General features: G+C 41.3%; 1 protein-coding gene, 1 long non-coding RNA gene and 2 pseudogenes across 4 annotated transcripts; 1 reads left to right on the forward strand and 3 right to left on the reverse strand.

Moving 5' to 3' along the window:
* Positions 1–1000: 1000 nt before the first annotated feature.
* Positions 1001–38440, reverse strand: Akr1d1 (aldo-keto reductase family 1 member D1). 2 transcript variants are annotated; one of them, XM_021165556.3, is made up of 9 exons: positions 38262–38439; positions 35689–35853; positions 32282–32398; positions 19886–19963; positions 15032–15154; positions 12276–12385; positions 11324–11489; positions 5263–5345; positions 1001–2688 (listed from the first exon to the last, which is right to left on the reverse strand). In XM_021165556.3, exons 1-9 carry the CDS (start codon positions 38352–38354, stop codon positions 2646–2648), a joined length of 978 nt encoding a protein of 325 aa, XP_021021215.1. In that variant the 5' UTR covers positions 38355–38439; the 3' UTR covers positions 1001–2645. The 2 variants fall into 2 exon arrangements, with proteins under 2 accessions (XP_021021215.1, XP_021021216.1); XM_021165557.3 differs by lacking the exon at positions 35689–35853 and having other exon boundaries at positions 38262–38440.
* LOC147004013 (PRELI domain containing protein 3B pseudogene) lies at positions 21321–28003 on the reverse strand (annotated as a pseudogene).
* A 12613-nt stretch (positions 38441–51053) lies between the features above and the next one.
* On the reverse strand, positions 51054–55430 carry LOC147004014 (uncharacterized). 2 transcript variants are annotated; one of them, XR_015047527.1, is made up of 4 exons: positions 55318–55430; positions 54669–54862; positions 52062–52244; positions 51054–51383 (listed from the first exon to the last, which is right to left on the reverse strand). It is a non-coding gene; the product is annotated as an uncharacterized LOC147004014 (long non-coding RNA). The 2 variants fall into 2 exon arrangements; XR_015047526.1 differs by lacking the exon at positions 51054–51383 and having other exon boundaries at positions 51803–52244.
* A 6984-nt stretch (positions 55431–62414) lies between these two features.
* Positions 62415–118320, forward strand: LOC147004015 (large ribosomal subunit protein eL29 pseudogene; annotated as a pseudogene).
* Positions 118321–130115: the final 11795 nt, after the last annotated feature.

The following is a 130115-nucleotide window of genomic DNA, read 5'->3' on the forward strand; positions in this document are numbered from 1 at the left end:
CTGACTGACCAGTTATGCAATGCCTCTGACAGCCCAGATATGACATCATTCTTCTCGAGAATAGTATTCCAGGGTCATCTTCCTTGAGTGGTTAAATGGATGTCTCTCTGAATAGCCAGTGTGGGCAGGTCAAAAAAGACTCTGGGGTGCTAGTTTGTAGGGAAGCCACAACAAACTATCACCGTCAGTATGGCTTGAGCAACAGAAATTGAATACTTCAGAATTCCCAAGGCGAGTTGTCTGGGAGCAAGGTATTTGTAGGGCTGAAAGTAAATCCTTCTGAAGGAAAATATCTTACCTCGTTTCAGATAGGTGGTAGCAATATTTGGTGTCTCCTAGCTCACAGAAGCATCAGCCTGACCTCTACATTCATCCTTATCTGGCTTTCTCCTTCTGTGTTGTCTGAATGCCCTTTTTGTTACTTACTTATTTATTTATTATTTATTATTTATTTATTTTAATGAGGATATCAATCATTTAAGATTAAGGGTCATCTTCCTCCAGTCTGACCCCATGTTAATTAATCATAGATATCATGACCTTTTCAAGTAATGCCATGTTTTGAGGCACTGGAGGTTACATTTTCAACATAAACTCTGGGCAGTGGAGAGGGAGAAGTACTTGATACCATAATAGATGAAATGTCAGACTATATTCTCTCCTGACTTCTCTATTTTCTGTCTCCAACTCTTTTCTTTCCATCTCTTCTACAGTTAAGATGAAACTTACCCTTCTTTGATTTAGGAATATATCCTCTGACAAATGGCAGGACTTTAAAAAAATATATCCACCTCCAGGAATGGTTTGTTAAAAATGTTAAGCCTAGGCCTGCTTCCACACGACCCCCCACAAAGAACCCTAAAGAGCAATGGAGGTGGACTCCGATTTCTCATTCTGTAGCCTTTTCTTTCTTTTCTTCCCAAAGCTCAACCTCGGGCCCTTTCAACTTACTTTGATGTAGATGCTCCTCCCCTATCTTAGAAACAGAACAGAGACCATGTGCTGGAACAAATCATCATATTTTATTAATTCTTGTGAATAAAATATTTCCCAGAGAAAAGCATTTCTAACAATATTGAAACAAAAACGATTCGTGTTGATCACATTTTTAAGTGATAATTTCTCAAAAATGGTTCTCTTTGGGCCATTTGATTTTGACTATTGATATTAAAAATATATTATTTTTGAAGAATCTTCTCACCCTTTGAAAATGATCTAATATAAGCAAATGTATTGTATTTTAGATGAACTAAAAATAGATACAGTTGTAATCATTTAATTCATGTTTTAAAAATTTATATATATAGTAAAATGACTCGTGCTCTTTTAGAACTTTCAGCTTTGTCAAAATTCAGATAGCTACCCCACTATATTCTTAAGATCTTAAAAAACTAGTTTTACAAAGCCTTTTCTTCCAGCATTTCTCAAATCCTTCTTTAGAAAAGAAAAAAAAAAAAACATTCATTTGGGGGCTGGAGAGATGCTCAGCAGTTAAGAGCACTGGCTGCTCTTCCAGAGGTCCTGAGTTCAATTCCCAGCAACCACATGGTGGCTCACAACTATCCATAATGAGATCTGATGCCCTCTTCTGGTGTGTCTGAAGTCAGCTACAGTGTGCTCATATACATAATTTTTTTTTTTTTTAAATCACCATCTTCAGATGATTTTATGGTACAAAGCTTGATTTGTATATCTTGTTTCTTGCCACCTTGCATGGTGGTTTTCTTGATGAGTGCAGGCAAGAATGATTATAACATAGTACAAGTAGGGCTTACCAGTCACATGGAAGCTCAGGGCATTAAAAATGGGAGAAAGACCAGGGATTCAGAATCCAAAACTGGTCTCAACTGCACAGCAGGTTTGTGAGCAGTCTGGACTACACAAGACCCTGTCTCAATTTCCCACCCTCCTAAACAAAAACAATTTAAGAAAGAATCAGTGCTGTCCATCCTTCACGCACATTAAAAGCTGAATGGGCACACTGAATGGAAACAAATGATAAAAACAGAATCAGCATGGCTTTGCCGATTGCCCTCATCCCCACCTCCCTCACCCTGGGCCTCCAGCCTGCCAGGCAAGCACTGCAGCAGGAACCTCTAGCCCTGGAACATCCTACGGTATGTTCTTCTTTAGGACTTTTCAAGCCTTCCAGTTCTGTCTCTACTCAAGGTGCATTAGGAATGGCATGTGGATTACTGCCTTGGCTGTGACCATCTTGCAACTAATGGTCCAAACATTTGGTAGGTCATGGTCATGGTCAGCACCAGGAAGCATGCCAACTGCAAACCTCTTTGTCCTGCTAAAGGTTAAACAAATCAGACTCCCTATATTAGTCTCAGATTCATGGACCTGCTTTTACATGCTACTTTTGAGTAAAGTTTAGTGATTTCCATGAACAGTCTAGAAGACATTGATCTAAAGATATTAGTAAAACATTTGCAAAGAACTATCCAGATAGATTTAAATCTTCTTTTCTCTTCATCAGAGCTAGCTGAGTTAATACTACACAAAAGTTAAGCATGGTGTGCTCTGCTCATCTTAATCTGAAGAGAGCAAGACCCCATTTATCTACATCTGGAGTGGATTAATCAGTTTACAATCTTGAATGAAGAAAAAAAAAAACTCTGTTGAAGAAATCTCCATGTTCAGTATTCGTCATGAAATGGGTATTCAGGATGGTCACTCCACCTGCCAAGACAATGCCGTAAGAGGAAGACACTTTACTGTCCTGGTGGCACAGCTGTGTTACCAGCCTCCTGAAGTTTTGTTTCTAGTCCTTTCCCTTTTGTTACCCCTTGTACTTCATTCTCATTTCTCCTTAAACCGGTACCTTTCCACAATGATGCACATAGTAGGTAGGCATGGAAAAGGTGGTTGTGGCTACATCACTTCACTCAGAACAGAACAAGGTGAGAGATTTCCTGCCTATCCTCGAATTCAAAGTGTTACTGTTTGTAATAATGATGCTGATGATCCTATCTTGTACTGTTACAATAATGACCATGACGATGACAACAACTATGACGACGACAATCCTAATTTTTAAATAACAAATGTGAGAGTGTCTACAACAATCTAGAGTGTGTGTATGTCTATCATGGAACATAGCCAAGATTCAGCTCTCTGAAAGTACTACAAAAATACAAAACAAACATGGCTCTCCAATGCCAGAGGTTGACAAAATAGCATCAGAGAAGAGGGGCAGCTCATTACCCTTCGAAGGCACAGTTTTTCTTTAAATTAATGGAGCTTAATCTTCATATCACTTTGCTGATTTTCAAATTCTTTTCTGAAGAATGAGTCATTTTCCCCTAATATTGTTAAAATTGCTTTTAGTATTTCAAATGTAAATCACATAATTTAGTAAAAGAAAATCAATAGGATGGCGGATTTAGTCCATATTATTTCTTCATTTAATGATACTTTCCAGTAGCAATAACATCTCTTCAAGAGCTATTGATTAACTATGGCTTAGTTTCCAGTAAGATATTACGTGTGCTTGCATTTTCTCATGTGTTCTGAGGCTGGGTGGTGTGTTTTGCCACCAAGCAGTGTTCTCCCTGGAAAACTCACACTCAGGGGCTGCTTTATTACAGTAATCCAGAGAATCAAAATATTAGTGCATTCAAAATACTTTCCTACTCGTGAAAAGTAGTGAGATCAACTGTGTTCCAACTCTGTGCCTTTAGCTTAATGGGGGCTGCCGAACTCACTGCCAAAAGAGAAGACCAAATATAGTTACCACCAACATGATTTGAGAAATCAAACAGGAAGCAATGAAGAGCAAAATATGTGCATGCATATACACATTTGGCTATCTGTGTATAAGCCACATGAATTTTAATTTAAAAGACCTGCAGTGTTTAGGGAACAGTGTTTTGGGTGAGCTTGACAATAATTATACATGGTGTGATGGTTTGTATATGCTTGGCTCAGGGAGTGGTACTATTAGAAGGTGCAGCCCTGTTGGAGTAGGTGTGTCACTGTGGGTGTGGGCTATAAGACCCTCACCCTCACTGCCTGAAAGGCTGTCTTCCAGTTGCAGCTTTTAGATGAAGATGTAGAACTCTCAGCTCTGCCTGCACCATGCCTGCCTGGATTCTGCCATGTTCCCGCATTGATGACAATGGACTGAACCTCTGAACCTGTAAGCCAGCTCCAATGTTGTCCTTATAAGAGTTGCCTTGGTCATGATGTCTATTTACAGCAGTAAAATCCTAACTAAGACATATGGTGTGGTAAAGTCTCATCGAAAAGATAGCTGGTAGGCAGAGCTTGAAGCTCTAAATCATGTTTTTAAAAGATTTATTTCATTATTTCTATGTGTATAGGTGTTTTGGCTTCATGTACCTCTATGTACCATATGCTTGCCTAGTACCTGGTGAAGCCAGAAGAGGGTGTCAGAGTCCTGAGAACTGAAGTCACAGATGATTATTAGCTACCATGTAGATGCTGAGAATTGGAAACCCAGGTCCTTAGACACCGAGCCATCTCTTAGATACTGAGCCATCTCTTCAGCTCTATTCATTTATGTATTTATTTTTGAAAGAAGTGTCTTCAATATTTCTGTCTGGCTTGGAACTCACTGGTTAGAACAAGCTAGCCTTGAATTCACAGAGATCCTCCTGCTTCTGCCTCCTGAAAGGCTGGGACATAGGGTATGTACCACCATGCTTAGTTTATTTATCTACTTTTATTTTTGGGTGTTGTGTGAGGGTGAACTTTGTGTACTACATGCCTTTGCAGACCAGTAACTCCCTTGGAACTGAAGTTATTGGTGATTGTGATCTGCCTGATATGGACGCTGGAAACTGAACTTCTAAAGAGCATTGAGTACTCTTAACCACTGAGCTATCTTCCCAGCCCCAATGTTATGAATCTTACAGACAAGAAAGTATTTGACTTAACCTCTAGGATCTTGGTTCACAACCTGACACTCTTTCTACTACTACACAAGCAGGCTTCAGAGTTTTTTAAAAAGGAATTTGCTCCAACTTGGGTATTGCTTTGATTTTTCGCTAGACGTAAACAGTGTTATTTCAGAATTTGTGTTGTTGCTCTAGCAGATATAGCATGAAGGGTTAATTCTCTTTGTCTCCATGCCACACCTTTACCTAAGTGGCAGACATCCACCTAAGCCTATCTAATATTCAGAGCATCCTGCTCATCCCTCATCCTGGTGGGTACAGGCAAGGGTTCACAGGAGCCTTTATTGTTAACATGTGACAAGCACTGCCGGACTAGTGATCCTCGGACACTTACATGAGCAACTCCACATAGCGGATGTTTTTATTCAAGGCTTCAATGTCCTTCATTTCTTCTTCCGTGAGAGAAAAGTCAAAGATCTAAATAGTGGAAATAGAAGACAGAACATTTGTGAAGATTAATCAGAGAGTGGAGACAGTAGAGGAGAGTCTCAGCTAAGGCTCTTTTTAAAAGAGCCAGCCCAGCTGTCAGTATCTGAAAGAGCTGGGCTCCTGTACGTGTGGGAGTGTGGTGCATCAAAGCGGAGGGTGGGGGACAGCTTGATCTTCTGCTCTGACCTTTGCCTCAAAAGCAGTTTTGCTTGGGATGATTCAGACTTACCAAAGAGTATGCATTTAAAACGTCTACTGTTCCACATGTGAAGAAGTCTTATGTGTGTGTGTGTGTGTGCGCGCGCGCGCACACACACGCACACACACACATGTGATACACACACACACACATGTGATGGTTTATATATGCTTGGCCCTGGGAGTGGCACTGTTAGTGTGGCCTTGGAGTAGGTGTGGCCTTGTGGATGTGGCCTTCAAGACGCTCATCCTAGCTGCACTAGCAGCTTTCAGATGGAGATGTAGAACTCTGTTCCTGTACTGTGCCTGCCTGGATGCTGCCATGCTTCACACCATGATGATACTGGACTGAGCCTCTGAACCTGTAAGCCAGCTCTGATTAAATGTTGTCCTTTATAAGGATGCCTTGGTCCTCGTGTTTCTTCACAGCAATGAAACTTTAAGACAATATAAAACACTAGATTTTAAAAATTCTAGAGTATTGCTTTACACACTGAAAATAATATTTCCTAGCTTTTAAATCTGCTCATTCTTTTCATTTGCATCTCCCCGACAGCCAAGAATGTTTTTTTAAGTGTTTCTTGACAAGAGAGACTTCATCCAGCAACTGATGGGAGCTGATGCAGAGTGCCACGGACAAACAAGGTGGAGCTCTGTGAGTCCCAAAGACAAAGGGGAGGAAGGATCAGAGGAACCAGAGGGATCAGGGATGCACCAGGAGAACACAGCCCCCAGAGCCAACTGACTGGAACTCATGAGAACTTGCAGAGACCAGGGAGCCTGTAGGGGTCTGACCTAGGTCCTCTGCATACATTATGGGTGAGTAGCTTGGTGTTCTTATGGAAACCCTAACAGTGGGAGCAGGGACTATCCTTGACTCTTTCCCCTACTTGTGGGACCCTTTTTCTACTACTGGGCTGCCTTGCCCAGCTTTGATGTCATGGTATGTGCCTGGTCTTGTTGTAGCTTGTTATGGCATGTCCTTGGATGTCCCTGGGAGGCCTGCTATTCTCTGAAGGGAAGAGAAGGGTTTGATCTGAGGGAGATAGGAGGCATGGGAATAGGGTTTGCAGGGGAGGGAAGGCAAACTGTGGTCAGGATTCAATGTATGAGAAGAATTTTTTAAAAGAATAAAATTGCTTATAATAATTAATAATAATAATAATAATAATAATAATAATAATAATGTCTTGCTTTGTAGCTCAAACTGGAACATGCTAGGTATTATCTTGGGCTGGTTTCTACCTCACAATCCTCCTGTGTCAACTTCCTGGGATCACAGGTGTGCACCATTCTTTAAGCTTCTCTCGTCATTTAAAACATCTTTCTAGGGGTTTGTTTCAATTATTTTCTTTCTGTGTTTCTCACATTTATATATTTAGTGTATGTATGTGTATATGTTTGCATTAATTCTCCTTCCACCATGTGGTCTTTCAGGATTGGACATTTGTTTGTTTTGTTTTGTTTTGTTTTGTTTTGTTTTGTTTTGTTTTGTTTTGTTTTGTTTTGAGACATGGTTTCTCAATGTAACCCTGGCTGTCCTAGAAATCACCTGGCTGTCCTGGACCTCACTTTGTAGATCAAGCTGGCTTCAAACACAGAGATCTGTCTGTCTCTGCCTCCCCAGTACAGAGATTAAGTGTGGGCTACTATGTGTACCTCCTTGAGCTCTTTTTTTTAAGTGATGGAAATTTTGGCAACAAGTGCCTTTAGCCACTGAATCGTCTTACTAGCCTGTTTTTATTTTTTTCCTAGCTTTTATACTTTGTTTATATATAGTTATTCTGCATTAGCATTTAATATCTTTATTTTCACTTAAAATCTATATAGTTTACCTGTTTATAATTTGTAATTATGTAAGCAGTCTGTAAATCTATGCTCCTTGTAAATCAGTACTACTGTAAGATAAGAAACACACATGGGAGGAAAAGTGAGCAGTTCCTCTTCACTCACAGCTCTGCTTTTTTCTCTTTCCAGGTACAGTGTATAGATGTAGCATAGCTATCTCCCTTTATTTATGTATTAGTGGTCCTCGTGATCTGTTCTTATTTTTTATTCATTTATCTTTCACAGGATATATTAAATACACGAACTTAATTGCTCCTCTATAGATCATTTCTAACTGTTCTTTTCAGAGGATTCTTTTCTTTGATTATTTATTATCCAGATACTGAAGTTCGATTCCCAACACCCATGTGCTGACTTACAACCACCTATAACTTCTTTTCTAGGGGATCTGACATCCTGTTCTGGCATCAACAGGAGCTGGGCATGCACACAGTGCACATATTAACATGCAGGCAAAACACTGACATATATAAAATAAAATAAAATAAAATAAAAATTAAAAAAATTAATTACATAAATCCAGTGCCAAACAAACTAATAGCTCAAAAGAGGGGTCTTTCCACTTACTTTTCACCAGTCTGTGACTCTATCGTGGATCCTAGTGACAAACTGCAGCAGACCTTGTGAGGTCACAGATTTCATGAAATCAATAATGAGAGATGACTCTAAGATTTATTCTAATTATAGATGCAATATTTCCCAAATAAGAAGAAGACCAAATTTAAAAGTCTACTTTGGCAGGTATATTAATATATCAATATATCTATAGATTTATAAATATCTATCTATCTATCTCTATATCTAATTTGAAGAAAAGAACAGCCAAAATTAAAGCACCTTTTCAGATGAAAATTATTCTTTCTAGGATGATTCTACAAAAGACTCTATGAAATACAGGCTTTTGGAAATGTCTGATCCAGGGACTCAGGTGAGATTGCCATTTTCTCTCCAGTGACTCTCTAAGGTTGACCTACTCAAGAGGTGCACAGGCAGCAGAAGTGGCAGAGCAACAGGGACAGGGTCCTACAGGCCTCCATCTGCACCTAAGAGGTGGGTCTGTTCTGTAGCCCTCTGTGCACTGGTCTTGCCAGGAGAGAGTTGGTCTCCCAGGAGTGCTGACACAGGCTTACAGACTCACAGGAGGAACAAGCTCCATCCAGAGACAGCAAGAACATCTAACACCAGAGATTACCAGATGTCGAAAGGCAAATGCAAGAATCTTACCAACAGAAACCAAGACTACTTGGCATCATCAGAACACAGTATTCCCACCACAATGAGTCCTGGATACCCCAACACGCCAGAAAAGCAAAATTGTGGTTTAAAATAGTATCTCATGATGCTGGTCAAAGAATTTAAGAATGACATAAATATCTCCCTTAAAGAAATACAGGAGAACACAGCTAAACAGGTAAAAGCCCCTAAAGAGGAAACACAAAAATGCCTTAAAGAAGTTCAGGAAAACACAACCAAACAGGTGAAGGAAATGAACAAAACCTTCCAAGATCTAAAAATGGAAGTAGAAACAATAAAGAAATCACAAAGGGAGACAACTCTGGTGATAGAAAACCTAGGAAAGAAATTGGGAGCCATAGATGCAAGCATCACCAACAGAATACAAAAGATAGAAGAGAGAATCTCAGATACAGAAGACTCCATAGAAAACATTGACACAACAATCAAAGAAAATGTGAAATGCAAAAAGATCCTAACCCAAAACATCCAGGAAATCCAGGACACAATGAGAAGACCAAACCTATGGATAATAGGTATAGATGAGAAGGAAGATTCCTAACTTAAAGGGCCAGTAAATATCTTCAACAAAATTATAGAAGAAAACTTCCCTAACCTAAAGAAAGAGATGCCCATGAACATACAAGAAGCCTATAGAACTCCAAATAGTTTGGATCAGAAAAGAAATTCCTCCTGTCACATAATAAAAACATCAAATGCACAAAACAAAGAAAGAATATTAAAAACAGTAAGGGAAATAGGTCAAGTAACATATAAAGGCAGACCTACTAGAATTACACCAGACTTCTCACCAGAGACTATAAAAGCCAAAAAATCCTGGACAGATGTCATGCAGATCCTAAGAGAACACAAATGCCAGCCTAGGCTACTATACCCAACAAAACTCTCAATTACCATAGATGGAGAAAACAAAGTATTCCATGACAAAACCAAATTTACACAATAAATTCCCATGAATCCAGCCCTTCAAAGGATAATAAAGGGAAAACTCCAACACAAGGAAGAAAGCTATGTCCTGGAAAAAGCAAGAAAGTAATCTTTAAACAAACTTAAAAGAAGATAGCCACATGAACAGAATCCTACCTCTAACAACAAAAATAACAGGAAGAAAATAATTACTTTTCTTTAATATCTCTTAATAACAATAGATCCCCAATAAAAAGACATAGACTAACAGACTGGTTATGTAAACAAGACCCAATATTTTGATGCATACAAGAAACCCACCTCAGTGACAAAGACAGACACTACCTCAGAGTAAAAGGCTGGAAAACAATTTTCCAGGCAAATGGTCCCAAGAAACAAGGTGGAGTAGCCATTCTAATATCGAATAAAGTCGACTTTAAACTTAAAGTTATCAAAAAAGACAAGGAGGGACACTTCATACTCATCAAAGGTAAAATTTACCAAGATGAACTCTCAATTCTGAACATCTATGCTCCAAATGCAAGGGCATCCATACTCATAAAAGAAAGTTTACTAAATCTCAAAGCACACATTGCACCACACACAATAATAGTGGGAGACTTCAGCACCCCACTTTCATCAATGGACAGATCATGGAAACAGAAACTAACCAAAGGCACAGTGAAACTAACAGAAGTTATGAAACAAATGGACTTAACAGATATCTACAGAACATTTTATCCTAAAACAAAAGGATATACATTAGCATTGTAAATAAGTAAAGAAAAAGAAACACAGCTTCTGTGTTACACTATCATGTAAATTTGTCAAGTGCCTTTTATAAACGTAGCAGTGCTTCTGTTTCTTCTGGGAGTCCGTATGTATAAGTAACAGGGACCTAAATCAAATAAGTCCACTTTTATAAATTATGGTTTTTAACCTAATGTGAACTTTCACATTCTCTCTTTTTGTGTTGTTTCTAATCACTATTTCTCCTTGTTCAGTGCGAATTGATTTTTCTGTAGTCTTTTTTTACTTCATGGCAAAAATTACCTTACATAAGTGGAGATTTCATACTATAAAATTAAACTAACTGCCAGGTAGTCATGCCTGTAACCTGGGAACTTGGAAGGTAGAGGTAGAAGCTTCAAGAGTTCAAAGCCATCCTTAGCTACACAGAAGGTTTGAGGCCAGTGTGGACTGCATTTGACCCTCTCGGAAACCCACACCAACCACCCAAGCTCTTGCTTTTCTTCTCAAAACTTCCATATCATCTAGTTTTCTGTCAGAGCAAATGTTCCAAGGGGTAGAGCATGTCAACTGGACTAAATGTGGATGAAAGCCATGACCCCACAATGGCTGAGAATGAAGTCCCAGATCTGCTCACTCACAAGTCCCTGGTAGCCCCCAGAAAAGCTGCCCACCAAGACAGCCAGGGTGAGAGTTCGGTTTTAATGGGTCTAAAATAATAGAAGTGAACTGAGAGGAGATCTCCTTTCCAAGAGGCTGCTTTAAACAGGAAGAGAGCAGTGGAAACAGCCACAGAAAGTCTATGTTGGCTTTTAGTCTACAAGTCTGGAGTATGTCTGTTTGGCAGGAGTTACACAGGCAGAGGAGTGTTGGACATGCAGGACACAGAAGGGGTGTACATGAGATTGATGCTGTGCTAGATGAAGGTCATCACAATAGTCAGAACACTGTCCAGGGGGGTCAGAGCAGTCAGCACCGTCTCTCCATAAGTCCAAAGGTATGTCTCTTACCTGAAAGTTTTCTTTGATCCTTTCGGGGGTAAAGCTTTTAGGAATGACAACTATCCCTCGCTGGATGTTGAAACGCAACACAATTTGAGCTTGTGTCTTATTGTACTTTTTCCCCAGTGAGGTTAGGAGTTCATCATTTAACAAGGGTGGAGAAGAAACGTTCACCCTTCAGGGTGGGGCGGTGGGGAAGAAAAGAAAATGCACGTCATCTTTAGATGAAAGGCAAAAAGCCATCAGTCACCTGCTGGTGTGTTCTCGTTCACTGGTCACTGCCAGGACACTCAAGTCACCTCTAGTCAAGTTCTCTGAGTGTAACCAATCATGGAATCAAGAGGTGTTCTAGCATAAGATCAAGAGAGGCAGATGGGTGGGGCTGATTCAGAGGACACATAATAGACATGTCTATAATACACACACACACACACACACACACACACACACACACACACACACACAGCTCTCTCTCTTCATGTGTGTACCTATAGCATGAAGAATCTTACAGAGAGCTTGGTCTGAAGTAGACATATAGGGAAAGGCAAAAAGACCAGAAGAGAAGAAAGTAGCTCAACTCTTGCAATCAAGGTAGACATTTTCCTAAAGCTCCTTGATTCCATCAGAGGTATTGCCACCATGTACCAAATTCAACAGCTTAAAAGCTTTCTGAATGCAACTGCAGAAACTCTGTCCAATCATACCTCAATATCTACTGAATGTTTCTTACATATCGGGCAGCTGTTGGAAATGCCATACGTTGAGTGTACTCAACAAGTCAGCCCCTCAGTAAGGAAGGTATGGTGAGTTTTCATCTGTTTACAGGGAACTTGACATGAACAGGCCATTTCTTGACGATCCCACAGCCAAAGACAGTCTCCTACTCAGCTAATTCACACTGGTTTTCTGCCCTGTCCTCATAGAAAGAGACATTTCTTGATGAGAACACAGCATGACTTACCATGATGGGTTGCGGCAGGTCCCTAAGGGGCTATGTGCGACAATGACGATGTCATGCTGCTGGCAGAATTTCAAGAGTTTTGTCTGGGTGAAATACGGGTGGCACTCCACCTGTGTGGTTACATTAGAGAAGAGAACAAAGCTCAGGCCCTTCATCAAATGAACTTTTACATAGCTTAGAACGCTATTCAGGCGCTGTAGAGAGGACACAGTGGGTAAAGGTGGATGCCAGCCGGCCTTGTGACCTGAGTTCCAATCCCTGGGATACACATGGTAGAAAGATAGGACCAACTTCTGACACATACACACACACAAATAAAAACGCAGTGGAAAAACTAAAAAACCACAAATAGGAATAGCTATCCAGAAAGGCTGAACAGTGGGCACTCATTGATTCATTGACACTATGTCCTTTGCTTAGAAGAGCATTGTTAAAACTCTCAAAAGTTTGGTAGGTTGTTTTTTTGTTTTGCTTTGTTTTAAATAGGATTTGTTTTAGTTTTACTTTATGTATGTGAATGTTTTGCCTGCATACGTGTGTGGGCATCACATGTGTGCAGCAGTGCCTGTGGAGACCAGAAGTCAGTATCAAGCCCCCTAGAACTGGAGTTGCAAATGATTGTGAGTTGCTGGGTGGGTGCTGGGGCCCGAACCTGGGTCCTGTGCAAGCATGATATGAATGTGTTACAGGTAATAGAACATCATATTTCAATCAGGCTTTCTCTTACAGCGAGGCAAGCATTTTTCCTAGCTTTCATACTCCTGGGACTATTTTCCTGTGAATTCCCATCTGTTTATTTTGCCTATCACGGATTTCGATTCACTTGTATTAGACTTTTAGTTCATAACTCTGTGGATTCTATTATATTAAAAACCCCACCACTTTCTATTTTTGCATGCCCTTTGTTCCTACCAGTTTTTTTCTCAGTTCTAGATACCTAACCCTGGACAGTGTGCACGCTACAGGAGCATGCCACCAATTGGCTGCAGCCCAGTCCTCCTTCCAGTACTTCCACATTGCTCCAAGTTTTCTTCATGACTTTTCCATGGCTTCCTTTTGTACACATTGTTCCAGGAAACTTCTTTTTTTTTTTGTTTTAATTTTTTAAAAAGATTTATTTCTTTATTATAAGTACACTGCAGCTGTCTACAGAAACACCAGAAGAGGGCGTCACATCTCACTAGGGATGGTTGTGAGCCACCATGTGGTTGCTGGGATTTAAACTCAGGACCTTTGGAAGAGCAGTCAGTGCTCTTAACCGCTGAGCCATCTCTCCAGCCCTCCAGGAAACTTCTTTCTGGAAGTTTTTCTATTGTATTTACAAATGAGTCCTGCTTTTTAACCTTGGAGGGCGCTGTGCAGTAGACCTCTTCTTGTTTCTAAGAGAGTCAGCCATTTTCCTCATACTACTCAAAGATTCATGTTTTCCCACTAGTTTGTGCGGTTTCGTTTTGGAGAGGTTTTTATTATGCCTTTGTCAGCCTCTAAGTATTTATCCTCTTTTATTAATTTGTATCTTAGGTCACATGCCACCCTTTAGATATTATTTAGTTTTGGGGATAGGGTATTGGTATTGCTGGTCTCAAGCTCCTGTCCTGAACGGACCTTACTTCCTTAATTTTCTGAGCCTTGTATTATTTTAAATCCTCTTTATTATGTCTTGATTTGGCAGCTCTCATTTCCTTCCCATTACTTTTCTTCTTCAAAAACAAGCAAAACAAATATCCTGGGAGCTGGAGAGATGGCTCAGCAGTTAAGAGTACTTTTCCAGAAGTTCTGAGTTCAATTCCCAACAACCACAACAACTATCTGTAATGGGATCCAATGCCCTCTTATGGTGTGTCTGAAGACAGCAACAGTGTAAAATAAATAAATCTTTAAAAAACAAGTCCTGGTTACATTTGCCTGGATTTGAGCTCTCAAAATAGCTTAATGTTTTGTTTTGTTTTGTTTCTTTGAAACACACTTTTTCTTGTTCTGCAGCCCAGGGTGACCTCAAGGCTCATCTTCCTCTGCCTCTCCAGATGTGCCCACTATGCCTGAGTGGGTTTTTTGTTTGTTTGTTTGTTTGGCTTGTTGTGTGTGCGTTGTTGTTGTTGTTTGTTTTGTTTTGTTTTGTTTTGTTTTGTTTTGTTTTGTTTTGTTTTGTTTGAGACAGGGTCTCACTCTGTAGCATAAAGGCAGGCCTTGAACTATGATATAGCTTGGCCTGGGGTCTGACTTGCTCCATGACCCAGGCTGGCCTTGTATTGGCTCTTCTTCTTCTTCTTCTTCTTCTTCTTCTTCTTCTTCTTCTTCTTCTTCTTCTTCTTCTTCTTCTTCTTCTTCTTCTTCTTCTTCTTCTTCTTCTTCTTCTTCTTCTTCTTCTTCTTCCTCTTCTTCTTCTTCCTCCTCCTCCTTCTTCTTCTTCTTCTTCTCTCTTCCTCTCATCCTTATATATTTTTTTTCTAGACAGGATTTTTCTGTGTAGCCCTAGATGTCCTGAAACTCACTCTGTAGACCAGTCTGATCTCGAACTCAGAAATCTGCTTGCCTCTGCCTTCCAAGTGCTGGAATTAAAGGCATGGATCACCACTGCCCAGCTGGGCCCTTTTTCTTAAGGGATGTGAATTAAAAGAAGAGTGGTCTAGAGTCTTAGACTATGATTTCTATGGAGCACCAGGAAGACCTTGTGCTGCAGAGCCCAGGAACCTTGCTATCATTTTAAAGTTCTATTGGATACCTCTCCCCACTTAGCCAAAGCCACTCCGATCTACCTGGTTAGTGACTGGTTTGTACTTGAGTCCTGGCTTGTTCAAGATGAGCTCCAGCTGCCTGTGGTTAAAATTACACACCCCAAGGGATTTCACCAAGCCAGCATCTTTGCAAGCTTCCAATGCCTGTAGGGAAAAATGCCAACAGTCAGGAAAGATGCTCTCAGAAGGCAAGAATGAATATTGTTGTACACACCCACCCCATCCCCAAATAGATGTATATTATAAAAACTAAAACAAAAGAAAATGCATTTTGATAGATTCTAATATATGCACATACAGTAAAATCATTTACACTATCCATTTATAAACACCTGCAGTGGAGTGCGGATAAATATTTAACACCCAGTTATCCAGGGCAGGGAAAGAACAACCCAGTTATAGCGTTTGTCAACCCCTGTGATGTCACCTTATCTCTAGGCTGTATTCAAGCCAGCCAAGTGACATCCCTGACCATGCAGTTGGAAAGATATTTGCAGAGTCATGTTTTGCTAGCTGGTGTGAGCTGGTTTCAACACACCACTGAAGAGGCAATCTCCCCCCCCGCCCCCCTGCTCGCTGGCCCTCCTGCTAGTATCTTGACATCATAGTCTGTGGATCTATTTCAGCATTTCCTACTCTGTTCTACTGATTCCGGATACAATTTCTGTAACTGTGTAGCAACTCTTACATCTATTGTAACTCCTTCAACTCCTGTTTTAATTAATATTTTTAAGTTTATTTTTAATGGGTCTGGAGAGATGGCTCCTAAAGGACCCAAATTCACTGTCCAGCACCCATGTCACACAGCTAACATCTGCTTGTAACTTCAGTCCTCTCGTGGCCTCAATGGGCTTCCATGCATGGCATATGCTCACGCAGAAACAAATAAAAATCGTTAAAAATTATTCTTTGGAAATTTCATACATGCCTACAATGCTTCCTCATTATGCCTCCTTCTTTTCTGTTTTATCTAGGGTCTTTGGGGGCATTGTAGATATTTGTATTTCCATATAAATTTTAGCATTAGTTTTTTTTCTTATTTCAATGAGTGATTTTAGTTTTTTACTAGGATTTACTGAGTCTTTGGACAAGTTTGGTAAGAATTCACATCATAAAAATTGAATATTAAGAAATGGTGTATATTTCTCCATTTATTTAGAGCTTTGATTTCACTTAGTTATAGAGCATAGTTTTTTAATGTTGAAAGCTTATGCATATTTTATCAAATTTCTATCTAAATATTTAATATTGTTTTTTTAAAGACTCAGTTTCTAATTGTGTGAGTCTAGCATGTGGATTGCATATAGTTGGTTTTATTTCCTTTTTGTCTTATGAATTATTTACATGTGTTTCTCTGTTCCTAAATATTTGATGTTTTCTCAGATATCTTTTTGTTCTTGGTTTCAGATTTAATTTTAGCTTAATAAGATGGCACACTTTGAATAACTAGAATACTTACTGAGATATTTTGTGGATGAGAAAACATAATTATGTTACATTTTCCATGGGTACTAAAAACTGGCATTCTGGTTTTTGTTTGCTTGTTTATTTTCTTTTTAGACTTATTCATTTTTATTTATGAGTATGGGTAATTTGCCTTCATGAATGTCTGAGCATCACATGTGTGCAGTGCCATAAGAGTCCAGAAGAGGGCATCAGATCCTCTTGAATTGGAGTTATAGATGGTTGTTAGGTGCCAAACCTGGGTCCATCACAGTAGGAACAAGTGCTGTTAGCCACTGCGCCATGTCTCCAGCCCTCTGCTGAATTTGGGTGGAGAGTTCTATGGGAGTCAATTATGTCAAAAGGTTGACCACACATGAATCTCATAAATCCCACAGATTTTATGTGTAGTTATTTTCTTATTTAGTAAGCGGCTTTGAAATCTCCAATGACAAACACGGACTGCTTACTTTCTCTTTTCTGTTGTTTTAGCCTGGGCTTCATGCCTAAGCTCCTTTCTAGAAGCTGAAATAGCCAACCCAGATTTCTTCAGATTAAGGCTAACCTAATGTATTTTTTCTAACATGGTTCTGCTAACATGCTTCTGTCTTTTTATTTAAAATTATTTCTCTCTCTCTCTCTCTCTCTCTCTCACACACACACACACACACACACACACACGCATGTATGCACACACAATGGGACTTGGTTTCCTACATTCTGGCAAGCTCTACCTTTCCATTGAGGAGCTTACACTGCACATATTCTATGATTATTGGCATCACTACGTCTTCCTGATGGGAATTTATTTTCTGATTTACATCATTCATTTCCCTTCTTTCTGTGCCTTCTTTTTCAGTTGATTACTTTTGATTATTTGACTTTATTTATGTGTTGGGAGCTATTAAGACAACACAATTGTCCTGATCTCTGAATTGGGCCTCTCCCCTCCAGAAGAAAAGGGGGTCAAAAGTGGGCCACCGACGCACGGCTCTGAGAACAACCACAGATTATTCCAGCCCTAAGTCTGCGCTGGATGTCCTGACCACAAGATGTACCCTGATACCACCAAGTTCCTGCTTCCCTGTGTAGTCGCCAAAAGAAAAATTTCCACTGCCCCATCCCTCCTGCTGAGAAGTACTTCCTCCTTTGTTTGTGCATTTAAGCCTTGAGCCTTGCTAAATACAGTAAGACCTTGATGCTACTCAGACTGCTTCCATGTGTCATTCATTGCACAAGGTTCTCGTCTCTCCCTCCCCCCATTTGGTTCTTAGGAGAAGATCCCCTCAAGACCCTTGAATAACTGGACCTGCTGGACGGGTCATTTATGGATTTACTATATTCTGAGAGGCTTAATTTTTTTCACCTACTATTTCTCCTTGATATTCTGAAACCATGTTATAACCATTGTGGGAAATGTGAAAGAAATATGTTGTCTTTTCTGTCAAAGGAGTAAATAAGACAAGGAAAACACCAATTTAAAAGACAACTGTAAAAATACCGCTTAGCAAAATAATAATAATAATAATAATAATAATAATAATAATAAAAATAAAATAAATTCTCTTCTCAGGTTAGCACTTTCCTGAAATCAAAATATATGTTCAAGTTTACATTCTGTGTCAGTCTGGGTCCTGCTTATCAGCTGCTCACTAACTTTTAAGTCAGCCAATCACATGAGAATGTGAGGCCAGGCCTGGCCACACCCATCAGCTGAGGTACAGGACCCTCTGAGCCAGGAATAAAGCTGGTAAGATTCCTTACTTGGTTTAGCGCCTGCCCCTTTCTGCAGAAGTAAAATGCTCTGCGTTGCTGCAATGTCTCAGAGGACGCGGATGTTTTCCTGAGGCCCCAGGCCCATTCCCAGCTCCACGCAGGCATGGGTGGGGTTCTTTCCCCTCCTTTCTGGACTTACGATCTTTCCTTCTTCAAATACTGCCATTTTTGTCCTTCTGTCCTCTTAGCTGGGAATTCTAACTTTATTCTTTCTATTGCTTAGCTTTTCCTTTCATCTTGAACTGGTAGTTGTTGTTATTGTTTGTTTTGTTTTCTGCTGTTCACACGAAGGGTTGGAAAGAGAGGCCCATTGGTCTTGCAAACTTTATATGCCTCAGTACAGGGGAACGCCAGGGCCAAGAAGTGGGAGTGGGTGGGTAGGGGAGTTGGGGGGGGGAGGGTATGGGGGACTTTTGGGATAGCATTGGAAATGTAAATGAAGAAAATACCTAATAAAAAAATAAATAAATAGAAAAAAATCTATATTTTTTCCTAACGAATATGCATTCCCATGTGTTTTTAAATGTTTCCTTGTTACTATTTTTACTTATTTGCTTAAGTTCGTTTTTTGTTTGTTTTTGCTCTTTATTTGTGTAGCTGACTTCTCTTTTTAAGGCCTTTAAGACAAAAGCCTTCTTGGTCCTCTGTTCTGTTTACCTTGGGATATAACTGAGATAAGTTTTCTTCTGAAGCGAATGTGCTGCTACTCTGAGCCCTGGTTTTCCTTCCCAGCCAGCCCCTTAGAAGGGAGGACCAGACTCCCAAGTTCATCACAACAATAAAGTAAGTGGATGGCCTTTTGGATACAGGCCATGGCTATCAGAAAACCCTCCAGACATCTCTGTGGTTTACACCATCAGCTGTACCCCCAGAAAGAAATAGACAGAAATCCTTACTCATCCTCATTTCTTGGCTTTGGCTTGGCAGACAGAGCTGGAGTAAAGGCAGGGAGAGATAACTTGCTGAGTCAGGGTAATCCACCCCCAGGCCAGCGTAGAACATCCCTTCCCTGCATACACTCACAACAGTTTTCTTACATTCTTGAACCTTCCCACTCATACACTCCCAGGGAAAAGAGCCAGTGGATGGTCCACAAATGGAACTAGGATAATTCTTAGCTTTACATGGGCTATTTTTAATTTCTTTTGGACATCACATTAATTTTTAAAACTCAATTTTAAACTAGTGAGTTATCTCATTTATGTTTTAAAGTACTATTTTGGTAGAATACATTCTCTGTTTCTTTTTCCATTCCTGATAATTACTATCTTCAGAAAGAATTAAGAATTCTTCAACACCAAGGCTTGCTGCCAAGCTTGATGACCTGAGTACAATTCTCCAGGACCCACATGGTCCCACAAGATATACCTTGACATGATATATGTGTGCAAGCACACACACACACACACACACACACACACACACACACACACACACACACACACACATTTCAAGATTAAAAGAAAGGCTTACTGAGCACCTACAAAGGGAGGTTTCATAGTCTACACATGTGGCTAGAAATTCTGTTACTTGTTATTGAATGTAACGGCTTCAGCTCTCAGGGCTTGTGTAGGAATAATAGGGGCTGTAGGTAAAAAATGTAGGCCTTTTACAATAGCTACCCACATTTTACAATAGATGCTCACATGAACTCACCTCCCACGTGGCACACAGATTTGTTTTGTCATATATAGTTCGGCCATTTTCATCTCTAGGGTAAATTTCCTTTCCAGGCTGTAAAACACAAAACATTTATTTAGACTTAAGAATTAAAAATAGATAATTCGAGTTGTCAACAGGCCAATGTGCTGTGGCCTTGCAAATCAAGTTTACCAATTTATATACTTTTCTAGTAAATATTATATGTACATATAATATTATGATATATAAAACATTATATTTCATAAAATTATATACCATATTATACATTACTGTCTCTTTTAAATAATGTAATATGTAATTATACAGAATATGATGTTTAATGATTGTGGGGGTCCCTGCAAGTGTCACAGCTGGCAGGAAAACGATCCAGGTGAGGTAAGAATGAAACTTGACTCAGCCCAACTTAGCAGGTGTTGGGATGAACTTCTTCAAGTCTGACATCTGTTGGTTTATTTTAGTCATATTTAAGCACCACAATTTTGGAAAAAAAAGTTTTCTGATGACAACTCAGTTCCAAGTTACAACAAACTTAGGATATATTTACATGGAAACTCTTTACAAGACACACATGGCTTCTTCTATAAAGATGGGTTCTGTTGGCTCCGAAGCAATGATCAAAACATGGGGGGTAGGGGACGGGTCTAGGATTAACAAAACATACATTCTAGGGGGTATGGGTGAAGCCTGGCTCTACAGATAGCAAAAAGTCACCAGGTTATAAACTATACCCTTTCCAAGAGGAAGACAGGTAAAAATCTTCTCCCTTTGAGGAGATAAGCGGTATGCTTAACTTTCCTGGATTCTCCAGTGCTTATCTGTGTGCACAAGGGCCTCTTGCCCCCAGCATCCATGGTAATAGAAAAATCTGACACATTAAAGCAACACATGCCAAGAAATTGTTGACAACCAAGATTAATCTTGAGCAACAAATCATCTGTAGTGGCTCTGTTTTATAAAACTGTGGTCTTCACTTCGCCCATCTCTTGATTAATTTCTGCTAATATTTTTGCCACAGTATTAATAGTTTTACTAATCATATAAGTCACCTTTGAGACTTCTCTTTGTGTATCAGTAACTAGTCCTGTGATTAGCAATCAAAGAACATAAAAACAATCTCTAGCATGGCAAACACAATCAAACTGTCTGCTCTTACAGGTGTGTCTTTTAAGAACCTGACAAAAACTATTGAGATTTTTGCATTGACAAGCTGAGAGTTAATGAACAAATAGAGTCAGTAAACATAGGAACAACATTTTTGGGTCTGTGCCCAAGGACACACAAGGATAGTGTCCTTGCTGTTTCCCCAAAGTCTCAGTTTATGAGTTAAAGTCTTGATGTTTCTCCCCACAAGTTAGCAATAGACTTACTATTCCATCTTGTCTTGATTAGGGTTTCTATTGCTGTGAAGAGACACCATGACCAAAGCAACTCTGATAAAGAAAACCATTTAATTGGGGCTGTCTTACAGTTCAGGAAGAGATATCAATGCTAGGCCTGGTTTGAGCATCTGAAACCTCAAAGCCCACTCCCAGTAACAGACTGTTCAACAAGGCCACATATAACAAAGCCACCCCCTATGGACTTATGGGGGTCATTTTCGTACAACCACACATCTCCTTTTGATTAGTTTGTCATCTACTTTCAGATATTTCATTTGTCTGATGACCTTAGGGGATTTTGTGCCAGATGCATCAAGGTGGGAAGTGTGGGGTTTTATTTATTTTCTGGAAAGACATAAGCATAGTCTCTCCTTGATGTTAGAACATCAGGTCCTTTTCATTGATTAGATTTTAGCTCTTATTATTTAAAAGATGCTTTAGACAGGATCATTATCAGTTTTTAGTTGTAATGGAACTCTTTGAAAGGACATGTATAAGGTCCTATTTGACAAAGTAAAAATTTAAATGTAACACAATGCTATTTTTCTGGGTCTCAGCCCACTCCTGGGGCATGAGTCAGGGAAAGACAGTATACCTATCTACAGTGAATTTTGAGCATAGATGTCTATGTACTTGACAATAGTGAATATCCCAGACATAGATAACAGTAGTTCCAGTTGTCAATTTGATGTTCATTCACCACTAATTATACACTAGAAGCTTGGGATACTGTCAAATTATTCCTTTAATGGGACCTGACATGATGGTGCAAGGCTTTAATCCTAACACTTGAGAGACAGAGGTAGCTGAGTCTCTGTGAGTTCAAGGCCAGCTTGGTCTACATAGTGAGTTCCAGGCTAGCCAGGGCTGCTTAGTAAAACTCTGTCTCAAAGTAAATAAATAAAAAGTTTAAAAAAGATTTAAGAATTCTTTAGATTGTAGGAAACAGTGTCTTTAATAGAGGATAGCTCATACGAGCCTACTTTAACTTCTTTTCTTGCTGGAGTCTAGATCATTTATCAAGACCAAAGGCATAAAACTAAAAAATGAACAAAATCTATTTAATAAACAATGGCCAATAACTTTTTTTGTTTCGTTTTGTTTTGTTTTTGAGACAGGATTTTACTAAGAGAACTATGTAGCCCTAGCTGTCCTGGAACTCACTCTGTAATCCAGGCTGGCCTCGAACTCAGAAATCTGCCTGCCTCTGCCTTCCAAGTGCTGGGTTAAAGGCATGTGCCACCATGCCTAGTGGCAAATAACTTTTAAAGACTTAAAGTTCATGCTATGAAATTTGAGATTTTTTTAAGGTTCAGGGCAATTTTAATTTTGAGCTCAAGCCTCTCCCGTTAGGGAACAGGGTGTTCAGAAGTACCTGAGAAACAAATGCAGAGCGTCCTGAAAGAGAAGATAACAGCGTTCTCCCAAGTCATCATGAATGCTGATAGCCAGCTGATATTGTAAACGAAACAAAAACTGGGAGCAACATCAAAGCTTAACAGCTTCATAGAAAGATAAGCTGCTGTATGGCTTCAGTTGTACCACATTTTGTAGACAGTCTGCTGTAACAGATTTTTAGGCTGTTTCAAAATATAATAGGTGAAAACTTCCAGATAACTTAATTTCTACTGATGTTTTCATTTAACTCCTTTTGACCTCCAAGGGGGATTTGAGAAACATGAAGTTACTTTTGGCAATTAGCAGTTACCATATTATCCAAATGAAATATTTTTTCAAAACATTTTTAAAAATTAGTTCCTGTTTTCAAAGTCCATCCCAAGTCAGTTTACACAGTTGTTTTTAATTTTTTTCTTATGTTGTACAAAAATATAAATTTTAAAATTTAAGTTTTGGTAATCATAAATAAAAAAGGAATCTGCGCCGCAGCGTCCCGGCTCTCATTGCCTGAAAGGCGTGAAATGAAAAAGTCTTCTTCCTTTATGTAAAAGGCAAGGTAAATTTTCTTATTTTGCTGCTACTCCAAGTGCACCATGGATGGATGCGGCATTGATGAGGCACCTGCAGGGAACGCATCCGTAGTCTCAGGAACAGACAACTCACTGAACAAAGCCTTTGGAGCAGCTGCCCGCCAGCTCCTGAGTCAGGCTGTTTCTGGCTTTCCCATCCACGGGCCTTTTCTGCTAGTGTTCTCTAGAGACAGAGGGGCCAGTAGTTCACGATTACTATCATGTTCCGATAGTAGTTTTTAAAATTTACCTATTGCAAAGAAAATCCCTTTAAATAAAGAAATAGTAAAAACTTATATTGGAACCTGTTTTGTGAGTTATCTCTTTTAGGGTGAAGCCTGTCAGCAAGATAAACTGTCTGTATAAACAAACTTCATTATTATTATTATTACTATTATTATTTTAATTATTGCTTTAGGCTTAACCTTGAAAACATATTCAGGATGCTAAATGAAGCTTGCCCCTGTATAATGAATTGCATTTGTACTTAGTATGACTACAAGTACAGTTTTGAGCACATTGCAAAATTTGATATTTTTTTTTTTTTTTGATTTTTCGAGACAGGGTTTCTCTGTATAGCCCTGGCTGTCCTGGAACTCACTTTATAGACCAGGGAAAATCTGATAATTTTTAAGTGCCAGAAAATTAACTTTCATTTCTTAATTATCTTTAGTAGTTTATAAGTCTGTAGCTTTTATAATTTTATCCCTGTTGAGTTTGAGCCTTAATAATTCGTATTTAAGATTTAATTGAAAATCTTTTAGCATCAAAAAAATAAAATCAAAATTTAAACCATAAATACAGTCTTTAGAGAGCTGGGAACTTTAGCTTTTGACTTGTTCATAATGCACCGTTACCGAATATCAGGGTTTTTTTTAAATGACTCTGTTTATCCAAACAGCTAAAGCTTAAATTAACTAAGTTAGCAGAGACAAAGAGGCTAGACATTGATCTTTAAGTCAGTTTCTGTTACCCTAACTAGATCTTAGGAATTTATAAACCTTATTTATCAGATATAACTTATTTATCAAATACCTGACATTTCTTATTTAAAATTTCCTTGAAGTCTAATGTTGAACAGTTAGCAAAGACCTAAGTGGTTAAATATACATCTCTAAGTCAGGTTTTGTTAACCTGAGACGACCTTTATAACCTTAGGAATTTATCATTATATAAAAATTCATCCTAATCCAAAGTATTTTGCAGGCCTGTGTGGTCGCCTTAGTCTAAACAGGACATAAGGGGACAGGCAGGAGGCTCAGTAGGAATGACACCTTTTATAGGTGCTGCCTGTGAACACATTTTTAAAGCTATTAACCATTTGTTATGGGTTTTCTTAAAAACTTTTTAAAGAAAATATTTTATTTATTCATTTTATATATATGATGATTTATATACATGATGAGTACACTGTAGCTGTCTTCAGACACATCAGAAGATGACATCAGATCCCATTACAGATGGTTGTGAGCCACTATCTCTGGTTGCTGCGATTTGAACTCAGGACCTCTGGAAGAGCAGTCAGTGCTCTTAACCACTGAGCCATCTCTTTAGTCCTATTTGTTATAAGTTTCAAGCTAGTTTTTGTTACAAATTTTACAGATATTTTTTCATGTCCAATGAACAAGAGATTTTTAAGAATGGAAAGTAGAAAAGCCTTAGAGATTTTTTAACCATTCATTTCCTTTCACGTTAGGCCAGATTACACTGATAGTGTATCTGCATCTTTTATGTACAAATTTATACAAGAGGTGAGTTAAAGTATTTAAGGCTGAGAAATGTCTCATAATAAAACTGAATACACTGAGTTTAGAGTATGTACAGTCTTTTCTGTGGTGCATGTGGAATTGTATATAAAAGATAAATAAATGCTTCTTGTCTTTTTGAAGAGCCGCCTGGAGAAGCCCTAGGAGAAATCTCCATAGGATTTTTAGATGTCATTTTAGGTAATACCCATAGGGTATCTTCAAAAAAAAATTTTTTTAAGGGGATTGCCACACCACCTCCAGTAGGATCTGTGTGACAGTTCCACAGACTGAGGCGATCGACCTCAGAACAGGGAGGCCTCCTGGAACTGGTTGTGGAACTCTTCGCTGGAGAAAAAAAAAATATTGATCCGTAGTTCTCATGGCAATCTATTTGTTTTGTTTTCTCTTACTCCTTTTCTTACTTACATGTTCCTGGTAGCTTAGGCCAAGATCTTCAGTGAGAATAATGGGTAAGAAACCATCCCTAGAGATGGAGCCACTAACATGACCTTATCCCCAGGGAAACCAATGCTTGACTTTCTAAATCATTTACAAAACTATTATAATAGATTAAAAACTTTCCCAACAATAAAATTTCATATGACTACACATGGGTCATCGGAGGTGGATTTTGGTAAATGGTAAAGAAAGCCTTAATTAGAAAGAATTAAAATAGTTTAAATTTATACACTGAAGATTTATAAAAAAAAATCAGGCACTCGATGTTGAATAATAATTGACCATGGGGCTGGAGAGTTAGTTCAGCAATTAAGAGTATTGACCGTTAAAGGTTTTTTTTTCAAGGAAGGGAATGCCTTTACTAGTCACAAAATTTGGCAAATCATTATAGTGCCCATTAATATAATAAAATACTATTTTTGCTGGAGTCATATATTACCTTAGTGCTAATTTTCACTCCAAAAATATCATTTAAGTACCAAATCCCAACACTGGTTCCCAGCAGGGCAGACTGTTTTATACAAATTAACGTCATTTAAATTTTACAATTTCTCTATGTAGAGTGAGTTACTCTATGTGGGCAGTTCTGGTTCATAGCAGCGGGCAACTGAGTGGCCAGGAGGACGGCTGAGTTCTGCTCTGGTTGGTCCGCTGCCAGGTAGTGTTCCAGTATCTGGAGCTTTAAGAGACTCCAGATCAACACCAATTTCTTCTAAGTACTTAAACAACAACAACAAACAAACCTAATTAATTGTTCACACGAACATAGCCTCTCCCAGTCTTACATCCTAACTCAGATGATCCCTTTGACTTACAAGTCCTGGATCTTTTCTTTTGATCAAAAGTCACAGCCTTACTCCAGCTCATTAAAAAAAAAATCTACCTAAAAATAATTGTATCTTTTAAATAACAAATAATATGATGCCAGCTTGAGAGTCCTGGGGCCCTGATGCTGCACACCAATTTCCATTGTCATTTGTCCACCAGCGCTGCCAGCGCCGCCGCCGCCACCCGCCGCCATTGGTGCCCTTATGCTTTCTCGTGCTGATGTGCCAATTCCTCAGTCTCAGCATTCAGTTTATGTATCACCCACTCCATTGCTTCTTGGCCTTTGTTAGCATTGGAAGATATGGTGCTTGCCATGAGTCCTTCAAGGTAGCTGCTGAGATTGACCCTTTTCCCAGTGATGAGGGTTTCCTGGGTCAGGGCAGTTTTCTCTGGGTCCTGTGGGTGTGGCTTGTATGTGAGCCTCTCATCTCCGGAGACCATATTTGTAAATGAGATGTTGGTGGACTTGAGCTCCGTTGTCCTCTTTACCGGGTCAACTACAGAATGCTCTTGCACGTACGTTTTCGTTCTTGCTGCACCAATAAAAGACTTCACAATGGAAGGCAGGTCCCACTCTGTGCTGAGCAGTCTGTGGCTGTGCAACTTTGCAGAGGGATCCATATGTCTGTCCAGCACATCAATGTCAACCGTACTCGGGTTCTTGGGGTTTGGGTATTTCTCCATTGCTGTTGTAGTAACTGTTTCTCATGGATGGTCAAAGACATGCTCTGAAGACCAGATCTTCATGGTGCCAGCTACCTGCCCGGTGCTCCTCAGTGTCTGGGCTGTTAAAGATTTATTAACCTGTTCCAAGAAATATGCCACTAGCCTTGGACGACAGCCCCCCATTGAATACATCCTTTTAGAATTGTTATATTTTGATGATTTATAATGATGTCACCTGTTCTGTTTGTGATTCATTGAATACATAGTTTCAGAGTTGTAATGCTTGGATGATTTTTGTGCTTTATTGTGCCAAATGATTTTTGTTGGTAGCTGTGATTGTTTCACTGGATATAGTTTCTAAGAGATGTAATGTTTGGTGTTCTAATGTATAAAATCCCCTGTTTAATGGCTGCAGAATACACTCAGATCAAACTGCTTCTGTGTTTGTTTCTGTTTGTCACCACTGGATCCTTACCCACCTAGGTTCGAGGACCCTCATTCCAGGGACCGCCATACCCGACTGGGATGGTCCGTGGCAGGGGATGATTTGGAACCAAATTCTTAGTAGTGACAGGCAGGTAAGGATACACCCAATTTGATAGGGCCCCACATACTTTGTAAGTAACTTAGAGTACATTGTTGGGAAGTTTTACACTGAGAGGCTGATGGCAAATTTGTCGTAGAGTAATAATGCATCCTAAATAATTATAAGGTGGTTGCTTTTGTATTTTATCTGGAGCTGCGTTTACATTTTCTTCTCTTGGTTTATTTACCATGCAAGTTAAGCACTCATTTAAGTGTTGATTAGACCAGCAGTGAACAACCATTAGCCTGTAGGAACCTTAGTCAGCACAGGCTTGGGTACTTAGACTTTGGTTGCAATTGTTGCTGCACTAAAAGCTGGGCCTGTTTTAATTTTTCTCCATGAAGGGACTATTGATCAGTCTGTACTGAGTTATTTTCACTGTGAGGGAAAACAAACAAAACACACACAAAGAGACAAGCAAAGTAAAACTAAGCCCTGGGGCAGCAGAGTCTCTGCTCATAGTGGGAGTAATAGAGTCCCCCCACCCCCCACCAACCCCCCCACCCCCACCCCCCACCCCCGCTCTTTGGAATTTCACACTTTGGAATTTGCTCTGCACTACCAGGATCTGGCTGTGGAAAGGGCTATGTGGAAAGCAGTGCAGGCAGAGAACTTTGAACTCTAGCCAGGTCATCATCACTCAGGAGGGTGAGCCCTGAGGTGACTCTGTGACTTTGCCTGCTCTGCCAATAACTGCCAATAACTGTTTCTAGTAGAAAATTCTCTCTCTCTCTCTCTTCTCTCTCTCTCTCTCTTTTCTCTCTCTCTCTTCCTCCCCCCTCTCTCTCTCTTCCTCTCTCTCTCTCTCTCTCTCTCTCTCCTCTCTCTCTCTCTCTTCCTCCCCCCCTCTCTCTCCCCCCCACCTCTCTCTCTCTCTCTCCTGAGAGGGTTTAAGCAAGACCTTACTCCAGCTTGTAAGAGTTAGCCAGGGATTTTAATCTCTCTTTACGTAGATTCTCTTTGTATTCTTCCCATGTGTATAAAGGTGCAGAGCTGTTGTTCTGAGTAATTTATTCCTCTGGATCTTGACAAGTATCTCAATAATTGTACCAAATGCTGTGTTTCAATAGACAGAGGAAACTTGTGTTAATATCCATTCTCTCACTTCCATGGGCACAATGCTTGGGTGAAAGGCCCAAGTTTCCTAGACCTTGGAACTCTATTTAAAGAAAAAATGTTCTTACCTTCTCAAAGGGTTGTGTGCCCCACATTTGGTGCCAGCTGGGAGGGTCCCTGCAAGCATCGTTGACAGCAGAGAAACGATCCAGGCAAGAGGTAAGAATGAAACTCTCTTTAGCCTGACTCCGCCGGTGCTGAGCCAAGCTTCTTGGCTTCTGACATCAAATTGGTTTGTTTTAGCCGTATTTAAGCTCCAGACTTAGGGCCTTGGGAGAATGTCTGGCTAAGGTAAGCATACGATCAGTGTCAGAGCTGGCCTGGCCTAAGATATCATAGACATCGCTTAGGCTGCTGTAAAGTAGGAGTGACGTGACGTCTCTCATAAGGGGCTTAATAAATAGACTTAGAAACAACATTCAAGCTTTGGGGGAAAGGGTCTGGGATAAACAAAGCATAAATTCTGGAGGTTACATCTGAAGCCTGGCTCTACAGACAGCGAAGGGTCACCAGGATGTGAACCACAGTCTTGCCCAGCATTCTGGGAGGAAGACAGGTAGACATATTTTTCCCTTGATGAGATGAGCCTGCATGTTTCGTTTTTTCTGGCTTCTCCAGTGCTAATCTGTGTGCACAAGGGCTTCTTGCCCTCTAGATATAGTTAGTATCTTTAGTTAATACAACCTTCCCTTTGCGGGAGTCTCCAGGTAGCTCCATTTGTCCAATGCATTTGGCACATTACTTCATTACCTTGCCTGAATTCCTCAGGCTTTACCGGTAGCCATGTGTACCTTTTAAAGAATAGCATGGTAGCTGAGAATGAGGACTTTCTGGGTCGGTGCTCTAGCAATCTATCCTATCTGAAGTTCAAGACAACAAAGTTTTTGCTCCCTTGACAAGGTCAAATCATGGAGGAGAGAGAAGAAATCTTTTGGCGAAAAAAAGTATAGTCCTCCGGACAAGATCTGTCAAGACCACATTATTCAACAGGCTGACATGGATGAAGGAAAATTTCATCAGGCCTAACAAGTAGATGAAGAGCTATAGACAGTCAGTGGCAGCTGAGGGAGGGAGAACCAGATGTTTGTTTGTTTTTTAAGTGATGAAAACCCAATCCTAAGTGGTTATCCCAAAACTCATGCAAATAAAGGCAAAAATAACTGGAGTCAGTAGGTTTCATACACACATGCGCGCACACACATACACATACACACACACACACACAAAAGAGAGAGACAGACAGACAGACAGACAGACACATACACAGAGAGACAGACTCAGAGAGAGACACAGACAGACACACACAGACACAGACAGACACACACACAAAAGAGAGAGACAAACAGAAAGACAGATAGACAGATACATACACAGAGAGATAAAGAGAGACAGACAGACAGACAGAGAGAGAGACACAGACATACACACGGACAGACACATAGAAAGACACAGACAGACACACAGAGAGACAGACACACACACATACATGAATGTATATACATATGAATGATGAGGTAGTAAATTTGAGAATAGGTAGACTGAGGACATGGGAGAAGTTGAGGGGAAGAAACAAATCTATATTGTCCTGCCTGTTAAATCCTCATCCGACTAAAAGCGTACAGTTATCAGTGCTGTTGCAAAGACACCAAGCCCATACCTCCACACAAAAGGGAAAATATCTTCAGAGTCCCTTCCAGCCTTGGCCTCAGAGGACAGTCACAGCAAAGCAGAACCTGGGCAGTGCGATTGATTGATTGCTTAAACTATGTTAGTCACTGAGACACAAAGTTCTCTGGAGCTGTGCCATGCTATTCAATCTGCGGACAGCTAACTAGTTTGGCTCCTTTGTTTTAAAAGGACATGCTTGTGCCTCCTGCATGTCTTTAATTTCAGCACTTCAGAGATAGAGGCAGGTGGATCTCTGAACTTGAGGCCAGCCTGGTCTACAGAGTGAGTTCCAGGACAGCCAGGGCTACATAGAGTAACCCTGTCTCGAAAAAGCAAAAATTATAAGAGAAAGGAAAAAGATTTATTTATTTCCATTTGTATGTATATACACATTCATGAGGCCAAAGAAGGCACCAGGTCCCCTGGAGACGGAGTCACGGATGCCTGTAAGCTGCTGGGAATGGCACTGGGAATCAAATTCAGGTCCTTTGCAAAAGCAGCAAGCAGGCTTAACCACTGGCCTGTCACTTTAGCATTTTAGTACTCAGTTCTGAGTTGCTGGTTTTTTGTTTGTTTTTGTTCTTTTTTTTAAAAAAAAATACCTGTTATTGATTCTTTGTGAATTTCCCATCATTCATCCAATCTCACTCATCTCCCCATCACCTTTATATCTGCCCTCACTCTTGCAACCTCCCCACAAAAGAAAACACAAACAAAAACCAAGCTAACAAAACCCATCTCGCCAAGGAAGCTGCAGTATATCGCACTCCCGCCAAGGAAGCTGCAGTGTATCCCACAGCACACCCTTTGATCACACAGCCCTACTTGCAAATGTTCAGTGAGTCATGAGTCTGGTTCGAGGTCTCTGGCTTCTGCTATTGATACCGGACACCTCTCGGTTATCTTGTTCTTGCCCTGTGTCATGGAGATTCTGCAGATTTGGATCTGCAGGACTGACCCCTTGACAAGCTGCAGTAGGTCATAGACAAGGTGGATGTTGGGGTGGGCCAACTCTGAGTCTTGAATCTGGGACTGGGTGGTAGCTGAGTGGGCCAGCCCAGCCATTCTCCTGTGCTCTTGCCCGCAGGACCAGCTGTCCCTCACACATACCACCAGGGCCAAATCTACTGTGCTGCCCAGGCAAGGGTCTGGGCTCACTCTCCAGTCCTTTCAAGTGCTACATCTGATGAGGAGCAAGGCCAGCTCACCTGCCTGCCACAGGTGTGTGTGAGTGTGTTTTAGACATCTTTCCCTCCCTCACACTAGTGCACAGCAGATGAGGGGCTGGGCCAGCTCTCTCATGCTCACACTCTCTGGGCTGCCTCACCTACTTCCCCTCTACCAGAACCAGTTTTACTGTGTTGCCCAGGCAAAGTGAAGGATCCACTCTCCCAAGTCCAGTTCTGTTTCGTAATTTCTCTTTCTCTCAATTAAAGTTTAAAGCATTTGCTGCTCAGCAACTGTATATATCAGAGTGTTAAATAAACATTGTATCTATAGATGGGAAAAGTGCCAAAAGGACTGTACTTGTATTCCAGAAATAATTGTCATCCTCATACTCCGCCTTGGTTTTTGTGTCACAAATCTGATCTCTGTGTTTAGTCATCTCCTGTTGATGGGGATGAAAGGTAAGACTTTCTAAAAATTATTATTATATTATGTGCTTTGCTCTGTGATATGTGAAGACATTTTTATGGCTGTGGGGTTCGAAGTTGGATATGTCTAGATACTGTCCAACTAAAATGTGGAGCACAGTGTTATTTTGATGGAAAACTACAGTTGTTAAAACATGTATCACAGAAACCGCATTGAGTTCAGAAACGTGGGCCCAAACCTGTAAGCATTATTTGTTGAGTTTTTGTCAGGCAAGGTCATTATACTCCCATCTATGGTAGCAAACATTATAGCATTCAGTGCTATTAAAGAATGATCAATCTGAAATAGAGCTCTAAAGTTTAGGTATGTAGGCTTACCTTAAAGGCCATGGGCATTTCGATAACATAAAGGTCTATGTAATCTAGCTTGAGAGCCTTTAGCGTCCTTTCCAGGGCTGGGAGGACCATTGATGGGACATGCTCTGTATTCCACAACTGCAAAGAAAGTCATGAAGGATAGTGAAAGACTACCTACTCCTTCCACATTCACATAGCAAAACCCTCACACACATGTCATCTGCTCCTTTTCCATCACAGACGCATGGTTACACTTGAGGGTAGGAAGACTCAATGAGTCTCTTGACACCACCGTGACAATCCACTGTTCCACAGTCTTATTTGGTCTCACACCCCAGGGCAATTTTGCCAACCATTGCTAAGGCTTTACTCTGAGTTCAAAGTGTTGAATGGTGGATGAGTAAGGCCAAGTTTCCATGCCAATGCAGAAAACAGAGTGGTAATCAGATAAACCAGTACATTTTATTGTAGCATAAATTTTATTCCAAAGCTTTTGTGTGTGTGTGTGTTGACCTTATATATTTTTCACAGGATATAAAATTGGAAAATTAGACTCCACCAGTTTTAATCTTGTCTTAAAAGTACAGACATAATGTTGCAGGATATTTGATCACACTGTGAATCCCGAGATTGTATTATTTACTGAAAAACTCTCTTTCTAGTTGTTGTATGGCTCTGCCTTACACACACCTTTAATCCCAAACAATGAAGGCAAAGTTAGTTTGAAATAGAAAGTACATGTGTTTGAAAGTGATGTCTAATTGAGTAGCAGACAAAGTGATGAATCAGAAAGATTTGAGAGAGTCTGACCAAAGAGAGGAAAGGGAGGCTGCTTAAGAGAGCAGTGCAGCTGGGCATGGTGGCACACGCCTTTAATCCCAGCATTTGGGAGGCAGAGGCAGGCAAATTTCTTAGTTCGAGGCCAGCCTGGTCTACAGAGTGAGTTCCAGGACAGCCAGGGCTACACAGAGAAACCCTGTCTCGAAAAAAACAAGAAAGAGAGAGAGAGAGAGAGAGAGAGAGAGAGAGAGAGAGAGAGAGAGAGAGAGAGAGAGAGAGAGAGAGAGAGAGAACAGTGCATACAGGACAAGATATTTTTACCAGGACAGTTTTACAGAGACAGGCTGCAGAGAGAGAACAAGTTAGACCAGGTGAAACAGGTAGACCCAGAGAATGAGAAGGAGCCAGATTAGAACAAATTGCCAAAGTTAGTATGAGGCCAAGCAGAGCAATTCTGAAACTGAGAGAAGCCGTATTAAATCAGCCAGCTTGGAGAAAAATTTGAGCCTAAGCAGCTGAGTTGAATCAGCCAGCAGAGCCCAGAAAGAACTAGCAAGGGTGAGCTTCTTCAGCAGTAAGTCTCCGAGGCTGAAAACATTCTAGGTCTAGATAAGGTTGTACAGAGACTAGACATTTTCAGGACCAGGCCTAGGTTAGCAGACTGAGACAAGAAGCCTTGGAGACTTGACATTTAAACAAAAGAATAAAAGACACCTTTACAACACAGTAATTAATATTAACTGCTTGGTAGACCGTGGCAGAAGGGTGGAAAGTTCAAGGTCTACCTGGACTTCAGAATCCCAGGCCAGATTAGGTAACATGTCAAGAATCTGTCTCAAACTATAGTTTAAGGAAGGATTAATTGATGGAGGGAGCTTTGGAGGAAGAGGCTGGCAGTAAAGGGATTGACATACAAGTATGAGGACCTGAGTTTAATCTCCTGGCCCCATGGAAAAGAGCCAGGCTTGGTAGCATATACACAGTTACAGTGCTAGAGGGGAAGAGACAGGTAATCCCTGGTCTTGCTGGCTAGCCTAAGCTGATCAGTGACCCCCAAATCTCAGTGAGAGACCCTGCTTCAAAAACACAAGGTGGATTGCTGCTACAAAGGAATGACAGCAGAGGTTGACCCATGCAGTCACACACCACGCAGTCTCTCTCTCTCTCTCTCTCTCTCTCTCTCTCTCTCTCTCTCTCTCACACACACACACACACACACCTACCTGCATATACATATCATTTCAAAGATTGGAATGTAGCTTAGTGCATCAGTGCTTACCTTACACGCACAAGGCCCTGGGTTCAAACCCTAGTAATGGGGATAGGATAGAAAAAATGTAAAGGAGAGAGGAGAAAAACATGCTTCCATTATCACCACGGGCTTCCATTATCATTGCCATTCCATCCAAGTGAAAGTATGTTTTCCATCCTAGTTTCCTTTTTCTTTTCTTTCTGAGGTGCTGGGGATTGAACCCAGGGCCTAATCATGCCAGGTAAACTCTCTACCATTGAGCTACAGCCTAATTCCTTTCTAAAATTAAAGATAAAGTCTTGTTAAGTTACTTAGGCTGTCTTAACTCTCCCAAACAGGCATTGATCTGTGATTCCTCTGCCTCAGCCTCCTGAGTAGCTTGGATTACAGGCCCTCTTTAATGTTCCTTTGTTCAACAAGGACATACAATATTAGTTTTGTGCTAGGTACAGTTCAAGTGCTTTGTAAATACTAACCCATAAGTTTAGGAAATGCTTGGCTTTATCATTTACAACTTATATAGGGAAAAGAAGGTTCATAAATGCTAAGTATCTCACAGCTGGACCATATAGCTACTTTTGTAAGTATTCTCTTTTATTATTCTGTGGGATTAATGTTCTCACACAGGTAATTGTCTTAGTCACTATTCCATTGTTGTGTAGAGACACCAAGACTAAAGCAACTCTTATTTTAAAAAAGCATTTAATTGGGGTCTTGCTTACAGTTTCAGAGGCTTAGCCCATTATCATCATGGTGGCAAGCACACCGACATGGACCTGAAGTAGTAGCTGAGAGCTTTACTTACTGATCCACAGAGAGTACTGAAACCTTAAAGTTTACCCCTAGTGACACACCTCTTTCAACAAGAACACCCCTCCTCAAACAAGCCCCCCCCCCCCACAATCCTTATAAACAGTGTGTAAACTGGGTACTAAGCATACAAGGATATGAGCCAATGGAGTCATTCTTATCTAAACCACCATGAAAACCTACCACAAAGTCTGTGCACTCATCCTCCACCTCATACTGCCCTTGGGTGTTGGTAAAACTGCAGTGAAGGCAGAGCTTCATAGGCCATAGCCACCAGCCCTTCCATGAATTCAGTTACACATGGCCTTCTGTTTACTTGTTATATTTCGATGTGTGTGCTGTATTATGTTTAAGTGACATGCATGTATACACAGGTATATTGTTTTTAGCAAATTAAGGGATTACAAATGATAATTTGCCCACCACCTCCTCCCTTTCTTCCCCCTCTTCCTCCCTTTATTGTTTGCTAGTGTTTGATTAAGATCATTTCTAGGGCCTTGGGCATGCCTGGTGAGGACTATCTTACTAAGCTCTGCTCTCACACTACGCCCCATTCACTGTATCTACATAGTAAGACATGACTCACCTTTCCGCAGTAGAAGATCTCTTCCCTCTTTACCTTCCCTTCTGCTATCTTTTCTCTGATGGCCTCACCGACTTCATGCTCATTGTGGTAAACATAGGCACCATCAATGTGCTGGTACCCCTCATCAATAGCTGTCTTCACTGCCACATAGGTCTTCCCAGGGACCTTATGAGATAAGGGGGATAAATATGGGGAGGAGGGAAATGGGTTTTAAAAGGATATCTCATGATACATTGATTTATAGCTCACAGAACAGTTTCCAATGTCATGCTTTGATGATTGGAAGATCGTAGAGGTAAGAGACTCTGGTGAACTGCCTCATTCAATGCTCCATCTGTGCACTCCAGGTTGTCCTTGACACTGGAGCTTCAGAAATGTGATTTAACCAGTATTGCCAAAGCAATGTGCAGAGACCAAGGTCTGGACATGAATGATATTGGTTCACATTTCAGCCCTGGGCCTTGGCAGTCTAACCTGGAGTGATGGGTTCAGTCTCTCTATGCTCATCTCTCTTTCCCCATCTGTCAGTGGGCTTAACTGGTATTGGCTTTGCAATGTGAGGATTATGTTAGAAAATGCATGTGCTACAAAACATGTACAGAGCTCCAGGCACATAGTTAGGTGTTTAGAACACTTTTAGCTATTATTTTTTTAAATTTATTTATATCTCCATATTGTCTAATGTACACATCCCTCTCACAAACTTTTCCATTAGATTAATAAGCACTATTTGAACATGCATTGCATACAAGGCATTGTCATGAGACTCTAGAGTTGAACGAGCAACGGTCTTTTCTAACAAACTTCTCGGGCTAGTGAGAAAGATTACAGAGTGTCAGTAGGACAGGAGACAATGTGTGAACATGTGGGAGTTAGGATGTCATGAGTGGAAAGAGGTATCCTTTGATTTGATCCTTCAAAGTTTACTATAAGGGGCTTCGAGATGGCTCAGTTGGTAAACTGCATGCCCTAGTAACTCAAGGGCCTGAACTTGGATCCCCAGCACTCACATAAAAGCTACACATGAAGGGGTGAGTCTGTATCTGCAGTGCTGGCTTGAGGAGCAGAGACAAGCAGATTGATCCTTGGAGCTCATTGGTCTGCCACTGTAGCAGCTAGTGAGCTCTAGGATCAGTGCAAGATCCTATCTTTAAAAAATAACCAGCCCAACTTGAGACCCATCTCATGGGCAAGCACCAATCCCTGCCACTATTAATGTTGCTCTATTATGCTTGCAGACAGGAATCTAGCACGGCTGTCTTCTGAGAGGCTCCACCTAGCAGCTAGCTCAGACAGATGCAGACAGCCACAGTCAAACAGTAGATGAAGCTTGGGGACTCTATGGAAGAACAGGAGAATCTGGAGTTCTAGGTCTTGACTAGACTGGCTGACCAATGAGGAAATGGAATCTGCCTGCCATTCCCTACATAGAGCTAGAGTCAGAGGCACATGCCACCATGCCTGGCTTTTTATGTGAGTGCCCGGGGGAGCAGGAGTAGGGTGTGGGGTGTGGGGTGTGGGGAAGCGGTATGTGAATTCAGATCCTCACCTATGTAAAGCAAACACTTCACCCACTGTGCCTCTCCCCAGCCTTAGGTCATGATCTGCATGTACGGAGAGTGGCTAATGGGCTGGATAGACAAGTCAGCTAACCTATAAAAGCTTAGAGCATAAGGTAAGGAATGAGGGATTTGTAGTTGATGAGGAGTGGAAGTATGCATGATCACACATGGGCAGCATAAAGACCCCAGTGCCACTCCTCTGACACCCTCAATTGGAGTTTGCATCCCAGTCAACACAAAGACACCAATGTTGCTTCACGATGTTCACCACCTTGAGAGTCAGCATTACCACAGGATCAAAGCAACACAGGGAAACAACCATGCAGAAACTCTTCTGTGTGGTGATGTTGGTTCCTCTCCTTTCACTGTTTTCAGATATTAGGCACAGTTCTAGAACCAAACTCCACCTTCTCTGCTTCCACAGGTAAGGAGTCTGTTTTCTCCTAGAATGTAAATGCCTACATAGCAAGACACTCTCTTCATACTGGAAGCTTCTACAGACTCATGCTTACAGATGAGTCTAGCCTGTAGCCAACAGACCACATCTGGACAAAGGTGACTATGAATGCATCTCTCCACAAACTCACAGATTTAAAATGTTGTGACTTTGTTTGTACTCTTTTGAAGCCTGTACTCTGTGGATGGTGACATCATGTCACAATGGAAAAAGCTTGAATTAAGATATGCCTGTGTGGCAGGTATTCATTAAACACTTATTAGACTGAACTAAAAGTTCTTAAATAAAAACTTTAAAAAAGTTATTTATAAATCATTAACTCCCAAGTCCCTTGTTTCACTCTGGCTGTTAGCCTTCAGTTGACTTTCATGGAGAAGGAAAAAAAAAATCAAACAAACTGCATTCTGCAACTATATAACCTTAAAAATGTGACCGGATAGAATTTGACTTCTGATTTAAAATCGGTTTAGGCAACATACACCACCACCAACAACAAACACACACATACACACACACACACACACACACACATACACACACACGAATATACATACCGGTCTAGGATCTGAGTAGGTTCCAAGCCCAATGAGTGGAATGTTGTTCCCATCACTTAGGGATATTTGGTGGTGTGCAGCGCTGAGGTTCATGGTAGAGAAGAATCTGAAGCTTCTGGGGTGATTCTGAACAGGGCAGAGGCACACTATTTGAAAAGGTGCCTATTGCATAAAAGAACTGAGCACTAGGAGGAGGAGCAGGGTGGGGAAAGATGATAGACAAACAGATTTCTCAATCTCTCTGAAAACTCTAGGCAGTTGTCGTAGTCAGGGTTTCTATTACTGCACAAACATCATGACCAAGAGGCAAGTTAGGGAAAAAAAGAGTTTATTCAGCTTACACTTCCATGGTGCTATTCATCACCAAAGGAAGTCAAGGCTGGAACTCAAGCAGGTCAGGAAGCAGGAGCTGATGCAGAGGTCATGGAGTGATGTTACTTACTGCCTTGCTTCCCCTGGCTTGCTCAGCCTGCTCTCTTATAGAACCCAAGACTACCAGCCCAGAGATGGTCTCACCCACAAGGGGCCTTTCCCCCTTGATCACTAATTGAGAAAATGCCCCACAGCTGGATCTCATGGAAGCATTTCCTCAACTGAAGCTCCTTTCTCTGTGATAACTCCAGCCTGTGTCAAGTTGACACACAAACCAGCCAGTATGGCAGTGTTTTTTGTTGTTGTTATTTGTTTATTTGTTTTTTGTTTGGAACATCCTCAGAGGTCTGAAACTAGTAAACCTGTTGAAGGGTTATGCTTAGTGTCCTGCAAAGGAAAACAGTTTGTTCAAGGAAAGCAATCTACCTGGTTTCTGTCCCCGGGGATTTGTTGGCAAATAAGAGATTTACCCTAAATTTCCTTAAACGATAAAGAAATTAGCCCATATTGGAGTGAGGTGACGGGGCTGGATCTCTAATGGTAAGAATCATGAGGCCATAGCTCTCATGCCTTCATTGAGCCTAAATAACTCCCCAAACACCATTTTCAAATATAGTAGTCTATTTATCTATGAGAGATATGTTTCCAAGGTCCACAACAGATGTCTGAAACTGCACATAGAGGTTACAGTTTCCTACATATCCGTACATCACACTTTTGTCTTTTCACTTAAAGCAATCATTGTACAGTTTCCCTTTGGCAGTTGAATGGCCATAACCACTGATCTCTTACTTTGAAGCCATGATAAATAAGATTTACTTGAGTTTGAACATTCTGGCATTACAAGTGGCCCACTGGTGGTGGTAGACACATTGGCAAGCAGAGGCAGGGGGATCTCTTAAGGCCAGTCTGGTTTATAGAGCAAGTTCCAGGACAGACAGGTCTACACAGAGAAACCAGAAACAAAAAAGAAAAAGAAATGAAAGTTAACATTGCATCAATTAATCAGATGCCTAGGGTGGCTATGAAGTAACTAAGGGACCTATGGAGTCAGCCCTTTCCTTTCTGTAACCAAATTTCAGAGATAAATCAACTGTTAAAGAATGTGTTCACTATTTGTCTCACTGGTGTAGAGGTCTTGAGCCCAGGTCGCTGACTCATTACTCTGGGCCTGTACTTTGGGCAGCATAGTTTATCACAGTGGGAGCATGAAACATACTCCTGCAAGATGGTCAAACTACAAATACCATACCTAATTGGCTAGACTCTACCTCCGAAAAGTTCCAGGACAGAATCAACAGTCCCATCCCGAGAGAGAAACAGGCAAATCATAAAGAGGCCAAGGCAACAGCCACCTGCAGCAAGACACACACTCAGTATTGTAGCTTCCTTCGTGCCTGTTGTGCAGTGTGATATGGGCACCACGATGGCCTTGCTGGTTTCAGAGAACTGACTGCCTACAGCTTTCCTAGTAATTCCATGTCCTTGCTGTTCTGTTCCCAGGGTCCCCCTGGAAGGCTCAGCTTTACCCTGGCAGATTCATTTACAATCTCAGGGACTTCTTGAAATGACTTCAACCCTGACCCCTGCTGCTTCTCAGACCATTTAACAAACAAACAAAAAAAAGCTAAGTGGAAGTGTCGGTGACTCCATATCTCTTGTATTTTACATGTTTGTTATTCCCACAAGTTATCCCTCATGCAGGGAGACCCTGGCTTCTCTTTTCACATCTAAGTCATTGAAACCGACTTCTATGTCTTCTAAGCCTGCTGTGATTGTGGTCCTGTGTAATCCCGGGGTGCCCTCAAAGTATCTTTCCTCTTCTAGTGCCAGGCTCTTTAGGGACCACACTCTGCTTGGCAGCAAGATTACTTGCATTCCTTTTCCAGCCAAAAGTCACACGTTTTCTAGTTCTACAGGTTCTCAGTCTAAACCTGGCTGGAAGCATCCTGCGATGGCCAGGCTGCAGCCAAAGTTTTCCTGTGCTGGACAAACCAGGCATAGACACTCTCTGAATGAAGCACAGGTGACCTCCTGTCTGATCCCAGTGGAAACAATGACTTCATGGAAACTAGAGGAAAGTCCACCTTTGCTGGAGAAAAACAGACATGCTTTTATAGACTATCTCCTGTTGTCACCCCCCTCTCTGGGTTTTGACAATCTCTTTGTGCTGATCCTTCCTGGAATTTAGGGGGGGGGGGGCTTCTTGATATGTGAAGTCTTGGACAGTTATCTTTTTCACCTTTCTGTCTTCTCTCCAGGAGCTTCTATAGCATATGCACTGGTATGCTGGGCTCTGTCTATGTTTGTTGGGTGTAGGCCTTTTTCTATAGTGAGTTCTTGTTTTAATTTATACATATATATATATATATATATATATCCATGGATATATATATATATGATTTGACTGCATGTATGTGTTGTAACCCCTGAATTACTGATACTAGAGACACTTCAGTGTTGTATACAGGATGGCAAATGCAGTGAGACAATCTAAAATGACTTCCAGAAACATGCAGCGTACTATCGAAGATGTAGTATCAAGTTGCAAAGCTTGCCAATTGATCAATACCCACAACACTGCGGAACAGCCTAGCTCATGTCTGTGAGATAAGAGACCAGAGGCCTACTGGGAAGTTGATTTTACAGAAATCAAACCAGGAAAGTATGGCTAGAGGTACTTATTAGTGTTCATGGATACCTTCTCCGGGTGGACAGAAGCCTTTCCAACGAAGACTGAGACTTTAAAGGTAGTGGCTAAGAAGTTGCTGGAAGACATCCTACCCAGGTATGGATTTCCACATATGATAGATCAGACAATGGACCAGTGTTTGTGTCCAAAGTAAGCCAGAATGTAGCAAGATATATTGGGGCAGATTGGAAGTTACATTGTGCGCACAGATCCCTAAGTTCAGGACAGGTAGAAAGAATGAATCGGACACTTCAGGAGGCCTTGACTAAATTATCCCTAGAGACTGCCATAGACTGGGTGACACTCCTTCCCTTTGCCCTGTATAGAGTAAGGAACTCTCCTTACAGGTTAGGACTAACTCCTTTTGAAATCATGTATGGTGTCCAGTCCCCTATTGTCCCAAACCTTCAGTCAGCAGCCATTGCAGAATTAGAAGGTGATGAATTCATAACTAAGGTCAGAGCAACACAATGGATTCACGAGCAGGTTTGTCTGTGAGACCCCGACTTAGAGCATTTCTCCCTGGAAGGTAAAGCCCCTGGATGTTCCCGAAGCTTGTTTTCCCTGATCTTTAAAAATACAGCTAGAAAGAAGCTCTTTGTTCTCTATAGCCAGGAAAAGACCTTTTTGTTTCTATACTGTACAACCGGAGATGCCTGCCTTCCTGTGCCAAGGACATGGAGATAGACGCCTGAGAGGAGGTTGCAGCTCACTCCCCCGCTCACCAGAAAGGAGCTGTAGCCAACTCTCCTCCCAACTCCTCCCAACTCTCCTCCCAACTCCTCCCAATTCCTCAGCTAGCTGTTAAAAGCCCCCTACTGTCACTGCTCGAGGTCGAACTCCCCTGCCCTGCACAGTGGCAGAGGGACTTTGTCCTCAGCTAGCTGATAATAAAACCTCTTGCAGTTTGCATCAGGTGTGGTTTTCTTCCCGAGACTTGAGCGGAGGCCCAAATTTGGAGGTCTTACATGTGGGGGCTCGTCCGGGATTTGTGGCCTACCCCAGTTCTCAGAGACCCCGCTTGGAGGTAGGATCCTATCTTTGTCTATATCTTTGTCTATATCTTTGTCTATCTTTGTCTATATCTTTGTCTATCTCTTTGTCTGCCGGCTGTATTTAAATTAGGTATTCTCAGTTTGCAGTCGTCCGCACTCATGAGAGCAACAAACTCCCTGTACGGGATGGAGGGGAGGGTTACTGACAGACGTGTCAGGAGTAACCGGCTGCCACCCTGGGAGACGTCCCAGGAGGTCTGAGGGAGTTCCAGGGATGCCTAGAGATCTCCCATCAGGGTGCCAAGTGGGAGTGTGCTCACTCGGCCATCTGTTTGGGTTCTGGTCTCGGTTAGCATAGTCTTTTTGTGTGTATATATTGTTTGTTTCCCTGTATGTGACTCTGACGATGGGACAGACTAGTAGCACTCCCCTTGGACTGACTCTCGAGGATTAGACTAAAATTAAGACTAAGACTCACAATCTGTCTGTGGATGTCAGAAAGATTTTGGAGAACTTTCTGCTCTACGGAATGGCCAGCTCTTAATGTTAGTTGGCCACCAGAGGGCACTCTTGATTTGATTGTGATTTCTGCCTTTAAACATGTTATGCAGAGGGGGCCGGGGTCTCAACCAGATCAAGTGCCCTACATTCTCATCTGGGAAAATTTAGCGCAAGACCCCCCCATCCTTCAGAAGAACAAGCCGGGATCCCAAATCCTGGCTTTCCGCCACTCAGAAAAAAAAAACAAACTAAAATAAAAACTGCGGGGGCTAAACCACAGCCCTCGCTCCTCCCAGGATCTATCCAGAGAGAGAAGAACCTCCAGAATGGTGTAACACCCCACCCCCATATCCCCAACCAGTCCCCTCCCAGATTTCTCAACAGGGTGCTCCTAAAGATGCGGGGGAGGGACCAGCTGCTGGAACCTGAGGCCGGCAAGCTCGGAGCCCAGAGGGACCAGACTCAACCACCGTGCTGCCTTTATGTACTTATGGCCCTCCTCCAGCAGACCCTGGACAACTGCAGCCCCTTCAGTACTGGCCTTTTTCCTCCTCTGATCTCTATAATTAAAAGGCAAATCATGCCCCCTTCTCTGAAAACCCCTCTAGCCTTACTAATCTAATGGAATCTCTTATGCTCTCTCATCAGTCCACTTGAGATGATTGTCAGCAGCTTTTACAGGTTCTTTTCACCACAGAAGAGAAGGAAAGGATTCTGCTGGAGGCAAGAAAGAACGTACTGGGGGCCAATAAACGGCTAACACAACTTCCGGATGAAATAGATGCAGGCTTCCCTCTGACACATCCTGACTGGGACCTAACAGGCCTGAAGGTAGGGAGCAGTTGACAGTTTTCTGTCGGGCTCTGGTAGCAGGACTGAGGGGAGCTGGCAGGCGCCCCACCAATTTGGCCAAGGTAAGAGAGATCCTACAAGAGGAAAAGGAGCCCCCAACAGTGTTTTTAGAGCTCCTCTTAGAAACATACAGGTGTTACACTCCCTTTGACCCTACGTCAGAGGGCCAGCAGGCAGCAGTGGCCATGGCTTTCATCGGGCAGTCTGCTTCTGACATTAGGAGAAGGTCACAGCGTCTAGAAAGTCTGCAAACATTATCTTTGCAAGATCTGCTTAAGGAGGCAGAGAAAGGGTACTATAAGAGAGAGACTAAAAAAGAAAAAAGAGAAAGAGAAAAGAGAGAGGATGAGGAAAGAAAAAGTAGACGAGATAAAAGGCTGAAAAGAAATTTAACTAGGGTTGTGGCTACATTCGCAGGTGATAAAGAAGTTTATAGAAAAGGTAGAGGAAGTAGGTAGAGGGGAAGTAGGCAGACAGGGTACCTGGGCAACACAGGGCTGAAAAGACCTCAGAACTCCAGAAGACCTTCACAACCACCTATAGATGAGGACCAATGTGCATACTGTTAAAAAAAAAAAAAAAAAAAAAAAAAGGACACTGGGCAAGAGACTGCCCCCAAAAAGAGCCACTGGGAAAATTGAAGAACAAGAAAACCATAGTAATCGGGGCTACTACTCAAAAACTATACTCTTGGACCACTGTTAAAAAAGTTGATTTGGGAAAAAGCCAAGTAACTCATTCCTTCCTCGTCATTCCTGAATGCCCCACCCCATTGTTGGGGAAAAACTTATCAAAATTAAAAGCCTAAATAAGCTTCTCTTCGGAAGGAACTTCAGTCTCTTGGCAAGCCCCTATCTCTATAACTTTAGCTTTAAAATTAAAAAAAAATATAGATTACATGAGCCTCAAGCCCCATTGAGAAAAGTACTAGAAGGGACCTGGTTAGAGAGATATCCTCAAGCCTGGGCAGAGACTGGAGGTATGGGAGAGACAAAGAGGGTGCCCCCCATCGTTGTGATGCTGAAAACTGGTGTGACTCCTATCAGGGTACGGCAATACCCCATGAGCAAAGAGGCCCAAGAGGACATCAGACCTCACATTCAAAGGCTCTTAGAACTAGGTGTTTTGGTCCCTTGTCAATCTCCCTAAAATACTCCGTTGCTACCAGTTAAAAAGCCAGGCACTAATGATTATCGGCTAGTACAAGACTTAAAAAAAGTAAACAAAAGAGTACAAGATATTCATCCTACTGTCCCTAACCCCTACAATCTACTCAGTTCTCTCCACCCTGACAGACAATGGTATACGGTACTGGACCTAAAGGACGCATTCTTCTGCCTAAAACTACATCCCATGAGTCAGGTAATCTTTGCTTTCGAGTGGAGAGACCCAGATTCGGGACAGGCTGGACAACTAACTTAGATACGTTTGCCTCAAGGATTCAAAAACTCTCCTACTCTCTTTGATAAGGCCCCCCCACCAGGACTTGGCACTGTTCAGGTCAGAAAACTCCCAAATTTTTCTCCTTCAGTATGTTGATGACCTGCTTCTTGCTGCCACCACAGAGCAAGAGTGCAGACTGAAAACTAAAAAAATTACTGGTGGAATTGAGTGAGTTGGGATACAAGGCATTCGCTTAAAAAGCCCAGATTTGCCAGACAGAAGTAACGTATTTGGGTTATACTCTCAGGGGAGGGAAACAGTGGCTGACAGAAGCTCAGAAAAAGACTGTGACTCAAATCCCCATCCCAACAACCTCGAAGCAGGTGAGGAAATTTCTGGGCATGGCTTGGTTTTGTAGGCTCTGGATCCCAAGCTTTGCCACTCTGGCAGCCCCACTCTACCCCTTACTAAAGAGACTAGGACTTTCTCATGGACCCCCATACACCAGGAGGCTTTTAAAGAGATTAAAAAGACCTTGCTTAGTGCACCAGCCCTAGCCCTGCCAGACCTGACTAAGTCTTTCACTCTCTACGTAGACTAAAGAACAGGAATAGCGGGAGGGGTCCTGACCCAAGCTCTGGGGCCATAAAAACGACCTGTGGCCTAATTGTCAAAAAAATTAGACCCAGTGACCAGTGGATGGCCATCTTGCTTAAAAGCTGTCACTGCTGTGGCACTACTTCTCAAAGATGCTGACAAACTGACTCTAGGTCAACGAACTATAGTAGTAGCCCCCCCCCCATGCCTTAGAAAGCATCGTTAGACAACTGCCTGATGGCTGGATGACTAATGCTCGCATGACCCATTATCAGAACCTCTTACTGACTGAAAGAGTGCAGTTTGCACCCCCTGCTATCCTAAATCCTGACACCTTGCTGCCAGAAGCTGATGACTCCCTACCAGTGCACCAGTGTATGGACATCCTGGCAAAAAAACCGGAACTAAGAAAGACCTCACTGACCAGCCATGGCCAGACTGCCCCAACTGGTGCACGGATGATAGCAGTTTTTTGGTTAAAGGTAAGCAAAAAGCGGAGGCAGCAGTGGTCAACAGAAAACAAGACATCTGGGCCAGCAGCTTGCCTGAAGGGACAACAACCCAGAGAGCAGAGCTAATCACACTCACCCAAGCCTTGAGGCTGGCAGAAGGAAAAAACATCAATATCTACACAGACAGCAGGTATGCTTTCACCACTGCTCACATACATGGGACAATCTATAGACAAAGGGGACTACTCACATCTGCTGGGAAAGATATTAAAAATAAAGAAGAAATCTTGAGCCTATTAGAAGCTATACACTTGCCAAAAAAACTGGCCATCATACATTGCCTTGGTCACCAGAAAGGCCATAGCAAAGGAAAATCAGATGGCTGACCTGGTTGCCAAAGAGGTAGCCCAAAGAGCTATGATCTTCATAGCTAGAGAGAAAAATAAAGAACTTAAGGACCATTATGAACTCAAAGACACAGGCTTTGACTATACTCCAGAAGATCAGAAACTAACAGGCAAAATACCTGAGATATATAGGTATACTCCCCAGGGAGTGGCTAAGACCCAAGATGGTCACTCGGTCCTGCCCACCAGAGAAAGGCAACAATATATAGCCAATCTACACTGGCTCACACACTTGGGAATTAAAAAGCTCAAAGAAATTGTTAAGAGCTCAAACTACTATGTTATAAAACTGTCCGACGTTGCCCAAGAGATTGTTGATAAGTGTCAAGCCCGTGCCCTCACCAATGCCAGGCACCACAAGAATGCTCTTGGAAGGCAGCTAAAAGGTGACTGACCAGGGGCATACTAAGAAGTAGATTTTACTAAAGTTAAACTAGCCAAGTACGGTAATAAATATCTATTAGTTTTTATAGACACTTTTTCAGGGTGGGTCGAAGCCTTCCCCATTAAGAAGGAGACTGCCAATGTCGTGGCAAAGAAGATATTAGAGAAAATTTTCCCAAGATTTGGCATCCCTAAGGTACTTTCATCAGACAATGGCCCCTCCTTCGTTGCCCAGGTAAGCCAAGGATTAGCCAGACAATGGAGATAAATTAAAAGTTACATTGTGTTTATAGACCCCAGAGTTCAGGACAGGTAATGCGGGTAAATAGAACATTAAAAAAAAAAATCTTAACTAAATTGGCTTTAGAGATCAGCGGAAAAGATTGGACAGCTCTCCTTCCCTTCGCCTTGTTCTGAGTACAGAACACCCCAGGAAAATTTAAACTTACACCCTTTAAACTCCTCCGTGGGGGACCGCCCCCCCTTAACAGAAGCAGGAAAATGTTTGACCTTGATGTTCCTTTTTTCCCAACCCCTGCTAGCTCACCTAAAGGTCCTAGAACTGGTCAGAAAAAATGCCTGGGAATTGGTAAAAAAAGCATACGAACCAGGAACGACCGTGGTGCCACATAAATTTCAAATAAGAGATCCTGTCCTAGTCCGGCACCACCATTCCAGCAACCTTAAACCCAGATAAAAAGGACCCTACCTGGTGCTTCTGATAAGCCCCGCTGTCCTCCAGCCTGAGCCCGGCTCCCCCTCCCAGCCCTGCTGCGGGCCCACTGGCCTGGCCTTGCTCACACTCACCAGGCACAGCACAGGAACCTCCTCCCTCCCTCCTACTACTGAGGAGAGACTCTCTAGTCTTATTCGAGGGGCTTCTGAGGCTCTCAATGCTACAAATCCTAAAGTTGCGACCTCATGTTGGCTTTGTTTGACAGCTGGGCCAGAGGTTTAATTTTCCTAGTTCTAAGATTAGAACTATGTACTAGAAGGAGTGGGGAATGTGAGACCCTGACTTAGAGCATTTCTCCCTGGAAGGTAAAGCCCCTGGATGTTCCCGAAGCTTGTTTTCCCTGATCTTTAAAAATATAGCTAGAAAGAAGCTCTTTGTTCTCTATAGCCAGGAAAAGACCTTTTTGTTTCTATACTGTACAACCAGTGATGCCTGCCTTCCTGTGCCAAGGACATGGAGATAGACGCCTGAGAGGAGGCTGCAGCTCACTCCCCCCTCACCAGAAAGGAGCTGTAGCCAACTCTCCTCCCAACTCCTCCCAACTCTCCTCCCAACTCCTTCCAATTCTTCAGCTAGCTGTTAAAAGCCCCCTACTGTCACTGCTTGGGGTCGAACTCCCCTGCCCTGCACAGTAGCGGAGGGACTTCATCCTCAGCTAGCTGATAATAAAACCTCTTGCAGTTTGCATCAGGTGTGGTTTTCTCTCGGGACACTGGGATGCTGGCTAGCTCATCCTGAGACTTGAGCGGAGGCCCAAATTTGGAGGTCTTACATGGCCTAAACTGCCTGCCCCTATGAAGCAGGCCTGGTTCCAGAGCTGTACAAGTTTCACCCTGGAGACTGGGTCTAAGAGAGGAGGTTTTGCCAGAAAGCGCTAGAGCCTTATGACTTGGACAACTGAGAATTCTGAAACAGGTTACTGGGCCCAACTGGCTAATACAAAAAAGCCACTTGGGACCCCGTGGTTTCCAGATTTAACCTTTGACCTGTGCTGGCTGATAACTAGTGGCCTGACACCCAAGCATCCATGCCCTAAGTGTAGATGGGAGACTTTTTATATATGTCCGGGGGTGGGGGTGGGATTGTGGCATGTGGGGGACTAGAACAATTCTATTGCGCCTCTTGAGGTTGTGGAGCCTCAGTTGCAGTTAGGGAATGGAAGGCATCAAAGGAAGATCTTATCACAGTTGCGGGACAGGGGAGCGACTCTGAAGTTCGATTTAGGCTCACCAACCTAGGAAAGCAGGAAAAGGGCTGGGAAGCTGAGAAGTCGCTAGGCCTCTGGCTTTATATTATTGGCAGAAACAACCTTGGACTCATTTTCACAATTAGGCTCCTGATAAAACCAAGAGGAAACCCCCTGCCGGTGGCTGTAGGACCAAACTGGATTCTGACAAACCCTAAACCTTTACCAAGATGCCCTGAAAAAACCTGCAGCAAAGCTGGTCCTCAGACTGGTGACTGCTGCCCCCCGCCCCCCACCCCCACCCCCGCCCGTCCACCCAAGTCCTTCCCCCCCCCCCCCAGAGGTCCCCAGCCCCGGGATCTTTTTGTTAAATCGCACAGAGCCGATAGATTCGCTCTGGTCAACGATGCTAAAAACCTTTCAGATTTTTAAAGACTCCCACCCAGAGCTAACCACCTCCTGCTGGCTGTGCTATAATGCCAGATGCCCTTTTTATGAAGGTGTTGGATTTATATCTAAATATAATGAGTCCAAGAGAGACACTGCATGCAGATGGTCCCAAGAAGGCCCAGCCTGAACCCTGCAGATCACCATATCAGGACAGGGGACCTGCCTGGAAAAAGTTCCCTTGTCACATCAGCACCTTTGTATCAAAACAACACCCCCCAACCCCCGGTTCATTCAAAATGGGTTATTCCCCCCAAACAGGCTTGGTGGGACTGTTCAACAGGGTTGACTCCATGTGTGCATGGAGAGGTCCTTAATTCCCCTACTGCAAAGGAGCTCTGTATTCTAGTCCAGTTGGTGCCACACATAACCTATTATTCAGAAGAAATAGTGCTGAAGAACCTAATAAATAGGGCATGTTGGGGGAGACCTCATGAGACAGAAGAGAGAACTTATTTTCCTAACTTTGGCTGTAATTCTGGGAGCAGGACTAGCTGGGGCAGGCACCGGGATAGCATCCCTAACGTTGTACGAGAAGAACTATAACAGCCTTAAATTAGATATAGATGAAGATATCCAACTCTTAGAAAAGTCCATCGTATTCCTAGAGTGAAAAGTAGATTCCCTGGCTGAGGCAGTTCTGCAGAGCAGACGAGGATTAGACTTAGTGTTCCTGCAGCAGGGATGCTTGTGTGCTGCTCTGCAAGAAGAATGTCGCTTTTATGAAAAACATTCTGGAATCATCAGAGAATCATTTGCTAAGGTTAGAGAAAGCATAGAGAGGCACCAAAGAGAACAAGAAAGCTCCAAAAGCTGGTATCATTCACTATTCCATACTTCCCCATGGTTAACTACCCTCATTCCCACAATTACAGGGCCCCTGATAAGTCTGTCACTGCTCATTTTCGGGCCATGCATAATCAATAAACTTTTACGGTATATAAAGCAGAGATTAGGGACTGTTCAACTGATGGTGATGAGATCCCAGTACCAACCAGTTAGCACAGATGATTTAGGCCTATAAAGAGTCCAAGATTGGCCTCTAGAATCACCAAAAGAAGGGGGAATGTTGTAACCCCCTAACTACTGATACTAGAGACACATCAGTGTTGTGCACAGACAGTTTGCCTCCGTGCCTCGCCCCCGAAGCTCCCATCCTCCCTCCAGCCCACTGCAAACACAACATGCAGAGAGCGGGTTTCTGTGCTGCATCCTCCTGTATCAGCTACTGGCAGTAGCCTCTTTGATGACTGTTGGACTAGGTACCAATCTATGAGTATGTAAGAATATCATTAGGAATCATTGTGTTGATTTTGTTGTTGTTGTCTGGGTTTTGCTTTTAGTTTTTGGTTTTAGTTGTTTCCTACCATGGGTCTCTGGGCTATGCAACTTCCAATTCCTGGTCATCCAGGAAGTGTCAGGAATGGACTCCCTCTGGTGGCGTGGGCCTTAGAATTGGTCCATCATTGCTTCGCTACTCTCACATGTTCTTTGTCTCCATTGCCCGAGTATGTATTGCAGGTGGAATAAATTATAGGACTAAAGTTTTGTGGCTGGATTGGTGTCCCAATGCCACCTTCAAAAACCTTGCCTGATTACAAAGGATGGCTGGTTCAGGCTCCGAATTCTCCCTTACTAGGAGTCCTAAGTGGGTTACCCTCGTAGAATCCCAAGAATTTCTACTGGACTAGGTTTCCACATCCCCTCAACCCTCCATCCCTCACCCTCAAGCCAAATACCCTTCAATTCCAATCCTCCCTCCTTCCCCACCTGATTGTTGCGGCCTGCCCGCAGTCCACAACATGAACGGTTCAACTGAGAATGGCAGTTCGAGCTGAAAAGAGAGGAATCTAGACGGGGCGGAAGAATGAATGGAGCTAAGACAAGATCCTGATCAAAGCTCAATTTTACTATTTTCAGACACTCAGTTATAAAGGAAGGGGGAGGGAACCCAATATCCCGCCAAGTAACTCAGGGTCCAGTAGCAGGACGAACACGTGTGTGCCTCCAGGCAGCAAAGGCAGGTTCCAGCAGTAGGCGTGGCAGGACGAATGAGCAGGTAGCTCCACCCTTGAGCAAGCAGGTTCCAGGCTGGGGGAAGGGAGGCCACATCTCCTCCTATTAGTTAACAAAAAGAAAGGGCTGGCCTGAGGTAGAAAAATTATCTATGCTAAATAGTTCTGCCTGAGTTCTTAGGGCTAAAGAAAAAACCTGTTTCCGTGGGATTTCCTAACTTTTCTAATGGTAAACTGTATTTGGCTAAGACTGTCTTTATTATCCTAGTAAACCACTAACAGAATAGGCTCTGACTTTATAATGCTAATTAGTGCTGAATAGGTAACTACCTGTTTGCATTTTAAGTAGGGCGTTGGAACCCTGGCTAAGTTTAACTAAAGAAATTTAGAATAACACTGAGTTGATAATCCTCCGCAATTTTGGATGGCAGCCAGGGAAACAGGGAGAAGGGGGTAAGACTGGCTGGCTCCTAGTACAAGGCCAGTTGGCTTTTTTATTTATTTGGGTGGGAGGCAGTGAAGGGCTTGCCCTTTCGACAGTAAGGTCTCCAACCTCTCTCCCCCCTATTAATTAAGTTTAAATAGGCAATGCTTAACAGAGGTGATCAAATGATTTTCTCATCCGTAGATGAGTGGGCCTTTAACCTTGACTTGGGTGGACATTGACCTGATTCCTCCCGTGAGCTTTATAACAACTCACATCTGTGGCTCTTGGTATCTTTTGGGGAGGGGAGGCAGAGCCTTAGGTATTTTTGGTTTTTAGCTGGAGTCAGATACCAACCTCCTTCAAATCAGGTGTGTCGCACAGGGAACTCAGAAACGGTCAAGCTGGACCTTCCCTCCGCAGTAGTCTCCTGCGCCAAGCGGTACCCATACTGTATTCATATGATTATGAATCAGTATCGCAGTTCTGAGCGATGCGCGGTCTCTATATGAGACTTGTCAACCTCAGATTTAGCAAGGCCTAGACAAGAATTATGTCAGTATTAACATCACTAACTGTGGTTAAAATAGGAGCTGGAAGTCTTTTCTCCTCATCCCTGTTATTCCCTAGCCTGAGGAACTAAGGACACCTTGCAGTAACAGCAAGGGTGAAAAGCCAGAGGCCAGCTAAGGGACTAAGCCCATCTCTATCAAAATAAGAACTAATCTCTGTAAATATATGAAATTTCTACTTCCCTAGCTCTCCTGGTAAATCTAAATCCTATCTCAGGCTGAAAGCCACGTGCTGGGATGTCCTTGGAAGGGAGATTAGCAGTACCACCTGTTTGCTCTTAGGGGCGGAGAACAGGAGAATGTGGATTGACCTGCTTGAGAAAAGAAAGAAATCTAAACAATGAGAGGGTAGCAATGTAAATTTTCTGTTTGGAGAAGTCAAGGTACTTTATTTAGATGCAAATTGTAAAGCTAAAGCTAATCTCCGGCCTCCTGTAGGGGAATTGGCTCAGAGGAAAACAGTTTCTGGGAGCTTCCATTCCCAGCTGAATTCTAAGCACAAGAGGAATTTTAGTCTTTAGAATGATACTTACGAGAAGAGACAGAATCTGTGTTTACCTGACAAATTAATCTCTCTGGTAGCCACCGTGCTCCATCTTCATCTCGTGAAAAAACACAAACCGAGCCTCATCCCCAGATTAGAACTGGATCCGGACCCTTCCATTCATTAGTCAGGGCGTCCTTCCATTTTACCAATGCATAAGAATTAGAAGTAACTGGGTGCCAGTGGCGTTCCGCTGCAGACTGACCTTTAATGTCAGTTTGCAAAAAGTTTAGGACAAATAAGGTGAAGGCAAGATGAGCCTTTGGTGACCTTGGGGGATATAGATGCCCCTCTTTTGTTTTAAAAAGCCAATTCTTTAAGGTGCTATGAGCACGTTCAACTATTCCTTGTCCCATGGGGTTGTAAGGAATTCCAGTTTTATGTTTGATACCGAATTCTTTACAGAATGCAATAAAGTTTTTACTAGAATAAGATGGCCCGTTATCTGTCTTAATAAGCTTAGGCAACCCCATGGTATTAAAGGCTTGTAGGCAATGATCAATTACGTTTTTTGAAGCCTCCCCTGTATGCAGAGAAGCAAAGAGAAATCCTGAACAGGTATCAATGCAAACATGTATATATTTTAGTTTTCCAAATTCTGCATAATGGGTTATATCCATTTGCCAAATATGATTAGGCATAAGGCCTCTAGGATTGACTCCTAGATGTGGCACTGGAGATAATGTAATACATTTAGGACATTGTTTTACAATCATTCTTGCTTGCTCCTTAGTGATCTTATGTCGGAGCCTTAGGGTATGGCTAGAGAGGTGAAACCTTTCATGATCACGTTGGGCCAGAGCAACAGGATTCGAAACTAAAGCTTCTCCTATTAGAGCTCTGTCAATGCTGAAGGACCATATTGCAGAATAGCCGCCTTTAACTCTTTTATCAACTTGAAATCCAAGGTCTGGTAATGTCTGGTCCTAGCATCTTGCTGATCAACTACCTCGACCACAGGAAAGGCCAGCGTATTAGACGAATTCTGTCCTTTCCCATGAGCCTGACTCACAACTCTTTCTAGCGGCAGCTGGTGAACTACAGAAGAGTTACTCTTCTCCGCTTCTGAGATCTTTTTTAGTTTCCGAAGCTCATTAGTCAGCCTCTGAAGCTTAATCTCAAACTCTAACTCGCTTAGCCGTGTGTCCCTATGAGTAGCACCTTCCGAAGTGGTGACTATAGGTGAAGCGGGAGATTCGCAAGAGGACCAATTCTCATTAAGGTAATGGGCAATTCCTCTATCTGAATGATTTTTGTTAAAATTCAGTCCATCATCAGAGTTTCCACATTTATCAATTTTTGAGTTAAGAAGATCTTTTTCTGAGGAGGCCTTCTCTGATAGGCACTCCTCCTGAGATACCGCAAGCTCCGCCTGAGGGCAATTTAGCCCTGGAAAAGTTGCATCTTTTATAGCATCATTTACAAGCGCCCAGAGGCCTAGGGTAAAATTATCTGTCTGAGCGATATTCAAGGCCTCACCAACTTTCTCCCAGGTTCCACAATCTATCATTTCTTCTTCCTTGAACCATGGACAACAGCTATCTATCTTATCTAAAAAATTTCTTACTAATTGTACTTCAAGCCTTACTCCTCTGGCCTGAAACAACTCCTGAAAACTAAAAACAACCGCCTGATCCATGACTTTAAACCCTTCCTTCTTCCACCTAAGCAGCTTTCTAAAAAGCTGTGGCACACCACCTGTTTCCGTATCTAGTTCCGATTAACGAGCTGCTGACCCAAGCAGAAACAGTGTTGGGTCAGCACTGATTCAAACTTGATTCGTATCCTACCGCATCCTCAGCAACACTTTACAAAACTGAAATTTTAGGCTAGCGCTAGCATGTGTACCTGTCCGTTGCTCCGATGCTCCGATACGAAGATCCTTTCCTTTCTTGTGGAGCTCCACACAGCAGTCGTTTCTCTTAGCATCCCTCTGCCATTCTTCAGGTCCCAGTTCTGGCGCCAACTGTTGCGGCCTGCCCGCAGTCCACAACACGAACGGTTCAACTGAGAATGGCAGTTCGAGCTGAAAAGAGAGGAATCTAGACGGGGCGGAAGAATGAATGGAGCTAAGACAAGATCCTGATCAAAGCTCAATTTTACTATTTTCAGACACTCAGTTATAAAGGAAGGGGGAGGGAACCCAATATCCCGCCAAGTAACTCAGGGTCCAGTAGCAGGACGAACACGTGTGTGCCTCCAGGCAGCAAAGGCAGGTTCCAGCAGTAGGCGTGGCAGGACGAATGAGCAGGTAGCTCCACCCTTGAGCAAGCAGGTTCCAGGCTGGGGGAAGGGAGGCCACACCTGATCTCTTCTGTTCCCATCCCCCCACTCTGCCCCTAGTCCACCCACAAAATCTATTCTATTTTTTCTTTCCAGGGAGATCTATGTATCCCCCTTAGAGCTCTCCTCTTTACTTAGTTTTTCTGGGTCTGTGGATTATAGCATGAGTACCATTGATTCAACAGTTAACATTCACTTATAAGTGAGTACATACCTTGTTTGCCTTTCTGGGGCTGGGCTACTGCACTCAGGATGGCTTTTTTTCCCCCTAGTTCCATCGATTTGCCTGAAAATATCATGTCATTTTTTAAACAGCTGAGTAATACTCCATTGTGAAAATGTACCACATCTTCTTAATCCTTCCTTCAGCCGAGGGACATGTAGATTGTCTCCACTTTCTGGCTGTTATGAATAAAACCGTTATGAACATAGTTAAGTGTCTATAAAAAGATGGAGCGCCCAAGAGTGGCATGGCTGCATCTTGAGGTACATCGATTCCGTTTTCTGAAGAACCGCCATATTGATATTTATAGTGGTTGTACAAGTTTGCCCCCTCACCACCAATGGAGGAGTGTTTGTTCCTCTTGCTTTACATTCTCACCAGCATCAGTTCTCACTTGTGTTATTGATCTTAGCCATTCTGGCAAGTGTAAGGTGAAATCTCAAAGTAGTTTTGATTTGCATTTCCATGATGGCTAAGGCTATTGAACATGTCTTTCTTTGTTAGGCATTCTAGTTTCCTCTGTAAAAAATTCTGTTTAGATCTGTACCCCATCTTCTTATTAAATTTATTTATTCACTTTATAGCCCCCCCTGTACTCCCAGTACCCTGACACACAGATCCTCCACCCATTCCACCCTCCCCTTCTTTGAGAAGGGGGATCCCCCTCTAGGTATTACCCCTCCACTAGTACAGCTTGAAATCAGTGATGGTGACACTTCAATAAGGTGCTTTAATGTTCAGGATCATTTTAGCTATCTTGGGTTTTTTGAAGTTGAGTGTTGTCCTCTCAAGGTCTGTATAGAATTGTATTGGAATTTTTGTGATGATTGCTTTTAGTAGGATGGCCATTTGTACTATGTTGATCCTACAGATCTGTGAGCATGGGAGATCTTTCCATCCTCTGTTTTCTTCCATTTCTTTCTTCAAAGACTTGAAGTTTTTATTATACAAGTCTTGTACTTGTTTGGTTAGAGTTATCCCAATATATTTTATATTATTTGTGGCTATTGTGAAGGGTATTGTTTCCCTATTTTCTTTTTAAGTCCATTTGTCATTTGCATGTAGAAAGGATACTGATTTTTTTCTTTTAGTTAATTTTTTTTTTATCTAGCCACATAGTTGGAAGAGTGTATCAGCTGTAGGAGTTCCCTGCTTCCCTGCTAGAGAATTTTTGGGGTTGCTTATGTACACTATCATATCATCTGCCAATAGCAATTCCAATTTGTATACTCTTATTCTCCTCTAATTGTCTTGTTGCTCTAGCTAGAAATTTAAGAACTATATTGAATATATATATACATGTATATATATACACACACACAGAGAGAGAGAGAGAGAGAGAGAGAGAGAGAGAGAGAGAGAGAGAGCGAGCAACCTTGTCTTGTTTATTATTTTAGTGGTATTGCTTTGAGTTTCTCTTTATTTACTTTGATGTTGGCTATAGTCTTGCTGTTAATTGCTTTATTATATTGAGGTATGTTTCTTGTATTACTACTCTTTCCAAGATTTTTTCATGAAAGAATATTGGATTTTTTTCAAAGGCTTTTTTGGTATCCAGTGAGATGATAGTGTGTGTGTTTCTTTTAGTTTGTTTCTATGGCAGAAACTGTTGACTGATTTGTATATGCTGAACCATCCCTGCATCCCTGAGATAAAGTCTACTGGGTCATGGTGGATGATCTTTTTGATCTTTTTGGGTCTGTAATTCTTCTTTGTTGAATCTTTGTATGGTTTGTGTATCAAAGTGACTTTGGTCTCATAAAATGAATTTGGGGATGTTCCTTATGTTTCTAATTTACAATTTGAGGAGTATTGGCATTAGTCCTTCTTTGAAAGTCTGGTAGAATTCTGCATTAAAACCATCTGGCCCTGGGCTGTTTTTAGTTGGGAGACTTTTAATAACTACTTCTATTTTCTTAGGTGTTGTAGGTCTATGTGACCATATTTTCTGGCTACTTTATTGGGTTCTTATGTATACTACCTTTCTCTACCCCAATCCCTTCCAACACCCCAACTCTAGGTAGGTGAGAAAGAAGGATAGAGAGGAAAAGTAGCTTAAATCTCTTTGGATTATTTCCTACTGATTAAAGGCATCTAGTTCCTTGGGGCAAGTGCAGTCTTCAGCGTCAGGATATCTCCAACCAGCAACAGCAAAAAACGGCAAATGGCAACCAGCAACCATCAATCCAGCAAACAGCAAAAGCAGCACCAGGAAACAGCAGCAGCAGGGACAGCAGCAGGAGCAGCAGGAGCCACTGCAGCCTCTTGGGGCCCTGGCATTTTTATATAATCTCAAGAGACCACAGAATTACAAATGTAAACTATCTTCAGCTGGCTGAATCACACTCCTGCAGGAGCATGAGGCAAATCATAGTCAGCTGCTGTGGATAATCTGAAGTAGCCCCATATCCCACATCCAAGATTTAAACCAAAACACATTCACATTACATAAAGGGATTTTAAAGAAACCAACATTCTCATTACAAGTCTGTTAAAACTGTTTATCTGATTTTGATTTAACACATTATGTACTCTTAACTGATGAGCCACCTCTCCAGCTGAGCCATCTCTCCAGCCCGACTTCCTACTTTTTAAAATACTCTTGTTTGAAATTTCCATCTACCTTGGTTCCCCTGTTCTGCTATGTACTTCTGTGCAGCATCTGGGGTGGTAGGATGGGAAACTAGAGAGAATAAAGGCTTACAGAGGTTGAGTCCATCCTCATGGGACCACAGTTCCACTGGACAGATGGATGACCTTTCTACAGCTTGGATTCTTTATGGTTCCTATTACCTCTGGCTGCTACAACATCAACCATGGAACTGCTTGAAGATGTAGTACAGGGTAATGTGTGTGAGGGAGATTATGGAGCTCAGACTTTCAATATTTTGAGCCTGACCTTTTTGAGTCAAAATCAGAGGTCTCCTGGGGTGGTCTGTACCCTGGGACTCAATATCTGATTATCTGGGATAAAGCAAGGGACCCCAGGTTGCATTTGGACTTCTGGTCTTCAGTAGCTTCTAGTCCTGAAGTTGCTTTGCCATGCATTTTCAGGGTTTAGAACTACATTTAGCAGAAGAGTGAGGGTACAGTATTCCAACCCTGTTCTACCTTAAATAGAATCTTTACATTATTTACATTTATTTTTAATGTATTACCTGTTAATTTGCTTTTAAATATTGCTTTGCTTTTCTTGTCAGAAATGGGTGAAATTACTTTTTGTATACTGTATTCTGAAATTTTCTGTTTCCTTTCTTGTTCCTTTTTTTTTCTTTCTTTTTTATGTTTTGGTTTTGGGGGGTTGTTTATTGCTGTTGTTGTTCTCAAGACAGACTCTTGTTATATAGCCCTGGCTGTCCTGGAATTCACTATGTAGACCAGGCTGACCTCTAACTCACAGAAATATGCCTGCCTTTGTTTCTCAAGTGCTGAGATTAAAAGCATTTACTGCTATGTCTGACTTGTATACTAATATTTTCAAATTAATCTAAAAGTCAAGTGTTATCAGAGTCAGTTGTTAAATATTCACATGTGTGAACCCAATTTTAAAACACAACCATTATGGTTATTAGTGAAAAACAAATACTAAGTAGTAGGGTATGGTGACACATTCACGTAATTCCAGTATAAAAAAGGCCAGAAACAGGAGAAGGCAGAGTTTAAGGCCAGCTGGGCTATAGGAGACACTGTCTTAAAATGTGATCTTAGCCCAAAGGCCAAGAAACAATAAACTCTGTCTCAGAAAACCAAGAACCAAACCAAACAGCAAAATGTTAATTATGTAAACTTATAATTACGTTATATTAAATACAAAAGAAATAAACGTTATAAGCTTTAGCATTTCCTAACTTACTGAAGTCCATTATAGGCTCTGTTCTGGAGGATGTTGTGAATCTTGCTGGAGGAGGAGGTCCTGGATAACCCTGTGCTAATGCTCAGCTTTTCCACTTTTGTCTGGTAAGGTCTCCCTAGAAGCTGGAAACAGCTATAGTGGGAGCATATGTGAAATATATATATATATATATATATATATATATATATATACACATATATACATATGTGTGTGTGTGTGTGTGTGAGCTGGAAAGATGCAATGGGATCCTCTCTAAAATCATGTGTGTGTGTGTGTGTGTGTGTGTGTGTGTACATGTGAATGCACTCATGCCAGGTTCAGAATGTCTGAGGAAGGGACAGTGTGATACCATGGACCAACCCAATCAGGTATGGGGGGGGGGTTCCCCCTGGGACAAGAGTCCTCAAAGGCTAGGTGGGTAAGGATTTGGCAGTGACAAACAGAAACAAACACAGAGGCAGTTTGAATCTGAAAGTATTTTGCAGCTCTCAAGCAAGGTTTTTAATTCATAAAGAAACAAGTATTACAACTCTTAGAAGATGTGTTCAGTGAAGCAATCACAGATATGATATCATCATTATCATTTGGCACAGAAAAACACAAAAATCATCCAAGTATTACAACCCTGAAAGGATGTTTTCAGTGGCATATTTCCAAGAACACGTTAATAAATTTTTATGGTCAGTTATTGTTTAATATCTAATACCTGATTTTTTGTAAATCTTCAAAGCATAAATTTAAACTATTTTAATTCTTTTTTTTAAGGCTTTCCTTACTATATACCAAAGCCCACTTCTGATGACACACTTGTAGCCATATGAAATTTTATTGTTGGGAAAGTTTTTAATCTATCATAATAGTATTATACAATTTTGTAAATGATTTATGACATAAAATGCTGGTTTTCCTGGCTAGTGACCCCATCTCAAGGGATAGTTTCTTATCCATTTTTCTAGCTTAAAATTTTAGATTAGGCTATCAGGAACATGTCATAAATAAGAAAAAGAATAAAAGAAAATAGAAGAGATAAATTGCCGTGAGATCTATGGCTCAATATTTTGTTCCAGCAGAGAGTTACACAACCAGTTCCAGGAGGCCTCTTTCTTTTGAAGTTTTTAACCTCAGTATATGGAACTTGTCATACAGATTCTACTGTGGTTGGTGTATCAGTGTGACACAGTTCCCACCCCTGGAGCAGAGCAAGTGAGACATGGGTCTCCTCAAGTGCTGATGGTGCTTTAGGTATAAGGCTTGTTTACACAATAATGTATGTATTTTTCTTGTTCCAGAGAATGCTCTCCCTGTCAAAGTCAATGAATTTATGATAATTAGAAACGGCACAAATCCAGGAAGTAAGAATGTGTCTAATGTTTCTTGGCAAAATGGTAATGCTGTGACTTTCAGGACAGCCCTTAAGGCTGTGAGAAAGAACTGAGAAAACATGAGTTTAAGAATATATAAACAAGATTTCTCAACTATGCAAAATATAAGGATGCAATGTGAATTGTATGAGGGAGGGGATTACAGACCTGAAAGAACAGAGGCAGCTGCACCAGTGAGTCAAGAAAGAGAAAGGAATAGTTAAAAAAACAAGGCTCATGGTTCAATTAATAAAGGAGCAACAGGAAGTGAGGGAGTGGTGATCTCAGAGTGGGATCCCACCCAGCTAAGCGTATTATTTGTGTTTACAAAGGCAGATGAATCTTTGAGCTCCAGGTCTGTCTCCACAGAAAGTTTCAGGACAGCCAAGCTTAGTCAGTGAAGGAGTTAGAAAACAGAAAGCTAACTTTCTCATATAAAAATAGCTTCTATGCATAGATTTGGCAGCCACAAATGCTGTGCCTAACAAACTGCATAGGATTTGCTATGTTAAAATAAGTACTTTCTGACTTGCCATGCTGGGTTCCTGACACTTAGGCACACCTGAAAGGATTGGGAAAGAGACTACAAGTGCCAGCTAGCAACCTAAGAACATGAAATCCAAAACAGCTCAGCAGTTGGAGACAGGATCTTTTCAGGCTCCATCTGTGCCCCTGGAGCTAAGGCTGTCCCATAGCCCTCTGCACCAAAACCCCACCCAGGAGAGAGCTGGTCTCCCCGGGAGTGCTGATACACCTAAGACCACAGGCTTACAGGCCCACAGGAGGGATAAGCTCCAGTCAGAGATAACAAGACCTACTAACACCAGAGTTAACCAGATGGTGAGAGGGAAGCACAAGAACCTAAGCAATAGAAAGGCTACTTGGCATAATCAGAATCTAGTTCTCCCACCACAGCAAGTCCTAGATACCTTAACACACTGGAAAAGCAAGTTTCAGATTTAAAAATCACATCTCATGATGATGATAGAGGACTTTAAAAAGGAAATAAATAACTCCCTTAAAGAAATACAGAAGAGCTTCCAGTTGGAGCCAGCCCTGAGCCACCTTGGGTTCAAACTCAGTAGATGGTCCCACCGCCCCTAGAGGACCCTCCACACCACAGGTGCCCTAGCACACCCAGGATCTTAGGATCACTGGTGAGCAGAACGCAACATCTGTTCCAAAACAATAGTGATGGGCCTGTGCCAGCAGGATCAGGGACACAGGAAACCAGCCCAACCAGGGGCATGGGTTCCTTCAGGTCAGTGCAAGACCTGGGCTGCCACGGACCACCCAAATCGGGTATGGTGGTCCCTGGAATGAGGTTCCTTGAAGCTAGGTGGGTAAGGATGCAGCGATGAGAAACAGAAAAAAAAAAACACACAGAGGCAGTTTGAATCTGAGTGTATTTTGCAGCTCTCAAGCAGAGGATTTTATACATTAAAAACATTTGGCACAGTAAAGCACAAAAATCATCCAAGCATTACAACTCTGAAACTATGTATTCAGTGAATCACAAACAGAACAGGTAACATCATTATAAATCATCAAAATATAACAATTCTAAAAGGACGTAGGGGGGGCTGTCGTCCAAGGCTAGTGGCAGGAGCAGGTTAATAAATCTTTAACAGTCAGTGCTCTCAACTGCTGAACAAACTTTCTAGCCCCATGGTCAATTATTATTTAACGTCTAGTGCCTGATTTTTTATAAATCTTCAATGTATAAATTTAAACTATTTTAATTCTTTCTAATTAAGGCTTTCTTTACCATATACCAAAATCCACCCCCAATGACACACGTGTAGTCATATGAAATTTTATTGTTGGGAAAAATTTTATCATATTGGTTTTGTAAATAATTTAGAAAGTAAAGCATGGAATCTGGCAGAGCCTGCCAAAAACCCCAGAGGACTCTCCACGCCTCTGGACCTCGGGATCACCTTGGGATCACAGGTGAGTGAAACACAACATCAACTCCAAAGAATCAAGGAGGGTCTTGTGCCAGCAGGAACAGGGACAAAGGAACCCCACTCAACCAGAGGCCGAGATTCTTTCTGGTCAGGCCAGTGCTGCCATCTTCCAAGTGAACCCAGCTGAGGGCATCTAGGGCCCCAGAGGACTCTCCAATCCACAGGACCCATAGCACACCCAGGACCTTGAGATCACTGGAGAGCATGTGGGCGACAGAAGCAACAGAGCTTCTTGGATATGGTCCCTTTGGGCCTTCATCCTTAGCCAGGAGGCAGATCTGAGATCCAGACCCCTTGGCACCTTCCTTGCCAGAGGAGAGTCGGCCTACGGAAAGGGGTGTGACCCCAGGACTCAGGAGGTGGATCAGAGCTCCAGACTTCTGGACACCTGCCCTGCAAGAGGAGAGCTTGCCTACAGAGAATGCTCTGACCACAGGGACTAAGGTGAGAGTTGGACTCCCAGGAGTGCTGACAGAGGCTAACAGAATCACAGGAGGATCAAGCTCCAGCCAGAGACAGCTAGAACATTAACACCAGAGATTACCAGATGACAAAAAGCACATGTAAGAATCTTACTAACAGAAACCAAGAACACTGGGCATCATCAGAATGAGTATGCCAACCACAGCAAGTCCTGGATACTCCAACACACCTGAAAACCAAGACTCAAATTTAAAATCATATCTCATGGTGGTGGTAGAAGATTTTAAGAAGGGCATTAATAATTCACTTAAAGAAATACAGGGGAACACTGCTAAACAGGTAGAAGCCCTTAAAGAATTACAGGAAAATACTGCTAAACAGGTAGAAAACCTTATAGAGGAAACACAAAATCCCTTAAAGAACTACAGAAAAACACAACCAAACAGGTGATGGAACTGAACAAAACCATCCAAGATCTAAAAATGGAAGTAGAAACAATGAAGAAAACCCAAAGGGAGACAACTTTGGAGATAGAAACCCTAGGAAAGAAATCAGGAACCATAGATGTGAGCATCAGTAACAGAATACAGAGATGGAAGAGAAAATCTCAGGTGCAGAAGATTCCATGGAGAACATGGACACAACAATCAAAGAAAATGCAAAATGCAAAAAGATCCTAACTCAAAACATCCAGGAAATCCAGGACACAATGAGAAGACCAAACCTACGGATAATAGGAGTAGATGAGAATGAAGATTTTTCAACTTAAAGGGCCAGCAAATATCTTCAACAAAATTATAGAAGAAAACTTCCCATACCTAAAGAAAGAGATGCCCATGAACATACAAGAAGCCTACAGAACTCCAAATAGACTGGGCCAGAAAAGGACTGCCTAGAATCTCACTTAGCTATATGTCAAAATATCAATCCTTAGGAGCACTTGTAATAAAGCAATATTAAGGGAAAGCAAACAGATCCATTTACCAACTAAAGCAAGGACATTGGAGCATTCTTTATATAGGATGCCACGATTCCAGGAGACTAAGTTTCCATGAACTTTTCGCCTCAGGACAGCACCCAGGTTTTCAAGGCCTGTCGCGCTTGTCACTACTGGAGTGGATGTAACACCTTCCGACACATAATAATCAGAACAACAAATGCACTAAATAAAGACAGAATATTAAATACAGGTCAAGTAACATATAAAGGCAAGCCTATTAGAATTACTCCAGTCCTCTCGCCAGAGACTATGAAAGCCAGAAGATCCTGGACAGGTGCTATACAAATCTTAAAAGAACACAAATGCCAGCCCAGGCTAATTCTCAATTACCATAGATGGAGAAACCAAAGTACTTCATGACAAAACCAAATTCACACAATATCTTTCCATGAATCCAGCCCTTCAAAGGTCAGGGAAATGCAAATCAAAACAACCCTGAGATTCCACCTCACACCAGTCAGAATGGCTAAGATCAAAAATTCAGGTGACAGCAGATGCTGGCAAGGATGTGGAGAAAGAGGAACACTCCTCCATTGTTGGTGGGATTGCAAGCTTGTACAACCACTCTGGAAATCAGTCTGGCGGTTCCTCAGAAAATTGGACATAGTACTACTGAAAGATCAAGCAATACCTCTCCTGGGCATATACCCAGAAGATGTTCCAGCTGGTAATAAGGACACATGCTTCAGTATGTTCATGACAGCCTTATTTATAATAGCCAGAAGCTGGAAAGAACCCAGATGTCCCTCAACAGAGGAATGGATACAGAAAATGTGGTACATTTACACAATGGAGTACTACTCAGCTATTAAAAACAATAGATTTATGAAATTCTTAGACAAATGGATGTATCTGGAGGATATCATCCTTAGTGAGGTAACCCAATCACAAAAAAACACACATGATATGCACTCACTGAGAAGTGGATATTAGCCCAGAAACTTAGAATATCTAAGATACAATTTGCAAAACACAAGAAAATCAAGAAGAAGGAAGACCCAACTGTGGATACTTCATTCCTCCTTAGAATAGGGAATGAAATACCCATGGAAGGAGTTACAGAGACAAAGTTTGGAGCTAAGACAAAAGGATAGACCATCCAGAGACTACCCCACCCGGGGATCCATCCCACAGTTAGCCACCAAATGCAGACACTATTGCATATGCTAGCAAATTTTTTCTGAAAGGACCCTGATATAGCTGTCTCATGTGAGGCTAGGCCAGTGCCTGGCAAATATAGAAGTGGATGCTCACAGTTATCTATTGGATGGAACACAGGGCCCCCAATGGAGGAGCTAGAGAAAGTACCCAAGGAGCTGAAGGGGTCTACAACCTTATAGGTGGAAAACAATATGAACTAACCAGTGCCCCCAGAGCTTGTGTCTCTAGCTGCATATGTAGCAGAAGATGGTTTAGTCAGCCATCATTGGGAAGAGAGGCCCCTTGGTCTTGCAAACTTTATGTGCCCCAGAACAGGGGAATGCCAGGGCCAAGAAGTGGGAGTGGGTGGGTAGGGGAACAGGGCAGGGGGAGGGTATAGGGGACTTTCAGGATAGCATTTGAAATGTAAATGAAGAAAATATCTAATAAAAAATTGGAAAAAAAAAAAGAAAGTAAAGCATTGGTTTCCCTGGGGATAAGGTCATGTTAGTGGCCCCGTCTCTAGTGATGGTTTCTTACCCATCATTCTCATTTAAGATCTTGGCCTCGGCCACCAGGAACATATAAATAAGAAAAGGAATAAGAGAAAACAAAACAGATAGATTGCTGTGAGAACTACGGCTCAATATTTTTTCTCCAGTGAAGAATTCTACAACCGTTTCCAGGAGGCCTCCCCCTTTTGAGTTCAATAGCCTCAGTCTGTGGTACTTGTCATACAGATCCTACTAGAGGTGGTGTGGCACTAGGCCACCTTGGACGAAAACTTGGTGGACAGTCCAACGGTTCCCAAAGGACTCTCCACACTGCAGGCACCCTAGCACGCCCAGGATCTTAGGATCACTGGTGAGTGGAACGCAACATCTGTCCCAAAACAATTGTGAGGGGCCTGTAACAGCAGGATCAAGGACACAGGAGCCCCACCTGACCAGCGGCTCAGGTTCCTTCTGGTAGGTGCTGGTCTACCTTGGTTTCAAACACATTGGACAACGCCACGGTCCCCAGAGGAGATATCACTTCCAGGCACGGTAACACACCCAGGATCTTAGGATTCCAGGATCCCAGGAGCTTAGTCACACCAGGATCTCTGGGTCTCAGAGGAAGCTTGACTGCCAAGAACACTGACACACCTAGAATCTCAGGTTCACAGAATCCCAGAATCACATTATCACAGAGAAAGCTGGACTCTGAGGAGTTCTGAATCAACTGGGATTACAGGAAGGACAGGCTCCAATCAGATATATTGAGGGCAGTGAGCACTTGAGATAATCAGATGGCAGGAGGCAAGCATTAGAACAAAAGCAACAGAAACCAAGGTTACTTGCCATCATCAGAACCAAATTCTCTCACTATAGCAAGTCCTGGATACACCATCACACCAGAAAAGCAAGATATGGATCTAAAGTCATTACTCATGATGATGATGGAGGACTATAAGAAGGAAATATATAACTCCCTTAAAGAAATACAGGAGAACACATCCAATCAGGTGAAAGAATTGAACAAAACCACCAAGGATCTAAAAATGTAAGTAGAAATAATAAAGAAACCACAAAAGGAGACAACTCTGGAAATAGAAAACCTAGGAAAGAAGTCAAGAGCCATTGATGCAAGCATAACCAACAGAATACAAGAGATAGAAGAGAGAATCTCAGGTGCAGAAGATACCATAGAAAACATTGACACAACAATTAAAAAAATGTGAAATGCAAAAAGATCCTAACCCAAAACATCCAGGAAATCCAGGACAATATGAGAAGACCAAACCTAAGGATAATAGGTATAGATGAGAATGAAGATTTCCAACTTTGTTGACCACGCTTTTTTGTTCCCCCTGGTAAGAACACACTCAGGGCAACCGGAATCTTCTGCGGCACAAGCTTTATTGCTTACCCCATCAGGAGCCAGTGGAGAAGAGAGCCAGAGAGAGAGAGAGATGGCGGAGCCCCCTCCCTTTTATGGAGGACTGTCCTCCGCCTCCGACGTGTCACTCCCTGATTGGCTGCAGCCCATCAGCCAGAGTTGTCGTCACGGGAAAGGCAGAGCACATGGGGTGGGAAACTACCCCAGCGCATGTGCAGATGGTTTGTTTACTACTTAGAACACAGGTGTCAGTGCCATCTTATAATGGCGAATGTGAGGACGGCTCCTTACATCTCCCCCTTTTCTTTTATTTAAGAGCAATAGGCCACCCATATTAATGAGAGTGGAGATAGAGGTCAAATCCCCAGTGTGTAAAATAGGGGCTTTACACAAAACCTCCTCCCAGGCTCATCACCCAAAGGGGTCTTGGTCCGCTCCCGTGTCGTTTTTCCTGGGGGAAGGACACTTGGACACTCAACCTTCTTGAAAGATGACATGTCTCCCTAGAATAGGCTCATAAATGCCACAGAGCCCTTCTACTGCAGTGCTTAGCCATGCAACTCTCTCGGGCTGCTGAAGCACACTCACTCTATCCCGTGCAATGAGACTAGCCTCGTGGGGTGCAAGAGCTGAGTGGCCAGCGACCTATTGCTTAAGCATAGATAACCATATATCAGGGGAAGAAGCACCATGTTCTAGTGCTGCAAGCGCCTGGGCAATAACCACCATGTCTCTCCTAATTTGGGCCTTAAGCTTACAGACCAATCAGAGAAGCAACACCAATCCACAGCAAAGAACAGCTCCAAATAATTCCACCCCCACCCATTCTTTAAAGAAGGAAAATGTTGAAAAGAGAGTCCTTAGGTCAGGGACAGGTCCAAGTGCGTGGGGCAAGTCTCAATTTTCAAAGGGTCTGTTCAAATTTAGCCGTCCAATTCTGTATCTCCCAATGCTGCTCTCCCTTTGTTGTTATCGCACTGGACATCACCAAGACGAGGGACATCAGTATTCCCTTGGTCAGTCTGGATTTTTCGGGTGAGTCTTTCTGGTATCCAAAATGGGTTGTCTTCATTCTGTGGAAAAACACAAACAGCTCCCCTGGATCTTATCAAAATAGGATCCGGGCCTTTCCATTTGTTATTTAAAACATCTTTCCATTTAACCATCTCTTTGGGCCTATCTGGCTCTGAACAATGTCGTTCAGCCGCTGTATCTTTGTTAATTGTCCAGTGGCTTCACCTGTTCGGGAGAGCGCCTTCCAGGCCTTAATAGCCGTGGAGGAAATTTGGGCATAAGCTCCCCAGTGATAATTTGTTTGATCAGCGGTATAAGCTCCCTGACCCGTTAACAGGTCAAAGGTCCAATCTCTCTGCTCTGGAGTCAAAGCAGCAGCATTTGCTCAGGCCTGCGTTTGTGCAGCCTCTTGCCATAGAGCTCTCCATTCCATATATTTGCCCGCACTGGGGAGAGCGGCTTTTGCAATCATTTGCCAGACGGCAGGAGTTAATGCCTCGCCAGCAAGCCTGCCTAACTGCACCAAGGTGAAATTAGCATTGGCTCCATATTTACGAACCGATTCGGCAAGCTCTTTAATCTGTGTATAATCTACCGGAGCGTGAACACACCCACCCTCAGCTCCTTCAAAGACCAGAAATGCCTGTTGTATCTTCCTTTGTGCCTCTCTTGAAATGAACGAGTCCACGCACTGCCTCTCTGCACAGGGCTGACGCACTACGCAGGGTGGGGGCTCCGCATAGGGCGGAGGTGCACTATGACTTTGAAGCCAACTGCCCAGAGGCCGAGCAGCAAGCTGGCCTTTGCCAGCCGCTTTTGGCTTCTTTCTTGACCTATAAGCTCGCATTTCTCTCTCATAACGAGCTGCTCCCTCCTCCAAGTCTGTTTTCTCAGAAGAGCTAATTCCTTTATCTGATTCACAGCTACTAAGAACTGGCTCTTTAAACTCATCTCTTTTCTCCTCTTTCCTTCTAATCTCTCCCCAGGTATTTTTCCCTGACATTAACTTTTCTTTTTTCCTTTGTTTTTTCTCCTCTTTCCTTCTAATCTCTCCCCAGGTATTCTTCCCTGACATTAACTTTTCCTCGGATTCAAGACCCGTGGAAAGGCCTGTATACTTATTTGGCGCGCCATGCTTTCTCTTTTTTCCTGCTCTCTCTCCCCGCTTTACTTCTGATAGACTGTCTTGAATTTTGTCCAGAATTCTCCACCCTGCCTTAACCACTTGTTGACATGTGAAAAGAAATAAAAGGGCTTTTAACACTAGAGAAAGTTCAAGACCAGACATACCTTGTAAAGCTGTAACAAACGCGCATCCGTTCCCCAGCTGAAGAGTTCTGAACCCACGCCGGATCCTTCTCAACAGTCTGTTTTGTGGGAACACTTCATTACCACAGTTCCCCAGCTGAAGAGTTCTGAATCCACACCGGATCCTTCTCAACAGTCTGTTTTGCGGGAACACTTCATTAACCGCTCCTTCCCCGTGATGCAGTAGCTCGCGGGTTTCGGCACCATTTGTTGCCCGCCGCTTTTTTGTTCCCCCTGGTAAGAACACACTCAGGGCAACCGGAATCTTCTGCGGCACAAGCTTTATTGCTTACCCCATCAGGAGCCAGTGGAGAAGAGAGCCAGAGAGAGAGAGAGATGGCGGAGCCCCCTCCCTTTTATGGAGGACTGTCCTCCGCCTCCGACGTGTCACTCCCTGATTGGCTGCAGCCCATCAGCCAGAGTTGTCGTCACGGGAAAGGCAGAGCACATGGGGTGGGAAACTACCCCAGCGCATGTGCAGATGGTTTGTTTACTACTTAGAACACAGGTGTCAGTGCCATCTTATAATGGCGAATGTGAGGACGGCTCCTTACATCTCCCCCTTTTCTTTTATTTAAGAGCAATAGGCCACCCATATTAATGAGAGTGGAGATAGAGGTCAAATCCCCAGTGTGTAAAATAGGGGCTTTACACAAAACCTCCTCCCAGGCTCATCACCCAAAGGGGTCTTGGTCCGCTCCCGTGTCGTTTTTCCTGGGGGAAGGACACTTGGACACTCAACCTTCTTGAAAGATGACATGTCTCCCTAGAATAGGCTCATAAATGCCACAGAGCCCTTCTACTGCAGTGCTTAGCCATGCAACTCTCTCGGGCTGCTGAAGCACACTCACTCTATCCCGTGCAATGAGACTAGCCTCGTGGGGTGCAAGAGCTGAGTGGCCAGCGACCTATTGCTTAAGCATAGATAACCATATATCAGGGGAAGAAGCACCATGTTCTAGTGCTGCAAGCGCCTGGGCAATAACCACCATGTCTCTCCTAATTTGGGCCTTAAGCTTACAGACCAATCAGAGAAGCAACACCAATCCACAGCAAAGAACAGCTCCAAATAATTCCACCCCCACCCATTCTTTAAAGAAGGAAAATGTTGAAAAGAGAGTCCTTAGGTCAGGGACAGGTCCAAGTGCGTGGGGCAAGTCTCAATTTTCAAAGGGTCTGTTCAAATTTAGCCGTCCAATTCTGTATCTCCCAATGCTGCTCTCCCTTTGTTGTTATCGCACTGGACATCACCAAGACGAGGGACATCAGTATTCCCTTGGTCAGTCTGGATTTTTCGGGTGAGTCTTTCTGGTATCCAAAATGGGTTGTCTTCATTCTGTGGAAAAACACAAACAGCTCCCCTGGATCTTATCAAAATAGGATCCGGGCCTTTCCATTTGTTATTTAAAACATCTTTCCATTTAACCATCTCTTTGGGCCTATCTGGCTCTGAACAATGTCGTTCAGCCGCTGTATCTTTGTTAATTGTCCAGTGGCTTCACCTGTTCGGGAGAGCGCCTTCCAGGCCTTAATAGCCGTGGAGGAAATTTGGGCATAAGCTCCCCAGTGATAATTTGTTTGATCAGCGGTATAAGCTCCCTGACCCGTTAACAGGTCAAAGGTCCAATCTCTCTGCTCTGGAGTCAAAGCAGCAGCATTTGCTCAGGCCTGCGTTTGTGCAGCCTCTTGCCATAGAGCTCTCCATTCCATATATTTGCCCGCACTGGGGAGAGCGGCTTTTGCAATCATTTGCCAGACGGCAGGAGTTAATGCCTCGCCAGCAAGCCTGCCTAACTGCACCAAGGTGAAATTAGCATTGGCTCCATATTTACGAACCGATTCGGCAAGCTCTTTAATCTGTGTATAATCTACCGGAGCGTGAACACACCCACCCTCAGCTCCTTCAAAGACCAGAAATGCCTGTTGTATCTTCCTTTGTGCCTCTCTTGAAATGAACGAGTCCACGCACTGCCTCTCTGCACAGGGCTGACGCACTACGCAGGGTGGGGGCTCCGCATAGGGCGGAGGTGCACTATGACTTTGAAGCCAACTGCCCAGAGGCCGAGCAGCAAGCTGGCCTTTGCCAGCCGCTTTTGGCTTCTTTCTTGACCTATAAGCTCGCATTTCTCTCTCATAACGAGCTGCTCCCTCCTCCAAGTCTGTTTTCTCAGAAGAGCTAATTCCTTTATCTGATTCACAGCTACTAAGAACTGGCTCTTTAAACTCATCTCTTTTCTCCTCTTTCCTTCTAATCTCTCCCCAGGTATTTTTCCCTGACATTAACTTTTCTTTTTTCCTTTGTTTTTTCTCCTCTTTCCTTCTAATCTCTCCCCAGGTATTCTTCCCTGACATTAACTTTTCCTCGGATTCAAGACCCGTGGAAAGGCCTGTATACTTATTTGGCGCGCCATGCTTTCTCTTTTTTCCTGCTCTCTCTCCCCGCTTTACTTCTGATAGACTGTCTTGAATTTTGTCCAGAATTCTCCACCCTGCCTTAACCACTTGTTGACATGTGAAAAGAAATAAAAGGGCTTTTAACACTAGAGAAAGTTCAAGACCAGACATACCTTGTAAAGCTGTAACAAACGCGCATCCGTTCCCCAGCTGAAGAGTTCTGAACCCACGCCGGATCCTTCTCAACAGTCTGTTTTGTGGGAACACTTCATTACCACAGTTCCCCAGCTGAAGAGTTCTGAATCCACACCGGATCCTTCTCAACAGTCTGTTTTGCGGGAACACTTCATTAACCGCTCCTTCCCCGTGATGCAGTAGCTCGCGGGTTTCGGCACCATTTGTTGCCCGCCGCTTTTTTGTTCCCCCTGGTAAGAACACACTCAGGGCAACCGGAATCTTCTGCGGCACAAGCTTTATTGCTTACCCCATCAGGAGCCAGTGGAGAAGAGAGCCAGAGAGAGAGAGAGATGGCGGAGCCCCCTCCCTTTTATGGAGGACTGTCCTCCGCCTCCGACGTGTCACTCCCTGATTGGCTGCAGCCCATCAGCCAGAGTTGTCGTCACGGGAAAGGCAGAGCACATGGGGTGGGAAACTACCCCAGCGCATGTGCAGATGGTTTGTTTACTACTTAGAACACAGGTGTCAGTGCCATCTTATAATGGCGAATGTGAGGACGGCTCCTTACACAACTTAAAGGACCAGTAAATATTTTCAACAAAATTATACAAAAAAAAAAAAAAAAAAAGAAAGAAAAGAAAACCTTGCCCAACCTAAAGAAAGAGATGCCCATGAACATACACGAAGTCTATAGAACTCTAAATAGTTTGGACCAAAAAAGAAATTCCTCCTGTCACATAATAATCAAAACACTAAATGCACAAAACAAAGAAAGAATATTAAAAGCAGTAAGGGAAAAATGTCAAGTAACATATAAAGGCAGACCTATCAGAATTACACCTGACTTCTCCCCAGAGACTATGAAAGCTAGAAGATCCTGGGCAGATGTCATGCAGACCCCAAGAGCACAAATGCCAGCACAGGCTATTTATTATACCCAGCAAAACTCTCAATTACCATAGATGGAGAAACAAAGGTATTCCATGACAAAACAAAATTTACACAATATCTTTCCACAATTTCAGTCCTTCAAAGGATAGTAAAGGAAAAATTTCAACACAATGAGGGAAACTAAGCTTGAGAAAAAGCAAGAAAGTAATTTTTCAACAAACCTAAAGAAGATAGCCACAGGAACAGAATTCCAACTCTAACAACAAAAATAACAGGGAGCAACAACGACTTTTCCTTAGTATCTCTTAATATCAATGGACTCAATTCCCCAATAAAAAGACATAGACTAACAGACTGGTTATGTAAACAAGACCCAACATTTTGCTGCATACAGGAAACCCACCTCAGGGACAAAGACAGACACTACCTTAGAGTAAAAGGCTGGAAAACAATTTTCCAAGCAAATGGTCCCAAGAAACAAGCTGGAGTAGCCACTCTAATATCGAATAAAACCAACTTAAAAACTAAAGTACTCAAAAAAGGTAAAGAAGGACACTACTTAACTCATCAAAGGTAAAATTTACCAAGATGAACTCTCAATTCTGAACATCTATGCTCCAAATGCAAGGGCATCCACATTCATTAAAGAAACTTTGTTAAAACTCAAAGCACACTTTGCACCTCACACAATAAATGTGGGAGACTTCAACACTCCACTCTCATCAATGGAGATCCTGGAAACAGAAACTAAACAGAGACACAGTGAAACTAACAGAAGTTAGGAAACAAGTGGATTTAACAGATAGCTATAGAACATTTCATCCTAAAACAAAAGGATACACCTTCTTCTTAGCACCTCATAGTACCCTCTCCAAAATTGACCGTATAATCCAAAGAGGCCTCACCAAAGAGGCCTCAGCAGACACGAAAAATATTGAAATAATCCCATGCACCGTATGAGATCACCATGGACTAAGGCTGATTTTCAACATCAACATTAATAATAGAAAACCCACATACATGTGGAAGCTGAACAACAATCTACTCAATGATAACTTGGTCAAGGAAGAAATAAAGAAAGAAATTGAAGACTTTTTAGAGTCTAATGAAAATGAATCCACAACATATCCAAACTTATGGGACACAATGAAAGCAGTCCTAAGAGAAAAACTCATAGTTCTGAATGCCTCCAAAAAGAAGCTGGAACAATACACGAGCAGTTTGTCAGCACACCTGAAAGCTCTAGAACAAAAGGAAGCAAATTCACCCAAGAGGAGTAGATGGCAGGAAACAATCAAACTCAGGGCGGGAATCAACAAAGTGGAAACAAAAAGAACTATACAAAGAACTATACAAACCAGGAACTGGTTCTTTGTGAAAATCAACAAGAGGGATAAATCCCTAGCCAGACTAAGTAGAGCGCACAGGGACAGTATACTAAAAGGGAGCTATAACAACAGAATCTGAGAAATCCAAAAAAAATCATAAGATTCCACTACAAAAGCCTATATGCAACAAAACTGGAAAACCTAGATGAAATGGACAATTTTCTAGACAGATACCAGGTACCAAAGTTAAATCAGGATCAGATTAACGACATAAACAGTCTCATATCCCCTAAAGAAATAGAAAAAGTCATTAATAGTCTCCCAACCAAAAAAAGCCCAGGACCAGATGGGTTTAGTGCAGAGTTCTATCAGACCTTCAAAGAAGACCTAATTTCAATACTCCTCAAACTATTCCACAAAATAGAAACAGAAGGTGCTCTACCCAATTCGTTCTATGATGCCACAATTACTCTGATACCTAAACCACACAAAGACACAACAAAGAAAGAGAACTTCAGATCAATTTCCCTCATAAATATCAATGCAAAAATACTCAATAAAACTCTCACAAACAGAATCCAAGAACACATCAAAGTGATCATCCACCATGATCAAATAAGCTTAATCCCAGGGATGCAAGGATGGTTCAATATATGGAAATTCATCAACGTAATCCATTATATAAATACATTCAAAGACAAAAACTACATGATCATCTCATTAGATGCTGAGAAATCATTCGACAAATTCCAACACCCCTTCATGATAAAAGTCTTGGAAAGAGTGGGAATTTAAGGCCCATACCTAAACATAATAAAAGCAATATACAGCAAAGCAGTAACCAACATCAAACTAAATGGTGAGAAGCTGGAATTAATCCCACTAAAATCAGGGACTAGACAAGGCTGCCCACTCTCTATCTATTCAATATAGTACTTGAAGTTCTAGCCAGAGCAATTAGACAACAAAAGGAGATTAAAGGAATACAAATTGGAAAGAAAGAAGTAAAAATATCACTATTTATAGATGATATGATAGTATATATAAGTGATCCCAAAAATTCCACCAGAGAACTCATGAACCTGATAAACTACTTCTTCAAAGTACTGGATATAAAATTAACTCAAATCCGTGGCCTTTCTCTACACCAAGGATAAACAGGCTGAGAAAGAAATTAGGGAAATAACACCCTTCAAAAATAGTCACAAATCATATAAAATACCTTTGTGTGACTCTAACTAAGGAAGTGAAAGATCTGTATGCCAAGAACTTCAAATCTCTGAAGAAAGAATTCAAAGAAGATCTCAGAAGATGGAAAGATCTCCTATGTTCATGGATTGGCAGGATTAATATAGTCAAAATGGCTATCTTGGCAAAAGCAATCTACAGATTCAATGCAATCCCCATCAAAATTCCAACTCAATTCTTCACAGAGTTAGAAAGGGAAATTTGCAAATTCATCTGGAATAACAAAAATCCTAGGATAGTAAAAACTATTCTCAACAATAAAAGAACTTCTGGGGGAATCACCATCCCTGATCTCAAGGTATACTACAGATCAATTGTGATAAAAACTGCATAGTACTGGAACAGTGACAGACAGGTAGATAAATGGAATAGAATTGAAGACTCAGAAATGAACCCACACACCTATGATTACTTGATCTTTGACAAAGATGCTAAAACCATCCAGGTGAAGGAATTGAACAAAACCTTCCAGGATCTAAAAATGGAAATAGAAACAATAAAGAAATCACAAAGGGAGACAACTCTGGAGATAGAAATCCTAGGAAAGAGATCAGGAGTCATAGATGCAAGTATCACCTACAGAATACAAGAGATAGAAGAGAGAACCCTTTCTCCTTTATGTTGTTGTCAGGATATTTTATCTCAGTAACAGCAATGAAACTAGGACTCTGACTGAAACTCCTTCATAAAGTTCTCTGAGGGAGTGCGATCCTGCTGATAGTTTACCTGCATCCTTCTAGTCTCACAAAAATGACAATTTGAAGCAGGTCTTAACTAGCAATCCATTGAGACCTTTGTATGCCCAATGCCAACTTCCTCCAAGGATGGAACAATAGAAAAATCTTTACTTTTGATGAGGTCAGAGACAAACATTGATTTACTTGGTAGCTAGTAGCAACAATTCTAACAACAAAAATTATAATGAACAGTTTATGATATACCATATGTCAGAAACTTGAGAAATTGTTATTATCAGGGGAGGGGCATATGCGTGTACACGTGGAGATCAAAGGATGACTTGGTGGAGTCACTTCTCTCCTTCTGCCTTTATATGGGTTCTGGGAATTGAACTGGGTTCATCAGGTTTGCACAAGGTATTTCCGATGGCATTCAAATCCCATTTAGCAATTTGTCAGGGCGACAACCAACAGCCATTAAGAACATACAGGGAACCAGTGAGCTTTGTTATAGAAGCTTTCTGCAATTGGGTATATCAGGCTCCATGATGAAATATGAAGGAGATGGTAGAGCTTGTTGTAAATGGGGAATTTGAGTGGTTTGGGGGGGGGGATTGGGATATACGTCTGTTTTTCATTTCCATGCACAAGACAGAATTAGGTATCTTAATTTTTCCTAGAAATCTGAAGATGCAGAAGTAGCTACTGCTATTATTAGAGAAAAAACAATAGAGCATACAGTCTTTGGTATTCCTGTGTTTACATGTTATGTCTGTCTCCAGATAAGAAGAGAACTTAGGGGTTTTATTTTCTTATTCTATGGAAGTGATGAAGTGTCCTCATTAGATGCTGGTATTCTAGTAAATCAACATGAGAACCTAGTGCTATATACCTATCAAGGCTGCTACTGAGAAATGACCTATTGTCTTCAACTGTTGGTGAACACCTGGAATCAAGCGCTGGGGATCCTGAAGGAGAAGGATTGCCCTCAGTTTAAGCTTAACTTGGACTAAAGAGTGAAACTCTTTCTCAAAAGCAAAATACCATCTTTGAGCCTCACAATAACATCAACTATTTATTCACAGTAGCTGATAAGTTCTAACTGATTGACACTAAAGGCAACTTGTCTTTCATTCATTCTTCCAGAAGACAAACTCTCCGGGTTTTATGTAGTTGAGAGATTGCCTCCATGGCTACTTTGGAAGACCCACTTATACCTGTTTGATAATATGGTTCCTAGTACTTTGTCATCAGAACTTGTTGCTGGTGAAGTCTGGGGTTTGAATAGGTGGGTGTGTAGTGGTGGGACATTGTTGTTGTTGTTGGGACATTGTTACTAGAGATAGTAAAATTGGAGGGAGCTTTATCATAAGAGTTACTGGGATACCCCACTTAGACTTAGAATGTAGAAGTTATAAGATCTCTGAAAATCAGACTTTTCAGAATTCTTTTATTATTATTGAATCCTTTCTCCCCTGAGGACTGAAAAAGAATAATGAAGATTTTGACACAAATCCCTCAAAGTCCTTTGATAACAGTCTGACAAGAAAAAATTTAGATCTACCCTAAAAATAAACCAGGAGTTATTAAAAAACTTATTAGAAAATATTGATTGTACCAATATTTTCTTTTCTTGTGTCCATATAACTGGAAGTGCAGTTGGGGGCAGCTGTCTTCAAAAGTAACCTGAAGGGTTGTATGCCAGGGACCAGTGTGGCTCAACGAATCACAGTTCCTTAGCTTCAGTTTGGTGTGAAGTAGAAATGGTCAATCATTTAAAATTTTTAATTAAAGAATTTTCAGGACCCAGTTTGAACTCCTGGAATCACATTATTCCTGTTAAAGAATACAGTAACCGTGGGAGGCAGATATGCACTGATAGATATGCTCTAAAAATCTCTGGTGTAGGCCGCCTCACCTCCCACCATCTGGATGTGTCAGATACACTTCTTCAGGTTATTGTACACCTACACTGGCTGATAGGTGTAAATATCTTGGTACCAAAAAGCCCAAAACTTACACTGCCTTTTTTTTAGAGTGGGCTGGCCAGTCACATGGGCACATTTGAGTGTGACCAGCTTTAGTTCCTCCAAGTTCCATCCAAAGTATGGGCAAAGTTTAAGTATAGTAATTACTGTTAAATAGTCCTGACAGACTACTTAGTATGTACTACCATGAAACAACTTAGAGACCTGTGTTTACATAGCAGTGTTTATATTTAGTTAGTAGACGGTGAGTGCCATAACCTGGGTCATTTCAGAGATTAAACATTAGGCCAAGTCAGTCCCACTGAAATTAACCCATATTGTAAATAGAGACTAATCAAAGATACATACAGGTTACAGGTCATCTCCCAGCACGTGTAAATAATCAAGAGGTCTTTCTTCCTCAAGCAGAAAAGAAGATGAATAAATTCATGATGTGATGGACAGGGATATGGACATCAAAGATTAGCAATGCATCCAGGCTCTTGTCTTTGCTTCATAAAGTTTATCATCATTTCTTATGATTGCAGTGAATATTTAAATCTAAAGTTCTTGGGAGTTGGACAGAATCCTAGCACTTGAAAGGCTAAGGTTCAAAGGGTTGCCACAGATTCAAAGTCATCTTGAGTAACTTCGGAAGTACCCAGCCAGTCAGGATTACACAGCAAAATCCTGCCTCAAAAAGCAAAGCAAAATCAAACAAAACCAAACAAAACCCACAGCCCACAGACAAACAAACAGGCAAAAAGTTAGCTATGTTTCTTTTAAGCAGAAAAGCCTACACATTTTTGGTATGTGTTTATATTAATAGGCTTTTCTTGCAAATAATCAATGTGAGAAGGTTAATTTAGATTTTGATTTGTGAAGCTTCCCTCTGGCTCTCCCTTCTTTCTTATTTGGCAACAAAAACAATTGCATAATAGTTACCAATTAATGAAAACTGAAAGAATGTCAGAGGCTTGACTTGTTTTGCTTCTAGATATTTAAAAAAATGATCTTTGTGGGGGTTGATGAACTCTGCCAAAAATTCAATGCAAGTTTAGTAAAAAAGAGGGCTAAATAGACATGCTTTTCCCAGGTAGAACCATTAGAAAGGACTTAGCAGACTCGGAATATGTTCCAATATACAGCCATTGATCTTGAGCCATGTTACTGTCAAAAAAGGGACATTCAAGCTTTCTAGCATCCATACTCTGATGGCCAGTCATGAGAGTCAAAAGCAGTCAGCACTCTTATCTGCTGAGCCCATCTCACCAGTCCACATCCACACTCTCACACAGAACATACTCATTTCTGGATCATACAAGGTCTGTACTGGGAATCTCAGCAGATTCTGGAAATGGAAACTAAGCCCCCACTAGGGGTGATTTTTTTTTTCTCCAGCCTGGTTAAGCCTCTATGGCTTAATTGCTGGGGTTACAGGCATCAGTCACCACATCTAACATAAGTAACTGTCTTTTCTCTTGGTCAAGATATCAAAACTTGTCTAAATTGTTCAGTAAATCATCCCCAGACCAGTTGAGAAACAGGCAGAAGAATTTCTTCAGTTCAAGGCTAACCTTGTCTACACAGAGTTCTAGGTTTGTTTCAAAAGTTCCTGTGTTTTGTTTTGCCAGACCGTTGAGAGCACAATGTTCTCACTGTCGGTCTGTTTCTTCCTTCCTGTGACAGAGTCGGGAGGAGGACCACGCTATCCCCAGACAGGAGGACTTGGAGAATGTTTTACACAAACATGCTTGGGTTCAAAATGGTGGGGGTGAAACTTGCTTTTAGAGTCAGGTTCACAGTGATCTCCAACAACATGTGACCATCTATAATACAATATACATTACAATGGAGTAATCTTTTATATTAATGACACATTAAAGGGAATTGCAAAAAGAGGTCTCAACAGCTGTTGTGGGAGATTAATTTTATGTCATACCCTTAAATAGTTACAAGAATGAAGTACTCAGACTTTTTCTTTTTAATTAACATATTGGATGAATGAAATTATGTGCTCTACATACACAGTCATTGAATACACACATAAAATGTCCTTTGACTCTATATAAGTCTCTCCTATTACCTTCTCTTGTCTCCCCTCTCTCCTCTCACTGGTTCCTTCCTCTTCCCAAATGTTCATCCATCTTTCTACTATCATATGTATTTATTATTCTTAAAAGGATATTTTAGGGTACTGACTTCAGAGTAAATTGCATGTGAAAAACTTATACTGAAATGACTAAGGTGAGACCATCTTGTTATGACTCCATTTTGTGTTTGACTAGTTAGTTCTTAACCATCCACTCCCCAAACTCCAACAGTTATGTAAAGCTTGACAACACGTGATATTTTCATGGCCTTGACCATGGGCCAGATGTAATAACCAAAATAATCAATAGTTATATCTAATCTAATTAGTATGCTTTGTCAGGAGTGAACGTTTCAAGGTTACTCTGACTAAAGTAGCCATTAGGTCCATCATCTAACTTTGATGTATCTTCAGGGGTTTTGACTTGTACAATTTTGTACCCCTGAACTTTGATACTAAGAGACTTTCAGAGGTATATGGCCACTCTTAGTCTGGCCATAAACAATGTCTTAGGACTTTTAATGGGTTTAACCAGCATGGTTGTTAATAACTATCTTTTATGGATCAGTGTAATAGTATTTTGCAGGGGAGAGGGCATATTTCAAGATAGGATTTCTCTGTGCTGCCCTGGTTATCCTGGAACTCTCTCTGTAGACCAGGTTAGCCTTGATCTCAGAGATCCACCTGTCTCTGCCTCCAGAGTGCTGGCAGGCACTCCTGGTTGCAATACTAATTTTTAAAATCAAAACATTGAACATTGGACAACTGTGTTATTTTTCTTCCCTTTAGATCTTAGTGCTATCTTAAATGAGCAATCTTATTTGTACAAAAAGTTTCTAAGAATGGCTCATGTGATCCCAAAATGTCCATTTTAAATTATACCCATTGAGCTGATAGGTTCTGTACTACATAAGTAAATATGTTTAATTTATTCATTTTCTGAAAATAAATGATAAAAATCAGTTTGATTCTTGCCCTTATAAAAAGGGGCAGAGAGAATGACAAGAATGACCCTATGTAATGAAGCCCAAAGGCAGCAGGGTTTTGGCCCCAAGGTAAGATTGCAGAGAGATCCCTAAGACAGCTTAGTTAGACCTGCACAGAGATCACTGGATTAGAGCTGACCTGAGACTGCATGTCTCCCAGACCAGCATTGAGACTGCATCTCTCTCAGACCACAAAGGCAACCCAGATGGACTTTTCTACCCCTGGGAGGCAAACAACAATAATTAAGCAAAATATTCTAGGGCACAAAGACAGACTTTCAGAAAAGACAGTTGGAGGTTTTTGAAACAGTGACCTAAGGCAAGGGCTGCATAAAAGTGGCTATTAGATCCTTGGAAACTGTTGGGGGAGGAATGCCTGGGGTCTAGGCCAGTTATGGAAATCCACACAGTAAAACATGAGGAAATTTTAGTAGGCTAGATGTCTTTTTTACTAGAAAGCAATATAAATACAAGCAGATAACAAACAAAAACATTAAACAATGTCACAGAATGATACAATAGATTCATCTTACATATGAATGACATATGAAGGAACATGCACTAAATAGTCTCACCAGATGTTTATAAAGTTTGCCTTTAAATCTCCTAACAAGGAGCATGTGCATTATAATTTATTATTTAAAAATCCTAACAAAACCCAGCACTGACTTCAACCAAATAATTAGAGGTTCCAAGAGAACAATCTCAACTCTAAAGTCTCTAAAAGAAAGTTTGTAAAAGAAATGTTAGGCAGGATGACACGTAGCAGATTCTCTACAGACTAATATAGGCATTCCCTTTCTTACAGATTGATGTTCACCACTTCTGGCAGTGGAAGTCTTGATTGTATTTGGCTAAGAGACCTATAATTGCTATAAGTCACCGACCCTCATCACTTTGTAAATAAGGACTGATTACATGGCCTTGTAATACCAGCTACTTGGCTGGTTGAGGCAGGGGTATTGAAAATTCAAGGCTAGCTTGGGTTATAAATTTAGTTCAAGGAAGCCCTATCTCAGAAAAAAACAATAGTAAGAGAGAAAAAGAGGTTAGAAATATTGCTCAATAGTAGAGCAGTTGCTTAGCATGTGCAAGGCCCTAGATTCAATATCGAATCCTGAGCTAGAGGCAGCAAGGAGAATCACACAGCCTCAGAAACACACACGTGTCTGGGCAGGTGAGCAGGCAAGCCGATGGTAGAATGTGGACTTATGTGAGGGTTGTTGGGAGCATTCCAGAATTGACACTTTATTCAAGATTGAACTCTGTCCAAATGGCAGTGCAATTCTGTTGCAGGGGAAATATTTTTAAAAAAAATCTTGTAAGCCTTATTAAATCTAAATCCTCCAGTCAGGATTTGCCATTGAAACTTGAAGGCACTCATAGCTACATCTTTTCCTCACAGCTATCCCCATCCAAAAAAGACCTAACTCTCTCCTGCTTCCTCTCTTCTTCAGTCCAACCTAGAAGTCCCACTACTTGCGAGTGATTGGCTCCTTTACTCATTAGGGGATTTGTTCCCAAGAAGTCCCCAGGGTATGACTCACTCCTTGTCTGCAGCCCCTCCCAGGAGAGAAGAATTAGCATCAACATACAAACAGCACCAGGCCCATCCACAACACAATTCAGGGACTTAGTTTTTTTCCCACAGATCAAGAAGAATAGAGATGGGCTTGGATTTTTATTGGGAAAAAAAAGTAGTTTCTGGTGAACATCTGGTGGAGAGCATAGTGTGAGAGAGGGTTTGAGTGTTCGTGTGTGCGTGTGTGTGTGCGTGTGTGTGTGTGTGAGAGAGAGAGAGAATGTATGTGTCTGCGATTGCACAGTTATCTTAGTTTTATTTCTGTTCAAACATTGTTACCTAAGAATTTGGGAACCCCACCTGGGTACCACATGTGACCTAGGAAATCAGGGTCCTTTTTCTGGTTCTTAGGCTCTTTAATAAAAGAATTTAAAGACGGACTCAGAGGAAATCTTGAAGATAATTTTATTAGAGTTTAAAATAAAAACCACAGGGCAGGCAAGCTATAAACCTTTGCCACTGCCTGGAGGAAGAAGATGGAGAAAAGGGAGAGAGAAACCATGCTTTTGGACTTAGGCATGTAGCCAGTATCTGAAAGAATGAGACAGAAAAGAAGATATAATACAAGTTATTCCTTTCAGAAAGCTGGGCAGAGCCTGTGGCACCTGCATAACCACTGCATTCAGGAGTGGAGATTCTGGGAAGGAAGAGTTCATTATTTCATGGGTTGCCAAGCTGACACACCTGGAGGAAAGATCCTCAGCTGGAGAATTGCCTCCATCGGGTTGGCCTTTGGGCATGACTGTGGGACATTGTCTTGATTAATGATTGATGAAGAAGGGCCCAGCCTACTGTGGGCAGTGCCACTTCTGGGAAGATAGCCCTGGGTTGTATAAGAAAGCAGGCTGAGCACAATCAGAAGACGTGATCTTGTACACAGCACCCCTTCATGGCTTCTGCATCAGTTCCTGCCCTGAGTTTCTGCTCTGACTTCTCTTGATTCAGACTACAACCTGTAAACCAAGTAAACCCTTTCTTCCTCAAGGTGCTTTTGGTCACAGTGTTTATCACAGAAACAGAGGGCAAACGGAAACATCTCATGAAAGGGATAATTGTTCCATATTTTTGGCACATCTCAGGTGAATCCACCCCTCTGAGGGTAGTCCCTTGGCCAGGTGATTGACCTGCCATACTGGTTGAGGAGGAGCCAATGGCATGTCTTCACTTAGTAGACACCATTCTTTTAGGTGGGAGGTGACAGCTTCCTTAATGGGCCTTTAAAGCTACTGTAATAACATTACAGAAAAGTTTAGGGTTTTCTCAATCTTTTTAGAGTCATGGGAGATTTCGTTTGATGTTAATATTCTGTAAGATGGTTTATGTTCAGCTGAAGAACACCATAGTGTAAGTGAGCAGTTAGTACCTATTTCTATATTCTGTAGAGTAGTATAAGACTAGGGGAGAGATGGGGGACCTTTATCTCACCAGTTAACTTAGGATAAGGGCCTCATGACCTGAGAGTTGCTGAGATCATGCTCTGCCTTTCTCTAAGCAACCCTATGTTGTGTAAAACTGGATTCTTCAGGACATGCCTTTCCTGGAGAAACTCCATTTTCCAAGCATCTACTGACTCTATTTTGAAAGCAAACTCTGAGGCAGGATGACTCTGCACCTTGCAGGACTTGTAAACAACATCATCGATTCAGTGCCACTCATGAGACTCAACTATTTCCTTAAAGCAAAAGGATGCCACCCTATAAATTTATCAGGGACATGGGCATATTAAAATCATGTGAGGAAAACCAGAACTTATCAAAGAGAGCTGATGGGTAAAAGTGCACTGCCCTGACCAGGACCCTACAAAGAGAAGAACACATACTGTTGTCATGGGAACCATTCCTACAACCTGCCATCTAACCACCTGGTATGAAGAACAAAGAACTTATAGATAATAGGCAGAGAATGCCCAACTGCCCTAGGGCTGTCATCTTAGCTCAGTCACTGCTTATGACATGGCCTATTCAAATTGCTACCTGTAAATGTCATTTTTATTTCCTCAGTTGAAGTGATGAGATGAGAGCCATACCCAATATGTGTGAATACATGGTTTGGGCTGAGACCAGAGAGTTCCTATTTCTCTATCCCTAGGCTGAGGCCTGGAAACTTCTAGTCCCCATACAATCTAATCTTCCTCAAGCCCCTTAAAGACTTCAGCTTCCAGCCTCCATCTGCTAACTTAGATCTAGAATGTTTCAGCCTCCAAGAGTTATTGCTAAATTAACTCACCCTTTCTAACTCTTTCTGAACTCTGGCTGGCTGGTTCAACTCAGCTGTTCTGGCTCAAACTCCTCTCCAAGCTGACTTATTCAAATTAGCTTCTCTTAGCTTCTCAATGAGTTGCTGTGCTTGGAAATACTGCCTCTGAACTATACAAACTAAACTGCCCCAAACTGAACTGAGCTCAGCTGCACCCAACTGGACTGCATAAAACAGAACTGCCCCTGTTCCTGACTCACTCTGTCAAACTTTTTTTTTTTTGATGTGTCACTTTGTCAGACTATTAATTAGATGTCACTTTCAAATATGGATGCTTCCTTCAACAAACTAATTTTACCTTAAAGGTGTGTACTAAGAGTGTGTCTGTATTCCAGCCAGAAGAATTAAAGGTGTGTGGCATATCTGCGTTCCAGCAGGATCACACAGATTTCGTTCTTTGGGTGTGATCCCTTGCGAAAGTAGCCATGTTGCTGGGTTAAAACTCCTCTACAGCTATCTGTCCACCTACACTTCCATCTATACCCAGTTTTGCCAGTTGCCTCTATGGCCTTCATTTCTGGCACCTCACCTGAGTATCTAACCTGTGATGATGATTCCAATAGGATTACTTATTTAACTGCTGAAAAGATTTTCCTTTCTTCCCTACCAGCTTTCTGAGTCTGCCTACTGTAAGGTCTCTAGAACTCTTTGAAGCCTCTATCAGCTTCTTCATCTCTTGTAAGGACATTCTGTACTCTACATATGTACATATATAGTTATATTGCTGTGTAATACATAATGTGTGATCTTTTTAAAATATTCAGCTTGGTTTTACTACTCTTTTTTTTTCATAAACAGAGTATTTTTCACATTAAATCCCATTTGTAGCCCCCCTCCTTCCAGTTCCACTCTTACAAATTCCTCTTCCCATTACTCCCTCCCCTTCTCCTCAGAGAAGGGGGAGCCTCCCTTGGGTACCACTCCACCCTGAGACATCTAGTCCTAGCAGGACTAAGTGCATCCTCTCCCACTGAGGCCCAACTAGGCAGTCCAGGAATGGGAAGGGGGGATTCCATGGCAGGCAACAGAGTCATAGACAACCCCAGATTGAATTGTTAGGGGATTCACATGAAGGCTGAGTGCATATCTGCTACAAATGTAGCAGGGAGGGGCTGGGTACAGCTCCTGCATGGTCTTTGGTTGGTGGTTTAGTCTCTGTAAGCCCCCGTGGGCCCAGGTTAGTTGACTCTGTAAGTCTTCTTGTGAATCTGGATCACAGGTGTACCCTCCATTTCTGGATTGTAGTTCATTCCAGGAATAGCCATCACGTGCTCCATTCTCAAAACAAAGGTTGCAGCTCTGACTTGCAACAAGACATTAGGCATGTCTTACTTAGGGTTTCATTCTTTGACAAGACATCATGACCATGGCAACTCCTATAAAAGAAAACATTTAATTAGGGATGGATGCAGTTTCAAAGGTTTAGTCCATTATCATTGAGAGAAGCATGGTTGTATGCAGGCAGACATGGTGATGAAAACAAAGTTGAGAGGTCTACATATTGAGCCACAGGCAGCAGCAAGAGATGCTGTCACTAGAGGTAGCTTGAGCATAAGAGACCTCAAAGTCCACCCCCCTACACCATGACACACTTCTTCTAACAAGGTTTCAACTACTCCAACAAGACCATACAACCTAATAATAGCACTCCCTGTGGGCCATGTATTCAAACATGAGTCTATGGGGTCCAAAGTTATTCAAACCACAAGGCCCATCCCTGTACCAAAGAAAATAACTCTAACAGGCAGTTCAAGTGGCTGCATAGGGCTACAACTATTGTTAAGTCCTGCCCTGCCATAAAGTCCTTAGTTCTCTCTTTGAGAAAAACAATATTGCCAGGTGGACAAGATGACCCTGAGTAGCAACCATTTGGGAAAAAGCACAACACTGGTACTACAAATTCTGGCAATATCTTGGCTGTATAACTCTCCCATATGCCTATGCAGCCAGACTTGCAGTCTCTTGCCTAAGTTATTCAAAGTGTAACCTGGAGCTGGGATGTAAAAGAGACTTAAGAATAGCAGTATATGTAAAATGTATATGTTTAAAGTGAACATAAATTAGTAAATCATCTATTCAAGGTTACGTCCTCTTTGGGCATTAGCCACTATGTAGCATATGCTTTTTCTGTAAAGAGCTTTGTCTTCATTTTCCTGAATACATGGAACAACTTTTCACTGTAGGGAGCACTATTTCTGCAGTAATCAGAGAGTTAATATTACTAGTTAAATTACTAGATCGGAGTAAAAGGAGCTGTGTCAAATTACAGCCAACGAAACTAGCGTAGCATATGAATTATTGTTATTCGTCAATCTGATGTTGTGTAAAGATACAAATATGTCTGTATCTATTTCTGACATAGCATATTCACAACAAAGAGATCTGTTAACATAACTTCACAGTAAATATATGAGATGGTAGTAATTCTTTACATTTTTTTCAAACATGTTATTTATTTTGCAGTTAAACTTTTTGAAGCGTTGAAAATTGTGGGAATTATGTTCATACCTTTTGTTACATGAGCTACTGCCACTTTTTAGTGACAGTTTAGAAAAATACATGGGTAGGATGCATTAATAGGACTTGGGCAGGAAGAATCTCGTGATTAGAATAGAGATGCTTGGTCAAAGCTTGAGATGAGAGAGAACCTTTTAGTATATGAAATAACATTCAGACAGAATGACTTACAAATAGTAGGAAAGAAACAAGTGGGGAATACATAGAACACTTGAAGTTTAGTTTAAAAAAATAGCTAAAATTAATTATGATTTATTGTATGATAAGTAGCTAGTTAGGCATTAGTAAGCTGGATGGTTAGTGGGGATGGACTTCTGCATCACAATCTGCTTCAGCTACCTGGGTTTATGTATATCTATGACTGGCTACAGGATCTTTCCTGCTTTCCTATTTGGGGGATTATCTACTCCACTTGTACTTCTGCTACATACATGCTAACCTAACTCTGCCTCCTTCAAAAGGTAACTGTACATAGGAATGTTTTTAGGATATCTCTGATTTTATATCATAAGGTCAGTAGATTTTTCTTTATCAAATCAAAGAAGTAATAGCAGACCTCACATGGTAGGCTCTTCTGGTTTTGAGGCACTAATATGGCAGAATGCACTATTTGGTTCTAAAGGGGAATATACATTATATATATATGCATATATGTGTACATGTGTATATATAATTTAAATATATATTATTAATTATATTATATATTAATTATATTTAAATCTGTAAATATTTATATATATTTGTATATATTTGATCAGGGGCCTAATGAAGACCTACTGTATTTTTGGAGCACCTTAAAAATATGATATTTCTCAGTAATCAGTTTGATGAGATCAAGAACTACCTGAAAGGTAGTCCTATGGGCATGTCTCTGGGGGATTATAATGACCAAGAAAATTGAGGCAGGAAGACACACTCACTGTGGGTGGCAGCATTCTCTCGGCTGAAATACTGAAAGGTGTAAAAGGAAGAGAGCAAGCTGAGCACAAGAATTCATTAGTTTTTTTTTTTTTTCACTCTGGACGCAATATTATCAGCTGCTTCAAACCCCTGCAGCTCTGACTTCCCTACCATGCTGTACTGCAACCTCAAAGCAGGAGCCCAGATAAACTCTTCTTCTTTAAGTTGTTTTTGTCCAGGCACTTAATCATGCTAATTAGTAAATCTTGATAATTCATCAACATGTGATACAGATTTTACAGATTCCTTTTATCTGAAAGGCCCATGAAGATGCAGAATTAAACACTGAACAATTTAATGCAGTTGTTTGAAGCTATGGGGGAAATGAGATAATAAATTACCAGATACTTAGGAAGAAAGGACGAAATGTCACCATTAACTCCTGTAGAAAAATTCTTATATTTTTGATTTTTAAATATATGATTTTTTTTCCAGAGCCTGTCAGTCAGAAGGTGTGAGAACCACAATTGGAGGAGTGAGTATGATTATAGGAAAGGCAGAAGATGCAAGAGACAGATATGGGAGGACTGCTGGTTAATACCATGCCAGTGAGCAAGTGTATTTTCTCATTGTCTTTTAAAGGCAAGCAACGCAAAGCATGACCAATTCCAGAAAGATAAACAATGACTATAAATGTTTATGTGGTGAGTTTATGGTACACAATATCTGTGTATGACTAAGGCCATTTCCTTCAGGCTTGGATAGTCTCTCAAGGCATATGCATAAGTAGAAGAACTTGTCAAGGTATAATGCATGTCTTAACTAAAAACAAAGATAGATTCTCTCATGAGTAAGAAGTCAGACAAAGGTAACTCCAGCAGTTCTCCCTACATGTCCCATGTTTTTATTTATACAAGCCAAAGCTGTCTCAGCTACTGGCACAGAAAGACTGTGCCTGTCTTAGATGTCCTTTGACGTCCTTTCACAAAATATAGGCTTAACCCATCATTGGGTCATAAATCCTAGCATTCATGACCTATCTTAGGTTGATCCTCCTCTGAGAGAATCTTACCCATCTCTTTTATCTATAAGAGAAACTTTTTCAGTCACGAAGCAGAAAGTTGTGCATGTCTTAGGATTGCCATCTGAAAACACAGCTCTTACCCATCATTAGCACTCAGATAATCTTGTATTTAGGTTGAAAAGATTTTCAAGATGACCTTACCCGTCATTGACTACCAACTTCTGCTAGGGAAGACATTGGAGCATAAACTTATATGATTCTTCTTTGACATCTGTAAAAGTTTTGGTGATTCCTCTCAAAAGAACAGGTAATAGACATGCCATCAAAAGGATCATAAAGCCAAGCCCTGCTATACCCTATAAGAGAGATGTAAACAAGGACCATAGAGGAGAAATGGCTTGGAACATTTTCAAAATATCATTTGTAATACTAGCAGTATCAAAAGAAAAAAAAGACTTTGCATTTATTAAACTTACAGCCTCATTATGCAGGACTAACAAATCTAAAGAAGTATTAGTATGCCAAACTATTATGCCAAATACCTTGAAGGTGCCTTTTTTCTCTGGTCCGATTGTGCTGACTCTCATTATACATACTGGAGTTATACAAATCCATAGATATCAAGAATGACATTCTAAATGGCTTCTGACTTTCATTTCTTGTACCTCATCTCCCATTGTCTGCATTATATTATATAAAAATCAATTCTTTGTTCTAGCTGTCTATCCAAATCCTCTTGTAGGCTCAGTGTATTGGTTACATTTTCTACAAGATGATTAACAAAACTAGATATTTGTACCTCTTGCACTAAAGCTAATGCAGATGGATTAAGTGTTATGAGAGCAACAACACTGTCCATGATCAGCCTAACCATATGTTTGCTCCTTGCCAGAGGTGATCTAGCTCTTCCAATATTTGTAAGCCTTTTTCAGAATACCAGGGCTCAGATTAATGTATAGGAATCATAATAAAATCTGAATGGTGTACTACCAATACAGATTGACTATCAGCCAGTACACAAACACAATTGGACAAAAGACAATTAAAAGAAATATTGAACTCATTATCAACGCCAATACATTTCCAGTTAGTAAAAGATTAGGTAGGGTAACACAGGATGTTACATTTACCTTAACCCCAAAACTGATTCTACTTTTATACACACCAAAGATAACATCATACAAAGCAGCTGCCATTTTCCAACTACATCTCTGAAAATGTCCAGAATCAGCCCTCCAAATGCCCACTATCATTTCCTTTTGTCCAATATTGGATTGATTTGCAGACCAGTCCATGACTGAGTTGGAATAACTGGTCACATTAAAGGATTGATGGGGGTCATTATAACAATGTATCCATTTGATCAATTTGTTGAAGGCAAGTTCCACAGTTTCCATGTCCTCTGTCTTGCAAAATCTAAAAGCCTGAGACAAGGTAGCTTGTCCAGTCTGAGATACAGGACTTCCCATCTTAATGCTTTGCATTTCAGTCTTAAGAGGTATTCTTCCAAGTCTGAGGGTCCAGAGAAATATGTCTGGCATTGGTACTATTTCTAGTAAAACAAATAGGTCATCCCTGGCCCATAGCAGTGTCTTTCATCAATTTGGAATATTTTTCAGTCTCAGAGAAAAAAAAATCCTAACAGCTGAGAATTATTAGAGGTCACAAGTACTTCTGGCCTTGACCATATAGAAGGATATGCATAGCAAAGGTGGCTCAGGAACATATGCCCAATACAGTTTCCCTGTCACCATTGTCAGGGCATAATCAGAAAAATCACAACCAGCATCATTCTTTGTCCCAGCATCAGTATGTCTTACCAATCACTCTGGCAGCCACCACATTCCTTCAGCATCCTGTGAGGAAAAAAACCACAAACATGCCCTCTTTCCCATATTAATATGGGACCAGGACCATGCCAGATGACAATAAGCAGATCCTTCCATTTCACCTCAGCATAAATATGCCTAGTTATAGGGTGCCATCAACTCTTAGCAGCAGAGAGTCCCTTGGCATCCAAGCACAAAAAAATTCAAAATAAAATTTTGTGAAGAAATATACAACTCTCTCTTTTTAATTTTTTATAACTGATTTTCTTTAGAGCTCCATGAGCTCATTCCATAATTCCCTGTCCTGGTGTACATGAAAAATTATGTATATTATATAGATTGTAACTTATATTTTATTGATTTAATTCATATTTTAACATATGTGTATATATCATACATGTGATTTCTATTTACTGTATATATTAACATATAGAAATCATATTCGATGTTTGTAATTTATATTTAACTTGTATAATTTATATTTAATGTATAATTTATACTTAATGTGGATAATTTATATATACATATGCATTGCTAACATGCATGTAGTTATATACATGCTTCAATGTACATAAATTCTAACTTGTATGATATGTTTCTTTATATACTTTATATTTGGAGCCACCTGCTGGATTGGATCAGAACAGGCAGGTGTACTCATCTGAAGTGCATTTGATCTATGGCAGGCAAGTCCAAGTCTTAGGACTCTTAATTCCTTGAGGTTTATGTGAACTTCAGTGTACAAAAGGACGTACATTAGTATTTACCACTGGACTGAAATCCATATTTTAGACTATAGTTATCAGGTTCTGTTAAACAACAGGTATGAACTTATGCCTTTGAGACCTAGTGAAAGCTATAGGCTTGGGTTAAAAGGCATGGAACATTCTCTCCTCTATCCAGAAGACTAGATATACAGATTGAACGGAGATTTTTTTTTTTTGCATGATGGGAAGCATCTTTAAGTTTATATTCAGAAGACAACAAAAGGGAAATTAAAATCTTGAGCTTGTGACTGAATTGTAAATGCCCAGTGTTCCATTAGCTTATCAGAACTCCATTGATTAAAATTCTGAACTTTGAAATGGCAATAGCATGTGAAGGGAATATGAAACATTTCCTTTTGTTTTTACCTTAAGTAATTTCTTACATCTCTATAATTTGCATTTATATACCTTAAAACATTTTCTTAGACCCTTCAACATTTATAACTTGCATTTATCCACTTTAAACATCTTTTGTCTGAAGCATTTTTTATTTCTAAATCATCACCATCCAGGTTCTTTAAATCCTCTAACTTTCATTTACTTGCATTTATCAATATCAAGCATTTTCCATAAACATTTTTCTTAGACCTTAACCTGATGAATTGGGTCATAACTGGCTGCTCTGAATGTTGAGTCCTGCTTCATGCTGGCTCCTCAACCTTCCCTGCATACTGCTGCTGCTGTCTAGACCACCCTCCCACAGGGGCCAGGGGATGTGACCAGCAGCTGTTGGGCACACCTCCACCATGGTGGTCCACGATGACCCAGCTTCTGGACTTCACTTCTCTCTTCTTCACCATAGAATCCCCAGATGGGGTTGTATCCCTGAAACCCATATTTCTCTCTCAGGTCTAGGGCTCAAGCTATCTCTAATCAGAGTCCAAAGACTAACGCTATCTACAGACACTACCTAACCCATGCACAACATAATAATTTTGAGGTCTTTTTCTGATGTTCTTCCAAGTTATAGTGATGGTTTATATATGCTTGACCCAGGGATTGGCACTATTAGGAGATGTGGCCTTGTAGAGTAGGTGTGTCACTATAGGCATGGGCTTAAAATCTTTATCCTAACTGCCTGGAAGCCAATCTCCTCATAGTAGCCTTTATATGAAGATATAGAACTGTCAGAGAGCTTCCTGAGAATCACCCACATTTATCTCTTGGTAGGCTTCCATCTTTTCAAAAGTAACTTTGTCCTTGAGAAGAGGAAGCAGTGGACATGGCAGCTTCCTCAACTCAAATGTCTGAACCGCATCCTCTGCCTCATTGTCTCAGATTCTCTGTTGTGAGCATGGTGTATTGCTGCCCCTCAGTCTGCAGGGTGCCGTCTTCTGCACCTTGTATTTAGACGTAACCACACACTGTTTCCTGCTTCACCTCTGTGCACCATTAATATTTTAGCTTGAGATAATTTGCAGGCTATTAGCTGAGTGCTTACCTACAATGTCAGTGACAGTTGGTTTTGAATGGAACAGTACACAACTACATAGATAAATAGTGAATAAACATGTACAGCATTGCTGATCACAATACATCACATTGCAGGCAGAGCCCAGCTTGTGAGGAACAGGTATCCTGGGAACACCTGCTTTTACTTGCCCCAGCCTCAGTGAGCCTTTCACCTGAATAAGTGTGACAGTGAATGAGCAGGTTGTCCAGACATGTTCAAAGCCTTCTGTCCTCATGTGCCTGTAGTGGGCTTATACACAGTGTTGGTCTGGGTTTGTTATTTCTGCTTTGACCTGAGACGCTTTGTGAAGTCCATGCTTTCCATGTGCTGGAGCTACATACAGCCACCAAGTTTCCATTCTTTCTCATGATGGGATGCCAGATCTAAAGCATGGCTGACACCCATCGCTTGTGATTACTGAGCACCCATACCTGTCGGCCACTGTGCACTCTCTGTAGTGACCCAGAATGCTGTAAAGTTCAGTGGTTACTTGTGAAAAACTTTAAACCTTTAGCCGAATTATCTGAGCTCTGTCCTTGGAGACAATTCCTAGCCTAAGGATGTTTTATGGGAGTCACACTGTAGGTGTTTGCATTCATACATGAATATATGAATAACACGACTTATGAACATGAGTATCCTGTGTGTGTCATTTGGAGGCTGTGTCTGATGGAAGGACCAGCTTTTAGGTCCTTCCAATTGAAGGTGTAGCCACTGACATGTCCTGAGCCTGATCATGTTGTGTCCAGCATAGGCTCATTTTGGCTCTAGTTGGCTGTCCACTGTGAAACGCAAAACATCACCCTCTCTTTGGGGTGAAAAGACAAATTCTGGCCATCCCTGATTAATGAGAGCCTAAAGTGGAATTAATTTTTCAAGTCACTTGCACTAGCATCAAAGGGTTCAGTGATGTGTTAATTCTATGGGGGAAACTCATACATGTGGTTCAAGTTCAATGATGCCCCATGAGTTTACTTCACAATAACAGGACCATTTATATCACTTTTCAACCTCCCTGATCTCTCCTAGGGCCCGTAGCTTCAAGTCTCTGACAGTAGAGGTAGTGTGAGCCAAGCTGCCTATTGGTTCCTGGTGGGGATTCAGATCAGCTACTGCCCTTTCTGTTCTCATATAGAACCAAAATACTGTTTTAGAAACTTTGTCTTCTAATAGAGACCTTGGTACCCTGCACATCTGCACTAAAACTGACACATGACACAGCATGATCATCAGGACAGTGAACAGGAATAATGGAAACATCACTAGAGGGGAAACACAACAGAAGCACAAGTCACTGTTATTCATGTGTAGACCATGGTCAGTAGTTGCTGAAGCCATCACTTCATCTAGTTTTGTAACTAAGGGTTAGGATGGCTGAGAAGTTTCTCACTGTGTGACTGCTCCATACTCTTCCTATTCACCAGTACACAGGCACTTAGTGGTTCCCATTTCTTGGCTGTTGTGAATAACAGTGCTGTGAGCATGTGAGCCAATCTCTGACTCACTGGCTTTGTGTCCTTTGGATCTGTACCCTTGAGTGTGATTGCTGGATCTCTTGAAGCCTATGCCTTTGTTTCATAAAGAACTTCCATTTTTGACCATAATATCAGGATATTCGTATGTATAATTTCTGTTACTATTTATCAGTGAAAACTAATTTTAAAATACTGTAATATGGCCATGAGCCATGATTGGGTAGCCCACTAGATTCATTGGTAAACCAACTACCATCATGCCAAATGGATAGAGTATGAAACTGCCTCCAAATGTCTATGTTTATACCTATAAATCATTGCAGGTCTTTGACCTTATCAATTATGTGTGTGTGTGTGTGTGTGTGTGTGCACACGCACGCATAGGGTAAGGTGGCTAACAGAGAAACTCACAATTTGAAAAAATGCCTGTGGAATGCTCAGCTACTAATGGAACATCTTTATCACCCCTCTTCCCAGTGATTAGGGACCACTATTGAATAAAATCAGGATTGTAAGAGGCGGATGTTAGAGAGGGGAAGAGGGCTGCACTCAGGAACTCACAGCATCTTAGTTACCGACATAAGACCTGTACAAGATCAAATCGTCAATATTCCAGGTCAAGAGTAGAGGGGCTCATGAGCCCTAATTGCTAGCTGAGGAGCTGTGGAGCTGTGGACAGTTGATGGTTTCTGCTGAAGGAGTTAGTGGGTTTTTTTTTTTTTCGTTTTTTGTTTATGTGGTTTTTGTTTAGCCAGTTAATATCTCCCAGCAATTAAAAAGAAATCATCACGAGTTGGTAATCGATCTCTCCTGATTTATGCATTCTGTGGTTGAATTTTCTGTAAACTTATCTTATATCCTAGATAATTCACACAGTCTCTCTTTGTATTTTTTTTTTTTTCAGGAGAAATTTATAATCCCAGCAAGGCAAAATTCTCTTTACTTCTTTTTTTTTTTTTTTTTTAGGATTTATTTATTTATTTTATGTATGTGAGTAGACTTTAGCTGTACAGATAGATGGTTGTGAGCCTTCTTGTGGTTGTTGGGAATTGAAATTTTAGGACTTCTTTTCACTCTGGTCAACCCCTTTTGCTCCGGTTAATTTTGCTGCTCAGTCCCTGCTTGCTCTGGCCCAAAGGTTTATTATTATACATAAGTACGCTGTAGCTGACTTCAGATACACTAGAAGAGGGCATCAGATCTCATTATGGGTGGTTGTGAACCACCATGTGGTTGCTGAGATTTGAACTCAGGACCTTTGGAAGAGCAGTCAGTGCTCTTAACTGCTGAGCCATCTCACCAGCCCTTTACTTCTTCTAAATCAATCAACCAGTAAGATATCATCCATATAATAATGAATTATACATTGAGAAAACAGTTTATCAATTATTTCTCATGGCTGTTGTACAAAGTATTGGCATAAGGTAGAGCTGTTTAATATTCCTTGTGGTAAGACTTTCTAATGATATCTCTTTATTGGGTAGCTATTATTATAAGGAGATACTGAGAAAGCAGACCTTTCCCTATCATGCTCATGCAAAAAGAAAAGCAATCTGATAAATTAATTAATATCATAGGCCATGACTTATGTAACAAAAAAGAAGGAAATGGGATCCCAGGGTGTAAAGAGCCCATTGGCTGAATCATCTTGTCTATGGCTTTTAAATCTGTTAACATCCTCCATTTTCCTGATTTCTTTTTTATAATAAGCATGGGCATTCCACTGGCAGGTATGTTCTTCATTGTATTGAGCATTTAGCTGCTCCTGTACCAGCTATTCTAGTACTTGTAAGTTTTCTGATGTCAAAGACCCTTGTTCCACCAACACAGGTTTGTCAGTTAGCCATTTTAAAGGTAGAGGGATTGGTAATTTTCAAAGACTAACACCTGTTGTGTCCTGCTTATGGATAATAGTCTGTGACTGTTCTTGATAGTGAAAGAGGAAAAACTGAACTCTCCATGAACTCTTCAACTCAAAGTCCTCTTACCCCTCCCATCTGGAGATTGTTCCCGGAATACTCCTGAACTTTTTACCCCAGAGTACATTCCTGAACTCTTCACCCCAGAGTCCGACCCCCTCCCAATTGAAAACTGTTCCAAGAACATTTTTTAGATAAGGGTCTCCTGGAACAAACCCAGTCCAACCCCTCCCAACTGAGGATTGTGCCAGGAACATTTTTGAGATAAGGGTTTGAACCAACCTCAGAATGTTCCAATAAATCAAGTACCTTGCCAAAATATAGGACACGACCCCTTGGTTATGGAAAGCCCCTTGGAAGAACTCTTGGCAAAACCCTTTGGTGACGTAAATTTGTACTTTCCCTGCCCTGCTCCCCCCTTGGCTGATTTTCTATAAAAGCTTGAGAAAAACTTGGGCCGGGGTCGAATCTCCTCTATACCATGCTTGGTGTATGAGTTTCGGCCCCAGAGCCTCTGGTACATGTGCTTGCTTGCTGTTGCTTTATTAAATCTTCCTTCCTATATTCAGAGTTCGGTCTCAGTGTCTTCTTGGGTTCGCAGCTGTCCCGAGACTTGAGTGAGGGTCTCCCTTCGGGGGTCTTTCAATAGTACATTTTAATGTTTTTCTCAGAAGCATTCTTTAGTTTATTATTTGTTTCTAAGACTGGAGGAATGTTAATCGGTATTTCCATTGCTGCAAAAAGTCACATCCCCATACATTCATGACTATGTAAACTAAAGCTTCATATGGCTTTAATTTTCCTTTTTGTCCTTCTGGCAAATACACTCATCCTACCTTGAACTTTGCTTTGCCTGAAATAAAGTTCCAATCCCTAGAAGATGAATATTACCTCCTGAAGAGGCCAATCTGGATGCCAAGATTTTGGTGAAATTATTGTTATATCTGCTTCTGTGTCTATTAATCATTCAATTCCAGTGCCATTTATTTGTAATTTTAGCTTTGGTCTCTGATCATTTATAGCAGTTTGCCAAAATACTTGTTTCTGGTCTCTCCTGAAGAGTTGTTCTGTCCTTGACTATATTCAGAACAGTTTTGTTCTTAACAACAAGCATTAAATCTTTTAATTACTCTGTAGAAGATTTTCTTCAGTGCTGACAAGGAACGATTGCATCAAATTTGATACTGAAGCCTTTGGGAGACCCCTTAGGGCATTTCTCAATGGCAAAGGGTTACTTTGCCTGTCCCTTGTTGATCTCCATTAGTCCAATGGTGGCCTTTGCCACATTCTCTGCACACTCCAGAAGCCTGGAGTTTTCTTGTTGGATTATGTCTTTAAAAAACATTATTTCTAGAAATTCCTTGCCTACAACCCCTCTTTATATGACCTTGCTTACCACAATTAAAACATCTGACATTTTGATTTTTCTTTTAGAAATTACTTCTTTTATCAGAGTAGCATCATAATCATGAGATCCAATATCAGCCATATTTCTAATCCATTCATCTATTGATGCAGATCTTGCCTTTATAGATCTAATCACCCCCTTTGCATTCTGAATTAGCATTTTCCAAAGTCAAACATCTAATTAATATTTGTCTTACTTCTAAATCTAATAATATTCTATTTACAGATGAAGTCAATCTTTGCAGCAGCAACAACAACAAAAAATTGGTGAAAGCTTCTATTGGACTTTGTATGATTTTAGGAAACAACTCAGACCTCTTTCTTGTCTTGTACCAAGCATTGAAAGCTGCTGGATGGCACAGCCAAGATGTGATCATAAAATTCAAGCTGGCTTTGTAACTCAGCTTATTGATCTTTACCTAGCAACGGACCTTGGAAGTATTAATACCTCTAGCCCTATTTTGTTGCACTATGACCTTAGCTTCCTCTTTCCACTATGTTCACCATTGTAACCAAAGACCAGCTTCCAAAATTACTGTTGCCAAGTCGTTCCACTTTTGAAGAATAATTCTGTTCTGAGTTGCTCATGAATTTGATACTGCTTCACATAGGATGAATGTACACCGTATGAAACAATCTCTTCCTTGAATCTCTTCAAATATAATATGTCTACAGGATTCCATTTAATTTTTTTTATAACCTTTGAGGTGTTTATCATCTGCTGGTAGGTCTTATATTGTAACTGAATAAACTAAGGTTGGTTTTCTAACATTTAGCCATCCCTCTTTAATTTCATCATGCAGTGATGCGATAGTTTTTCTCTCTAAATTCTCTCTGAGTTTGAGTATTTTTTCCTATTTTCATTTATAAGTCTCTCTAAGGCTTATCTAAATTCCTCTAGCTGTGTCTGAGTGTTTTTTCTTATTTTCATTTGTAAGTCTTTTTAATGCTTGTATTTTATCAATCCACTTTTCATATTTGGCACAAAAACCCCACTATGGCTATTAAGGGTAAAATATGAATTACCAGACTGATAGTAATTATAATCAGTATTACATCAATCTCAGTTAAGTCATTTCCATTTCCATTTTCTGTTTCTATTTCAAACCATCTAGAGTAGCACTATATAGGTCCTAGCACTTTGGTTATGGTATTTCCCATCTTAACTCTCTCATTGAAGACTTATTTATTTATTTAGATTTTTATTTATTATTGTATGTAAGTTCACTGTAGCTGTCTTTAGACACACCAGAAGAAGGCGCCAGATTTCATTATGGATGGTTATGAGCTACCATGTGGTTGCTGGGATTTGAACTCAGGACCTTCAGAAGAGCTGTTGGTGCTCTTACCCAATGAGCCATCTCACCAGCCCCCTTGAGGACTTCTCATGTGACTTACCGAATCCAGTAGCTTATCAGTTTGTCTTCAGCTGGCGTGATGCCATGTGTTGGAGTACCAAATGTTGTTTTTGAAAAGACTAGCATGACCACACTCTGAAAGACCTAACAAGTAGCTGAAAGAGTCAGATGCAGATATTTGCACCCAACCAATGGACAGAAGCAGCTGGCCCCTGTTGTTGAATTAGGGAAGGCTGAAAGAAGCTGAGAAAAAGGGCGATCCTGTAGGAGGACCAGCAGTGTCAATTAATCTGAATCCCTGAGATCTCTCAAACACTGGACCACCAAACAGACAGCATACACCAGCTGATATGAAGCCCCCAACACACATACAGTAGAGGACTGCCAGGTCTGTGTTCATTCAGAGAGGATGCACCTAACCCTCAAGAGACTGGGGGCTCCAAGGAGTTTAGAGGTCAGGTGGGATGGATGGTGGGGTCATCCACTTGGAGACAAGGGGTGGGGAGGAGTTATGGGATGTGGAACAGTCAGAGGGTGGACAGGGGTGGGGGTGGGGAATAAAATATGGAGTGTAAAAAAAATAAAAGACAAACAAACAAACAAACAAAAAACAACTCAACCTTTCAATTTTACCAATGAAGATTCAGAAGTCAGATGGTGGTGTGAAGGCCTACTAGCTCAGAGAGGCTGAGAAAACCCCCAGATGACCTTTCTTCTCAGATAATGTCCCAAAAGGACATTCTCCACACTGTCTCAAAAACACTTCAAACCCAATGTCCCTTTCTCCTACTTCCTGCTTGTCTCTCTGTCTATCCTCCTGACTCCCTCTTACTCCCTAAGATTTTGTCCTATGTTCACTCCCTGGCAACTGATTATTGGCTCTGACTCTTGACCTATGGATGACCCTATTTAATCCTGTTTACAATAAACAGAAAACTCTTGGATTAAAGGTGTGTGCTAGGGCTGAGTCACACCATGACAGTTCACACCCCCCCCCCGCAATAAACAACTAATCATATGGTTCCCAGTGTGATCAAATATCTTGCGACAACTCTGTTATACAATTTGTGGTCAAAGATTGAAATCTGAGTTCTATCTTTAATATTCTCTAATAGCATGATATTATGAACTCTCAGGAAGTTTATTACCCAGCAAGTTTTCTGATCAGGTATTAAAACAACAAAAAAAAAAAAAAAAAAAAAAAAAAAAAACCAAAACCAAAAACCTTTCAATGGGCCTGTCAATTAACCTGGGAAGAAAAAATAATCTCAGGAAAAAGGTATGTCTCAGAGACTTTGGAAAATGGTCTAATGCCTTCTTAAGCATGCAGATCAGAGAAAAGCACCGGGGTAGCTAGGGTGCAGGGTCGGCTGACACTCGCCAGCTACCCACAACACCCACCACAGGATCTTAAGACTTCTGGTGAGTGGAACACAGCTTCTGCTCCAATCCAATTGCGCGTGGGACCTGAGACTGCATTAGTTAGGGAAGCAGAAAACCGGCCTGAGTAGGGCCACAGGCCTCTTCCGGCCGGACCAGCACCGGGGTAGCTAGAGCGCAGGGTCGGCTGACACCCGCCAGCTACCCACGATACCCGCCACAGGATTTTGAGACTTCTGGTGAGTGGAACACAGCTTCTGCTCCAGTCCAATCACGCGGGACCTGAGACTGCTTTGGTTGGGGAGGCAGAAATCTGGCCTGAGTGGTAGCTAGGGCACAGGGTCGGCTGACACCCGCCAGCTACCCACGACACCCGCCACAGGATTTTGAGACTTCGGGTGAGTGGAACACAGAGTCTGCTCCAATCTTTAAACAGTGACAACGATAACAACTAACCCCAGAGATTACCAGATGGCGAAAGGTAAACGTAATAATCTTACTAACAGAAACCAGGACCACTCACCATCATCAGAACCCAGCACTCCCACTTCGCCCAGTCCAGGGCACCCCAACACACCGGAAAAGCTAGACACCGATCTAAAAGCATATCTCATGATGATGGTAGAGGACATCAAGAAGGACTTTAATAACTCACTTAAAGAATTACAGGAGAACATGGCTAAAGAGTTACAAGTCCTTAAAGAAAAACAGGATAACACAATCAAACAGGTAGAAGTCCTTAAAGAAAAACAGGATAACACAATCAAACAGGTAGAAGTCCTTAAAGAAAAACAGGATAACACAATCAAACAGGTAGAAGTCCTTAAAGAAAAACAGGAAAACACATCCAAACAGATGATGGAAATGAACAAAACCATACTAGACCTAAAAAAGAAAGTAGACACAATAAAGAAAACCCAAAATGAGGCAACACTGGAGATAGAAACCCTAGGAAAGAAATCCGGAACCATAGATACGAGCATCAGCAACAGAATACAAGAGATGGAAGAGAGAATCTCAGGTGCAGAAGATTCCATAGAGAACATCGGCACAACAATCAAGGAAAATGTAAAACGCAAAAAGATCCTAACTCAAAACATCCAAGAAATACAGGACACAATGAGAAGACCAAACCTACGGATAAGAGGGGTGGATGAGAATGAAGATTTTCAACTCAAAGGACCAGCAAACATCTTCAACAAAATTATAGAAGAAAACTTCCCAAACCTAAAGAAAGAGATGCCCATGAACATACAAGAAGCATACAGAACTCCAAATAGACTGGACCAGAAAAGAAATACCTCCCGACACATAATAATCAGAACAACAAATGCACTAAATAAAGATAGAATACTAAAAGCAGTAAGAGAAAAAGGCCAAGTAACATATAAAGGCAAGCCTATCAGAATTACACTAGATTTTTCACCAGAGACTATGAAAGCCAGAAGATCCTGGACAGATGTTATACAGACACTAAAAGAACACAAATTCCAGCCCAGGCTACTATACCCAGCCAAACTCTCAATTAACATAGATGGAGAAACCAAAGTATTCCACGACAAAACCAAATTCACACATTATCTCTCCACAAATCCAGCCCTTCAAAGGAAAATAAGAGGAAAAAACCAATACAAGGACAGGAACCACGCCCTAGAAACAACAACAGAAGTTATGAATCAAATGGATCTGGCAGATATCTACAGAACATTCTATCCTAAAACAAAAGGATATACCTTCTTCTCAGCACCTCATGGTACCTTCTCCAAAATTGACCACATAATTGGTCACAAAACAGGCCTCAACAGATACAATAATATTGAAATTGTCCCATGCATCCTATCAGATCACCATGGACTAAGGCTGATCTTCAATAACAAAATAAATAATAGAAAGCCAACATTCACGTGGAAACTGAACAACACTCTTCTCAATGATACCTTGGTCAAGGAAGGAATAAAGAAAGAAATTAAGGACTTTTTAGAGTTCAATGAAAATGAAGCCACAACATACCCAAACTTATGGGACGCAATGAAACCATTTCTAAGAGGAAAACTCATAGCTCTGAGTGCCTCCAAAAAGAAACTAGAGAGAGCACACATTAGCAACTTGACAACACACCTAAAAGCACTAGAACAAAATGAAGCAAACTCACCCAAGAGGAGTAGATGGCAGGAAATAATCAAACTCAGGGGCGAAATCAACCAAGTGGAAACAAGAAGAACTATTAAAAGAATCAACCAATCAAGGAGCTGGTTCTTTGAGAAAATCAACAAGATAGATAAACCTTTAGCCAGACTCACTAGAGGGCACAGGGAAAGCATCCTAATTAACAAAATCAGAAATGAAAAAGGAGACATAACAACAGATCCTGAAGACATCCAAAACACCATCAGATCCTTCTACCAAAGGCTATACTCAACAAAACTGGAGAACCTGGATGAAATGGAGAAGTTCCTAGACAGATACCAGGTACCAAAGTTGAATCAAGATCAGGTTAATGATCTAAACAGCCCTATATCCCCCAAAGAAATAGAAGCAGTCATTAATAGTCTCCCAACCAAAAAAAAAGCCCAGGACCAGATGGGTTTAGTGCAGAGTTCTATCAGACCTTCAAAGAAGATCTAATCCCAGTTCTTCACAAACTATTCCACAAAATAGAAACAGATGGTACTCTACCCAACTCATTCTATGAAGCCACAAATACTCTGATACCTAAACCACAAAAAGACCCAACAAAGATAGAAAACTTCAGACCAATATCCCTTATGAATATTGATGCAAAAATCCTCAATAAAGTTCTTGCTAACCGAATCCAAGAACACATCAAAACAATCATCCATCCTGACCAAGTAGGTTTCATCCCAGGGATGCAGGGATGGTTCAACATACGGAAATCCATCAACGTAATCCAGTATATAAACAAACTCAAAGACAAAAACCACATGGTCATCTCCTTAGATGCGGAAAAAGCATTTGACAAGATCCAACACCCATTCATGATAAAAGTCTTGGAAAGATCAGGAATTCAAGGCCCATACCTAAACATGATAAAAGCAATCTACAGCAAACCAGTAGCCAACATCAAAGTAAATGGTGAGAAGCTTGAAGCAATCCCTCTAAAATCAGGGACTAGACAAGGCTGTCCACTTTCTCCATACCTATTCAACATTGTACTTGAAGTCCTAGCCAGAGCAATTCGACAACAAAAGGAGATCAAAAGGATACAAATTGGAAAAGATGAAGTCAAAATATCACTTTTTGCAGATGATATGATAGTATATATAAGTGACCCTAAAAATTCCACCAGAGAACTCCTAAACCTGATAAACAGCTTCGGTGAAGTAGCTGGATATAAAATTAACTCAAACAAATCAATGGCCTTTCTCTACACAAAGAATAAACAGGCTGAGAAAGAAATTAGGGAAACAACACCCTTCTCAATAGTCACAAATAATATATAATATCTTGGCGTGACTCTAACTAAGGAAGTGAAAGATCTGTATAATAAAAACTTCAAGTCTCTGAAGAAAGAAATTATAGAAGATCTCAGAAGATGGAAAGATCTCCCATGCTCATGGATTGGCAGGATCAACATTGTAAAAATGGCTATCTTGGCAAAAGCAATCTACAGATTCAATGCAATCCCCATCAAAATTCCAACTCAATTCTTCAACGAATTAGAAAGAGCAATGTGCAAATTCATCTGGAATAACAAAAAACCTAGGATAGCAAAAACTCTTCTCAAGGATAAAAGAACCTCTGGTGGAATCACCATGCCGGACCTAAAGCTCTACTACAGAGCAATTGTGATAAAAACTGTGTGGTACTGGTATAGTGACAGACAAATAGACCAATGGAATAGAATTGAAGACCCAGAAATGAACCCACACACCTACGGTCACTTGATCTTCGACAAGGGAGCTAAAAACATCCAGTGGAAGAAAGACAGCATTTTCAACAAATGGTGCTGGCACAACTGGTTGTTAACATGTAGAAGAATGCGAATCGATCCATTCCTATCTCCTTGTACTAAGGTCAAGTCTAAGTGGATCAAGGAACTTCACATAAAACCAGAGACACTGAAACTTATAGAGGAGAAAGTGGGGAAAAGCCTTGAAGATATGGGCACAGGGGAAAATTCTTGAATAGAACAGCAATGGCTTGTGCTGTAAGATCGAGAATTGACAAGTGGGACCTCATGAAACTGCAAAGCTTCTGCAAGGCAAAAGACACCATCAATAAGACAAAAAACCACCAACAGATTGGGAAAGGATCTTTACCTATCCTAAATCAGATAAGGGACTAATATCCAATATATATAAAGAACTCAAGAAGGTGGACTCCAGAAAGTCAAATAACCCCATTAAAAAATGGGGCTCAGAACTGAACAAAGAAATCTCACCTGAAGAATACCGAATGGCAGAGAAGCACCTGAAAAAATGTTCAACATCCTTAATCATCAGAGAAATGCAAATCAAAACAACCCTGAGATTCCACCTCACACCAGTCAGAATGGCTAAGATCAAAAATTCAGGTGACAGCAGATGCTGGTGAGGATGTGGAGAAAGAGGAACACTCCTCCATTGTTGGTGGGATTGCAAGCTTGTACAACCACTCTGGAAATCAGTCTGGCGGTTCCTCAGAAAATTGGACATAGTACTACTGGAGGATCCAGCAATACCTCTCCTGGGCATATATCCAGAAGATGTCCCAACCGGTAAGAAGGACACATGCTCCACTATGTTCATAGCAGCCCTATTTATAATAGCCAGAAGCTGGAAAGAACCCAGATGCCCCTCAACAGAGGAATGGATACAGAAATTATGGTACATTTACACAATGGAGTACTACTCAGCTATTAAAAAGAATGAATTTATGAAATTCCTAGCCAAATGGATGGACCTGGAGGGCATCATCTTGAGTGAGGTAACACAATCACAAAGGAACTCACACAATATGTATTCACTGATAAGTGGATATTAGCCCAGAAACTTAGGACACCCAAGATATAAGATACAATTTGCTAAACGCATGAAACTCAAGAAGAATGAAGACCAAAATGTGGACACTGTGCCCCTTCTTAGAATTGGGAACAAAACACCCATGGAAGGAGTTACAGAGACAAAGTTTGGAGCTGTGATGAAAGGATGGACCATCTAGAGACTGCCGTATCCAGGGATCCATCCCATAATCAGCTTCTAAACACGGACACCATTGCATACACTAGCAAGATTTTGCTGAAAGGACCCAGATATAGCTGTCTCTTGTGAGACTATGCAGGGGCCTAGCAAACACAGGAGTGGATGCTCAGAGTCAGCTATTGGATGGATCACAGGGCTCCCAATGGAGAAGCTAGAGAAAGTACCCAAGGAGCTAAAGGGATCCGCAACCCTATAGTTGGAACAACATGATGAACTAACCAGTACCCCGGAGCTCTTGTCTCTAGCTGCATATGTAGCGAAAGATGGCCTAGTCGGCCATCAATGGAAAGAGAGGCCCATTGGACTTGCAAACTTTATATGCCCCAATATAGGGGAATGCCAGTGCCAAAAGAATGGGAATGGGTGGGTAGGGAAGTGGGGGGCGCTATGGGGGACTTTTGGGATAGCATTGGAAATGTAATTGAGGAAAATATGTAATAAAAAATATTAAAAAATAATAAAATAAAATAAATTAAGAGTTAAAAAAAAGCATGCAGATCAGCACAATGGTCTCTTTGGCTGTGTTCACTCTCACCCCACATATAGAGATCCTAGTGATCTCTCTATCACTTGTCCTGACCCCACATAATCCTCTATAATATCTTCTTTGGTCACTATTCATTGAAACCTTAATAGCACCTTGTTTTGTATTGCCATGACTTTACCAGCCTTCTTCATCACAGCCCTTGTTATACAATTTAATTTATATGAATTTAGTTCAGTGGAGAATACATATCTTAGTAGCCTGAGTGAGGTGAGGCCAGGGAAAGATCTTGTCTACACGCACAATCAGACTAAACTCACAACCTTACTGGAGGTAACCTTACTGGATGATGACTCAGCCCATAAAGTTCTTGCTCTGCAAGCTTGAGGACTTGGTTTGTACCCTAGAACCCATATGAGAAAATGCAAGCACAGATTAGCTGCACATGGCTGCAATCTCAACACTGAGGAGGCAGAAACAGAACAGTCCCTGTAGCTCAGTGGCCTGACAGTCTAGCTGAGTAAGTGAGCACCAGGACCAAGCAGATCTAAGCTCAAAAACTAAGGTGGTGAGTGATTGAGGAAATCTCTTTATGACAACCTATCCCCACCCCCACCCCCTGTCTAGTTCTTTAATAACAGTGGCTCTGTTGAAATCCTGGAAATAGAAAAAAAAATCTCCAGATTAAAACAAACTAAAACTCAACCACCTAAGGACTAGTTTGGGCACTGATGAGATTGCTCATCAGGTAAAGGCAAGTGCTGCAAAGCTGGAGGCCTTAAGTCTGACCCTCAGGACCCACACAGTGAAGGAGAAAACTAACTTTCACATGTTATCCTCCGACTTCCACATGTATGTCTTGGTGTATGTGCATGTTGATATACAAGCACGTGTGTACACACACAATAAAAAATATATCTAAAAATAATAAATAAAGTCTGGTTTTGTTAGCTTCAAAGTCTGCATAAAAATAAAAACCAAAACAAACAAATTTTTTTAAAAACCAGAATTCCTGACCAATCTGGGAATTTAAAAAAAAAAAATGCAACAGTCAGAAGGAGCCAATGTGGCCTCATTAAACATAAACCATGCTTCTCTGAAATCAAGCAAGTTATTACACACTAGCACAGAGAAAATGATGTGACTGTGTTTCACTGGAGAGGCAAATTTTAATTTTTTGAGGGGAATGTAAAGCATTTCTTTTCCTGAAAAACATAATATACAGCATTTTTTTGACATTCTTGTATGCAGGGCTACTATACCACCTGCTTTTTTTCTGATTGATTATTATTTGGGGGGACTTTTTCACTATGAAGAAGCAATGTTCCCTGTCAGTTATGAACATCTTCATCATCATCATCATCATCATTTTGAGATAAGGTCTCTAGTCCAGGTTAGCCTCAAGCTGAAGATAACCTTGAACTTCTGACCATCCTGATTCTACCTCCAGAATGCTGGGATGACAGGTGATGCCCAGGGTGTGCAGACTCAGAACACTGTACACGCCAGGCAAATACTTTTATGAACCGAACTGCCTTCCCAGTTCTGAAGTTTTCTGTTCTCTAGTGATGGTGTGTCTCTTCAAAGACAAATCCTAGTATTCAAGAGATGCTCAGAAATATGCTCTCAATATGTCACACCAGGCCATGAGTGTACCATGATCTAGTGAAAGAAACCATGCCTTGGGGCTGCAATGTCTTGTATAAGTGGGATAATTACGAATATTGAGAATGATTGGGTAAAGTTCCCAGACTTCCTGGCACTACTATTTGTCTGCTGATCATTTTGTTGCACATTGAACTTCTTTTACTACAAGCAATGGCTCTACACCAAAGCCTAAGAAATGATGCTAAAACATTGTTTGTCAGTGTTACAGTGACTGATCACATGTTATGTTCTATAATAGAATATATTATCTTATTTCACTTGCTTGGAACGCCTGTTTTCTTGAAAGAATTGTTAGTTCGTGTTTTGAAATTTCCTCTTGCACTTATTATAATCATGTGGTAATGATAGAGGCTGCTGATCATACCATCTTCCCAACTTCTAGTCCTCTTGAAGATAACAGAAGCTCAAGTCAATTTGCATACAAGGACCCAAGCGTTGCCATCTAAAGCAGCTCATGCCAAGAGGAAAAAAATGATCTGACAGATTGTCAACATAAATTAGAGATTGAAAATACCCTGGCTCAATCATCTCAAGGTTCTTCCCTCCCTACCATTATATAAAGTGCAGGAATATTTTTAAGAGGGTGTAGGAGGAAAGGGAGGCAAAATACAGAAACATTGCTGGGAATGCTCTGGCCCAAAGCAAATTAGAATGTGCTTACAGTCTCTTACTACTCCCTTTTAATATACTCCTAGATGCCCTCACTAGAGCAATTAGACAAGAAAAATAAGCATTAAAGCTCTGAATTAGAGAAGAGAAATGAAATTGTTCCTTTGTAGACAAAGTGATCTTACATATAAAAAACTCTAAAGACTAGAGAAAACCAATATTGCAGGGTCCAAAGCAATATGGTAGTTTCTATTTTCTACATGCTAACAATAAGCATTTCCCAGTTAAGAAAATGATTAGTTATAATAAAAAATATCTTAAAATAAATCAAACCAAGAGGGTACACTGAGACATAAAATATATATGAAAGAAATTATAAAAACACAAAAGATGGACATATATTTTGTATTCATGGATTTGAAGTTACTATTATTTAAAGCCCATATCATTCACTGTGATGTATAGACTTAATGCAAGCCCTATCAAAAGTACAATAGCTCTTTTTATAAAAATAAGAAAAAGGAAACCTAAAATTTAAATGGGAACTCAAAAGACTCCAAAGAGCTGAAGAAATCCTAAATAACAAAGATAGAGGAATCATGGTACCTGATTTCAAAATAGACCACAAAGTCATAGAAGCAAACCAACACCGCACTGATATAAAAACAGGCATATAAATCAATGAAGCAGAATACCATAAACAGAAAGAAGGAGATTCATGCATTCACCAGTGACTGACTAACCTTCTAGTGCCAAGAATATACAATGGGGAAAACATGGTCTCTTCAGTATGTGATACTAGGAAAACTGAATATCCAAATGTCGGAGAATGAAATCCGGCCATTCGACAGTATACAAACATCAGCTCAAAAAGGAATAAGGACAGATGTAAGACTTGAAGTTGTTACAACACTACAAAATATAGGACATTTTTTTCTTTGTTTTTATTTATTTTTTTAGTATCAATTGTTTTATTAGTAAAATCGCAATATGGCATACAAATGTAGAGTGCAGTGGAGAGAAAATAAACTGGGTAAAAACAAATGTCTTATATATAAGAAACTCTCCTGCCTGGACCTGCAGGACTTAAGCAACAGGGGTCTCAGGTAGGGAGCAACAATGACAAATTGTGATCAGGAGACACGAAGGAAGGAGACAAGACAAAAAATTCTGTTCAAGTCTCATTTACTCTTGGGAAGCAGAGGGCTTAGAAAGCTGAAACCACAAATGGCATTTGCTCAGGTGCAGAGGCCAAATTGGTGTTATCAGTTGGTAACACACTGACATCAAAGGAATGTCCCCATTGTAAAATGTCCAGAAAGCCCCTATCGTAAAATGTCCCAAGTCAACAGAAGCAAGGTAGTAGAAGAAACAAAATAGTGTTAATTAAAAGATGATGGCCCAGGGACAAGATGGAGGCTGAGATGCCAGGAGCTTTTGGGCCCCAACACTCTCCAAATGTACTTTATATATTGCAGTTATGATTAGAAGCAGTCTTCTGAAACGTGAGCCTATCAAAGGAAGCAGGAAAGAAAGGAAGTGATGCAGGGAAGGATCCACACGGAGGCCATGATGCAGGGAATGAGCCATACCCAGGCCATGCCCACAACCTCTGGGAACTGGACATGGATTTCTCCTTGGGCTTTTCAGAACCATGCCAATTGAACTGACCTCACACTTTCTAACATCAGGAACTAGAAAATTGCAAATTTATTTATGTTCTTTTCAGCCACTGAGTTTGTGACAATTTGTTACAACACTCATAGAAATATAGTGATATTTGTCTGGGCAATGATTTTTTTTATATTGTCTCTAGAATAGGAAATAAAGATAATAGTAGACAAAGGAGATTGCATTAGGTTATAAAACTTCTGTACCACAAGGGAAATAAGTAATCACATGAACAGATAACCCCAAATATGAGTGAGAATGCATGTAAACTGCATACCTCCTAAGACAGTGGTTCTCACTTGTCCTAATTGTTATGAGGTATTTACCAGAGAAGACTTCATGCACATGGGTTAAAGCCAACAGAAGTCCTTATTAACTAGCTAGCGGCTACACTGGGTCCTCAGTATACCAATGTAGCACTAGGCCTTTCTCAGGATGAGCTTTCAAGTACAAAAAAACATGTTCTGGGTTGACATACTTCAGCTAAGAAGAACAGTTAACCAGACAAAGAATTATAAAAACTAAAAAAAAAAAAAAAAAAGGTTAGTACATTTTGAGACGTTCCCAGAACTATATGGATTTTGATAGATTAGGCCTTTGTTTTAGTTTTGGCAAGGGATGCTGTCTATGTGCTGAGTTTTACAGCCTGAATGGAAGTTCCATTATGAAGTCAGTTGTGCTAAGGTCTATGTGCCTACTGAGATCTGGGTCCCTTTTACACACTACTACAATGACACTTTAATACAGTTCCTCAAGTTGTGGTGACCTCACAACCATTGAGAACCACTATCCTAAGAACTCAATATTTAATATATGGGAGATACACCTCAACAATAAGAAAATAAATAATCAAATTTATATTTATATGTGTGTGTAAATGCTGAAGTAATGAGATGAGAGCCTTAATTAAGATGTGTGAATACAATGCTTAGGCTGAGCCCAGAACATTTCTTTCTCTGTTCTATCTATTCCTAGGCTTAGGCCTGGAAGCTCCTAGCCTCCATAGAATCTAATCTTCTTCAAGCCCAGACCTTGAAGGCTTTAGCTTCCAGCCTCCATCTGCTAACCTAGGCCTAGAATGTTTCAGCCTCTGAGACTTACTGCTGAATAAACTCATGACCGTTGCTAGCTCTTTCTGAACTCTGGCTGGCTGGTTCAACTCTGCTGTTCTGGTTCCAACTCCTTTCCAAGATGACTAATTCAAATTGGCTTCTCTCTGTTTCTAACTGAATTGCTCTATTTGGAAAAACTGCCTCTGAACTTCATGAACTGAACGGTGCTGATTGCAGTGAATGTATGACCTGAATGGAACTGAAAGGAACTGCACACACTCAACCGCATTTACCTGACCTTCACTGAACTCAACTGAACTCCACTTCCTGCACTGCTCTTAAGTAGCCTCTGTTTCCTGTCTGTTCTTGTAAGAGTTGGGCATATCTCATCTCTGACTCATTTTGTCAAATCTTCTCTGATTCTTCACTTTGTTTGCCCAGCAATTAAATGTCATTGTTTGGGATTAAATGTATGTATTAAATGTGTGTCTGTATATATTCCAGCCAGGGGGGTTAAAGGTGTGTCATTCCATCTGAATCACACAGACCTATATGGTCTTTGGATGTGAACCCTTGCCAGAGCAGCCATGTTACTTAAAATTCTTCTACATGTATGGATTAATGCTGTTGTTATCCTTGGCCAGAGGAGTTTCTCTTTACAGTTATCATCAATTAATGTGGAGATTCATAATTGATCAAAGTGGTGAGAAAAAGTGACTGATTGTTGACCCCCCCCCCCTCCATGAAGGTTCGGGGAACAGAGCTGGAGGATTAATGTGAAGTGCAGTCTTTTGGGACATGACATTGTCATTGCACCATGAAATTACTGTATCTATCCTTCTTACACAAGATCAACAGGCAACACAGACTCAGTGGGCTTCAACAACTGGAGACAACATGAAGAGGGGAAGAGGAATAGGTAGGAGGAAGGGAGCTGGGGTGTACATGATCAAGACACATGTTTGTTTGAAAGACACACTCATGTTTGAAACTGCTAGGATCAATGAAACATACTATAGTTTTAAACATAAGCAATTAAGAAATGGGGTAAAGGGTCAAGAGTGGTGGTGCACACCTTTAATCCCAGCACTGGAGGGGCAAAGGCAGGTGGATTTTTGTAAGTTGGAGTCCAACTTGGTCTACATAGTGAGTTCTAGGATAGTCAGGGCTGTTATACAGAGAACTCCTGTCTGAAGCACCTCCTGACCACCCCCCACCCCGCAAAATGGACAAAGGCCCTGAATACACACAATGACCAGCTTAAAATTCCTGACATTATTAATTGTCAAGTAGATGTGAATTTAGACCCAAATTAAATATCAGCTCACACCAGTTAGAATGGCTATTAGATCAAAGATGAGAGCATAGTTCAGTGATAAATGTTTGCCTGAGGTTCTCAGATTGATGCTGTCATTTCAATACCAAGACATATACAAACAACAAAAGATAACATTTGTTGAAGATGATGTAAGTTTCCTTGTACTTTGGTACTGGGAATGAAAATTGATAGGATAGTTGTGGAAAACAGTAGAAGAATTGCTAAAAAAAAAAAAAGAAGAAAAATAAGAAAACTTCTCTTTGTAACAGATGGGAGATCATTAAAAAAAAAAAACCCACAAGCAATCAAAATGCAGAGTTGTGGAGCTCGGTCCTAGTGAATAGATCTACAAAATAACTCTGCATCTATAAAGGCCAGAGGGCCACGGAGTTTGCTGTGAAGTTGTGTCTCCTAGTAAAGTCAAAAGCTACACCCACAAAGTCTCACTAATCTAACTGCCTAAACACGAGCTGAACAAATACAACAACCATGGACGTGCTAAAGTGGACTAGAGAAAAACTAAGGTCACAGCCCCACAGGCATCTAAGGAATGCTCATCTTCCCCAGGTAAGAGCACACGGATTAGTTACCCAATCCCAGATGATCGTCCCTGGAAATATACCCGCAAGTAATATTATTCAGACTGAGTAGGTTAGACTTAGGGACATATAGCCATATAACCATGCTTAGTGGGGGGGAAAAGCCATGAATTTGAATGACAGCAAGGATGGATATGTTGGAGGGGTTGGAGAGAGGACAGGGAAGGGGAATATGATATAATTAGTATTATTTCAAAATGACAATAAATAATAAAAGTATTACAAATAAAAATGCCTGTTTCTGAGTAGCCTTACTTCAGGGTATCCAACCTAAGGAAGTACCCCCAACACCCCAAAGAGACCACGTGCACTTCCATGTTCTTTACAACATCATCCACAGTAGCTAAGATACAGAATCACTGTAAATGCATGCCCATGGCTAAAAGGTTAAAGATAATGTCTTAGTCAGGGTTTCTATTCCTGCAAACAAACATCATGACCAAGAAGCATGTTGGGGAGAAAAGGATTTATGCAGCTTACAGTTCCACATAGTTGCTGATGACCAGAGGAAATCAGGACTGGAACTCAAGCAGGTCAGGAAGCAGGAGCTGATACAGATGCCATGGAGGGATGTTACTTACTGCCTTGCTTTCCCCAGCTTGCTCAGCTTGTTTTCTTATAGAACCCAGGACTACCAGTCCAGGGATGGCACCACCGACAATGCCCCCCACCCCCTGATCTCATGGAGGCATTTCCTCAAGGGAGGCTCCTTTCTCTGTGATAACTCCAGCCTGTGTTAAGTTGACACAGAAAACCAGCCAGTACAGATAACATGGTATAGGCATAGACGATTTGTTAACCCATAAAAAGAAGAAAATCTTGCCGTTGTGATGACATAAGAAAGCTGGAAGACATACTACGTAAAATGATACAAGCACAACAAGGCAATCCTGAATGATTTCAGTTATACATATACTACCAGTAGTTGGACAGACAATAGACTGTGCCAGCTGGGGATGAGGGATGTGAGGGTTTGTATATGCTTGGCCCAGGGAGTGGCACGATTAGAGGGTGTGGCCCCGTTGGAGTAGGTGTGGCCTTGTTAGAGTAGGTGTGCCACTATGGGTGTGGGCTTTTTCCTAGTTGTCTGGAAGCCAGTATTCTGCCAGTAGCCTTCAGATGAAGATGTAGAACTCTCAGTTCCTCCTGTAGCATGCCTGCCTGGACACTGCCGTGTTCCTGCCTTAATGGTAATGAACTGAACCTCTAAACCTGTAAGCAGCCCCAATTAAATGTTATTCTTATAAGTATTGCCTAGGTCATGGTGTTTGTTCACAGCAGTAAACAAGACAATCCTAACTAAGACAAGGGATGGGGAGGATGTATAGATGTCAGTCACTTCGCTTATGTAGGATGAGTAACTTCCAGGGACTGAATGTGCAGACTTGTGATTATAAGTAACCACAGAAGAGCAGTCCATAAGTACTCTGACCACAATAAGCAAAATATAATTGTGCAAGGTATGGATATGCTAATTAAATTGACTGTGATAATAAATGCACAAAAGTTTGTGGATTTGTCTTAAACATACGTAGTTGTGGTTGCTAATCAATCATACACCCGTAGATGTGTGGGTTTATTTCTGGATCTTCAATTCAATTCCATTGATCAACCTATCTGTTTCTATACCAATACCACCCAGTTTTTATTACTATTGCTCTGTAGTACAGCTTGAAATCAGGAATGGTGTTACCTCTAGAAATTCTTTTATTGTACAGGATTGTTTTAGCTATCCTGGGTTTTTTGTTTTTCCATATCAAGTTGAGAATGGTACTTTCAAGGACTGTAAAAAATTGTGTTGGGATTTTGATGAGAATTGTATTGAATCTGTAGATTGCTTTTGGTCAGGTGGCTGTTTTCAATACGTTAATCCCACCAATCCATGAACATGGGAGATCTTTCTATCATCTGAGATTTTTGTTAATTTCTTTCTTCAGGGACTTGATGTTTTTGTCATACGGGTCTTGCTTGGTTAGAGTTACAATAAGATATTTTATATTATTTGTGGCTATTGTGGAGGTTATTGTTTCCCTAATTTGTTTTTTCAGCCTGATAACTGTTTGTACAAATGAGTGCTACTGAATTCTTTGAGTTAATTTTGTATTCAGCCACTTTGCTGAAAGTGCTTATCAGCTGGTAGAATATGGGGGGTCTCTTATATACACTATCATATCTGAGGATAGCGAAACTTTGACTTCTTCCTTTCCATCTCTAATCCCTTGATCTCTTTAGTTGCCTTATTGTCTAGCTAATCAATCACATCCCCATAAAGTTGAATGTCTCAGGAAATCATCTCTCAGTAAAACAAAGCTACATCGTAGAAAGACAAGCAGTTTGCATGAGCCAAAATTTATTTCTGCTTTGGACATGGCATTACCCACCAAAACAATTCTGGGCACAGTGAGAGCAGAAAGGAATTCCATGAGATGGAAACAATGGCATTTATGTAATTGGCAACAGCAATGCAGAGTGACAATTTCAGCTGACTACTGTGAAGCGTCTCTAAGATCTGGAAATGAAAACAGCACATGATGGGGCTCAGGGCCTCCGCTTCAGAACCGCAACCAAATTACTCACTGAGTTTACATACTAGCTTGTAGATTTTGTCCGAGAGAAAAGATATTCTCCAAATTACAGCTGAATTACCAACGGACCACTAGCTACATTAACAATCTGTAAATTTGTTTCAAAGAGTTTTAGAAAATCTTCATATATATATATATATATTTGGTTTTTCAAGACAGGGTTTCTCTGTATAGCCCTGGATGTCCTGGAACTCACTTTGTAGACCAGGTTGGCCTCGAACTCAGAAATCCACCTGTCTCTGCCTCCCAAGTGCTGGGATTAAAGGCGTGTGCCACCACTGCCCGGCTCTTTTATATCTTTATAGATTTTATAAACCTCTTTATTTTATTATTATTTATTAGATATTTTCTTTATTTACATTTCAAATGTTATTCCTTTTCCTGGCTTCTCCTCTGAAAACCCCCTATTCCATCACCCCTCCCCTGATTACCAGCCCACCCACTCCCGCTTCCCCGCCCTGGCATCCCCCTACACTGGGGCATCCAGCCTTCTCAGGACCAAGGGCCTCTCCTTCTATTTTATGTCTGACAAGGCCATCCTCTGCTACATATGCAGCGGGAGCCCTGGGTCCCTCCATATATACTCTTTGGTTGGTGGTTTAATCCATGGGAGCTCTGGGGGTACTGGTTGGTTTATATTGTTATTCCTCCTATGGGACTGCAAGCTCCTTCAGCTCCTTGAGTCCTTTCTCTAGCTCCTTCATTGAGGACCTTGTGTTCAGTCCAATGGTCGGCTGGGAGCATCCACCTCTAAACCTCTTTATAATTCTCTTAAAATGGATACATTAGAATGCCACACCACCTCCAGTAGGATCTGTGTAATAAGTTCCACAGACTGAGGCTATCAACCTCAAAAGATACAGAATCACTGTATCCTGAAAGGTCCTGGAACCTGAGAGGTCCTGGAACTGGTTGTGGAACTCTTCGCTAAAAAGAAAATATTGTGCCATAGTTCTCATGGCAATCTATCTGTTTTGTTTTCTCTTACTCCTTTTCTTATTTACATGTTTCTGGTAGTCTAGGCCAAGATCTTAAGTGAGAATAATGGGTAAGAAACCATCCCTAGAGATGGGGCCACTAACATGACCTTATCCCCAGGGAAACCAATGCTTTACTTTCTAAATCATTTACAAAACTATTATGGTAAAACTTTCTCAACAATAAAATTTCATATGGCTACACGTGTGCCATCAGAGGTGGATTTTGGTAGATGGTAAAGAAAGCCTTAATTAGAAAAATTAAAATAGTTTAAATTTATACATTGAAGATTTATAAAAAAAATCAGGCACTAGAAGTTAAATAATAATTCACCATGGGGCTGGAGAGTTAGTTCAGTGGTTAAGAGCACTGACTGTTAAAGATTTATTAACCTGCTCCTGGAAATATGCCACTAGCCTTAGACGACAGCCACCCACTGAATACATCCTTTTAGAATTGTTATATTTTGATGACTTATAATGATGTTACCTGTTCTGTTTGGGATTCACCGAATACATAGTTTCAGAGTTGTAATGCTTGGATGATTTTTGTGCTTTATTGTGCCAAATTATTTTTGTTGGTATCAGTGATTGTTTCACTGGATATAGTTTCTAAGAGATGTAATGTTTGTTTTGTTTTGTTTTTTAATGTATAAAATCCCTTGCTTAAGAGCTGCAAAATACTCTTTCTCTTCCGGTCTCAGGTGCTGCGGGAGCTGCTGTTACGGTGCAGACATGGCCAAGTCCAAGAAACCACACCACACACAAACAGTCCCGAAAATGGCACAGAAATGGCATCAAGAAACCCCAGTCACAAAGATACGAATCTCTTAAGAGGGTTGACCCCAAGTACCTGAGGAACATGTGCTTTGCCAAGAAGCATGACAAGAAAGGCCTGAAGAAGATGTAGGCCAGCAATGCAAAGGCAGTGAGTGCGCGTGCAAAGGCCATCAAGGCCCTGGTTAAGCCTCAGGCCATCAAGCCCAAGATGCCAAAAGGCCCCAAACTCAAGCAGCTGGCTTTCATCCCTCACCCTAAGCTTCGGAAGCAGATTCGAAGCTACATGGCCAAGGGTCAGAGGCTCTGCCAACCAAAGCCTAAGGTCCAAACCAAGGCAGGAGCCAAAGCTCCAGCTAAGGCCCAGGCTTCAGCTCCAGCCCAGGCTCCCAAAGGTGCTCAGGCCCCCAAAAGTACGCAGGCCCCTGTGAAGGCCCCATAGAAAAGGCTCCTGCCAGTGTGAAGACAGACAGACTGCTGTGACACACTTCCCCACACACTATTTGCAGATGACCAGTGTCCTATGCTGTTCTTACAAATAAAGTCAGGCAAGATCTGTTAAAAAAAAAAAAAAAAGAGCTGCAAAATACACTCAGATTCAAACTGCCTCTGTGTTTGTTTCTGTTTGTCACTGCCACCAAATCCTTACCCACCTAGTTTCAAGGACCCTCATTCCAAGGACCCCCATACCCGACTGGGGTGGTCCATGGCATTGGAACTAATATATTAGAACTGATGCATTAGCGATTCCCAGTCTATCTTTTCTTTATTTCTTTGATATTGATATTGAAGCTCAAATGTCACAGTAAAGATAGAGATTAGAGTCAAAAGAAATATTAGGTTTAAAAAGGAGAAGCACTTGTATTTGGGTAGAGATAATAGTACCAGCTGATTAGGTATGATGAAGGACAAGGCTTGGAGCCAATGTTGGCAGGATGGCTGACTCCCCTGAACCCCAACCCTGAGGAACATAGACAAGGCACTGTCCTCTTTTCATGTATTCTTGATTCTAAAGCATTTACCTGTAACAGACTAAAGGCTTTTTTTTTAAGGCACTTCTAAACTTTCTCCACCTAGTTCAGAGAACACACTACCCCGACCTGCCCTATAGACACAGTTAAATACAAGGGTAACAGAGAACAGGCGGCTGCACCTGATAGGGATGAGGGTAGTTAGAGCCATGGTAAAACTACAAAGGAGGACATACTTTCATTATTACCCATCAAGATCCACATCTCCAAGGTCCACAGTAGCAACACCAGTCAGGGCTAATGGCTAGCAGATGGTCAAGGCAAGCAACCAGTGAAAAATGAGCAGGGATTTCAAAGCCCGACCTCTTCCCCAACTTTTCTAAGCACTTTCTGCTAGAAACATAGGGGAACATGCTTTTTCCTTTCCAGGAGGTCAGAACTTATTGAAAAAAAAAAAAAGCAAATTCACAAGGTTTAGCAGGTTTAATGACAGCAGTTTGTGATAAAATACACCTACCTTGGTGACCTGAGGCAAAGCAAGTTCTTTTGTTCCAATTTTATTTACTAACAACAACACTCAGAGCACACAGCACATAGCAAGTCTTATGCACACACAGGTTACGGACTGGATATTTGAGAAGGTAGCTACAGTGGAGTTCAAGAGGCTGCAGAAGTGGCTTGAGAAAGGACCAGTCTAACAGATAAGAGAACTTATTGGACCAGTGCTACCAGGGAGCTTCTTGTGACAGCCTTGAGAACAAGGCTACAGAAGTCAAGATGAAGAGGTCAGGCTGGGTCCAGAGCAGTAAACGGGTCAGGTCCATGGCCAGATGGGAGAACAGGTAGATGATAGGCAGTTGAATAGGCTGAGGCAAGCATGTACGACAAAGCTAGGCTGGGGAGCCATGTCTTTGTCACACACACACCAGGTGCCAGATGATGATTTGCTGTGAGGTCATACTATCATAGTGTCATACTGTCATAGTGTTTATCTCTTTAGGGGGCTCAGGAAAGGGAGGTATACCTTTTCTTCCATATGGGGTGTTTGATGAGTACTTGGGGTCTGGTTTTCTCTGATATAATTTTAATATATTCATGTGCATGTTGTCTCCCCAATAAATTTATAGGGTGGCTCCCTTTATTTCCCTAGGAATAAGTCCTTTATCAACTTGTGCTAGGTTAAGTGGATCCTGACAGACGGCATAGTTGTTGGGTCCACCAGAAGGTGCTGTTGTTGTCCTCCCTCAGAATGGAGTCAAAACTGCTTATAAAATGCAGTCTCCTAAAACAAGTAGAAACTTCTAGTTTCCTTGGAAAGTCAGCTATGTCAAATGATGCTCTGCTGGGACACACAGGTGAATGGGTGTTTTGCTGGAGTAGTCACAGGCAAGAATGTTTTCCTGAAGCAGACACAGGTGAAAGGATATTTTGATATAGCAAACACATAAAAGGACCCATGATAAAGGAGTATAGTAAATTATGACACCACAGACAGTGGGAGATGAGCAGAGAGCATTGGTCTGGTTTGCTCCGCTTCACTATTTACTAATCACACACATGTATTGGTTCGCCTTACATAGCACTGTTGAGCTCCGCTAGCAGAGATGCTCGAGAGAAACTCGCCAGAGAGGAAACTCACCCAACAACTGCTCATGAGGCTCCTGTGGCAGATTGCTGCTGCTTCTGAGGCCTCGCCTCCGGCTGGTTGGCAAGCCTTGCGGTTTCTTCAGGATTGAAGTAAGGCGATCTGAGGCGGTCTGGGCTGCTGGTTTGTGTGTTGTGTCTGCCTGCCTAGAGGACTGGTCTGCAGCTGCTGAGTCATATTTGGTGAACTGCTGCCAAAGAAGATCGATCTAGCCCCCAAAGAACTATTGGTAAACAGGTCCACTTCCCCCATATCCTAATAACTTTTCTCTTCTACTACTTCTGGTGGGTGGTGGACAAGGTTTCACACTTATTCAAGTAGGTTGCAAAAAAAACCGTATGCCTACAAGGAACAGCCTGAAAAAGCACTGATATATATGATACAGAGTTAGAGTAGGCCATAGCATGATTTAAAAAGAAGTGTGAACAGCATTATATTATCAGCCTGGCTGGGCCAGGGAACACGCAGGAACATGTGGGCCCTACATAATCTCAACTCATGATCTGCTCAGAAAACTAACCAATCTAAATAAGAATTACCTCTGTGTTGTCTAGCTTCAACCATCAATCCTATGAAAAGCCCCTAGGTAAAGAGTTTAACAGGTTTTGCCCTCTTGGGTCCTTCCTTGCTTTCTAGATGAGCCTCTGCTTTCTTTCTGCATTCTCAAATCATTCTCTCTCTAGAGTACAGACTCCTTTTAAAACTCACTGTTTTTACCATACATACTTCATCCTTCGAGATTGTGCGGCAAGGAAGGAGCCAGAGTAGAGAGTTACTGATTCAGTGGAAGTTCCATATGATCGATAGCATCCAATACCCAAGTTCTGAGCCCAGGCAAACCTGCAATAACAAGCTTCACTCTAAAGTACACCCACTCTCCCCTATTTCACTACCACTGAGCTATGGCTCCAGCTCTTAGCTCCTCTTGAAGGAAGGTAAAATATTGTAACTTGTGAGTTTTTTAAGAGCCCACTGCCCAGGCCTGGGACTGAGAACAAAGCGAACAGCCCCCAGGCCTGCCAGGGCAGGGCTGTTGTTAAGGCATTCCTAAGAACATCTTAACTGTGAAGATGAAAAGAATTCAAGGAAGCAGGCAAGGCTATCTTGTCTGAGTCCCCATTTGGCCGGAACCTCCCCCTCTGTCTATTGCCCCTTGGCGCCAGGTAAAAGTCATACATCAACTGGTTGCTATGTGAACAAAGATAAGCCCCCAGCCCACAGGAACAAAGTCCTGTTGCTCTGTAATCCTTCTGTTAATGTTTGAATAAGCCAATAGTGTGTCGCTATGCTGAATTCCACACCCCTAAGCCCCTTACTCCATAAAAACTCCTAGCTTTCGAGCCTCGTGGCCGGCATCCGTTATCTCCTGTGTGAGATGCATGTCGGACCGGAGCTCCGTAATTAAACGTCCTCATGTAATTACAGCAAGAGATGGTCCTTCGTGATTTTTTTGGGTGCACGCCGAATCGGGAATGGAGTGGGGGTTTCCCCACTAGGTCTAACACTCTCTCAAAATTAATAGGTTAAATGAATCTCAGGTATTTATAATATTATCTGAATCATGCTTTTAATGCATTAGAAACATTGACTTTGACAAACTTTTTGTGAAGCGAGATCCCATTCTTCGAAAAGGTGCCAGGATAAATAAGATGCTAGCGAAAAGGCAAATGTATTTCAAGGTCCAGGCAACTCTGTAATTGAAGTCCATGAACCCCAGAGCGCTTCCTTCCCCATGTGGCTTTAAATCTGATAAGCAATGACAGGAAAAAAGAGGGCCAGTGCTGGAAATAGAATTTCTGCATCTCTCTAGATGTGTGTGTGCATGTGTGGGGGAGAGAGAGAGAAAGAGAGACAGAGACACAGAGAGACAGAGAGAACAGGAGACAGAAGGAATAAGAAGAAATAAGAAGAATACTCCATAAAACCCAGAATACGTTCAGTGAGACAAGTCACCCCAAGAAACAGGATCCTCTGGGCATCACTTATATTTAGTGTCTGTGAGGGATAACAGATAGAAGTGACAGATTCTTAGGTCCAGACAACCTTAAGAACACAGAAATCTACCACCCCAAACTCTTGAGTTGCCAAGAAAAGACCCAGTATGCATGAGCTCATCAGAAAAATTGTTTCATTATTTATAGTTTTTCCCCTGTAATTCATCTGCTCATGAAAATACACACACACACACACACACACACACAACTTTGTGTGCACACAGAAAAAGACTTAAACACTAAGGCTCATGACAGATTTATTTGTGAGTTGTGAGTCCCATCCTGTACTGGTTAGTTTTGTGTCAACTTGACACAGCTGGAGTTATCACAGAGAAAGGACCTTAAGTTGAGGAAATGCCTCCATGAGATCCAACTATAAGGCATTTTCTCAATTAGTGATCAAGGGGGATAGGCCCCTTGTGGGTGGGACCATCTCTGGGCTGGTAGGCTTGGGTTCTATAAGAGAGCAGGCTGAGCAAGCCAGGGGAGGCAAGCCAGTAAAGAACATCCCTCCATGGCCTCTGCATCGGCTCCTGCTTTCTGACTTGCTTGAGTTCCAGTCCTGACTTCCTTGGTGATGAACAGCAGTATGGAAGTGTAAGCCGAATAAACCCTTTGCTCCCCAGCTTGCTTCTTGGTCATGATGTTTGTGCAGCTATAGACACCCTGACTAAGACACATCCCATGTTGGAGACACACAAAAATCTGTTGACGGGTAAATGAAGAGATAAACAAGGAGACAGATAATGTGGAGGAATCTCAAAATCCTTGCGCTTAATAAAAAGAAATGCACAAGGTACCCAAGCTATAATTTCACTTACATATTACTACAGGGGAGCAACCCCCTTTCTATCAAGAGAAAGATTGCTGGTCAGTTATTGCTTTGAGTCTGGGTTAGAAGTTTCATTGAGAAGAGAAACAAAGAAATCTTAGAAATATGACTCAGCTAAGTGTTGGCTAATAGCTATGTGAGTACACACACACTAGACAAAATAAATCCTTAAATGGGCACTTTATTGAATGTAAATTTTATATCTGAAAAGCTGATTAAAATGTGCACACAAACATTTTTTCCAGGAGTTTAACTCCACAATTCTCTTGATTTTATGCTATTTTCAATTTCATATATGAATTTTAAAGATTTATTTATTTTATTGTATGTGTTTATTATTAAGGGTTGTGCTGGCATATATGTATGTATACAGTGAGTGTGTCTGGTATCTGAGGTAAGGAGAACAGAGGAGGGTGTCAGATACTGAAGCCAAGGGCCTTCTTCAAGAGCAACAAGTGTTCTTAACCATTGAGTTATCTCTTCGACCCAATTTCATACCGACTTTAATCACCCAACAGCACAGTCATAGTTTTATAGGATTGGTTTGGTTTTGAGAGAATATCTTAGTATGTAGGCCAGGATGGCTTCAAGCTTATTATGTGACTGGTCTCAAGTTTGCAGTAATCTCCTTGCCTCACCTAAATGCAGAGATTACAGGCAGTCACCATCACACATTATTGTGTCTCTCTATTTAGCTGTTGTATGCCGGCCTGCGGCTTACACGGACCGGGTACACCAGGGAGGCAGGCTGGGGCTGAAAGAGACTTAGATGGCAAGAGGTTAATGGAGCCAAGACATGATTCTGTTCAAGGCTCTCTGTTTACTAAGAGAGTGTGCTTATAAAAGGGGGAAAGGCCCATCCCCTGCCAGTCCATTCTTGGTGTCTGGAGCCAGCCTGTAGGCTATGTGCAAAATAGGATGTTCCTCTGGAATGTATCAGGTTCTTCTCAGCAGGTAGCAGTGTCTTGGAGAGAGCAGTGGCAGGTGGCAGAACAAAAGAGCCATCTAGGTAGGAAGGCATCTAGCTCCACCTTAGGTAATTTCCTTCACAGTGGCAGCAAGGTCAAAGTCTGGATCAGCCTGCTTCAGGGCTGAGGGAGGCTACATTTAGCTAGTTCTGCTTGTTTTAAGATAGGTTTTACTGCTTATCTGAGACTTGCCTGAGGACTCCCAGCAGTCCTTGAGTGCTTAGAATCAGCCTCTAGGGTGGTGATGGAGCATGCTTTTAATCCCAGCACTCGGGAGGCAGAGGCAGGCAGATCTGTGAGTTCAAGACCAGCCTGACTTACAGAGCAAGTTCTAGGACATCCAGGGCCACATCTCAAAAGCAAACAAACAAACAAACCAACAATCAGCCTCCACTATGCTGATGTCTTGCTTTACTTTAACAGTCAATAAACTTTTAGACTGTTTTTTTAAAATAAACTCTACTGAATATTCTAATATTGTGAGAGGAGGAGATGCATTCTCACATTGAACCAGTTGCATATTTATTTCTGTAATCATCTCTCCTGGACTGGGAGCTCTCTGAGGAACGCATGTGATCTGGACAATTCTGCCCCCTCAGGGTCCAACATAGCTTCTATGAAATAATTGAGACAAAAAGAAAAAAAAAAAAAAAACAAAGTCTCTAGACTGGATAATGAAGTCACTAAGTCTAGAGTTGGAATACACTTTGCAAAAGTCATGTGTTATTAACAGAATACCATGGTTTTAATGTCCTAGTTGTCACTCTGAATGTTATCAGCCTCCTAAATTGTCACTGGTTGCTCACTCACACTCTGTTCATTTGATTTTAAAAGAGGATGTTCAGCATCTACTACTTAATCTCAGGATATGTGGTGCCAATCAGAACTATGCTTCCATAGGAATTACAAAGCCAGCTCAAAGTGACTAAGTCCTTGCTTAGTTCAATTTAATTCCCATCCATCAGAGAGAATCACTGGGGCTAAGGCATGGCTGTCTCCCTCCCTCAACCTTTTAGACACCTGGCAGTGAGTCCAATTGGTTCATTATGTTTTTAAGACAACTTAAAAGTACCTTCTCAAACTTTTGAAAGTGATTTGAACATAAAAGTTAGCTTCACTGACTCAGACCAATATTTCCAGGAAATGAAAGTTTCCAGTTCCTTTAAATATGTTCTCCAAATGATGGAAAGTTCTAGAAGGTGTTAGGAGGGCTTAGGTGAAGAGGGCATAATGCACCCAACATTCTTAAAAGAGATACCAGCAATGTGGATTTCACATAATGTGGTAGAGACAGGCAGAGCACCACAGGACAGAGAGAGGGACATAATGGGAGAGATGTAATGATCTGCCCATGAGCTATCCTGAGTTAGATGAAGCTTCTCTTCTATCAATCAACAAATCCATGCTGGAAAGACAGTAAATGCAGTCTTTTTGATTTTCAAGTTTTACAACCTTTGTCACCATGCTGCTTTCTTTTTGAGCACACCAGAGCAAGGCCATACCTTCTAACAGAGCCACTTTCTATGGCCAAGCATTCAAACACATGAATTTATGGGGGCCATTCCTATCTAGTCAGCACATTACTATAATGATACGTTTATTTTCAAACCTGACTATTTGGTTTTGGATAACCAACTGGTGTGTTATTCTCTGAGGAATACTATTTCTCCTTCTCTTAGCATTTCTAAGTTGCTTATAGTTCTTTGTGTAGGGTTGAGGCCTCATAGACTTTACCCAATCCATTTTGGCATGTCTATCGGTGTCATCTTTGTTCAGCTCATGTAGAGGCAGTCATGTTGATGACTTTATAGTTGTTGCTTGTGACATCACTGGGAGACACAGTCACACAGCAGACTCCCTGACCCTATGGCTTTTACAGTCTTCCCCGCTGACTTCTAGAGTGTTTCCTGTGCTTAGGTGTAGGAGTTGCTCTATATGTGTATCCTTTGGGACTGGGCTCCACAACTTTGCATTTTTATTGGTTGTGGTTTTCTGTAATGGTCTCTGTTCGTTGCAAAGAGAAATTTCCTTGACAAGGGATGAGGGCCATATCTTTCTGTGGGTATATAGACAAATATTTAGACTGTTGTTAGGGATATTCTGGTTTAGTAAAGTAGGGGTTGTAGGCCTGCCTTTGAGGTCCATTTTACTTTACTGGCCCTGCATAATTGACTAAGTTTTCAGTACCAAGCATGATGAGAAAGATAAGGTCTCCATTAGATCCTCTTTAGTGTTTTTCTTCCTTTTTATATTTTTCACTTGAGTTGTTGCTGCTGTGCTTTTCTAATTCAGTGTGATTTATTGAAAGATTAGCTTTGGACTAGAAAGATGGCTTAGAAGTTAAGAGCAATGTCTGCTCGTGCCGAGAACCTAGGTGCAATTCCAAGCACCCACGTGGTAATTCACAATCATATATAACTCCAGCACCAAGGGAATTTGATGGCCTCTTCTGGCCTCTGTGGGTACTACATGCATTTATGGTGCATATACATACATGTAGGTAAAACATTCATACACATAAAATAAAAATAAATCCTAAAAACAACAAATTTTATCATTTACACATGGGTTTGCCTTAGCTCCTTCATCAAGGCTGAGTTGAGTGTGAGTGGGTCTGTTGCTAAACGTTGCTAGGTGTTTTTCTGGAGAGTGCACCCACTTTTCCATGAACTGCCTGTTTCTTTTTCTTTTTTCTTTTTTTTCTTTTGGTATTTATTTTATTTACATTTCCAATGCTATCCCAAAAGTCCCCCACACGCTCCCCCACCCACCCACTCCCACTTCTTGGCCCTGGCGTTCCCCTGTACTGAGGTATATAAAGTTTGCACGACCAATGGGCCTCTCTTTCCACTGATGGCCGACTAGGCCATCTTCTGATACACATGCAGCTAGAGACATGAGCTCTGGGGGGTACTGGTTAGTTCATATTGTTGTTCCACCTATAGGGTTGCAGCTCCTTGGTTACTTTCTCTAGCTCCTCCATTGGGGGTCCTGTGATCCATCCAATAGCTGACTGTGAGCATCCACTTCTGTGTTTGCTAGGCCCCAGCATAGTCTCACAAGAGACAGCTATATCTGGGTCCTTTCAGCAAAATCTTGCTAGTGTGTGCAATGGTGCCAGCGTTTGGAAGCTGATTATGGGATGGATCCCCGGATATGGCAGTCTCTAGATGGTCCATCCTTTCATCTCAGCTCCAAACTTTGTCTCTGTAACAACTTCCATGGGTGTTTTGTTCCCAATGGGTGTTTTGTTCCCTTCTAAAAAGGGGCAAAGTTTCTATAGCAAGTCCTGAAATTGGGTAGTGTTAGCCCTCTGACATCCATACTCTCCTTCAAATTGGTGTTGGATTTTTGAAGTATTTTGCTTTCCATATAAAGCTTAGAATTACTTTGTTGATTTTCAAACGATGACTTAAGACTTTGATTGGAATTGCATTGAATCTGTAAGTGCAATTGGGTTTAATGTATGCCTTTGCATTATTTCAGCTTTCTCCCGTGTACATGAAAATTATCTGTTTAGATCTTCTTTTATTTCACATTTTCCTAAGGTAGATCATATGTATATATATAATATATATAAATCAGATATATCATTTTGGTAGTCGAGTACATTGTCTTGCTCAGTACTGGCATGTAACTAGGCATGGTGATACATACTTCACAGTCCCAACATCCTGGAATCTGAGGCAAGAAAACTATGAGTTAAAGACTGAACTACATAGCAAGATTCTTGTCTTCTTGATTGTAAGATAGCTTTTAACAACTGAGCCATGTTTCCAGTCCTACATAGCAGGATTCTTTAAAAATAAATGTAAGAAAGAAAAAAAATGAAGGAGGGCCTTTGAGATGGCTTAACATGTAAAGGCACTTGCTGCTCCAGTCTGGTAACCTGAGTTTGATCCCAGTACCTATATAAAGGTGGAAGAAGAGAACTAACTCCAAATGTTGTCTTCTGATCTCCACAAATGTGCTGTTGTACATCTTCCCGTCATGTATACATGCAGGAACACACAAACACACACACATGCATCATCATCATCATCATTATCATAATAATAATATAATTTTTAAAAGATAGAAAGAATGGGAGAATGGAGGGAAGGAAAGGGCAGATAGTTTTTGTGAATCAACTTTTCTTTCCTCATATAACTGTTAAATTGCTTATCAGTTTTAAGAAACGTCTTGATCTTGTCTCTGTTTTTTATTCTTTCGTGTGTGGAGGTGATTGAGATAATTGTTTACAAGTGATCAATCATCTTTGTATAACTAGAATAAATATCACTTAGCTGTGAATACTGGCTGATTTTGTGTGTCAACTTGACATAAGCTAGAGTCATCAGAGAGACAGGAGCCTCAGTTGAGGAAATGCCTCCATGAGATTCAGCAGTAAGGCATTTTTGACACAGCAATGAAACCTCAACTAAGACACTGTGGTGTGTCGGTTTTTAATGCATGGTAGGGCTGGGTAACATTTTGTTGAGAATTTATGTGACACACACTCTGGTCTGTAGAATTCCTTTCTGGTAATCTTGTTGTCTGATTTGCATTATGGTAATGCAGAGCTCCTAGTATAACTTAGGAAGTTTCCTCTCTGGCTCTGTTTAGGAGGCTGCAGAAAGCTGGTACAGTTTCTTCTTTGTTTGGTAGACTCCATCTGTTGAACATCTGGTCCTGTACTTTCTGCTTTAAAAATGTGTTCACTACCGATTCCATTTTTTTTTACCAGAGATAGACCTACTCATGTTTCTGCATGTGGGGATTGATCTAGGTTTTCAAATATGTAGGCACAGACTAGTCATAATAGCCTTCCTTCCTCCTTTCCCCTCCCCTCCTCCTCCCTTCCCTCCCTCTTTCCCTCCATTTCCCTTCTCTTTCCCCTTCCCTTTCCTTTTCATTTTCCTTCCCTCCCATTTATCTTTCTCTTCTGTTCTTTCCTCCCTCTATTCTTCCCTCAGTCCTTCTGTCTGTCCCCTCCCTCCTTTCTTTTCTTCCTTGCAGTTCTGAAAACCAAACTCAGGGTTTTTCACATACTGTGTAAGTTCTCTACCACTGAGATACACTCAGTTTCTCTCTGTCTCTCTGTCTCTGTCTCTGTCTCTGTCTCTGTCTCTGTCTGTCTCTCTCTGTCTGTCTGTCTCTCTCTCTCTCTCTCTCTCTCTCTCTTGCTCGGTGTGTGTGTGTGTGCACACATGTGCCCATGTACATGGGAGGCAGAGTCTTTCTCTCTGGCCTGGAGTTCATCAACAGATTGGGAATCCCAGGACCTGCTTGCTTCTGCCTGCCCACTGTTGGGATGAGAGGCATACACAACCCTGTGCCATCCTTCTTTGTGTTCTGGGCTCTAACTCAAGCCACCATGCTTGCATGCATGCACTTTACCAATGGAGCCATCTCTCCAGCCCTGGTTTTTAGTTTCTTAAAGTGAAATCTTAGATTGATTTTTGTCATCTTTCATGTTTTCTTTGCATATATTTCGATGCTATATTTTTTTACAGTGTTGCTTTTACTGTATCCCCCATTTTTAAAAATAGAGATTTTTTGTTTTTTGGTTTTTTTGTTTGTTTGTTTTGTTTTTGGTTTGGTTGTTTGGTTGGCTAGTTGGTTGGTTGGTTTATTGTTTTTGCTGCCGTTGTTGCTTGAGACAGGGTGTCATTTAGATTAGCCTTGAATTTATTATGTAGCTGAGACTGTCCTTGAATTTTTTTGTGTTTTTGTTTGTTTGTTTGTTTTTGAGACAAGTTGTCTCTGTGTAACAGCCCTTGCTATTCTGGATATTCTAGAGCATGCTTTGTAGACCAGGCTGGCCTTGAACTCACAGAGATCCACCTGCATCTGCCTCCCAAGTGCTGGGATCACAGGCT

Source organism: Mus caroli, unplaced genomic scaffold (assembly GCF_978045245.1).
Source record: "Mus caroli unplaced genomic scaffold, Mus_caroli_1 scaffold_7, whole genome shotgun sequence".
Classification (NCBI taxonomy): Eukaryota; Metazoa; Chordata; class Mammalia; order Rodentia; family Muridae; genus Mus; species Mus caroli.

Excerpts from the sequence above, each read along its gene's own strand:
- Akr1d1 (XM_021165556.3), bottom strand. The coding sequence starts at position 38,354 with ATGAACCTCAGCGCTGCACACCACCAAATATCCCTAAGTGATGGGAAC. Across the intron at positions 12,386-15,031 it reads ACAAACCAGTCACTAACCAG|GTGGAGTGCCACCCGTATTT; the intron begins GTAGATCGGAGT and ends GTAACCACACAG. Across the intron at positions 5,346-11,323 it reads GGATCAAAGAAAACTTTCAG|ATCTTTGACTTTTCTCTCAC; the intron begins GTAAGAGACATA and ends TCCACTATTTAG.